General features: G+C 42.8%; 1 protein-coding gene across 3 annotated transcripts; it reads right to left on the minus strand.

Moving 5' to 3' along the window:
- Nucleotides 1–4,118: 4,118 nt before the first annotated feature.
- On the minus strand, nucleotides 4,119–121,132 carry MBOAT2 (membrane bound glycerophospholipid O-acyltransferase 2). 3 transcript variants are annotated; one of them, XM_082671851.1, is made up of 13 exons: nucleotides 121,012–121,132; nucleotides 80,653–80,798; nucleotides 75,512–75,589; nucleotides 40,260–40,355; nucleotides 30,815–30,870; nucleotides 29,316–29,370; nucleotides 23,999–24,182; nucleotides 19,787–19,979; nucleotides 19,311–19,414; nucleotides 17,026–17,090; nucleotides 15,593–15,725; nucleotides 12,817–12,968; nucleotides 4,119–10,213 (listed from the first exon to the last, which is right to left on the minus strand). In XM_082671851.1, the coding sequence occupies exons 1-13, from the start codon at nucleotides 121,084–121,086 to the stop codon at nucleotides 9,988–9,990; spliced, it is 1,563 nt and encodes a 520-aa protein (XP_082527977.1). In that variant the 5' UTR covers nucleotides 121,087–121,132; the 3' UTR covers nucleotides 4,119–9,987. The 3 variants fall into 3 exon arrangements, with proteins under 3 accessions (XP_082527977.1, XP_082527979.1, XP_082527978.1); XM_082671853.1 differs by lacking the exon at nucleotides 121,012–121,132 and adding an exon at nucleotides 85,196–85,326; XM_082671852.1 differs by lacking the exon at nucleotides 80,653–80,798 and having other exon boundaries at nucleotides 121,012–121,071.
- Nucleotides 121,133–144,179: the final 23,047 nt, after the last annotated feature.

The following is a 144,179-nucleotide window of genomic DNA, read 5'->3' on the forward strand; positions in this document are numbered from 1 at the left end:
TGATTACCCAGCGTGGCTTGAGCATAAACTGCCTTAGTCTGTTCAGACGCTGTAACAAAGTACGAGAGACCGCGCAGCTTCTGAGAAGCAGAAACTTATCCCTCACAGTTCTGGAGGCTTGGAGTTGGAGACCAAGGTGACAGCATGGTCAAATTCTGGTGAGAGACCTCTTCCAGGGTGCAGACTGCAAACGCTTAGCTGTATCTTCACATGGTAGAAGGGACAAGGGAGCTCTCAGGGGTCTTTTTCATTTTTTTTAAAATAACTTTATTTTATTTATTTATTTTTGGCTGTGTTGGGTCTTCGTTGTGGTGCGCAGGCTTCTCATTGCGGTGGCTTCTCTTATTGCGGAGCACAGGCTCTAGGCACGCGGGCTTCAGTAGTTGTGGCTCGTGGGCTCAGTAGTTGTGGCTCACGGGCTCTAGAGTGCAGGCTCAGTAGTTGTGGTGCATGGGCTTAGTTGCTCTGCATCATGTGGGATCTTCCCGGACCAGGGCTCGAACACGTCCATGTCCCCTGCATTGGCAAGCTGATTCTTAACCACTGTGCCAGCAGGGAAGCCCTCAGGGGTCTTTTTTAAATTGAATTTTATTTTTGATTGAAGTAGAGTTGATTTACAATGTTGTGTTAGTTTCAGGTATACAGCAAAGTGATATATAGATATATATCTCTATATCTTCTTTTTCAGATCGTTTTGAAACGATCTGTCTTTTATAAGGGCACTAAATCCCATTCATGAGGGCCTCCCCTCATGACCTATCACACCCACAAAACCCCATCTCCAAATACCATCACCTCGGAGTTAGGATTTCAACATGAATTTTAGGGGGACAGATTCAATCTACGGCAGCATATGTGTACTGGGAGGGGTGTAAATCAGGAGAGAGAAGCAGGAGGAAGGGTAAGCAGGGCTTAGATCATGGAAAGTTTTTTTCCACCATACTTAAGAGTTTGAATTTATCACAAAGGCTTTGGTTAACAGTTTCATTTTTGAAGCAGGGAAATAAAAACCCAATTTGTTGACTTTAGAGAGATGACTCGAGGCTGCAGGTCACAGAATGACATGCCTGGAGGATGCAGGACCCGTTGGGAGGTCCCTGCCATGAACTAGGTGAGGCATGGGGAGGGAAGGCCGGTGAGATGGAGTCAGTTGTCTGGGAGACGGGACACACGGCGGCTGGCAACATGTGCTGGTGGGTAAGGAAGAAAGAGTGAGAAGAGAGTGGGTGATGCACAGGCTCCTGACTTGGGTAACGAGGGAAACACTCCGGACATTTCATGGCATGAGCACTACGAGAGGAATCTCACATTTTGCACAGTTTGGGGTGTTCTGAGTTTGCTTGTGATTTCCGGCTGCAGATATTTAGCTGGAGCTGGTGGGGGCGAAGTTAGGAGACAGAGGTCAGTGTTGAAGGTAGGGCCAGCACAGAGGACCTATGAGAACAGACAAGTGTGTGAACTGGGGCCAGGACGAGGGGTCTCGGCTGACTTAGATAATCCAGAGGCAGGAAGGAGGAGAAGCGAGGAAGGACAGTTTCACAGACACTGAGAAAAGCATCTCAAGAAGAGAGTGGTCAACATAGCCACATGCTGCAGAGATTGAGTGACGCAAAGATGGAAAACTAAGTATCACATTCAGCAACGGGCAAAAAATGACCCTTGCAGAGTGTAGGAGACAATTAAGGAAGCGGGCTGCTGCGCTGACTGCTCTTTGCAGAAGATTTATAGTAAAGGTTCAGGACTGTAGGATGGACTTCAGTACTTGCGAATTTCTTCTTTAGCCTCTTCTTGAGGCTGATGATTCGTGCATTAAAAAAGCGTGGAGAGGGAAACAGGAAGTCAGCTTTCCGTGGGACTGGCGGCCCCCCTGCAGGGCCTCCTCTTCTCACGGGGCCCTGGGTCTCCGGGTGCCGGGCAGCCAACTTCCCCACTGACGGCTGTAAGCAGCTGGCGGCTAAGCTCAGATCCTAGGCCTGTTTTTATAAGCCTGTGCTCACGCTCACCCTGCAAAAAGGGACGGCAACCGGTGAGCGGCATCCGTCTCCTGGGCACAGTGCGTCCAGCTCTGCCCTGGCTGGCGGATCCGGACCTGCCCTTCCGCTGGCGGGAGCCTCAGGCTGTGCTAACGGACACCATGGGTATCACTTGGGATGATGTGACAAAAAAAGAAGACACAAGCACAAAACAAAGCGTACCTGAAAAATAAAAATCCATCGTAATAGAAAGGGTTTTACCAGTAAAGGGAAATGCCATCTTTTAATGACATTAAGAATGTGAGCTGACATCTGATTCCAGCAACCAGCAGACTGAGCCATCTTGCTATAAACACCTAGAAAACTATAGTAAACAGAGCACAAAATTATTTTTTAAATCACATAGCTAAGCTTATAAGAAAGGCGACCAAATGAAAAGCTTACCAAAAAAGGCTCACATTGATGCAGTTGTGACTTCTAAGGAGGGAGGGGGAAGGCAAAGCTTGGGGCAGGTATATGGCCTCATGTGCAACGTTCTTTCTACGAAAAAAAGACAAACTTTAAACCTAACGTGGCAAAGCAGAAAGAGCTGTTCGATCTGAGCGGTGGGCACTAGAGTCTGTTTTATTGCTCTGTACTGAACCATACGCTTGAAAGAGTTTGTAAAGTCTCATTTTTTAAACATTGGCTAAACTCAATGTTTTCCTATTATTCCTTTTTCTATTTGGGGGAAGATAAGTTATTGTTAAACAGATAGTTGGCACACAGTAGATCAAAACTTGCATAACTCCTGTTGCTTTTACTCTACTTGTGTAAACGCTATAAAATCGTTGACATATGCTTTTCTTTCTTCCTCTAATTAACTCACCTCCCACCTCTTTGTCGGCGCAGCAAAACGCTTTCCCACAAACCCAAGTGCCAACTCCTCTGTGCAGCTACCCGAGCCTCTTCCTGAGCTCCCCACCCCTCTAATTGCCCCAAGACCCTTGTACTTGCCTCTAATAAAGCACTTACCATATTATATGGTGACTATTAGCTCCTCAAAGGCAAGAGCCGTGATTTGTTTAGTTACCCAGCACGTCCGATTGGAAGTCATTTAATGACTTTCGTAAAATACGCAACACCTTACAAATGTTCATCTATGTACAACAGGAGTCCTGTTAGCTCCTGGCCTCCTGGCCTTCCTTACCGTGGAGCTAATCACGTTCCCTCCGCCGTCACGCCTGTCGGGACCAGCACGTGGAAGTGCTGTGCTGGCAGGCGGCTCCTGGGTCCGTGCTTCTCCCGGTCGTGGCTATCATGAATCTCAAAACGGGGTCATTTCAATCTGCCATAAAGTCTAAGGCCTTCCAGTGAGAAAGCACCACAACTGCACTTACTCATACGTGTTCATCCAGCATCTTTGTACAGCAGTACAAGTTAATAGAAGACGTTTTCCCCATGGCTGTTCACGACAGCATCTAGAAGAGCCTGGAAGTGCACCCCAAAGTTCCCTTAAGCCTGTAATCGTGGTACAGAAACCGAGCGGTCGTCCCAGTGCTCTGCTTCTCAAAAGCAAAGACCAGATCCATATACAAGGCCAGTGAGAGTGCCAACAGCAGAACTGGGAAAGCCACCTCTTTTTCTTCGTAACTGAGGACAGTCAGCATCCTCTTCACTTTATAAGTCTGTTTTTTTTTGTTTGTTTTTTGTGCGGTACGCGGGCCTCTCACTGTTGCGGCCGCTCCCGTTGCGGAGCACAGGCTCCGGACGCGCAGGCTCAGCTGCCACGGCTCACGGGCCCAGCCGCTCCGCGGCATGTGGGATCCTCCCGGACCGGGGCACGAACCCGCGTCCCCTGCATCGGCAGGCGGACTCTCAACCACTGCACCACCTGGGAAGCCCTATAAGTCTGTTTTAAGAGAGAATACAAGATACTATATACTAACCTAAGGTTCTTTTAATTGCCTCCCAAAATGTTTATAACATGACAATAGTTTCTTTGAAATAATTTTTAACCAGTTAAAAAGTCAATGACTCCTGAGAGTATTACTATTGAACTAAAGAATCCTTCAATGCAAAAAGACCATTGCTTCTCAAGACAGGCCTGATATTCAGTTCTAGAGATGGAATTTAAAGCCTCTGAAATCAGCAAACACACACATATATTTTTAAACTACTGTTTAATCAGTTTTAAAGACACACAAATTAGAAAAAACACATTTATGTGTTCAGTTAAAAACATCTTTAAAACCCAGCAATAAGCCACCAGTGCAGCTCTGAGGACACACAGACTAGAAACAAGTGGTTATGAAATTCTCACATCACAGTGTAACTGACACAGTGGTAACTTTAATTTACCATAAAACAGGAACTACTTTATGGATCTGTCGAAAAATAACACATCTTTAAAAAAATATTTTGGAATCATAAAAACAAAAAGCACAGACACCACGTTCTATTCTCCCCCAGCGAAGGCAAATGAAGGGCTGTGAATACTGGCTGCTGGAGCTCGGGCCCCCCCTCGTGTTGGGGTAACAGTGTCCAACTACTCCTACGCAGAGATCAAGATGCAAGCTTTAAAGGAAGGCAGGAAGGAAATCCCACGTTGTCACTCTGCATGGAGGAGGGTTTCTCTTGTTCCGCCGGAATTATTTTCACTCTCATTCCTACTGCTTTCCATCGTGCCCCTTGGGGCTCGGGGAGGCAGGTGCGGACGAGTGACAGAAGACGGAGCATGTGTGCTGGTTTGATTCCTCTCTCCTGCGATTAAAAAGTCAGGAGCAAACGTACTTTGTTGACGAATCCGTAGATACAGAACCAAAAATACTTAACATCGGAAAAGAAGCATATTTGAAAGTTCTGTCCAACCCTTTACACGTGTTTGCCCTTTAATAGGAAAAACAAAGAGGAATATTGACAAATCAACTTCTCAAAGTTAACCCAAAATAGAGACTGGGCAGGATACAGTCACTTACGACTCCAGTAAAAGGCAGCCAGTCACTTTTTCCATTTCAAACATGGTATTAAGAAAATGGTTAGTCCTTCTACTGATGTTGCCCTGTAACTTCTGGTTTTTCATTACATTTCCATTTCTTTTTATAGTAGCAAAACTTGATAAAATGTGACTGGAGAGATGGCTATCATCACTGAGGAAGTTAGACAGGGGTTTTGCATGGATCCTTATACTCTTATCTATAGATCATACAGTCCTGGGGTTTCTTTTGTTTTGTTTTGTTGCTTTATAAAAGGTGTACTGAAAGAAGACAGTTATAATCAGCTTTAAAGGCAAGACAAATTAGTTGGCATAAAAATGTGTCTTTAGGCTCTATTTCAGAAAGTCTTCCCAATCAATGACCTCTAGAAGCTTGTCAGTTCTTTACTGGGGTTTGCATAACGTTTAAAAACCTATTAAAATAAATATTATTTGAAAACATATATAAAACTTTATTAAGCAGCCCACCAAGTAAAATGTAATTGGCTGCATCCCCTGTACAAGAGCTCAGAAAGCAGCTTAGTTGTTGATTCTAAGAGCAGTCCTACAAAATGCCAACATGGAAAATTTCATTTAAAATTGTCTTCTGTAATGAGTTACTATAAATAGATTTGACTAAGTGGTGCTGCAGGAAAACACGGTAGAGACCCTCTGCATCCTAACAGACGCTCTGCATCCTAGTCTTTCAAATCCATATTTCAGAGTGAAATTTCTTTTTTTAAAGCAAATCTTTTTCTTCAGCATAAGGAGTGTGCACTGATACAAACACACTTTTACAAGGAAGGGCTGTAGAAAGCAGAACTTTCAGCATCTAATTTAAGCGTCTAAACGATCAGCTACTCATTAAATGTACCCTGGGTTACCTGTAGTTTTTATAAAGTCCTGGAGGGCAGTTAAGATTACATTTCACAGTGTTACTTAGAATTCTGCACCTCTGGTAAATATGATGTATTCAGTGTCAGCCAGGATGGACTATTCGTGGCTGAATAAAACTCTACGAAATACTGGTTCATACCTAAACCTCTGGACAAATGCTTCGCTGACACAGCAATAATAGGCACCATTCTGAAACAATTATTCTCTCAAGTAATTTTTTCTTTCGACTAAAATGCAGAACTCTTCAAATCAATAAACTGATAATTTTGGACAATTTAAAATAAGGAAACAAAAAAGCACAAATGTCCAGAGTTGTTCATGAACTTACAAATGAAAATTTACAAGGTATACATTTTAAATAGGAAAGATTTTTGTCCCAAGTGTAATCTAGTCCTCGAATAAAAGTACAAATTTTATAATTATTTTAATGTCAACATTTTAAAGTAATTTTTTCTGTAGTTTAAAATAAGGTATAACTAAATTAAATATTCTTTAAATATCTTTGAATGAAATAATATTTGAGAAGTTATATGGTGGTAAACCCTGTCCAGTAAAATTGATAATTCATATAACATAGTTTTTAGCATATATATTCCTCAGTTGTACACAGCACAAACAGAAAGCAGAGAAATCAAAAAGAAAATATTTTCCTTCAGTGGAGACTATTTCGTTATGAAAGATTCATTTCAAGGGCTGTATTCAGTAGAAATGGTATGCTGCACGCCTTCTGATTGCCTCAAAAAACTTGAAAAGTCAGGGCTTTGAGCTCAAGTAGTAAAAATAAGGGACCATGAAGATAATCTTGACAGTGAATCTGCCCCGGTTCGTGACTCTTACAGATCTTGCTAATGGTTTCCATTCATTACAAACACAACTGGTCACAAACTCTTGGAACTAACCCTTTGGGCTCATTAAGGAACTTTCGGCTGGAGGACAGGTCACTCGTCCAAGTCCCAAGGCTCACTAATGTCTGAGCCAGATGAATACCCAGGTCTCCTCCCAGGACAATTAGTGCTTCAATGTGGGTTACCTCTACTTTTTAAAACCATTCTTTTTACTGGAAAATTTTTCTCCAAACTGGTATCTGTGGAAATCCTGTATGTGAACATCACACATGGTGGGAATCAGTAACAAAAATACTTTTTAAGCAAAAGTATGGTGGAGGCATAAGTGGTGGCTGGACATTTTGGAAGCCAAATAAACCTTCTCTATTATGCTGGGTATTTTAGAAGCTAAGTAAATTTCTTCAATTACCCTGAGTTCCAATTATAAATGCTTATTTTAAAAACCAAGAATAAGCGGGTTGTAAAATGGTGACAGCTGAGATACATCAAAATAAATTAACTGCTATTGTTTCAAAAAAATAAAATTGTGGGAAAAATAAGTATTTTGTCCATTTTTTTCCCTGAGTAGTATAATAATAACCAAAAATATTGATATAAATATGATGCTGATTGATCATCTCTGGAGTGGTTTCATGGCAACTGAAGAGTGGAGAAATAATATAAATATGCCCTGAATCCTATTCTGTTGATTTAAAAAGAAGCACATGTTACAACGAATCCCTTTAAGTTTAACATAGTAGAGATATACCAGTCTTCAATTCTTCTATTATAATTAGAAGTAAAGTATTAATCCTTACAACACTCCAAGTAGATATATTCAGTTTACAGAGCACAAAAAGTCTCTTCTTGAGGAGGAAGGTCAAGCTGAGAATGAGAATTCTTTCTTTAGTTTTTCTCCTAGATTGTATACCTGTGATTATAATTTCTCCAAAATTAAATAAAAGCTATTCAAAACCCATTTCATACAAAAAACAAAAAACCTGGATAATCCAGGGGGATGGAAATCAGTCAAATTGTATATATAAGGTATTTTCTTCAAAGTAATTGGAAAATTCATCAATCATCTTGCTTTCTAGATGGCAGTGCTATGATTACCTTCATTGAGCAAAAAACAGATAACAGTGATATTAGGTTTATAGGCTGAGGAATAAAAAATAGTCAGGTAATAGAACTAAATCATGATTATTTGTTAATGGCTAGGTAGGCTGAACAAAAAGAAAGTTTTTAACGCACTTTCTTATTTTCACTTATGACATGCCTAGACTTGTCTTTTAACCTCTACATTTGTTTACTTTTTCTTAATAGTGATCAGATTCTCTGCAGCATTAATTAAATGGAGGAGACATTGTGGGGGGCAGATACTTTCCATGATTAATCTTTTCTAGTCTCTCACATTCCACAGTTTGCTTAAATTCAATGCATGGGAAAACAGAAAATTTATTTAGCAAACCATCTTTTCCCAGGAGGTAACAGGGCATGGCTAACATCATCAGGTGGAGAAAAAAAAAAAAATTACCTTTAGAAAAATAAAAACATTTCATATAAACAAAGAGGAAGCTATTTCTAAAGTTCTGGGAAGGTACACTGATATTTTTGCTGATTAGACCTCAAAAGTTCCAAGTACATTTGCTTTTCCTTTCATCTTTAATTGAAATACTACACAGCTTAAGCCAGAGAGTTGTTCTGTCCTTAACTTCATTTGCAAATTTATTAATGACAAAAAAAAGAGAGACTCATCATAGATAGACAATCTGCATTTCATTTAAAAATTTAAGGCAAAAAAGAAAATAAATTCCACAAAAGATGGGTCACAGAAAAGTGAACTCAGAAGGCCCTGCCCATCCTTCTCCCTTTCCGCCCGTGATTCATCATCTCCGGCCGTGGCCCTGATGCCAGACTGGCATCACACCCCACTCCTCTGCTTTCAGCTACTGCAGCATCACAAGACTGTGGGGTTAAAGGAGACACCCAGCAATTCAGGTGAAATTAATTATGGTAAAACCAGCCCATAAGATAAAAGCACATTTTTCTACTTAAATAATCTGAAACTCATTAACAAGAGTTAGTGGCAAAACTTTTATGTGAGAAGTTAAGAGTTTGGAAACTAATTTATATTATTCTCTACAGAGGTGGTTCAGACCCAATGACTTTAAGTTTTCATTTTCCTAAAACTTTCCCAAATACGAATTAAATTGTCAAGGATAAAAAAGTGATTAGCTAGAGAGTAATTTCACTCAGTGATTTTTCTCTTTCAAAACCTTCAAGCAATCTCCCACTATTATTTTCACAATCCTTTTATCATTCTATATAATTTATGCTTGATACATTTCTTTTAAAAGTCAACGTAATAAAAAGTTATTAAACTTTTATGTCTTACAGAATCACAAAGAACTCAGATAAATAGGGATGAAGAGCACACGTCTGCAGAGCATCGGTCACCTGCCCTGCACACCTGTGTGCGCTGGTCCCAGCTGCCACTGGCTCAGGCTCCGGCCCCCGCAGTGCTTTCTTCATTCACGTCTTCCTTCTTTCCTTTGTCATCTTCTCTCTCTCTCCCTTGTTTTTTTTTTTGTTGTTTTTTTTTTTTGTTTTTTAAGAAAAATAGCTTAAAATATCACATTACCAACCTTTAATTATGTTTAAGAAATCCCTCCTTGAAGGGCTCTCTGCCTGACACAGGGTAATTAAACTCTCCAGGAAATTGGCATCCATCACTTTACAGTTTCACAACATACTGTAGTCATTTGAGATACTTTAAGAAAACCCTTCAAATACTGAGATGTTTATTGCATTTTAAAGTAACCACAGTCTTAAATATCCTGTTCAAATTCCTCCGGAATTCCTGTGCAGCATACAACATCTAATATTGAAATAGTGTTCTCACAATACTACACTTGAAAATACCATTTAGGAAACAATATTTTAGGAAATAGACAGTTTAAGGCAAGACATTCATTTGGAAAAGTTAATTTTTCTCAATCGTCTAGATTGACACAATTATTTTCCATCTCTTCAGTGCCTTGGGATACACAACATACATTCAGCAGCAGGGCACACTTATGACCCTACGGACATATGCTGAGGTCCTGAGTGCCCATTGAAATAATGGAAACATTTTTGATAAGGCATGGCCCACAGGGACATGGCATGGGAGGGGTCTTTCACTCCATTTTCAAGCTGGTATACAGGGCATTCCCAACCTAAAACTGTCCGATTTCCCCCCACGTGATCTCTTTCCCAACAGACACAAACCCCTTGAAAGGTGCTAAGATTGGTTTCTGTTAACAGACAAAAAGTAGCCATCAGAGTGCTTTCCCCATCATTGCTTTAATGATGGATGTCTAGAGGCTCTTTCTTGATTCTGATTGCAAACATTGTTTGTTGTGGAAAAACTATTCTGTCCCAAAGAATTTCCTCTTTCATCAAACTTTTTGGATCGTGACAGCTGAACGTTTTCATGTGTATGCTTTCCTCTTTGAGTTTTTTTCACCGGTAACAACAATAACACTAAGATACCAGCAGAGTGAAGGCTGTAATACCAGGAGCTAAAAAAAAAAGGGAAAACTTTACTTTATTATATTCTGATAATTAACAAGACTTAATTTGACATTTGTCAAAATGTCACAAGCCCCACCTAGGATGTCTATATTTACTACACTATTCTTTTTTTTTTTTAATTTATTTATTTTTGGCTGCACTGGGTCTTCGTTGCTGCGCGCGGGCTTTCTCCAGTTGTATCGACGGGCTTCTCGTTGCGGGGGCTTCTCTTGTTGTGGAGCACGGGCTCTAGGCGTGCGGGCTTCAGCAGCTGTGGCGTGTGGGCTCAGTAGTTGTGGCTCGCGGGCTCTAGAGAGCAGGCTCAGTAGTTGTGGTGCATGGGCTTAGGTGCTCCGTGGCATGTGAGATCTACCCGGACCAGGGCTCGAACCCGTGTACCCTGCATTGGCAGGTGGATTCCCAACCACTGTGCCACCAGGGAAGCCCTACACTAGTCTTTTACCCATCCCCCTTAGATGAAACTCTAACCATGTACGCCAGTGGGTATTTATAAAGCACTCATACTAGATATCATATTGCATTCCTTTGTAAAGGTCATAAGGCCAGGACTAAGTAGAACAAAAACCAAAATGTACTTATTAATAGCTGCAGAGATCTGAAAAAAAACCTCTCAAATCCATAGAACCAAATATTGAGCAAAGTATGGAGGTAGTAAAGGGACAGTAATAGCCTTGCCTGCTATTTACTGTCCCTAATTAAGTTACAAATATTCCAGTGATGTGAGTAATAGATAAGCAATATTGCTTCTTGATGGTTACAAAATAAAGGTCACAAAATAAAGGTCACATTATTAAAGATATTATTAGAAGTATCATGCCTCAAATTAAATATAAACCAAATGTGACCTCCTGGTTCTATAGCTGTAAGTGCCAGTGCCTGTGAACAAAGTACGTGAGACAGAAAATCCTGAGACAGAAAATCCAACCAATAGCTCAGTCACATTTAGACGTACGTAATAATTCTGTTCAAAAGGACACTTTAGTAGGAGTTACTTATGTCTTCCTGTATGATTATTATGACTCTGTGCTGTCATTCTAAATGCTAGGGTAATGGAAAATAGTTTTTGATCTCAAAGATACCACTATCTACTATGAGGGGAATGGAATTTGGTGGGAGAGGGAGAGAAGATAAACAGATAAACAAAATATGGAATTCAAAACAATAATTTCTGGGGCTTCCCTGATGGCGCAGTGGTTGGGAGTCCGCCTGCCGATGCAGGGGACGCGGGTTCGTGCCCCGGTCCGGGAAGATCCCACATGCCACGGAGCGGCTGGGCCCAGTGAGCCATGGCCGCTGAGCCTGCGCATCCGGAGCCTGTGCTCCGCAACAGGAGAGGCCACAACAGTGAGAGGCCCGCGTACCGCCAAAAAAAAAAAAAAAAAAAAAAACCAACAATTTCTATTATGTAGAGATGAAAAAGTACCAATGAAATATAAAAGAGTGAAAAGGGAACCAATAAATGAAATGCAAGTAATTTATCTTTTGACTGAAGAAATGAAGAGAATTAATAATTCGTTATAAAGAACAAGCTGTGCTGTTTAACTGCTTCATCATATCCATTATTGTTCATCTTTTTTAAGTTTTCCTTTCCTTTGGGAGTTAGCAGTCTTATCGCTGAACTCATGTTCCACGGACTTTACCAACCGTTACTGGTGACTATCAGAGGATATATTTTACTTCCGTCCCTAAAATATCCCCAGTGACTCTTAAGCCTCCGCTTTAACAAACAAACTCTTAAACCTTGGCTCTCGAGCAGGGGTGAGCAAACTACGGCTTGTGGGCCAAAGTTAGTCTGAAGTCTCTCTCTTTTTTTAATTGAGATATAACTGACATATAACATTATTAGTTTCAGATGTACAACATAATGATTCGGTATATGTGTATATCGTGAAATGACCACCACAATCATCTAGTTCACATCCAAGTGTAGGAAGAAGAGCTCTACTGCCCAGTGTAACCTTTGAGATCTGAAGCAAGGGTTACCCAGCTGATATTCCTCGCTGTAAATCACACTCTCATCTGAGGTCTGAGTGGTGTTAATCATTCCATAAATAAACTTGTGACTGCTTGGTTTAAGATTTTAAAGTAACTGACAATGCATTTAACTGCAGAAAGCAAGCTAGGGTACTATTTTTCTATTCTACCCAAGAGCAAGAAGCTTTCTTTTAAAAATAAATTAAAATGAAAAATAAATAAAATAAAATAAAATGATACACAGGAACTTATTCACAAAACAGAAATAGACTCACATACACAGAAAACAAACCTATGGTAACCTAAGGAGAAAGGGTGGGAGAGGGATTAATTAGGAGTTTGGGATTAAAATATATACACTACTATGTATAAAATAGGTAAACAAAGACCTACTGTATAGCACAGGGAACTGTACTCAGTATCTTGTAATAACCTACAATGGAAAAGAATCTAAAAAAGAATATATATACACACACACATACACATACATACATATGTAAATAACTGAATCACTTTGCTACACACCTGAAACTAACACAACATTGTAAATCAACTATATTTCAATTAAAAATTTTTTAAAAATTTCCGATGGCATATTTTTAAGAGTAACACTTACCTGTAAAACATAAATGATGGTTTTATAGAAAGAAGAACGAATGGCACAACTGTGTAACTTATTGCTATCTGAGTTGCTATCCATGTTATGACATCATACAATAATTTAAGTTGGGGAGGTTCGATGAAATGATGCCTAAAGTTATTTCTCACCTGAAATAAACAAAAATATTTACCTTTAACACTGCTTATAAAATTACACTGACTATATCAACTGTTTCAAGGATGTGGAATAAGCGAAACTCCCATACATTGCTGGTGGGCATCTAAAATGATACTGTTACTATGGGAAAAGCTGGATCTGGTTCAGAAAAAACTAATACACGTATGTATAAAAAATATGGAGAGTGCATGGGGAAGCACGTGAGCAAAATGTGTGAATCTGGGTAAAGGGCGTGCGTATAGGAGTTCTTGGCAATTTTTCTGTAGATTTGAAGTGGTATTAAAATTAAAAGTTCCCCCCCGAAGTTAAAAATTACACTTCCTAGAGCTCCTTAAATCATATTTTGTAAACTATAGCACAGGCACACCTCATTTTATCGTGCTTCACTTTATCATGCTTCGCAGAGACTGCGGTTTTTACAAACTGAAGGTGTGTGGCAGCCCTGTGTCGAGCGAGTCTACTGGAGCCATTCTTCCAACAGCATTTGCTCACTTCTTGACTCTGTGTCACATTTTGGTAGTTCTTGTAATACTTCAAACATTTTCATTATTATTATATTTGTAATGGTGTTGTGTGATCAACGACCTCTGATGTTATTACTATGACTTGCTGAAGGCTTAGGTGATGGTTAGCATTTTTTAGCAATAACATATTTTTTAATTAAGGTACGTATACTTAGACATAATGTTATTGCACCCTTAGACTACACAATAGTGTAAACATAACTTTTATGTGAACTGGGAAACCAGAAAAATTCGTGTGACTCCCTTTACTGCAATATTCACTTTATTGCCGTGGTCTGGAACCGAATCTGCAATGTCTGCCTATACGTAAATAAGGTTCACTCCGTGATCAGTTTTTCTACTACAATGAAAGGAGACATCCTTCCTATTCTTTAACCTCTGCATTTGTGAAAGACAGCTATTATACACTGAGCTTAGGTCAAAGAGCGCTTATTAAAATGAATGGCAATTACACACATCATTCATTAGGGGAAATTGGGAAGGGCTTCTCAGGAAAAAAGTGCTTTCTAATAACCACTATTTTAATACTTTTTAGCTTCTAAAACAGTCAAAACATTTCAATTTTGAAATGTGCAAACTTAACCAAACACTATTTTTTTCTCTTGTGTCCCCGCTTTTTTCGCCTAATATGGTTATAGGTGAAGCGTGGCCCTGCTCTGAGATGCCACGCGAGTTCTTCAGAGGGGATGCAGTCTGAGGTTAGTGGCTCTTCCACACACAGACCAGCACTCGTAGTGGCAGGATGCTACCCAGGTTTTCTGCCTTGCTGAAGGCGGCAAAAGCTACCTGCACTCTCTCCCCTTCTGTCCACCGGGGCAAATCCATTTCCCAAGGCATGGCTCTCAGCATCCCATCTCCACCCTCACCTACCTTCCCTGACTCCCTGATGTGGGACAGAATGAGGATTAGGCTCTTCCCCAGTTTGCTGTTCAAGTTCTTCTATTATTGGCCTCTTCCTCTCTCTCCAGCCCCACCCCGCCCCTGCCCTCTTCCTTTCCAGAATCATCCACCCTTTAGACATACATGAAGGCTCTGCTTCAACCAGATTTGCTCGTCATTCCCAAATACACCACACACTTCCTAATTTGGTTTTGCCAATGTCATTTCTACACCTAGAAAGGCATTTTCTTCCCCCATTACGCTTCAGTCACTACTGAAATAACTCATCATTCAAAGCCCAAATCCAAGCACACTTTCCTACTGGGGCCACCTCTAGTCAACCCAACCAAAAAGGATTTCCTTCCCTCTAGACACCTATGGTACTTACCATCCATAAAAGCGATGGAATCTATCATATATGCCTTGTGGTATATGTACCCCCACATACAGACAGATACCTACACACATACATACATACACCTTACGCCCCTAGACTACAAACCACAGAAGAATAGCCTTTAGTTAATACTTCTTGACATTTACCTCATATATCTCCAAGGTACCTTAAAACTGAATACAATAAACATCTGCTAGTTTGTTAAGTGAAGCCACCTCACCTGTAAGTGACATAAGAAGCTTGTTCAAACACTGTTTTTGTCACGTCACTTGCCTCCGATTGACTTCCAAGGACTTACACTAAACTGCCCCCCTTCTTTCCCATGTCGCCAACCTAATTCCTCAACTGTTTCCCAGATGATACACTAGGTCTCAAATACCCTACAGACCTGCGGCCTGCTTCGCACTGGTGTCCGCCATGGGGAATGGCCCGTCCACGTTATCTAGGCCTGGCCACGGTCCCCTCTTCATCTAAAAGAGGACTCAAAGGCTGGAGTTTTCAGGAAACATCTCTAAAATAAACCTACGCGTCTGGTCATCTCTATTTCACCCAGTTTTCAGCAATCCTTCCGAAGATTCTGTGACAACGAGGAACACGGTGTGGAGGCCTCTGTGGGCCGGGCCTTCCTCCCAGATGAGCCGAGCGCGCAGCCCGCGAGGCACACTCAACACACCTGCCAGGCGCACCTCCCAGCCAGCCTGCAGCACTGACCTGGCCAAAGGAGCAAGGCTGCCCGGTAGGTAAGAGGCTCACTGGGCCTTTGACACCAGGTCACGTGACCAGCACTGCAGGATGAGAAGGAACTCATACTCACAGCTCGCGCTGCCAGCGTCATCACCACTCCCGTGAGAAAAGTCAGGTAGTAGCCCGGGTACACCCCATGCCAAATGGCAGAGAGGATGAACGTCTGGATGGTTGGACTCGAGGAGGCGCGCTCATAACACACCCTGGAAACCATGGAAAACACGAGTGATTAGAGCTTATCAAGTCCACAACGATCCCTCTTATTCCTGGTCAGGAGCTAGGAAAATGGAGGTTATAGCTATTAGGGATCAGATGTATGAAAAGAAATTTCATTTCCATCTTTTCACTGGTACACGTAATGGCCAAAATGATCATTTCTAGTGTTTGGGAGTCCATGCTATGTACAGAAGAACTTTAACAAATATAAAAGTTATTTTTATTTTACATTATTTTATTATTTTCTTTAGTAACATTTAGAACTTTCAACTGATCTAACGATAGTCTTCTGGGAAGTAGGCTGTGCTCAGTGTAAAGTTTTCCTGTCACCAGGTAGAGAACTCAGATGAAAATAAGATTTTCGTAAGGTATCAAATTTAAAATATAACAACGAAAAATAACACAACAGGTTAGTTCGGCAAGTCTGCACCCATTGGGGAGACTGCAAGGCACCAGGAAGCAATGATAATGTGCTTTGGATATTTCAAGAGGTAAAGGGATTGAACTTGTCATGAGTAAAGGACATGGCAAAAGAAGGCTTCTTTACACAGAACGGTGCTTAGAGCCCTCCCACCACAGGAGCAGTCTTTTATGAAATAAACTCAAGATCGGGCAGTGTGTCCCATCAAGAGCAAGGAGAAAGGGCGACTGGGAGCTTCTGCGCCGCGTCCTAACTCCGCCTTTTGTAATCGGTCCTCTGCCTTCCCCGTGTGCACGTGACAAGCCCTCATGATTCTCAGCACAGGCGCCTCTTTGCCCCTCATTCTCGCATGCTTCCCACTCACTCCCTCATCATCCTCACGACAGGGGGCATTGCATAGAGATGACTGCCGAGTTTGTACCAAGATGGTGACCTCCCACTGCAGAGGCTGGGTCTCTGCATCCTGTGCCCAACATATAAAGGTCTGTTGTCCTGAAATATTTTAAAACTGGAAGCGTTGTGCAAAATCTAGGGCATACGCACGGTGGCTGTGTAGGCATTTTTGTTTGGCCAAATCTCCCATGAATGAGGGACATACTGGTGATCTCAAACCTTGGTGGGCACCTTTCAAGGCAGGCTACGAGGTCAGTGGTGGCTACATTCATGACTCACGCCTAAATAGTTCTCTGACTTGGTAGCACCCTGCTTAACTCTGTTTTCCGGTTAACACAAGGTCACAGCGTTAATTGAATTTAGTTAAGAATGTGAAGCCAGTAAAGCTCAGCCTCAAGAACTAGAGGTCAAAAAAAAAAAAAAAGGAACTAGAGGCCAACGCTCAGCTGATGGTGGTTCTGGAGGGAGCTTACCTTTTGAGCCAAAGAGCTGTCTGAATATTCCAATTATCAAGAAACATCTTGAAACTTGTTGACATCTGAAAAACAAAGGAACTTTCTTCTTTGGCCAACAAAATAATGAAGCTTTAAAGGTAAGTAACATCTTACTGTGCTAAGAGTACATTACTTGACAATGATGGTAGTGTACGATCTCTTTCCTTAACGCCGTTTTTTCTAATAGAGTAACATCATTCTGTAAAAGGAGTTACTGGAGGGAACATCTGTGAGGTAAATGGATTCTCACCATTTTCTCCTGTGTGTTAACACTTACAGGGGTTGCCATGGAATTATCCCAAAGACACTCCTGATGGAGCAGGTGAATGACCTTTCAGCGGCCATTCACTGGGGGCCAGACTGGACGTCCCATCAGGTGCAGCCTCACTTCCTTCAGTGCCCCCCTCCCCAGCTGCTGGGAGTCTTGGCCTCCCAGGACCTGCTTACCCTGGAGGAGTGGTCTGCACATCTTCCTACCTTTCCAGTGCCTCACTCAAGCTTCCCCCACTAATGCCACCCTCCGATCTCAGAGGGAAGCTCTGGTCTCCTGGCCGCTACTCCTTCCCTGTGTAACCATCCCTCCTTGGCTCTGCACTTCTCACCACTTTAGATTCTCTGGTCCGTTATTTACTGCTCTCATCAAACTCTGAGGATGAAAACTTCTTAAGAGGCAAAAAATCTTACTCTTTTATGAATAAGGCACATATATACATATAGGATATAAAGAGATATACAATATATCTGTGCTATTAAAATTTCATGGGGCCTGATTAGGAAAAAAAAAGTCTTAAAACCTCCTTAGTTGGCAATAATGAACAAAACATTAAAACACGGCCATATATTCATCACCCAATTTCCACAATTATCCATTTTCGCCTATCCTTCCCCATTTTATTACTGACACTGTTAAGAGCATTTCAAAGCAAATACCAGACATCTTATTTCACCTGTAAATAGCTCAGAATTTATGTCCAATAAATAGGGACCTTCAAAAAAAACTATGATCAGGGACTTCCTTGGTGGTCCAGTGGTTGAGACTCCGCACTCCCACCACAGGGGGCTTAGGTTCAATCCCTGGTCAGGGAACTGGATCCCATGTGCCACAACTAAGAGTTTGCATGCCGCAACTAAGGAGCCCACAGGCTGCGACTAACACCGGCCCAGCCAAATAAATAAATATTTTTTTAAAAAGAATAATTTTAAAAAATAATGTTACAAAAAATAAATAAATAAATTTAAAAAACTATGACCAAAATAAAAAAAGAAAAAAACCTATGACCAGGTCTAACCAAATTAACAATAATTCCTTAATATCATCCAATATCCATTTTGTATTCAAATACCCCTGACGGTTTAAAAACATGGTTTTCCAGTTGGTGGGGTCAGTCAGGATCCAAACATATGGCACGTCTGGCTGATGTCTCTTTTAATGTGTAACAGCCCCTCTCTGCCCCCCACTTCTCCCATGCCATACATTTGTGCAGGAAATCGGGTCACTGGTCCTATGGCACTCCCTGCTTCTGGCCCTGGTGTCTAACTTACTTCTCTATCTTCTGGGTCCCTTCTAACAGCAGAAGGATCTAGAGACCTGATCAGGCCTGTATTTCCTGTGGTCCCACAACTGCTACCCCAGTGAAAGGTACCACGGTGAACACAACGGTCTAAACCAGACCTCTGGGCATGATTCATAACTCGTTCTCTCTTGCTGATTCCAGTGTATCACCAAGTTCTGCGGAGTCTCTTAAACAGTGTCCAGTGTGTTTACGTCTTTCCAGCCCCACTGCCACTACCCTGGTTGAGGCCACCATCATGCTGGGCCTACACAGCACCCTCCTAATAGGTCACTGTCTCAGGAGGGCGACGCCTTCTGCCTGACATAGCCCCATCCTCCTAACACACACACACACACACACACACACACACACACACACACACACACACTCAATCACCTCACTAGTCTAAGCTGGCCTCCTATCTTAGAAATGCCCTATACCTCTCTGATCACAGCCAATCTTCCTGTATCCCTGGAACCCCCACTAGATTAAAGCTCCAGGAGGGCCCAGATTGTACTGATCTTATTCACCGGCTCCCCAGGGCCTGGGGCACATGGTTGATGACCAATAAATATTGGCTGATTGAAAGAATGAGTATTATTATTACAAATCTTTCGGTACCACTGTTGGGACATCACATCATAACCTATGAAGGCAAATTATGCTACTTAAAGTGTCATATGGTAACCAACTTCTTAATGATTTACTAACCTCTATTTGCTGAATTCTCAGATTGGAAATTAAGTCCCAACGAGCTGCTCCATTTTTGTCATATCCTCTGAATCCAAAGCCTGCCGCATTATTGATAGCGTCAGCTGTAATACACAAAGGAAAAGAAACTATTACAAACCTATGTAACAAACTACTGTGTTCTCCCAGAAGATGTACGTTATCATATACTATCATCTTTAATTCTTAAACAGTCAAAGTAGATTCATTCTCATTTTTATATGATATTATAATAAAATGGGCCTTGATCCAGTTTTTAGGCTCTCCTAACAGTTTTTAGGTTCTATCCTTATATGTAGGACATGAACTATAAGGTTTGCTTCTCCTGAATAGATGACCCTAGTTTTTCTCATTGGTCTTGAACTATATATTCTCAAGAGGGTACTCTCCCGGCTATCACCAGGGTAAGATTTATACTTCCACACATTGACACGAAGGTTTATTCACGTGTCACTTACCTAACGTCCATGCGAAATAGTACTTCGGTCTGGCAGCCAAAAGAGAGACGTACAGATAGATAACCTTGGTCGGCCATGAAGCTGTAGCTAGAAAATGCTCATCAATGTTATACTCCACAGGTAATGTCTTAGAGACGGTCAAGTGAAATAACAAGGAAAGTCCACAGACTAAGAGCTTCTGAATAACTGCCACCTGAAAGCAAGACGAGACTCTTCATAAACTTAATCGATACGTATTTACGTATTATTGCCACATAACTCCTCCTGAAGGCAGTATTAACCCTGTAACTCCATCCAAAATCCTGAACTCAGGCGTGCTCAGCATTTAAAGCCGCCACCGTCTGAGTATGAACACATGAAGCCTTATGTCTAATGACTGCCTCTGGGTTATGGCTCAAATCACACTAGAAACCCCAATGTGTATTTTCAGGACTTTCAGTAAACTTAGAAAAACTAAAAGCAAACACAGGTGTATAGGGTGACTACGTAAAAATGTTAACATTAGTAAGTTTTGGTAGTGGATTTTACGTGACTACACACACACACACACACACACACACACACACACACACACACACACGGCTTATTTTTTCCATTGTGCTTTTTCCCTACTTTCCAAATTCTAAGTATTTCATGGAAAACTATTTTTACAATAAACAACTTTCACGTTTCTTTAAACCTGAAAGTTCTTTAAAGCAATTTTGTTCAAATGATAAAACCAAAAGAGCCACACCCAAGAAAACAAAAAGATCTGCATAAAGATTCTGATGGAAAGAAAGGGATAAGCTTTATTCTGGTAAGGTTCAATTACCTTGAAAAACACCAACTCATGGTGTTTTTATGTTTTCAGTAGGCTAGACTATTTCAATCTGATTCAATATAAAGGAGATTATACAGGCCACAGAGGTAAAGAAACAGGAAAGAAAAGGCTGGATCCAGAAGAAAGAATGTAACAAAATACTTGGATTTAGTGTCCTGCACAGTAATCAAATAATATTCCAATTAACTACAGTTATTTGCAGATGAACACCCGTATTTAACACTTTCTGTAATGGGGCCAAAAAGAAAGGCTCAAAGGCGAGAGTCAGAGCACATGCCTGATTCCTACACTTTCGAAGTCTTTACGTATTGTCAGGAGGCGCTGGAAGGTCAAGGGCTCTTCGCTGCAACTGTTCTTATTCTCATTTTCCTGGTCGTCTTTCAAAGCTTCCTCCAGTAAAGTAAGGCTACCTTTTCTTCACTCCTACCTCCAAAATATCTAACCTACACATCTGAATTTGCAACAGGTAATTAGGGAAAAATTATAATTGTAAATGAAGTGAGATGAACCGAATGACCTCATATGTGAACCTAAAAATCGGATACATCACTTGAGTAACATAATGAGAAGTACTGTGGCCATTAGACTGTACACACTAGTTTCCAGGTCTCAGTTTAAAACAAGTTAAAGTAACATATACCTGATCTCAACTACCAGCTGGCACACACACCAACGAGAGTCCCCAAAAAAGCTAAGTCAATGCGGGATCAGGAACTCTGAAAGGCAGGGGTGAGGGGGCCTGAAGCTGGGAAGCCAGGTGTAACCCCAGTTCCCTCAGCCTCCTCTCCCCCATACTGGCAGGAGGCCAGAAGTTAACTCTCAGGTAAGCCTAACCAGAAAAGAGCCAGGCTTCAGGACACGGGTCCAGAGTGGGGCTGGAATGAATCGAGCCTGTGGTGGATGCATCCCGAGAGGCGATGTCCGCAGCCCCTCCCTCCCAGCTCCAGAGACCAGCAGTCAAGTCTGAACACCCGGGGCAGAAGACGGGAGAAGCCCGCACTCAAGAAACCAAACAGCCTCAGAGAAAAGACCTACCGGCATCACAGCAGAGACTGACAGGTGTTCCCCAGGAGACGTGCCCCCCTTCTTACATAGCAATGGATTTTCTATTTGCGCACGGTGAAGTCTAGCTAAAGACCACACGTCACAGCCTCCTTTGCAGTTGAGCGTAGCTATGTGGTCACAAGTAACATGGACAACTTCTGTGGCGAACCATCCTCAGACCATGAGGATGAGGGAAACGCCCTAAGGATGGCCAAAACGGGAGCTTGGATCCCCCGCCCGTGGAGCTGCCATATTACCCATGGACCGCTGACACTTGAGCTGTCCTGTAAGAGAAGAATAAACTTCCACCTTGTTTAACCTCCTGTTATTTTGGTCCTTGGTTCAGCAGCCAAACCTGTATCTTAACTAACGCAGATAAAGACAATTGGGAGGCCCCCAACAAAGGGGCCTCTGGGTACCTGACTGACCCACTTTGGATTCAAAGAGTCTACACACCCCACTCACAACACAAAGAGTTTCTAAGTGCCTTTAAGTGATCTGTAAATAACTACCACTGTTTGTGTGAACTATGTACATATGGAATTTAAATTTAAAATATACTAAAACAGTGAGATAATATATGAAGAGTATTTGCTATTGTCAACAATCTCTTATTTATGATGTCCATGACCTGAAGGAGGAAAGTGATGTTTTCTAAGAGCAAATCCCATAAAAATTCAGAGTGAGGTGACAGAAGTAATACACAACTTTGCACTGTTTTTTGTTGGGTTTGATTTACCACTACTTATATGTTTGTTGCACTTGATATTTTTCCAGCATTTTACAAAATTAAGTCTAGCATTTTAATTCCTAATTTCCTAGTTAGGAATTCCTAAATTCCTAAATTCCTTACTAGGAATTTCCTAAATTCCTAATTTCATTCCCTTCTCAGTATTCTAGAATAAACCTCTGGGATATAGAAGCTGTCTATAAGTACCTTGAGCTCCTCCTACGGCAGTGAGGTCTCTGAAGGGTTAAGTGGTCAGCCTGACACAAAACAGTCAGCGAAGAGATCTGAATATACCCAGTTTCTCGTCCCAGTTTGAGCTGGCATTCATCAATTAACACTTGGCCAGTTAACGGAAACTGTGAAGACGAGAGCATCTTTTTGGTGTAAAACACAATGAGTTGCATGGCACGAAAGAGAAAATACGAGAGATTTTGCAAATGAGTGCACGTCTTCATTCACTCTTTGTTTCATAATAACTTAGCAAGGAGCTGGTCCTCTGCTCCAAACCCCACATTCAGAGAAAGCATACTAGCCCCACCTTTTTTTTTTAATTAATTAATTAATTTATTTATGGTTGTGTTGGGTCTTCGTTTCTGTGCGAGGGCTTTTTCTAGTTGCGGCGAGCGGGGGCCACTCTTCATTGCGGTGCGTGGGCCTCTCACTATCGCGGCCTCTCTTGTTGCGGAGCACAGGCTCCAGACGCGCAGGCTCAGCGGCCATGGCTCACGGGCCCAGCTGCTCCACGGCATGTGGGATCTTCCCGGACCGGGGCACGAACCCGTGTCGCCTGCATCGGCAGGCGGACTCTCAACCACTGCGCCACCAGGGAAGCCCTAGCCCCAACTTCTTGTCTCACAGACTTGTTGACTGGCCTATTTCTCATGGACCTTTGGATTCTACCAGATCAAATCCAGCAGAACTTGGCCTGCACAGAGCCGCACGGGCTCCCCGGACAAGACGTATCAGTTGTTCCAAGGAATAAAGATGACATTCGGGTGTGAGGCTCAGACAGCCTGGGCTTGGATTCCGGTTCTCCCACTGCCACCCTGGAAACCCTGGTCAAATTACTTAGCCTCTGAGTCTCAGCCTCCTCATACGCGGAGTCGTGAGAATAAAGCGTCTGCCCCGCAAGACTGTCCTGGGGCTGAAAGTGCTGGGAAAGTGTTCACTATTATTATCTTCTGTATTGTGAAAACTGGACAAGGTTTTATGGAAAAGGTGATATCTGAAGCAGGCCTTTAAAGAGGCATAAGATTTCAACTGGCAATGGTCAGCATGAGGAGAGACGTAAGCTACAGCTAAGGAAAAAGCCTGGAAAATGAGGCTCGGCCAGATCCACGAGACGGGCTTTTCTGTAAAATACTCCATGACTACAAAGCATTATCCTCACTAAGGAACGCAGCACAGCTTTTAAAGTAACCTGATTTTTGTTCTTCAGTCATGATGGTACTTCTACCAGGCATCACCACTAGGTACTGTGTGAGGTGTCATTTACCTCGAAAAATGTTTTTAAAGAAAAAGATGGGTAAACTCAAAACTTGAAAACATTAGTATCTTGAAATAAACAAGGCTAATCAATACATGTTAGAGAGGCTGCAGGTGAACCTCATGACCTTACATTTGGAGATGGCTCTGTCTTTTCATACTGTATCTCTTCTTTTCCGTGTTCACCTGATTGTGTCACATGGTACGATCTGCCTTCGATGAAAGTGATGTAGTCTTTGTAAGAGCAGAGTGGGCCTGCCAGGATTCCCATGAAGTTACAGTTGTAACTTAAATACTCCAGAAGGCTCGGCATGCGTCTGCAACGAAAAGACACGCAATATGTGAGAGGGAACGTTCGCTTCCAGAAAATGTGACAGGAATGATCTTCTCCATCCTCACTTCTCTTAGCATTTCCAAAATAAAACTAGCTCTGATTTTCATTTGCATCCAAACAATGAGAATTTAAAGGTTCAGGATGAAGGAATGCGCAACAGTATTTCTGGATAAAAGAGTTTCCATACAGGCCTTTATGAGCAACTACGAAGGGTCTCCACCTAACTCCTCATGATGAAACAAACCCGAGGAGGACAAGATACGGCAGGAAGAATCATCTCTTACTAGTCAATCGTTCACTCATTTAACAAATCTACGTGTGCACCGACTACTACACACACGCTCCAGGGTCTAGAGATACCGCAGTAAATCAAACAGGGGAACGCTGCATTCATAGAGCTTACGGAACAGCTGCAGAAAATAAACAATAAAAAAATACATAACGTAACTTCAGAGATGCTATGTGCAAGGAGAAGGGGGCATTTTGTTATATTAATAAGTCAGAGGAGGCCTCTCTGATCAGGAGACGTGCGAGTCGTGTGAATGGACCGGACAAGGGCTCCAGGCAGAGGGAACGATGAGGGCAAAAGCCCTGAGCCGGGGGCAGGGCCAGCAGCAGGGAGCCCCGTGTGGCTGGGCGGGCTGAGCCAGGCAGAGAGGCAGGAAGGGAGTCAGCGAGCCGAGGTGAGGGGCCTGCCTTGCAAGGCGCGGAGGGAACCTTGGATTTTATTCTGAATGTGCTGAAAAACTACGGTCGGCTTTTAAAATACCTATGTTTTGAAAGAATCCCTCTAGCCCCTGGGTGTGGACAGAGAAGGGTGGACGGGGAAGACCAGTCAGGAGGCCGCTGACCTCCAGGGGGAGGTGACGGGGCTGGGGCCGCGGAGCAGCAGCGTCTGCCTGCCTTCTGGCAGGACAGCCCTGGGGTCTGCTGATGGACCGGATGTGCGGCGCAAGGGAGAAAGGAATCAAGGATGTTGTGCAATGTTTTTTTTTTAATTAATTTTTGGCTGTGTCGGGTCTTCGTTGCTGCATGCAGGCTTTCTCTAGTTGCGGCGAGCGGGGGCTGCTCTTCGTTGCAGTGCGCGGGCTTCTCATTTCGGTGGCTTCTCTTGTTGTGGAGCACGGGCTCTAGGTGTGCAGGCTTCAGCAGTTGTGGCACGTGGGCTCAGTAGTTGCGGCACACGGGCTTAGTTGCTCCGCAGCATGTGGGATCTTCCCAGACCAGGGCTCGAACCCACGTCCCCTGCATTGGCAGGCAGACTCCCAACCACTGCACCACCAGGGAAGCCCTACTGCAACATTTTTAATTCAACTGCTCTCAGGTCAGTCCAAATGGCACACAGTATCAAGTGTACGAAGCATTCCAGTTCTCAATGCAGGTAACCGGAGAAAACCAGTTAATAACGTAGGAGATTATGCAGACCACGTATATTATCATGTAAATGCATCAGAAGTTTATTTTTTAAAACCAGCTCCATCTGTGAAGTCTGCCATCCACTGACAGCTATAAACTACCACAAATAAAAGCACAACTACACCCGGGGAGAGTAAGTAGGCTCTTGAACGTGTTACAGCCCTGTCTTCCTCTCTAATATGACAGGCGATCTCCTAAAAAAGCACAGTCTCTATGGCCAAGAGGAGTCGACGGAACCCCCTCACGTATATTTTTATTAAATGAAACAAAGAGAAAACAGTGCTTCTGGCCCAACTGACACTCAGCTAGGTCACCCCTTAGCCAAAACTCCTTAAAAATTTTTTCCTGAATTACTTTTCTACATTTAAAAGTTTTGGGAACGTTAAGTAATTTTTCTTGAGGGCTCACGAGTGATTGGGAGCAAAATGTTTCGGCAGATTTTCTCTTGTGGTTCTTTCCATGTAACAGAGGGCCTTCTCACCACCTCGCACACCTGGACGAGCGCCCCGTCGTCACAAAGCTGCCAAAGAGCCCCTGTGCTCAGGCAACGGAGCCCCATTTCAACACCACTTATTTCAAGACCAAAACAATGCCAGGTTGTCAAGGCGCATCTCAATCTTACCGTGTCCAAATATGTATCACAATTTTCAAGGACAGATGATTCTGAACCATGAAACTTGCTGACGTACAAATGACAAGTCATGTTAGGAAAGAGGCAGATAACTATACTACGTGCATGAAACGAGAACCAAGTATAACCGCAATACTCTATTTATGACATCAAGTGGAAGATTCGTTCTTCATTCCATAAATGCTTATTTGATATTAACTGTGCGTCATCCCAGGTTAGGGCTTTTCAGTCTCAGCGTTGCTGACATTTAAGGACAATATTTCTTTGTTGAAGGGGACCGTCCTGTGCACTGTAGGACGTTAGCCACATCCCCGGCCTTGACCCGGCGGAAGTCAGTAGCACCACCCCTCTCCTTCAGTGACAACCAAAAATGTCCCTGGCATTGGCAAATGTCTCCTGGGGCCCACAAGCACCCCAGGGCAAACTGCCGTTGAGGAGATGGGAATGTAATGATAAGGAAGACGAAGGTCTGTCCTCCTGGAGCTGACAAGTGGGGGCCAGGGAGAGGGACAATCCCCATAAATATATTATAAAACATCAGACAGTGATACACATGATGAAGGAAAGTAAAGCAGTGCCAAGGGCTACAGGGTGCGGGAGGGGAGGGCTGTGCAGTGACGGGTGGGCTGAGTAGGGAGGAAAGGAGGCTACGGCTCCTGTGGGGCCTGCCAGGCGGCCGTCAGACCTTTGTTAGTTTATTCTCGATGGCATGAGGAGCCACGGGAGGGTTTTCATCAGGAGAGGGTGATAATATAATCCAATACGTAGTAAAAGAATCTCTGGCTGCCGGGTGGGCAGGAGAGAAAATGGAGAGCAGCCAGAAAAGCTCGGACAGTGGATCAGGTGGAGAGCGAGGTTAGGCCGCGGTGATGTCAGTGGACCAGGTAGAGGGCGAGGCAGCTGGGAGGGAAGTAACGGTGGAAGAACAGATGGGGTTGGGGTGCGGGACAAGGGACACAGAAATCAGAAGTTCTGTTCCAAACAGGTTCCATCTGAGACACTGTTTACCCTCCACACCTGGATGCTGCAATGGCAGGTGGACATACGAGGCCGGGGCCCAGGAGAGAGGCTGGATGGGGATATAAACATAGGAGACTTCAAATGAGTGGACGGTATTAAAGCCAATGGAAGGCAAGCAATCGCCCGGAGAAGATGGAAAAGTCCAAGGATGTGCCCAGCAGCACAGGAACACTTCGCAGTGAGGCAGAGGGACTCAGCAGAGGAGACCAAGAGAAGCAGCCGGTGAGGCACGAGGACGGTGAGATGCACGTGGTGGCCCGGATGGTAAGCGGCGAAGGTGTTTCACGGACTGAGCGAGCCAACGGGTCACGCGGTGCTGAGAGGTCGAGCGGCCTACAGACCGAGGCGGACCATTAAATCCGCCAAGGTGAAGGGCAACCTTGAAAGAATGGTGGCAGACAAGCATCGAGGACAGAAACCTGACTGCAGTGGGTTGGGGAGAGAAAAGGAGATGAGGAAGTAAGAATAGAGAAATCCTTCAAGGAGTCTTGCTCTAAAGGAGTGGAGAGTCATGGGTGGAAGCTGGAAGGGGCTGTGAGGTCAAGGAGTCTTTTCCCTTTGAGTTGGTGGGAATGAGCCCACAGGGGGGAAAAACGGATGAGCGACAAGGCACAAGATGGGATAACCGAAGAAGCAAAATCCTTGAGTTTTGTACTCAAGAAGCAACTGGACTCAGCACTGACGTGAAAAGTTGGCCTTGGGCTGGACTGCGGACGGTGTATACGTGGCACTGGGAAGGAAAGGAGAGTATTCTGTTACAGACACAGGCAGGCTGGTAGGTTCGGCGGTCGCAGAATGAAGCAGAGTTGCCTTATTTTCTCCAAAAAGCAAACACCATCCCACGTGCGTGTCGGGGACGGGGTGCTGGGAGTGGGGGAGAAAGGAGGATGCTGTTCGCAGTGCTGCAGCAGGTGGAAAGTGAGTGGCTGGCGGGGAGGAGGCGGGGAACTGTGGTTAATACTGAGCTCCGTAGTTTTAAACCTGGGGTAACAAATCCGAAACACTCCAATCAGCAAGACAACGTTTTTCCACTCTGCCTTCTTCTGCTGTTCGGGCAGGCGGAGAGTTGAATGTAACCGGGTTTGGGGTCTTGCCAGGTGGCCGTGTGGGAGGGAAAGGGGGGACCAGGGCTGAGTGGCTCCTGACGAGCGGTTCCTGGGATGGACCCAGGACTCATACAGGTCACAGAGCCCAGGTCAAACTAACCTCTTAGCAGCTAAATAAATTCAAGTGCATATTCGCTGATATATAAAGACTGGCTAGAGTGAATATCAAAATAAAATCATTTTAAAGATGGGGAAAATATAAGAAGATCTTCAAGACGTACTAGCTGGGATCAAAGGTGAGCACTGAGGGTAGGGCCTTCCTACTACACAAACCATTTCATTCTTCTGACAGCCAAGAATATACTATTAGTTCCAGATTTACGGGAAACGAGGTGCTTGTGGGAAGTTCTTCTTTAGGTAAATTGAGTATCTGACGTCTAATTATATTAGATTAAGATAGGCCCTGCCAAGAACTTAAGCTATTCCTCAGCTGAGTCCACAGAGGACGCACAGTAAACAAGGAGCAGGTTCTCCCACAGTGAATTCCTCAAGTACCAATGAGAATATCCTGCTGGTTCTTCATTATTTCCAAACATGGCGTCTCTGTGCTATATTAACACATCTAAGCCCAGCACCTGCCATCAGGTCATTGGTCTATAAATGGTAGCTGTGATTATGACTCATAATTACTACATGAAGACCAAACAACCTTCCTGTCTTCAGGGAACTCAGAGCCTCGCAGAAGAGACAGAAGACTTCGTAGCTGCCTTGTGGTGCACAGGAGGTGCTGCTGTATGATGAAATACTTAAGGTGCTGTGGGAGTCTTAGAAGGGAGGCCCAGCCCAGCCGGATTTTGTGGCGGGAGGCGTGCAGACGGAGGATCGTTTGGTTTTCATGAACTAAGAGCTTCTAGGAGGACAAGTTAGCCTTGGCCATGAGTAAGTGTGTGTCCCCAGCAGGGACAGCGTGAACCTCGGCAGGAGACGATTTAAAGGCACATACCTTACCGCTAAGCCTCTCTGTGATGGAGTCAGTTCTTCATCCTTTCGAAACATCCCTGAGAAATAAAAATAGGCAATTTATCAATTATGATTTCTCCCAAGAAAAGAATGGTATTTCTTCCCATTCACACTTGCATTACTTTCCTCCTTCGAAATTCAGGTTATAATCCCAATTTTGGCCTAACTATTTGGTATAACTAGTCCCTTTCTTATTACAACACAGGCTCAATCATGTGAAAGGACCATCATATAACCAAACACGTCCAGCTCTGGGCAAAATAAATAACACATGTCAGGGAACTAATTTGACTCTTTTCTAAAGGAAAGTATTATTACATTTAAAAGTTCCCCAATGCTAGCATATTTAATAGTACTTTTCAAAAGGAGGCATGAAAATGTTTCTATTATTGGACGATTCCAATGACTAACCTCAATGGTATGGACAGTATAAAGCAAGGAAGGATTTCCTCACTCCTACGTGACTCTAGTGAATGAAACTGAACTCAGTATACCATCTTCAACCACTTCTTTACCTTTCCTCCAAACAGGAGAATGTTACCTATGATTACACATCAACTTACTAAATCTTTTTTTTTTTTTTTTCGGTACGCGGGCCTCTCACTGTTGTGGCCTCTCCCGTTGCGGAGCACAGACTCCGGACGCACAGGCTCAGCGGCCATGGCTCATGGGCCCAGCCACTCCGCGGCATGTGGGATCTTCCCGGACCGGGGCACAAACCCGTGTCCCCTGCAGCGGCAGGCGGACTCTCAACAACTGCGCCACCAGGGAAGTCTTCAAATTGCTAAATCTTAAACCCAGTTTAAAGGCCAGAGGAGGTCTAAGAAGCAACAACACACTTCGAAAATTCTTGTGGGTCTTCCCGAGCAGGTGGCACAGGATGGGTGATGGATACTAGGAGGCTGCAAATCCATCCAGGCTACATATAAATGATTGTCCTATAGAGAATCCTCCTTCAATCTCTGAAGAAACCAGAGTCTAACTCTTAGGACTCAGAGTCCTGACTGCCAGCATTTGCCATGGCAAGGTGTCCATTCACTGAGGATACAGAATATGAATACGTACGTATTTGTACTAAAAGGATACATAAGTGTGCGTGTGTTCATGTGTATAAGGGAGTGGGGCAGGGGAAAACATGCAGATTTTAATACAAATGTAACACAGAGATGAAGCAGGGATTAATAAAACTTGATTTAGACCAAATGTCTATTTCCTTCGTATTTTAAAGTGCCACTGATGTGGGTCACGGGCCTGACTTACACTATTTTACTTTGTTTCTGTCACTGAACTGAATGCAAAATTAAGAATAAACAGTGAAAGGAAACAAGCACACGTTAGTAGCCTTAAGCAGAGTTCAATATTTTCCCTATCTTACTGCCATCCCTTTCTTTCCTCTAACAGAAAGTTATCATAATCTCTCAAACAAAGGATGGTTGGAATATAACCTTTTCAGTGATGAAAAATTAATTTCCAAATTCTTACCATCATGAATTTCGCAAGCCAAACTAGTGATCTTCTGGGTAATTATCATCATTGGGCTATGACAAAACAGAAAATAAATATTTTACAAGAAGAAATTTAAAATAATACTTATGATATATGAAAGAGTTTTTATGCTGCTTATGACTACAAAACCCTGAAACTTTTAAATAGAAACAAGACCCCAAGGAATTTCAAAGAGAACTCCAGGGCTGTTATGTTTGGGGAAGCGACAGAAGACAGGGGATCTGGGTTTTCTCCCTTGCTCTAAGAAAAGGCTCATCCTCTAAAGGAAACCCGTGTGAGCAGAGATGCAGCCCCGCCTCCTCACTTCCTGCCTGTAACCTGAGGCCAGAGCTGAGGACCACACAGCCACCAGATGGGACCCCATCACCCCACTCTCACTCAGTACTTTTCAATACTCTGTGCTGCCTTTTGCCTCAGGGCTGAATTTAAAGATGGAAAGTAAGTCGCCTGGGAAAAGGCGAATAGGTAGAAAATTAAAGGAGTTTGGGTAAGAAATGTGGAGCAAAGCAGAAAGAGGGAAATGGGCAAAAAGAGAAAGGACGACATCTATGTCGCTGTTCCAGGAGCCAGGCAAGGCGGGGGAGCAGCTGTTAAAACGCCCTGGAGCAGTACTGAACGCACACAAACCAGGTTACACTCCACAGAAAGAGGACTTTAAGTGTGTGTCACAAGTGAGAAACTGGCAACCGTTTTCCCGTATTTCCTAATCTCTAACTGAATGGATAACTTGCGAAGAAAACCAAAATCCACGTAAGAAAACCCACCAGGCTACATTTTCATCCTTTACGTTAGCTTACAGACATGAGTATTAAAGAACAATTAACCCTAAGTTACCTGTTTATAGTTTTGGAATCTCAATAAAACCAGGAGGAAATCATGGAAGGCCCATCGCAGCCGGGGAGCGGCACCACGAAGACCCTGAGCTTCCCCCCTACCCTCCCACCCCCACCCCTCCCCGTGCCCACTGCTCAGAGCACAGACTGCCACCTTCACCAAAACAACCAGCATCTTGAAACATGTAAAGAAAGGAGGTGATTTCTCACCGTGTCAGCCACGTCATCAAGGGTTTGTTGTAAATGGTCCGACCGCTGGCATGAGATGCACAGACCTGGGCCCCCCGAGAACTTACAGCCCACTGTCCTCACCTAACAGGCAAGTTCTCACGAAAAACCTGTCAGATGACGATTGCTCTTAAACTCAAAGTACTAACGGAGAGGATTCCTCTTGAGTTCCCTTAAAGGTCAGTTCCTACACATAAATCACTCACTCTCAGGAAATTATTCCTCGGCTAACCTATCCCCCAGGCTGCTTGCTTTCAACACCCAGTTGCCATTTTTTTTTAACTTTGCAAGATATTTTACATGCCTTTGAGGATTATAAAAATACCTTGTAACTCCCATTTCCCTGGGGGAAAAGAATCATTTTTCTCACCTGCCTAATTCTCTTCATAGTTTAGTTAAAAAATGGATGAGAAAATACTCTTCGGTTCTAAATTTTAATTCTCGCATCACCTTAAAACATCATAAAAACACCTGATAAAATAATTATTAAATTTATACTATCAACTCAGTGACGTACTAAATTGTTAGGTCCATATACATCAGATGTTCCCCAAAGGCAAATACGTGCTTCTTGAGTGCATGCCCTTACTGTGCCCACTGGCAGCCCCAAGCAACTTCTACCCTATCAGGTGTGCGGGACGCAGGCTCTCGTGCAAGTGAGCTGCGTCGGGGGACAGAGTGGTTCCAAGGAGCATGCTCCCTAACAGAGGTGGGAAGAAGGCGGGGGGCAGACCCACGTGCTCCAGACTCTCCCCAGATGCTGCTTCCTCCTGGAGCTGCTTTGCAAGGAGATCCCCGTCCCCTGCTTCAGGTCTCAGGCTAACAGTCCCTTCGTACAAGAGGCCCGTGCGCAGCTCCTCCCCAGCAGCCACCTCTGCCCAAATGCAACACACGCCCTTCACTTCATCTCAGCGTCCTGTTTATTTCCTTCAAAGAATTCTTCACATTCATGGGTGTTTCATTTATCCAGTGATGGCTGTGTTTTAAAATCTCTCTTCCCTCTTTAGAAGGTCCCTGCTATATGGAGCTAACAGTCTTTCTCACCACGGACCCTCCAGTGCCGAGCACAGTGCCTGGCACAGGATGTATGCTGAATAAATATTTCTAAAATACCACATCAACTGAATCTTCTGAGTGTCAAGACCCATCACTCCTTCCGGAGGTTGATTATATTCCTTCCCTCCTGTCCGCTCTCCTTTGTGCTTGAAAACAGGCACCAGACTGTTCTGTAATTATTGGGTTATTTTCCTGTCACCACAAAACCCATGGACTACTTAGCAGCAGGAACCCTGCCCTGTTCACCTCTGTACCCTCGGCACCTGCTATATACTCGGGCTCAAAGTTCTGACCGGCTTGTAAAAATGTCTCTCATCGCTTCTCTGTTTCCTTAACCGACGATTGTTACCCCTGAACATTTCCTTTGGTTTTAAAGGGGTGGCCATTCCACAGCCTCTGGTCCAACCTGCCCCAGGCAGGGGTCAGGGGGTGGCTAATGTGACAGGAACATGACAGAAGACAAAATCATTACAGAGTGACTATGAAGGAGCACTTTATGAATGAAAGCAAAAAAGGACTAGGGGGAAGCTCAGCATGGGAGGAATAGACTAACGAGAGCTCAGAAGAGTAAACCAGAGGGGAAGGCAGACCGATGAGTCCCACACAGGCAGGAGCCTGGCCGGGAGACAGAGCAGAGTGACGGAGGCAGGGGTGGCGTGCGTGCACAGAGGACGCTTCTAAGTGGAAACGCTCCCAGGGTTGACAAAGAGATGAGCTGCAGTGGTTTTCCGAGCCGTGCACTTTGTTCACAAATACCTGAATGGCGACAGTTAGAGTGACTCAGGCAATTTTCACTTACACCTTTATTGACATTTTAACTACCTGTTTGCCTCCAATATCTAATCGCTTCCCAGGTCCTTGGACGTCTGAGATAACGCGACGTGAATCAGACTCTCCTGCTTCCCTGGGGCGGAGGCTGCGAGGTGGAGTGGGGAGGGCAGGCAGTCGGCTTCCGGGCCTCCATGGAGTGAGGTCCGGGCCTGGATGAAGCCGCCTGCACGTCCTGCACCACGACGTCGCTAGATTCAGGTGGAACTACACACACTTTCTCCCCGGCACTCTGCCAGGAACATGGAAGAATGTGCCACCTAGCTATTCAAAACAAATACCTCAACCGATGAAAGAGCTTCGGGTAACATAAAATAAGACGTCAAGAACTAACAAGCTCTAGACTTCTTATAATTTTTTTAAAAGGGTACAAATTAACTTTGCTTTTTAACTAAAACATTGACATGCTTTTTTTTTTTCCTCTACAAAGAAGGAGAGTAATGGGATTTACTTCTATCACACAGTGAAACTCAAACTGTAGTTAAACATTATCAGAGAATGAACACGAAAAAAGAACAATCACTTTCTGGATTGTTCCATCATCTCTAGGAGGCTGCTGAACTCTAACAATGCTGCCACAAAGCAACTACGAGCACCTGCTAGGTAAAGGTCAGTTTGTCACCAGGGTACAAGGGACCTGACAACAGAACCAAACTTACTTCTCCACTCTCAGGCATGTCTGATACACAGGTGTTCTCTCCTCCAAAACAGCAAAACCCACTGAAACCGACAAACCCCACGGACCTAACACCAAAGGAATGTGCAGTGAGAGAGGATGGAAAAGGCTTCTGAGCTATCCATCCATCCCCTTTACTCCGTCATTCTGAAAACAAGTATCTCATGAGCACCTACAAGGCACCAGGTGCTGGAGACACAGCCGTGAATGAGACAGGTTCTCGTTCTTGTACTGGGGAGGGACGGATAACAGATGAACTTACAGGTCAATATATCGTATGCCAGCTGTTGTTCTGCTCATCGGGGTGGGGGAGAGGGAGTGCCAGGATGCAGGTGAGGACTGGCCTCACCCGGGGGTGATGTTTCACAGAGAACTTGAGTCAGGGAGCAAGCCCTGGTGAGGCAAGTTCACCAGCCCCCAGGTGGGTGTGACTGGCCTGCTGGAAGGCTGGTAAGGACACTGATGTGACTGGAGGAGGCAAGTAAGGACAGGAACAGATGGTGAAGACAGACAGGGTGCAGGAATCAGATCTAGGAGGCTTCTGCAGGGCGCTGTGAGGACACAGGCTGTGACCCAAGACACATTGGGAACTGTGGAGGGTGACAGGAGAGAACTAACTTGGTTCTAAATGGGTATATTCCAGCTCTGGGTGGAAAGGACTTTGGGGTGCTGGGATGGGGCTAAGAGACAGGCGAGAACGGCAGCCCAGACCAGGGTGACGGCACAGGCCTTGTGAAATGGATTCCAGCCACCTTCTGACGGTAAAGACAGTGAGATTTGATGAAGATTTGACGATGGACCAGATACAGGGTTTGAGACCTGAAGCCACCAAGGTTTTTGACCACAGCAAGAAACAGAAGGATAGGGCTGGCTGAGAAGGAGTGCAGGAGGAACAGGAAGGGAAATTGGGAATTCTGTGTTAGGCAAGTTCAGTGTGAGATGCTCATTGGACAACCGGGCGGAGACGTGGGGAACAGACAGGTGGACCCATGAGTCAGAAAACAGCTCACGTCCCGACTCCAGTACTTATCAATTGTGGAGACAGGGGAGCTATTTAACTGCCCCACCCTCAAAATTATTATCCATAAAATGGGGATAATAAAGCCACTGTGTGGATTAAACGGCAATAGGACAAATACCATGAACAGTATCTGAGGCACAGCAGATGTTTGATAAAATCTTCGTTCAATAAATATTGGAACTGCTACTCAGCAGAGGGCACTGGAGGGCTGCAATACTAACTGTAAAGTGCTGTCTCCGAAGGAGCTTTCTCACTAAATTAGGAGCTAAACCGGTACATGAAGAGCTGCATATAAAAGTGTTAAGTGCTAAATGAGATATTTGAAGAAATGTGCAGAGAAATGAGAGAGAACTTCAAACTAAGCAAACTGAGGGGGAAACACCTCGAACAGGAGTCATTTCATCTGGGCCTTTAAGAGCAGGGAGGTCCGGATATGCAGGTAGGGTTGGGAAGGGTGCTCCTGGCGGAAAGAATCTGACGGGCAGTAAAGTGTGAGGACATGAAAGTGACTGCAGCATCAGACGAGACAGGCTGAGAGGTGAGGCTGGGCACACACAGTGGGGGCTTTGAAGGCCAGGGATCCACTCTTTAGAGTCTTAAGAGAACACTGCAGATTTCTGGTAAATACCGTGATACCACACTGCTTTGTGAACAAACATAAAATCAATCGGGGGAAAGGCTCAGGTAGGGCGGGGAACAGACATACGAAACCATATAACAGACCCGTGCCTGTTTACTCCTGGTACCTTGAACTACATCAGTGGCAGCTGGGCGGAATGCTTTCCCTAACCAAATGTAGGTCAAGGTGTCGGGAGACGCTCCCACAGGATGAAACAGGATAAATGGAACATGCGGTTTATGGGCTGAATAATTTACATCAACCCTATTTACAACACAGGTACGGGGCACAGCAGAGCGGAGGACGGTGAAGAGCAGCAGGAATCTTCCAGGACTCAGCTCAGTGAGTACAGAGGGACGGCACGGAGCTTTTAGACCAAGTGGTCTCTCCCTTCTTCTGCTTGACACGACTGTCACCTGCAAAAGTACTTAGCACCCAGCGAAACGTATAGCACATGCTCGATAAATCTTAGCTGAATGAACACACGTGGGCAGCTGGTAATAAGACACTTCCTGAGCATCTGATACTATCCGGTTAGCTCTAAAATATATTCTTGATTTCAATGGAAAATATGTCACGCATATCTTTTTTTTGGTGGATGCTTAACCAGCCCTTCAGCTCCACAAAATCGACATATTCCAATCAGAACTCATTCTCTTCCTGCCCCCAGAATCTCTTTTTCTGCTTCCATCTACAAGGATGCAAGTATTTACATTTCTTTTTCTGTCTCAATACCATTTACTGAATATCGAGAGGGGTTTTCCTCACTGACCTATAATCCCAGCATTTTCATTCTGTACACTTATTTCCCAGATCCACGGGTCTGTTTCTCTATGCTGGCTTCTTGGATTTGGCTATTCCTATGTCAGTCCTACAATATTGAAATGATAGCTGCTTTACAAGCAGAGTATGTTTTTATATTGAATTTGCTACTCTCAAACACTTCTAGAGAAACTTTTCAATGTGTCTGATTTCCCTCAAAACCTCAACTTAAATTGCATAACATTTACAGATTAACTAGAGAAAAAGGACCGTCTTTACAATACTGTTACTCTGAATAAACGAGATGTTTCTCCAGTCAGTCTTCTTTTATATCCTATAGTAAAGTTTCATAGTTTTCTATACAGAGGTCCCGGCATTTCTTTTTACATGTATTCTTAAATATTTCATAGTTTTTACTGCTTTTGAAACTAGGATCCTTTTTCCATTATATTTTCTAACCGGTTATTGCTGATATAAAGGAAAGCTATTTCATTGTTTTACACTCCTCTTTTATCTATTTTCTGAGGCCAACGTGAAAGCTAACAACCTAGCTTTTCAACCTTTCTGCAAAAAGAAGCTTCTATTAAGAGGTGGGTCCCTTTTATCTAATCAACATTTTAAATGTATATTCAACCTATTTCTCGTTCTCTCATTGCACACACATACACACGTGCGCACACACACACACAAAATCAGTGTTCCACACCTCTGCAAGTAACACTGTCCTGTACAAAACAGTTCCCCTGCTAGTCCTCAGCAAGAGCTTGGCTTCCCTTTTCCAACTTCAGGGCAACGGGACAGCTTAGCACAAAGAATGGTTCCCTTTATTCAGTTCTACCTTCTTCAGACAGCCAGCATTTTGGATGGCTACCATATCTATCCTAATTAGGGTCAAGTCAGGATCTTTTCTGCTCATGTGTTGTAACACACTCAAGGCTTCTAAATGCTTCTTTTCTCTTCTGTGCCCATTAAAATAAAAGAGAGTCCTTTAACTTAGTTCAGCCTCGATGCTCTCCTTGAGCTGATGTGTCTGTCTAATCTTTATCAGTTCACTGATAATGGTCAGATATTTTCTCCTAATGGATAAAAATTAAACTAGGAGTTTTATATCAGGTTGTCCACCTTTAAAATTCTATGTTATTTCTCTTTGACATACTTCAATATTTTAAATTATACTTAAACATTTAAATGAACATTTTAATTTCATTAAAATACTTAAAGCCATGTCACGCGCATTTTGTTCTTAACGTAAACTATCCTCTAAATTGTGGGGTCATGGAACTAGCCTTTTCCAACAGAATGGGAGAAAGCATGGCATGTTCTCTCTTTGCTCAACTCACTGCTGGACACGCCCCCTCCATCTACGTAATCAAGAGGATTCCAGAGACCCTGAAGGAGGCAGGGCCACAAGAAAGCAGGAGCCTGGTTCCCTGAATGACTGTGCAGAGCAGAGGCCCCCTCCTCACTGGACTGGACTGTGAATGGGAAATAAACCTTCGTTATGTAAAGCCACCGAAATGATGTCGCTGTTCTGACAGTGTTAGCCTACCCCTAGCTAGAGAGTGACATGAGTTTAGAACAGCAGATAAAGTAAATAAAAAAGGTAATGACTAAGATTGAAACGAAGGAGGGGTTACAAGGATCCAGCAAATACCGGGCCTCTCGAATTTGTACTTGTACCAATCCATACTAATAAACTCAAGTCAGCTACGTTAAACTACTTATTAAATCTGGCGGTTTAAAAATATAAGCAGCTAGTTCCTACTTTCGTTATACTAGGATGACAACACGTGACCTGGGTTACCTCTTCAGGTTCACCAAGATTTTCATGGTGGCCCAATACATTTATTGACTCTGCTCAGTAGCTCTTTTCTTCAAGAATTCCTATTGTTTATAAGCTAGATGGCCAGCACCTATTCACTTCTTCTGAATGCCAGGTGTATTTCTCAATTCTATTCAATATGTTGCTAATTTGACTAACTAGTGTTTCAGTGTATTTAATCAATTTTGTTTTGTCTTGGTTGTGTTTGCTCTTTTGGATGCAGTCTCCTTTCATCCAAGCCTGTTTTAAAAATCGGTTTAATAAAAGTAAAATCCACTTTGATCTCATTAAGGAGAAAAAGATATTTCACCTTCTGAAATTCTCTTGTTTTATAACAGTGATTTTTCTCTAAGCTCATACGACTTTGGGCCTTTTCTATTGCTGAACAGTTTTTTTCATAGATGTCATGATTTGTTTTATTTTTTCCACTTACTTATCCTTAAGTTGGATTTACTGGTCATATTTTTTTTTTTTTTTTTTGCGGTACGCGGGCCTCTCACTGTTGTGGCCTCTCCCGTTGCGGAGCACAGGCTCCGGACGCGCAGGCTCAGCAACCATGGCTCACGGGCCCAACCGCTCCATGGCATGTGGGATCTTCCCGGACCAGGGCACCAACCCGTGTCCCGTGCATCGGCAGGCGGACTCCCAACCACTTCGCCACCAGGGAAGCCCTACTGGTCATTTTTTATCCTGTCCAGCTGACTCAAGACTGACTTAAAAGCAGGTCTTCTGTATCTTGTTCAACAGAGAAATCTGTCAGGTTTGACATAAAGACTATAGAGTTTTATCTTCAACTTCCCCACCTGGTACCTAGGTGTTAGCAGGTGTCCCTTTATAAAGATGGTAAGCAAGTTCATTTGTAAGGACTTGGACTGCATTTATCTCATAATAGACACTCCATCAGTTTTGTTACAGGGAAAAGACCTCTCCAGTACCAAGGAGGGACTCAATCTCCTTTGAAGGAATAAAAGCCAGAAGTTATTTCTACCACTCAGTAGAATACTGAATATAAGAATGTAAAACATTCCATAGGAGTGCAATGCATAGAAGTAAAATACATGCTCAAGTGCCCTCTCTTGGAAATTCAGAATGACAAAGCTAGTCCGAGGACCTCTGGTCCAAAGAAAGTCCCACAGTGTGCTAAGAAGCAAGAACAAGCAATCAGATGTGAAACGACTGTATAAAAGGGACTCCAGAGAAAGGAAGAAGGAAGGAAAGGACGGAGGGAAGGGGGGGCGTGAAGGAGGGAAGGTAGCAAGGATGCAGGCTCAAAGGGGCTGATTTTCATTAGTTATAAGTGATTGCAGAAATTTCTAACAGAATTAGAAAATGCTTTCAATATCAGAATGCTGTACAACAAATTTAATTGCCGTATATTTAGCAATTTTGTATAAGTCAATTTTTAAAACCAGGTTATTTTTGTGACTTATGTAGCACTATAAAAGACCACTTTACAAGAAGAAAAATGCTAAATTCATAAAAGAATTTTCAACTAACAGAGTTTTTCATTTGAACTACTAAATGCAACTATATTTTGTCCTTTAATCAACATGTTAGAATAGATAAACAGGCTTACCCTGAAAAATCCGCAGAATATTGTCCATAATCAAAGATATAGACTCTAGTAATTTGGCATACTGTGAGGTAACCCAAAGCAAACACAAAACAATATCTGGAAAACAAAAATAAGCTAGATTAGTGAAATAAAAAGATTCATTTTGTTAAAGAATACATTTTTAACTAATTTATTAACTATATGATACAGTTCAAAAAATTAAACATTACTAGATCTACTCCACAAATAGCTTTCTTCAACAAGTTTTAAAAATCTTTACTAGTGTCTGCTTCAGTTTACTTGAACTTTGTACCATCTTCAATGGTAAGTGCATTTAGTTCCTACCTTCATACATTTTTTCCTTCTGAAAAAACTCTGTACACCAAATTATGTATCTGAAAGTCATGCTCACAGCATGAAACTGAATATGTAGAGTATTGATATCTGTTCTATTTATTACTCCTTCTTCTAGAAAACAAAATCTAGTATGAAAATATTTGGATGAAATATACATTAAACAAGTTCTTAATAGGATTTTTAAAACTTGTCCTCAAGTGTCTAAGATCATAAACAGTGTGGGTCAGGTGGTATTTACTCACATTTTAAAACATGAACGTTTAGTAATTTTCAATCTTAAGATGTATGGGAGAGAGTTACAATAATTAAACACACAGTATGGGAAAAAGAATTTACATTTCAATAGAACAGAAATCCACAGGCTCTAGGATACATAACATTGCATAAAATGAAGGCTGCAATGCAAATTAGCAGGAATGGATTGATTATCACCTAATTAGTTAACCATGTGGCTGGGGGAAGGGAGTTGTATCTTCATCTAAACAATTCTAGATGGATTAAAGAATTATGAATACAACATAAAACCAAATCACAAAGGGGCTGTGGATAAATATTCAAACATTCTCAAATTGGCGAAGGACTTTCTAAACATACATAATGAAGAAATCAACGGAAAAAGACCGACGTATTTGGCTAAGTTGAAACCTTAAACTTCTCAGGTTGACAATTCAGGAGCTTTTATGAAAAGGTCCTTTCAAACTTTATACCAGGAGGTAATTCCGATCTACTTGGATTATTCCTGAGCAAAGGAAAAGGGGGGAAAGCTTCTTAATTCAAATGATTTACAGAGTTACTATATTCCTGATAGCTATATCTGATAAAATGGCACATGTGCATACCCACACACAAAACGCTGAGAAATCAAACCTAACATAACTTCTGAATATCATGTGGCAGATTGCATTTTCCAAAGAGGGCCCCATTTCACATGCTCTTCTACAACCTGCCCCTCTGTCCCCTCATCAGGAGGCGGAGTCTCTTTCTCTACCCGCTTTGAATCTCCATTGGCCCTCTAACTGCACTGACCAGTAGACTATGGTAGAAGGAACACTTTGCTAGCTCAGGTGCAGCCCATAATTAGCCTGGCAGTTTCTCCTTCCTGTCTTTTGGAAGTTGTTCGTCAGGAGAAAAGCATGACTGTCCCAAGACCAACACATGTACAGGCTCTGGAGGAGGGAGTGTCAGAGAGTGAGGTGCCAGAGAGCACTCAGTCTTTAGACATGTTACGTGAAGAAGCTGACGTCAGGTGAAAACGAGGGCTCGATTCGGCCGAGCCTTTCCCGAATTCCTGACCCACAGAACAGTTAAGCACTTTATTTTAAGCCACTGCATTTTGATGTAGTGACGTAATCAGAACAGAAATTGGTAAGTGAAAACAGGGTGCTACCATAGGAAAAACCTAACACACACTGGCTGTAGGACAGGGAGCAGGTGGCAGCAGGAAAGGTCTCGAGGAGATTGCTACCGAAGACCTAAAGAGCAGGAGGGAAATTCTAACTGGAAGCAGAGAAAAGGCACCCCAGGCACCCCAGGTTATACAGTGACTGGGGAACACTGCTGCCTGCTGTAACGTGGAAGATAAGAAAAATACCCAATAAAAGTGCTGAAAGGTTTCTCTTAGATGCATACAACAAGGTACGGGTAGAGAGAGATGAACTAAAAAAGAAAATGTGCAGGGTTTGAGCAGAATTTAGGAAAAATAGAAAGGGCTCAGGATGGTCTTTCTTGTCAGCAAAATATTCTTAAAGTAATCAGAGTAAAGACGAAGTCAAGGGTCTCTTGATGACACCTCAGAAAGATTTAAGGACACAACTTTATAGAACCTCTTAGATTTAAAAAAAAAGAGTTTCTAAGAATCTTAAGGGTATATACCTCTTAGACTCTACGAGGCAAGAACATTTTTAGGAACCTTAAGGATGTTGTCCCACAGCACTTTCAGACCAAATTAAAAAGGAGACTATCAAAAAGAGATCTGCGGGTGCAGCTTTTGTCTAATGCAGGGGGTTATAATTAGATACACAGGAAGCCCACATCATTTTTAAGGGAGTTACATGAGATTGGACTGAAAGGGAGAGAGAGCTCAAAATGAAAACAGATCTTTGGGTGCCCAACTATCTACTGTTGGGTAGTAGGCTAAGAAAACTATTCAACTGCAAAATCCGGCTATTTCTTATGAAAAAGGAAGGAGAGCTCAGGGTGTGGAGTCAAGAGTCTAGAGGGTGAATCCAAGAGCCACAGAGAACCACTTGCAGGGACTAGGTCTGGGTCCTAATCAAGGAAGTGATAACAGGTGTCTGTCTGGAGTTCACAATTGTTACCAACCGGGGATTGCTAAGTGACCTGCCTTCCCCTCCTATTTGAACAAAAAGGTCTACTACAGCTATCCTATCACTGCTCACCACCGTATACTGGGTCCACCAGGGGCCCCTTTAGTTTACTGGTCCTCACATGGAGAAGAACCACAGCCAAGAAGCCTCATCCATACTAGACCTGACTGAGATGACGAGACAGAGATCTCGAGCTCGATGCCATAACGAGAGGAGATTCTGGGGGATCCTGGGAGCCAAGTAAGTGCATTTTTCATGTGGGATGACTGTGAACTTTGGGAGCCAGAGGACAGAAGGGCTCCTAAGGTTGCTGCCCCCAGTAACAACCCTCCCTGTTGCACCTCAAGAGCTGGAATATAATTCTCCTCACCTCGAATCTGGTCGAAATAACTTGGTTTACCAACAGAATACAATGGAAATGACTTCCTGCAACGTCAAGGCTAGGTCATAGGAAGTCTTGCTGCTTCCTCCTAGGTTTCTTGGAATGCTTGTCCTTGGCACACTGTCTCTGAGCCCAGCCATTAGCTGTGAGCAGCTCAAGCCCACATGGAGAGGTAACGTGCAGGTGCTCCAGTCAATCATCCCAGCTGATCTCCCAGCCAGCAGCCAACATCAACTGCCAGCCTTAGCAGGAAACCTTCTTGATGTCAAGCAGTCATGCTTTCAAATAACTGCAGCTCCAGCCAATATTTAATAACAACCACATGGGACCCTAGGCAAAAATTGTTCAGCTGGGTCTACTCAAAACAGAACACCATGAAAAATAATGATAGATCACTGCTAAGACACTAAACTTGGGGTGATTTGTCCTGCTGCACTAGATAACTGAAATAATTCCTTAAAAAGAGTTTAGCTCAGGCTTCCCTGGTGGCGCAGTGGTTGAGAGTCCGCCTGCCAATGCAGGGGACGCGGGTTCGTGCCCCAGTCCGGGAAGATCCCACATGCCGTGGAGCGGCTGGGCCCGTGAACCATGGCTGCTGACCCTGCGCATCCGGAGCCTGTGCTCCGCAACGGGAGAGGCCACAACAGTGAGAGGACCGCGTACCGCAAAAAAAAAAAAAAAAAAAAAAAAAAAGAGTTTAGCACACTAAAACTAATTGTAATTTAAAATAAGATACCTCGACCAGGCAGGGCTTATTGGATAAATGCAAGAATGATTCAGTAAAGGAAGACTAGTAATATGTATCATCATAGTGGTGAGTCAAAGGGGAAAAATAGTTATAACAGATACATAGAAAGGCATTTAATAAAATTCTATTATGTTTCCACAAAACAAATAGAACTCAGTAAACTAAGGGAAGAGGATGCTTTCTTAACATTAAAAAGATCTCTCAAAATATTCAGTACTTTGTTGGCCCTGAAACACTAGTAATTCAGGGGGGAAAGCATATGAAAGTTTGTGAAGTGGGAAAGAAGAGGTATATGTGTTAGTGTAAAATAACTTACTTTTAGACTTATTTTGAAAATTCAAATAACGTTAGAGTCCACGCCCCTCAAATCTCTAAATTTAGCATCATAATCCCAAGCAAAATCCCAACAATACTTTTTTTTTTTTTTTGGCGGTACGCGGGCCTCTCACTGTTGTGGCCTCTCCCGTTGCGGAGCACAGGCTCCGGACGCGCTGGCTAAGTGGCCATGGCTCACGGGCCCAGCCGCTCCGCGGCATGTGGGATCTTCCCGGACTGGGGCACGAACCCGTGTCCCCTGCATCGGCAGGTGGACTCTCAACCACTGCGCCACCAGGGAAGCCCCCAACAATACTTTAAGTGGAACCTGATTAGTTGACTTGCAAGGTCTTCTGGAAAACTAAACAAACATATGACGAGGAGGACTTGCCCTCTCCTACCAGATAAAAGAATACGTCACGGTGATTCATAATGCAGTATTGATGCAGAAACAGGCCAAAAGATTAACCTTACAGAGAAGAAGGTTCAAAAAAAAGACTCACTGTACAACTGAAAGTTTTGGTAATTATAAAGCTGGCATATGAAATTAGTGGGAAAAAGATGAATGAGGCAAATGAAGTGTAAAATGTTAGCTCTCCTTTCAGAAATAAAAATAGTTTTCGAGTTCACACACATACAAAAATCCAGTCAGACTGTGAAAAAAAATAAGACAGTAAAAAGTCTAGAATAAAACACAAAAGAATATCCTCAAATTTCTGGAACTGGGGAAACCTCCATAAGCATGACAAAAATCATAAATGCCACAAAGACAAAATGTGACAATATTTATTATATAGAGATTATTGGAAATTTCTGTATGAGAAATGACAGAAAATTAAATAAGTAACAGAAATTATCTACTACATGTAGGTTAATATCCCTAATGACGAAATTCTACAAGTCAACAAAGAAAGAAATTAAGAATTCAAGTGAAAAAATGGATGAGAATGTGAATGATCAAATTATAGAACGGCCAGTCCATTTAGAAAAATAAATTAGATTCATGATAAAGAATGACCAGAAAATAATAATAATAATCCAGAAATGCATATTAGAATTATAATACTTATCCAATATAAAAAGTTTAAAAGTAGATAATACTTTAAGACTGGCAAAAGTTTAAAAGTAGGGACTTCCCTGGCAGTCCAGTGGTTAAGCCTCCGTGCTTCCACTGCAGGGAGCACGGGTTTGATCCCTGGCTGGGGAACTAAGATCCCACATGCCATGCACAGAGCAGCCAAAAAAAAAAAGACTAGTAAGACTGGCAAAAGTTTAAAAGTAGATAATATCCAGTTTGGGAGGGAAATACAGGCATTCGCAAACATAGCTGGTAGGGATGAAATTTTAAACATCTTTTTTCGGTAGGTGATTTTGCAGCATACCTCAGAATTTGTACATACTCTTTGAACCGCCAATTTCACTGCAAGAAGTCTATCCTAAAAAATAAAAATACTTATATATATGCACAAGGATACATACAAAGATATTCACTAAAGCACTGTATTTAATGATAAAAATGGGAAACCAGCTAAATGTCTCCAATGGTATTAGCTATAATAAATGTAAATAATCAAATAAATAGAAAGCCACACTACAGCATTCAGTAACAGTGAATAAAGAGATACCTATATGTAGACACAATGGAAGTCAGAGTCGGAAAAAGTAAGCTAAAGAACAGTGTGCTTAAAATGCAATCCCATTTTAGATTCTCTAGATATGTACACATATGTATGTATATATATAAACATATACGGATATATCATGGAAAAAGTTCTAGAACAGAACTGTAGCAGACACTCTAGGCTGACTCACTCCATGTGCATTTCCATCTCTGTTCACCCTTGCTTTCCTTGCCTATAGAGGCCAAAGGCTAAATATTCCATTTCCCAGCCTCTCTTGCCATTAGAGGTGGCAAGAGACACAGCTCTGCCTATGAGGTGTACGCAGGCGTCTGCTGAGGCTCCTGGGAAGGTACGCGTCTGTGTGGCCCATGGTGGTGGCCGTCTGCAGGAGTGTTCCAGATCCGGCTCATACCAGCTTATGAAAGCTGTTAATTTTTCAAGAGTTTTTGTAAAGTGGTTGTTAAACTCAGCCATGACTAAAAACTAAATGATATAAACGTAAGATGAAGGAAATTATCTTTCAAAGGTATTAAATGTTCAAACTCATCACTCCTCCATCACTTCTTGACTTTTGCTATTTTCTCTGCTCTTGAGGTGACTTCCATCTCCTGTGTCTGTGCGGTAGAAATAGTATGTAATTGTGAGCTACTGAGCGTTTCTTCCCAATTCCACATTCAGGGGCATCAAGTGAGTAGCTTTAAATCCACCGTGGTGGAAGTATTTACACCTTGAAAACTGGCAAACACTATAGAATGTTTAAAGCCGGGATCATCCAACTGAAGCCCGTAGGACAAATCTCGCCCCCTCCTTGCTGTTACATAAATGAAATTTATCTGACCACACCTATGCCCGTTTACATACATATTGTCTATGCCTGCTTTTGCCTTAGAAGAGCTAAGCTGAATAGTTGCACCAGCAACTGCAAGGCCCTCAAAGCCTAAAATATTTACTATCTGGCCCTTTATGGAAGAAGCTGGCTGAGCCGAATTAGAAGTAATGAAGAGAATGCCAATAATGCACGTTAAACTTGTAAAAGTATGTCATGACCTGTAGCCACTACATTGTGAATAGCCAAAAAAAAGGAGGAAATCTTATTCTTCCAGTATTTAAAAACTGTTATTCAATTCAGCAAAGAAGTTGCTCTTACTCACATTACGGACAAGGAGAGTGAAGTGCTCACATATATCTTTATTGCTTCACTTTCAATTTACTCATTAATGTAAACAAAAATATCAACCGACATTCATAACGGAACAACACTTGTTTGCCCATGATGTGAGGAACTTCTTTACTGAACTGGAGAAAAATCTGTAGTCTAATTCTGTCAAATCATGGTTGAATTGCAACCACAGGTTAGTTATGAGTTTGTCAAAAGTCAATGAAAGCATTCTGTGAGAATCAGAGAACAAGAGGGGATACACGCAGCTGGTGCGGTGTGAATTCCTTCTGCCCAGAATACGGATCTGACTGCTGCTGCAGCAAGCATCTTGCATCCATGAAGCAGCGACCTAACAGGCGAAGGACAGCACCGCAGAACAGGAAACCTGCTCCTTTAATAAACACTGCTGAGCAGCTACACTGGCTCTGAATAACCTAAGTCCAGAAAAAAATCTCAGGTGGTGGTTTTTTTCTGCAACTGAAATCTATTCCTAACTGATACCAAAGCACACCAAACCTTTGTTGTTATCTTTTTTTCTGAGATAGGCTGCAGGAAAGGGTGATGGGGAAAGCCCCTGATTTTTCAAGTTCACACAACAGCAGAGGAAAGCAGACATATAAGCCAATACATACGGGCACGATATTCTTATAAGTGCTATGGTCACTGCATGGGTTTCACTGAATGTCTTCAAACAGAAAAATATGCATGCAAATAAAATCCAGACAGACATGATCTAGATTTAAATAATGGCCCCATCACTTTTTACTCTTCCTATCTGTGTGATCTTAAGAAAGTTTCTTTACTTCTGAACCGTAGTTCTCTCCCTTATAAAAGGCAGACACACAGGGAGGGAGCCTGACTATGCTAACTGAATCACTGTGGTCTCGCCCTCCTTGCAACGGACCAGTTTACATGTGGGCATAAAACTTAAGTACAGTCAATGAAACATGACACAGAGCTTTTGGAAAGGCTTTCTCCTTGAAGTAGGACACTTGCTACTGTCATGTCGATAAGCCCAGCTTATAAAAGGAGCGAGCCTACAGACAATATGCTGACATGGCGAAGCAGAAAAGCTATATAGAACAAAAAATAGAACTTTTTGATGCCCTCATTAAAACTGAGTTGCTGAGTTAACCAACAAGAACTGCCTTGCCTCAGGACTTCTTGCTTCGGGAGGTAAATCTTCCTGTACTGTTACACCATTATACCACTATGAGCTGGGATTTCTGCTCTTTGCAGTTTTTCAAAGCACCCTGATATTATCATCACTCATAACAAAATTAAATCAACAAGATTTGAAGAGTTCCAGAAAGAACCTTTTATTATTCATTAAAATATGAATGTTGAATGACTGCCCCATTTTAAAAAGAGAAATCACATCTAAAATACTCATTCTCTAGATATTAGATACAAATTGGAAATTGTTCAGGGAAAAACAAAGTGCTCAGGGACTATGGAAACTAATGGGCTAGCAATGCTGTGAACTGAGAAAGAATTTCTCCCCAAATGAGGAAAACAGGCAACATCAACAAAAGGTTCAAAATCTTGATGGGAATAAAGACAAAAACTAATAAATGAGTAGCTGCTTTAATGTGCTGAAATCAAATTAAACTGTTCACTTTCCAAGGTGCCTGAGCTCAGACGGCTTTGGGTGCTGCCCAGATTCAGGAAAGGCCTGCATAGCTGAGTGCTAACTGCATTTTCTCCTTATTTTGCCTTCCCCACTGTCTATACTCTCCAAGGCTCTCTTTGAAATCTTGAAATCAGGTAGCCTAAGTCCTCAAACTTTACTCTTCTCTTTCAAAACATTCTGCAGTCTTTGCATTTCTAAGTAATTTTTGAAGCCACTTTAAAAATACAAGGAACACTGTAAAACAAAAAGTATGTAAGCAAACAGAGAAAAACAATTAAGGAGACGGGCCTCCCTGGTGGCGCAGCGGTTAAGAATCTGCCTGCCAGTTCAGCGGACCTGGGTCGAGCCCTGGTCCGGGAAGATCCCACATGCCGCGGAGCAATTAAGCCCGTGTGCCACAGTTGCTGAGCCTGCGCTCTAGAGCCCGCGAGCCACAACTACAGTGCTCTGAGCCCTCGCGCCTAGAGCCCGTGCTCTGCAACAAGAGACGCCACCGCAATGAGAGGCCCTCACACCGCAGCGAGGAGTGGCCCCCGCTCGCTGCAAATGGAGGGGGCCCACGCACAGCAACAAAGACCCAACGCAGCCAAAAATAAATAAATAAAATAAGTACATTAAAAAAAATTATACAATGGAACTTTAAAAAATAATTAAGGAGAAAGTAAAGTTAGTATTCAGATGTTACAAGTGCTGTGCACGTTAGACACGCGGATCAATGAACAGAACAAACAGTCTAGAGATAAAGTCACACATATATGGTGAATTGCAATTCAAAACAGAAAAGACGGTATGTGGACAAATAGTGCTGGGACAAATGGATGTACACACACGGAAGAAAACTAATTTCAACCCTTGCCTCATAGCACACACAAAAAAATTAACTCAGACTGGATCACTGACATAAGCATAAAAACTAAAACCATAAATCTAGAAGAAAATATTTATAACCTTAGGCAGGCAAAGACATCTTAGAAAAGACACAGAAAGCTCTAAAGTATCAAATAAAAAATTGTTAAATTGACTTCATCAAAACTTAAAAGTTCTATTTGTCAAAAGTCACCACCAAGAAGACGAAAAGGCAAGTCACAGGTTGGGAGAATATATCCACATACCTGCAAAAGACTTACAACCAGAAAACAGAAAGAATGAATTGTAAGATAGTAATAAAATTCAAGTCAGAAGGTTTGAATAAACGTGTCCCAAGAGAAGATGTACAATTGGTCAAAAAGGCAAGAAAAGATGCTTGACATCATCAGTCAGGAGAAATCTAAATTAAAATCATAGTGAAATTCCACTGTACACACATTAGAATGACTAACATTGAAAAGACAGATAAAACCAAGTGTTGATGAGAAGGTAAACGACTGGTGCTCTCACACATTGCCTGTAGGAGTGTGAAATGGTAAAACCACTTTGGGGAAGTCTGGCAGTTCCTTATATGATTAAACATACTCTTACCCTATGTCCCAGCAAATCCTCTCTAGGTATTTACATAAGAGAAATGAAGACATATATCCATAAAAAGACTTGTACAAGAATGTTTTAGAACTTTTATTCCTAATAACCCAAATTTGGTTTTTTTTTAAAATACATACAATTTTTTTTTAAGATTTTTTTTGATGTGGACAGTTTTTTTTTTTAAGTTTTTATTGTATTTGTTACAATATTGCTTCTGGTTTTTATGTTTTGGTTTTTTGGCTGCAAGGCATGTGGGATCATAGCTACCTGACCAGGGGTTGAACCCGCACCCCCTGCTTTGGAAGGCAAAGTCCTAACCACTGGAGCGCCAGGGAAGTCCCCCAAATTTTGAAATAATCCAAATGACCATTAATAGACAGGTGAAAGGATATGTAAATGGTGGTATATTCGCACATTGGAAGGGTACTCAGTAATAAAAGGAACATACTGTTGATCAACACAGTGACATGAATAAATTTTAAAACATTAAGCTGAGTTTAAAAAGCCAGACACAGAAGATTACTTACTATATACTTCAACTTATATGAACTTCTAAAACAGGCAAGCTAATCTATGGTGATAGAAAGCAGATAGCTGGTTGCAGGGGACTGGGCTAGAATGATTACAAGGGGAATGAAGGAACTTTGGGGGATGAGTGAGGTGTCCTGTATCTGGATTTGGGTGGTAGTTACACAGGTCTATACATTTGTCCAAACTCATGGAACTGGTTGTTCTATTTTGTTTTAGGTAAATTTTATCTAAATAAAGTTGATTTAAAAATTATTTGAGGGCTTCCCTGGTGGCGCAGTGGTTGGGAGTCCGCCTGCCGATGCAGGGGACACGGGTTTGTGCCCCGGTCCGGGAAGATCCCACATGCCGTGGAGCAGCTGGGCCCGTGAGCCATGGCCGCTGAGCCTGCGCGTCCGGAGCCTGTGCTCTGCAACGGGAGAGGCCACAATAGTGAGAGGCCCGCGTACCACAAAAAAAAAAAAAAATTATTTGGAAACAAATTTTACAATCTCCATTGCAGATTCCTTCTCAACCTGGGGCTCCAGGGTTCAGTCCTCTTCTCCATTTGCACCTATTTCCAAAAGAATTTCCAGTTCCATGATTTTAAGCTATGTAGGTGTTTACCTACTGCTGTATACCAACAGCATGCAGATTTTATATCTCTAGATTAGACGTGTCTCCTAACCTCCAAGCTCAAACAATCAACAAGCTACTTAACATCTCTATTTGGTTGCCTAACAAGCATCTCAAATTTATCATGTTCAAAATAGAAATTCTGACCTCACCAAAACAATTCCTCTCCCTAGTCTTCTCTGTCTTGATGAATGGCATCATCTTTCACCCAGTTGCTTTGCCCAAAAAACTAAAGTCATTTTTGATGTATCTCTATACTCACATCCCATATCCGAATCTTCATATCTATCTTCATAGTTCACATCATGTATGACCCACATCCATTTTCAAATCTATCATCAAAATCTATCCTGGACTGAGTAATTCCCACTGGAAGCAGGTCCAGGCCTGGACCACTGTACGAGCATCCTGACTAGCCCCCTGCTCCCACTCCCTCCCAAGTCTGTTATACACACAGCATCCGGAATGTTCAGGACTTGCCAGCAGCCACCCACCACACTTAGAACAAAATCCAAATTTCTTCACGAACTTTTGTTGCCCCAGAATCTAACTTAAAAAAAAAAAAAAAAAAGAAAAGAGTTCTTTCTTTGGTTCTACAGGATGAATGAAACACATTTACATAGGTTTCTATTTTGATAACTTAAGAAATAAAGAATTATTTAAGATAGATGAAACTAGAATATTACTGAAGCTTAGAGAAGCCTGGCAACGCTGGGATCACCCATCACACATGCACACAGGTGATCACTGGAATTCCAGCAATTTGAGGGAGGGTAAGTTAGTCACCATCAGTGTTGTCTCAGGTTGGTCACGATTTGCTGAAACAGGGCTCCATTTCACTTTAAAGTTAACTGTGTTCTTTTATCATCGTTTCTTGCTAAACTGTCCTGAGTCTTATTTGATTCCCCTCCCTCTGTCTCGATGGCCCTGCTAAGTGAAAACTGTAAAGCTGACAGAAGGTAAACTCAGGTTAAAACTGTTGGGGGGGGTCACAACAGCCTTTAAGTCAGGGGTCAAGTTTTCTTCCAGTTGGTATCTCCAAACCTTACCTCTACTTCCTGGCATATAACCCTGCATATCATAGGTTATTATGTAACTTTGAAGAGAGACTCCATTCAGTTTAAAAAGCAAACACCTCTAAGTAAATACTTCTCCAAACCTACACTCCGTTCGTTTCAAAATCTATTCCAAAATTACTATCCACAATTACATATTTCCATTTCTAGAATACACCATTTCAAATTAAATAATCAAAACAATAATTCACTTAATCTAGTTATTTCTACATTTTAATCTATTTAAATAGTAATAAATGTAAGCCAAGAACTGTTGATACAAAAAAGCAGTAAATATTGGCAGGGGGTGGACACTAGATTTAACTCCAAAGATGGCACTAGTGAGAAACAGAGTTTGCAACGTACTTAATAAATGATTTACAGGATCTTAAAAATAGGCTTTGGTAACAAGTAACCAGAAAACTGTACAATACTCACATTAACTAACCAGAGAGACAACTGGCTAAAATGCTAAATATGTACACAGGTAAAAATTTTTGCCCTAAAAATACAACAGTCATGTGAATACAAACACAATTATTAGACATAATGAGAGTTTGCTGACCTACGGGCGAATGACGTAAAGCAAAGGTGAGTGTTCTATTTCTGGGTATATTTCAAAACAGGATCTTAAGCCTGATAAAGTCAGCAGAGACCTGGAAAGATGACTGCTTAAAAACTGTTCAAGTTTCCTATGTAAAAATTTATGATTAATCAAGTCTGTTCGTTTGCATTTAGTGGCTATTATGTGCAAGGCAACCTGAAGAGTTATTTTTCTATGGGGTGGCATTCAGAAGTGGCCTAAATATTATTCTAAATGTTACTCTAAAACCAGCATCCCGGAGTGAGCTCGGCTTTTCCTTCACCTCTACTTTTATGAAAGTAACACATGCACCATTTCAAAGTCAAAGGGTCTGACACCGGTCACCAGGACAGAGCCTTCCACAGCCCTACACCCCACATGCAGGCTCTGCTCTCCAGAGGCTGCCAGGCCAGTTGCCGGATCCAGCCCTGGACTTGGCAGGACAGACTAGCTGGTCCTCAACAGCACCATCCTCGCAGGCACTTAGGTTTCGGCTTCTTATGCCATCTCCAGCCCCCGTCTTGCAGTTTACACCTCTTTGATGGTTCACTACCATTTAAGTGGAGTTTCAGATAAATGTGTGTGTTTAATCTGCTACAATTAACTGGAAGTCTCAAAACTTAGTTTTATAACCATCATCAAAACATCAGTTTTCTAAAATCTTTTTGATAGTATCTGCATTTTATTCTAATAGGCCAGTCATAAATTTAATGGAATTTTAATAAATGTGATCCTTAACGTCTCTTGTACTTTTTACTTTGTGTACAATAACACATTCTAAGATATATTATTTCTGGGACTTCCTGGTGGCGCAGTGGATAAGACTCCATGCTCCCAATGCAGGGGGCCTGGGTTCGATCCCTGGTCAGGGAACTAGATCCCACATGCATGCTGCAACTAAGAGTTTGCATGCCACAACTAAGACCTGGTGCAACCAAATAAATAAATATTTTTTAAAAAAATACATTATTTCTGCTAAAGTGTTAGAACCAAAGGTTAAGTTTATCCTCAGGTAACCAATAGGTGACTATCAACTATCTAACCACATGATGTCTTTAAGAACCAAGTTGAAAGCCTCCTTCCACTATCACCGCATTTATAAACACACCCTCTTAAAGATACACAGTAGCCATTCTTCACATTTTTAGATCACGTGTCTCATCTCTTCCCAGAGCTGGTTTGTTAAAGATGTCACTTTGACTCCACACACTTGCCTTTTATAGAAGGAACAATAAGATATGGCTTCTCCATCTCAAGAACCTGACATCGAGCCAGGAACAACGGTCACAATGTCTGGCAGCCGATCGTGACTGCAGTGCTGGGTTTCCCGGGATCAGCCATCAAAATGCCAGTCACCCGTCTCACTATGTCTATTTAGAGCGTCTTAATGGCATTTTGTGAAAACTGCTCTCTTAGATGTCCGTATCCTTCACTAGACCGCACTCCTTGAAGACTTCAGACATCTGCGTGTCTGAGCCTGGCGTGGTGCCTGACAAAGAGAAGGCGTTCTGTGAAGAGGCAGAACAGAAGCAGCATGAAAAGATCATCGCAGGCCAGGGAAGCAAGTGAAGGCTCCCCTCGGGAGGACAGCAACAACATCGACGTAGCTGCAAACACGGAGCAGGACAGGCACAGAAAAGATGACACCGCCCAGTCAGGTTGAGTGCCCAGGGCCAAGACTGGTCAGCCTGACGCCTACCTAGTGAAAACTGGGAGAAACAACAGGAAATGAGCTTAGTGGGTAAAATGGTTTCAGAGTTTTCTGAAGGGCCGTGAGTTTCTCGACTGAGTATTGAGGCTATTCTCCCACAGGCGTCCAAAGATTTTTGAACAAAGAGCAATACGATGAAATAGTTTTTAGGCAAATAATAAAGACTAACCCATATATATGATGGATGGTAAGACAGAAGGCTGGGAGTCAGAAGAGCACTTACACAGCAGGAGGAAATAAGTTCCGAGCTAAGACAGGGGATGGGACAGCAAATGCTAAGGATTTCCTAGGAGGAACTAAAAAATATCTCGTAACATACTGGCTATAGAAACTAAGAAGAAAAAGTCAGGTTTGTAAATTAGGGTGTATCAGGAGAACACAGAAGTCGATTCTGGAGTGAAGACTGGCCCGGCTGGAAAGCTGGCTTGATCTCTTCCCAGCTGGTGACTCCAGCCAAGCTGTTCAATGAAGCCTCAGTCCTCTCCTCTTTTCCATGTACATTTTTTCTTAGATGATTTCATTGAATTCTAAGCCTTGAAAGCCTAACACCAGGCTTGTCTGCCTGCTGTCCCGACACGAATATCTAATGAGGCCTCTCAGACTTAACCTGGCAGAGAAAGCTCTCCTGCCCAGTAAGCGGCTTCTCCCTCCATCCCCCCCATTCCCACCTAACACAGTCCACCCGGCCGCTGAGGCCAGAAAAAGTCGATTCCTCCCTTGTCGTCACACCCCACAACCAATCTGCAATCCAATCCCACTAGTTCTACCTCTGAAACAGAGCCCGTATCTACCCACCCCTCCCCATCTCCACTGCTACCCTCCTGTCTCCCATCTGACTTGCCCGCTGTCTCTGACTGGTGGTCCTTCCACCACGCCCACCCTCTAACAATCCTATCCACACAGAGCAGTGGGAACAATGTTGTGACACTACTTAGAATTCCCTGGTGGGCTCCCACTGCACTTAAAACTACAATCTGTTACAAAACAGAAACAGAGTTACAGATGTAGAAAACAAATTTATGGTTACCAAGGGGGAAAGTGGGGGGAGGGACAAATTGGGAGACTGGGATTGACATATACACGCTACTTAGATAACTAGTAAGGACCTACTGTATAGCACAGGGAACTCTACTCAGTACTCTGTAATGACCTATATGGGAAAAGAATCTAAAAGAGACTGGATATATGTATATGTACAACTGATTTGCTTTGCTGTACAGCAGAAACTAATGCAACATTGTAAATCAACTATACGCCAATAAAAATTGATTTAAAAAAAACAAGTTGGGCTTCCCTGGTGGCGCAGTGGTTGAGAGTCCACCTGCCGATGCAGGGGGCACGGGTTCATGCCCCGGTCCGGGAGGATCCCACATGCCGCAGAGTGGTTGGGCCCGTGAGCCATGGCCGCTGAGCCTGCACGTCCGGAGCCTGTGCTCCGCAACGGGAGAGGCCACAGCAGTGAGAGGCCCGTGTACCGCAAAAAAAAAAACAAGCTAACTAACTGCAATCCGCCTCGGCCCACCTCTCTGACCTCATTTTACATGAGACCTTGGCCTTGGCCTCATTTTACCTGGAGACCTTGGCCCACCAGGGACCAGCAAGGCTGGAGCTCTTGCTGGGCTCTGAATACACCCAACACCGGACTCTTGAGAGCCTGGCCCAGGCTCCTCCACCTGCCTCGAGGGCTCTCCCTCTGGTTCCATGAATAACTGGCTCGTTTGCATCATTTAATTCTCAACTCATCTAAAGTAGCAGCCATGTTCTTTCATTCACCTCAGTCTTGGAAATAACATTGATTGAATGTTGTGTTTACCTGTTTATTGTCTGTCTGGTCCCACGTGAACAATAACTCCAGCAAGGCAGTCCAGCTCGCGGCCACTCCTCCCACACCTAGAACCGACCACGGCACACAGAAGGTACTTGGGTACCTAACGCGGACTTGCTGACGACAGCCCCAAGTTCCCCATTTTTAAACTGGGTTGTCTGGCTTCTTATTATTAAGTTGTAAACGTTCTTTATATATTCTGGACATAAGTCCTGTATCAAATATATGTTTTGCAAATATTTTCCCCCAGAGGCTTGCCTTTTTGTTTTCTTTTTCTTTTTTTTTTGGCCACGCAGCTTGTGGGATTTTAGTTCCCTGACCAGGGATCAAACCCAGGCCCTCAGCAGTGACAGCACAGTGCGGAATCCTAACCTCTGGACCGCCAGGGAATTTCCTTTAATGGTGTCTTTTGAAGAACAAAAGTTTTAAATTCTGATGAAGTACAACTAATCAGTTTTTTCTTTATGGACCATCCTTTGGGTGTCATATCTAAGAAGTCTTTGCCTAATCCAAAGACATAAAGAGTTCCTTCTATATTTTCTTCTAAAGTTTTATAGTTTTAGCTGTTATATTTAGTGGGGCTATGATACATTTTCAGTTAGTTGTGTGAGGTAAGGCCCAGGCTCATTTCTTCACATATCCAACTGTCCCAGCACCACATGTTGACAAGACCATCCTTCCAAATGAATGGCTTTGGAGCTTTTGTCAAAAATCAATTGACCACAAGTCTAAGGGCTTATTTCTAGACTCTCCATTTTGTTTAAACCATTTACATATCCATCCTTATATCATTATCACAGCATCTTTATTACTGTAGCATTACAGTAAGTTTTGAAACTGGAGAGTGTAAATCCAACTTTGTTGTTCTTTTTCAAAACTGTTTTGGTTATTCAAGTTTCTTTGTATTTCCATATAAATTTGATGACTGGCTTGTCAATTTCTACCATAAAAGCCTTCTGGAATTTCTGTTAGGGATTACAGTGAATCTGTAGATCAGTTTCGGGAGAACTGCCATCTTATCAATACAAAGTCTTCCAATCCACGAACATGAAGTACCTCTCCATTTACTCTTCTTTAATTTCTCTCAGGGATGGTTTACAGTGTTCAAGTGCACTTGCATTTATTAAACTTATTCCTAAGTATTTTATTCCTTTTGACGCCCCTGTGAGTGGAACTGTTTTTGCACTTTCACTTTTGGAATATTTGTAATATATAGAAATATAGTTGATTTTGTATACCCATCTTGCATCCTACAACTTTGCCAAACTCGTTTATTAGATCTGGTGGTCTCTTCTGTAGCTGCTCCAGCACTCCCTTGACGACTGTTTGTGAGATATATCTTTTCCACTCTTTTACTTTCAAGCTGTGTCTTTTCATCTACAGAGTGCCTCTTATAGAAAGCATATGGTTAGATCTTTTATTATCCAGTCTGCCTTTTGATTCACATTTAATGTAATTATTGATACGGTCAGGTGTACACCTGCCATTTTGCTATTTGTCTTAGGTATGTCTTGGGTCCTTTTTTACTGCCTACTTTTGTATTAAAAAAAAATTTGGTAGTATGCTATTTTAATTCCACTGTTGATTTTCTTCACTCTATATTTTTTTAGTTATTTTCTTAGTGATTGCTCTAGGGATTACGGCATGCATATTTCAGATTGATGCTGACTTAATTCTGATAAAATATAGCAAGTTTGCTCCAATACACCTCCATTTTCTCCCTTGTCCTTTGTGCTAATATCATTATATGTATGGCGTCTATGTATTGTTATAATCCTAACAATACAGTGTTATAATTACTACTTTATACAGCCATACATCCTTTAAATAAAAAAAGAGAAAATACACATGTAGAGCATTTTTTATATTTATCCCCGTATTTACCATTTTTAGAGCTCTTCATTTCTTCCTGTGGATTCAAGTTACCATCTGGTGTACTACTTGCAACCTGAAGAACTTCCTTTAGAATTTCTTGTAAAGTTGGTCTTTGTTTACCTGGGAATGTCTTTACTTCACCTTCATTTCTGAAGGATAGTTTTGCTAGATATAGAACTTGTAGTTGAAAATTTTTTCCTTCAGCATTTTGGATAAGCCATTCTACTCTCTTCTGGCCTCCACTGTTTCTGATAAGAACTGCATTGTCCTCCGTCTGCAATGAGCTATTTTTCCCTTTCTGCCTTCAAGATGCTCTCATTGTCCTTTCTTTCAACAGTGTGACTACAATGTATCTTAGTAACCAGCTGTTTGTTTATCCTTCTCGGGGCTGTTGAGCTTCTTGGACCTGGAAATTAACGTTTTTCATCAAATGTGTGATACAGTTGGCCACCATTTTTTCAAATACTTTTTCTGTCCTTTTCTCCTTTGACTCACCTTTTGGAACTCTCATTACCCATTATGTCAGCATACTTGATGGCATCCCACAGGTCTCTGAGGTTTGTTTTTCTTCAGTGTTTCTTACATTTGTTCTATAGACGGGCTAACAGCTACTGATCCATCTTTAAGTTCAGTGGTTCTTTCTTTGGCCATCACAAATAACTGTGTAGCACATCTAATGAATTTTCATTCTAGTTATTTCCTTTCAACTTTAGGAGTTTCATTGGTTCTTTTCAATAGTTTCTATTTCTTCATTGATATTCCCTATTTGTTGAGTCATGGTGATCATATCTTCCTTTAATTCTTTGAGCATATTAATAATAGCTGCTTTGAAGTCTTTGGTAAATTCAACGTCAGGGTCCATTTAGAGACAGTTTTCAATTGACTGCTTTTTTCCCCTGTTTCTCATAACTTTTTGTTTAAAAAGGGACACGTTGGGCTTCCCTGGTGGTGCAGTGGTTGAGAGTCCGCCTGCCGATGCAGGGGACATGGGTTCGTGCCCCGGTCCGGGAAGATCCCACATGCCGCGGAGCGGCTGGGCCCGTGAGCCATGGCCGCTGAGCCTGCGCGTCCGGAGCCTGTGCTCCGCAATGGGAGAGGCCACAACAGTGAGAGGCCCGCGTACCGCAAAAAAAAAAAAAAAAAAAAGGGACACGTTAAAATAATACAGTAACTGAACTTTGTCTTTCTTCTTGAGCATTGTTGTGCTATTCTGTGTTGACTCTCTCTCACCCGTGGCACACAGCAGCTGACATCTCCACGCAGTTTTTTAAATTCTTGGTTTTATTTTTCAGCCTCACTCGAGGAGTCACCCCTGTCTGTAATCTCAGTGGTCAGCCAAGGGTTGGTCAGGGCTTGTGTTCAAACACCTGCAGCCAGTAAGGCTTCTGCCCTCCGCCGAGGGGTCTACGTGTGGGTTTGAGAGCTCATTCTATGGTCCAGCAGTTCTCAAGTCCGCCCCAGCTTTCCCTGTCCCTCAGGCCTTCCCAGACCTCCCCTGGCGTGGATGCAGTCTCCAGTCAGCCAGGGTTGTGCTGAGATCTTCTCTAGTCCCTTTATAGCTCTCTCGCTGCCAGGATCTCTCTGCTGAACGTATGGACCACATCCTCAGGACAGGAGAGCTGAAGGCATTCTCTGTGAACCACTGCATGGGTTTTCTGCCTTCCACTCTAAATCAAGTCAATCAAAGCTGCTGTTTTTGTGGCCATCCCTGCCCCAGGCGAACTACTCTGCCAGGGAATGAAGAATGGAGGTAAGCCCAGGCAAGAACACCACAATTCCCACTGTTCTCACTCAAAGGTCACCTATTTTCTTTTAAATAAATGCATCTCAAATTGTTGTTTACTTTTGGTCAATTTCCAGAGCCTTAAAATGGTTTTGACCAGTTGATCCAGTTTTATCGCTGTTTTGGAGGGAGAAAATTTGCGGACCTTCTCGTTCCTCAATAGCTGGAACTTCTGTCAATTAAAATAGGATTTGGTAGGCTAGCATGGAAATATTATTTCTGTGGGGGGTAAATTCAAGTTCTAAAATAGATCCAGAAAATCAGAAACATATCCACACCTAGAAAAGTCCTGGTGGCAAGAAGAGCTTGCCAGCCCTCAATGGGAGAGTCAGCTGAGCTCTGTTACTAGGAAATCGGCTCTGTATTTGTGACTCTAACAGAGGAATTTTAAAACACTTTAAAGAACCAGCTGCTCTACCAGCAAAAGCCAGCCATGCCGTCTTCATAAAGATTCAGAGGCCCCCCTTTTGTTCCCAGTCACTAATGTGCCACTGTCCTCTGTGGGGTCAGTAACCACCTCCCCAGGATCCCCATTTTAGGCTTTTCCCTGGATATAGAGACACCAGGTTCTGGAGTCCAGGGACCAGCACACACTCTTGATTTCTTCCTAGAGACCTGCAGGTAATCTCTGTTCCACAATAAAACTTCTGTGGCTCGGAAGGCAGGGCCTGCTGGGTTCCCTGCCCTGGCGCTCTGCCCAGGTGCCCTCTCACCTGGAACCATGAGGTCTCCACAGGTTACAAATACAATACAAGTCGTGAGGCACTGTGTTTGTTCTTTTACAAAGCCTTATTCATGAAAAAAAGGAAAGGAGCTTAGCTGTATTCACTACATCAGACACAAACAGTGACATGGATACATGAAGCCACTCGATTCTTTCCTGTCCTCACTTTGTTTATGGATGACAGAAATGACCCGAACCGCCTGGCCCCTGTTCAGCTCTTTTAAGAAATCTAACTCTGTTCCCACACCTGGCTCTATAACATAATGAAGTCACTTAATTGTGTTTTATAAAGAAAATTTCCGAAGTTGATTCAGATACACAAATAAAATTGGGTATTGGCTGTTGGTATTAAGCAAGATTATTTTATCGTTCAAAATGCAAAGACTTCTATGGGACTTCCCTGCAGTCCAGTGGTTAGTACTCAGCGCTTCCACTGCCATGGCTCGGGTCCAATCCCTGGCTGGGGAACTAAGATTCCACAGGCAGCGCGGCATGGCCGGAAAAAAAAAAAAAAAAAAAAAAAAGCAAAGACTTCTATAGTTTACATCAAGATTTAAGATCTCTGAATTGTAGCTCAAAATATCATCTGATGAAATAGTCCTTAAGTCAATAAATACACAGAAATGAAAATTTAAAGTTTTTAAAAACATCGAAAACGATGTCTGGCAGACAATGTAATGACAGAATCTTGAACTGAGAAAGATAATTACCCACAAAAATGCATCCAGATTTCAGCCTATTCTAGTTGCTACTAAAACCAGGACCATGAAAAAAAAGTTTGGAAAAGGCTTCATGTCACCCCTACCACCCCAAGTCAGAGATCCTGGGCCCCTCCCAACTGGAAGGCCAGGAACCTGTCACTCTCTGTTCTTCAGGGCTGCACTGTAACAAAGAAAGGGTCCTGAGCTCCCTCCCCACTAGCATGAAAGGTCACTCATCTTTCTTCTCTTATACTTCGGGGTGAAAAATACTTAGGTGGAAAAGGAGAAAAGGAAAGAGGTGATTCAATTAATTCTGTGAAGATCTTCAAAGCAAGGGCAGCAAGGAAGACGATGAAAGTCCAGCTGTGTGATGTGATCTAATGAAGCGGCTGGAGCTGCAGAGCAACAGCGGACTGGAGGGGTCAGGAGGGAAATAATTACAGCTGACGGGCACCACCACCGACTGCAGGCTGACCACGCCAGGCGTGGTTTTCAGATGTCTAAGCCTCAAAACAACCCAAGAGGAAACTGAAGCAAGGTTGTTCTCAGTGATGGCTAACATGCAGGAGAAGTAAGGATTTATCCCAATGGCCTGGCTTCGCTGCTCAGCTGCCCGAAGAGGGTGCAAGCAAGGCAGGAGAGAGCTGGGGCCCAAGATGCTCTCTGGGTGTTCATCACTCGGGCCGCAGTGGAGACGGGCAGAACCAGAGAGCCGGCAGTACCATCCTGCAGGGAAGGAACACCTGCGGGCCACTGACTCCCGTCTCCTCCTGCCAGGGACATTTCCCCTCCTCCTTTGTCTCCGTTTCTGTTACTTCTAAACGCCTTACCTTGCATCTTTAAGGATCATCTCCCACAAAGTATCTTTATCTTCAACTTTTACTTATAAATTTATGTTATCTGCTAAGCGTGAGTGGATAAGGTGAGTAGACATAAAGGTGGCTAAGATTTACACTAACCTTTGAAAAGAATGGGAAAGGGAACTGAAAAGTGTCAATTCAACTAATTTTCAAGAGAACTGAAGGCTTAAGTGAAGGAATAAATCATGAATCTGTAGCAGCCCAGAACCATCACATGGGTCTCTCTCCAACACTCTGCTGCCCAAATACGATAGGGATCTGTGTCCACCCCAGACTGGACATCTGCCTGGTGTACAGAGTGACATGGGAGCAAGGGTGGCAGAGACGACGTACAGCAGGAAGGTGAGGTCAGGAGAACACCTGGAACCAGCATCCCCTCTAGCACGGTGTGTACGCTCTCAACCCGTCTCTGTCGTTTCACTGCACCTCCAGGAGCTCGTCCAATCGTGGAGGAAGGGAGTGAGGAAGCTTGGGTACAGAATCTGTGGTCTCAGCTGGCAGATTTCAGAGGCAGAGCGGCAGCAGGCAAAGAAGTAGACGGCAAGGGCATGAATACAAGGAACTGTAAGAGCCCAGATGGTTCCGATGACAGGGCCAGGTTACAAGAGGCATGAGAGAATTCTAGACCAGCTGTCCTCAAGCTTTTTGGCCCCAGGGTCCTCTACACTCTTCAAAATTACTGACAAAACCAAAGAAGCATAACCCACTTAAATAACGGCCACTGATATTCACCATATGAGAACAAAACTGAGAATTTTAAAAATATTTGTTAATTCAAGAATAACGACAATAAACCTACAATGCTAGGTTTTCATGAAACAATGTTTTTATGAGAAATAAGTATGTTTCCCAAAACCAAAAAAAAAGAAATTACTGAGAAGGGCAGCACTATATTTATGCTTTTGCAAATCTTTTTAACATCTGACTTAATAAGAAGACAGCTGAATTCGCAAATGTTTCCGCTGCAGTATCACACATCATGTAGCCTCGGGAAAGCCCCACTGTACATGCAGGGGGGAAAGAAAGTGAAAAAAGCAAATCATATCTAAATATTATTATGAAAACCGTTTTGACTTGACAGCCTCCTAAAAGGATTGCATGGACTCCTGGGGTCTCTGGACCATACTTTGCAAACTGCTAACCTAGAGAAGGGTAGATGACAGCACTTTGGAGGAACAAACACCAGAGCGGCCAGATAAGCCCCAAGATTGGGAAGGAAGTCGTGGGAAGGCAAGAGAACTTCCATCTGACATGTTAGCAGGCACAAACCTTAAATCAGATACCAAATTTGGCTAGCACCTTTTGTTTCTGTTTGTCTGGGGGAGGGATGGATGGAGTGGGTCATAAATCAGAATCACTATCCCATTCTTTATCCCAAAGAGGTGAGAATTACTGCTATAGAAAATACTATTCCTGATAAAAGTATGCTCTGTTGGGTGTACTGGGGGCGAGAAAAATGGTTAAAAATCACTGATTAACTTATGGCTCTTAGATTTAACAGGAGTCGTCAAATGAAGCCTAGATAAATTAAGAAACTAACACAAGAATTAGAATTAAGAACTTTAGCTTTCCAATTCAGCATTCACACTAAGAATAATTTATACCACTTGCACACACACCAATTAACAGTGAGGGAAAACACCCCCAAAATAAAATGGATGGGACACTGAATATTTCCCACGGCAAATGCACACGCTGATAATGTTGGGGAAGAGCCAATTTTAGTGGCTGCATGGGGCTTTTTTTTTTTAACATCTTTATTGGAGTATAATTGCTTTACAATGGTGTGTTAGTTTCTGCTTTACAAAAAAGTGAATCAGCTATACATATACATATGTTCCCATATCCCCTCCCTCTTGCATCTCCCTCCCACCCTCCCTATCTCACCCCTCTAGGTGGTCACAGAGCACCGAGCTGATCTCCCTGTGCTATGCGGCTGCTTCCCACTAGCTATCTATTTTACATTTGGTAGTGTACATATGTCCATGCCACTCTCTCACTTCGTCCCAGCTTACCCTTCCCCCTCCCCGTGTCCTCAAGTCCATTCTCTACATCTGCGCCTTTATTCCTGTCCTGCCCCTAGGTTCTTCAGAACCACTTTTTTTTTTTTTTTTTTAGAGTCCATATATATGTGTTAGCATACGGTATTTGTTTTTGTCTTTCTCACTTACTTCACTCTGTATGACCGACTATAAAGCTGAGATACAATCATTACAGTACAGGCAGCTGTAAGGATTGCATGGGAATGCACCTCAGCATTTAACATGTATCTGACATAGGATTTGTGTTTAATAAACATCAGTTTATTATTTGGCAGTTTAGCTATTAAGAGTAACTTATCTACGGGCTTCCCTGGTGGCGCAGTGGTTGACAGTCCGTCTGCCGATGCAGGGGACACAGGTTCGTGCCCCAGTCCGGGAAGATCCCACATGCCGCGGAGCAGCTGGGCCCGTGAGCCATGGCCGCTGAGCCTGCGCGTCCGGAGCCTGTGCTCCGCAATGGGAGAGGCCACAACAGTGAGAGGCCCGCGTATCGCAAAAAATAAAAAAATAAGAGTCACTTATTTGCAATTAAGGTTGTCTATTGTCCTTTAGGGGGTTCATCTTATTCATTTCTTAACTTTTATCATTTTCTTTGTTGGATTTTACTTTCAAGTCTTTAAGTCCACTCTCTATACATTTTAAAGCTCTCATGTCTAAGGAAAAATGCTTTGCATACTATTCTAAATAATAGCTCTAAATTCACTCACGTTTTGAAATGAAACTATGCTCCAACAAAATGAGTTCTAGACAAGATTTTTTAAAACTTTGAAAGGCAAATAGTGCCAAGCCCATCCTGAAATGTTATCTTCTTCCCAAGGCAAGTCTTGGTAAGGCACATACTCTGTACTACCCCAAGGTTAATCTCCAGGCCAGGAAAAGATGAGCAATTCCATCTCTTTTCTGGGCCTCGCTAAGTTTAAGCCACAGCTCAGTTTTCACTGTGAGAAACAGATGCCCAGGCTCACTTGCTGTAACATCCTTTCACCAAAATGCCCGGCCATTTTTCAGGTCATCAGATATTTCCCCTGTTACTCTTTGTCTCTCTCTCCATAACTACTCTAAATAAGGACTCTGTTTAATAAGCCAGCGGCAGCAGGTAGGACAAGGTCAGTATCTTTCCCCTACACAAATTAATTTATCAGAAAGAATTTTAAAATTCTCTTTTTAGTCAACTGACATTAAAATAGTATTTTAAAGTACTATTTTTTAAAAATATTTATTTATTTATTTGTTGCTCTTGGGTCTTAGTTGAGGCAGGCGTGCTCCTCAGTTGCAACACGTGGGCTCCTTACGTGTGGCTCGCCAGCTCCTTAGTTGTGGCAGATGAACTCTTAGTTGCAGCATGCATGTGGGATCTAGTTCCCTGACCAGGAATTGAACCCAGGCCCCCAGCACAAAGTCTTAACCACTGAGCCACCAGGGAAGTCACTAAAGCACTATTTTATAGTAGTATTTACAACATCATAAATCAACTCTCATAAAAATTTTTTAAAAGTCTGTATTTATTATGTATTTGAAATAATATCAACCTCAAGCATGGAGCTTGTAAAAATCTGAACAATTTTAAATAAAGGAAGATTATTTAGAGAATAAAATCACTAGTATCCAAATATTTCTCTAAAGGGTAAAGCCTTTTAAAAATATCCCAACACCACATTCTAATGAAGACCAAGGAAAAGCCAGTCCCAATACAATGTCTCCATTCTTGCTATTTTTCAGAAAATAAACCAGGCTGTTTATGCTATCTGGTAAGCAGGCGAGAATCTCTTTTTGTTTCTCCAACTTAAAAAAAAAAACAACAAAGAAACAAAAAAACTTTAAAAGAATCTCAGTAAATCAATAATCTAACAACAGAAATTAACTTCACAGACTTCCAGGGCTGACTGTTACCGGTTTTGTTACTGGTTCTAGTGACCTCACATATTGGAACTACAGTTTCCTTCTCTGTACAGTGGATAATGACACCCCTACACGGGACTGTAGGCACAGTTAAATGGAATATTTATACAGAGCACTCAACAAAGTGACTGAACATGGAAGTCACTCCACCAGTCAAGCTCCAAAGTCCAAGTCCAAGCACCCTATTAAATCACACTGTTTCTAATACAGTGAAGATAAAACCTGCCCATGTCAAGTCTATAAATGTACCATAACAATACACCACAAGCAGACTCAGCATTCAGCAAGACCTAATTTTCCAAAACAATTCCCTCATTTCTTACCTAAAAGTAAAAAAAAAAAAAAAAAAGAGAGACCATTCAGGCAAGCTTTTTCTCTCACAAAACTTCAACACGGACCATATATTTTAGGTAAATAGCATGGTGTTATGACACATAGATGAATGATTCTGTTCATCATTTTAACAGACGGTTACATGGGTTTTAATTTTTCCTTCAACATCCTATCAAGGATTAGGATCTTTTCTTTTTTTTTTTTCTTTTTTTTTTTTTTTGCGGTACGCGGGCCTCTCACTGTTGTGGCCTCTCCCGTTGCGGAGCACAGGCTCCGGACGCGCAGGCTCAGCAGCCATGGCTCACGGGCCCAGCCGCTCCGCGGCATGTGGGATCCTCCCGGACCGGGGCACGAACCCGCGTCCCCTGCATCGGCAGGTGGACTCTCAACCACTGCACCACCAGGGAAGCCCAAGGATTAGGATCTTGTTGTAAAAGATTAGTTTCCAGAGGTACCCAAGATGAAAAGGTGAGTCCTTGTACTTTGCCAATGAGAAGTACATATTCTTTTTTTTTTTTTTAACATCTTTATTGGGGTATAATTGCTTTACAATGGTGTGTTAGTTTCTGCTTTATAACAAAGTGAATCAGTTATACATATATATATGTTCCCATATCTCTTCCCTCTTGCGTCTCCCTCCCTCCCACCCTCCCTATCCCACCCCTCCAGGCGGTCACAAAGCACCGAGCCGATATCCCTGTGCCATGCGGCTGCTTCCCACTAGCTATCTACCTTACGTTTGTTAGTATATATATGTCCATGACTCTCTCTCACCCCATATTCTTATTTTTAATTATTACAACTATCTGGTTATGTTTATTAATATATGAATTGTTATTTTCAAAACAAGAAAGATATGTCATCTAATTGGATAATATCTTCAAAACTCCCTTTTGTTTTTCAATTGATTAATTTGGAGAATGAGCTATCAAACTGGCATTTTAGACAAACCTGACCTGGCAGGGCCCCATTACATGACCCGCCTGTGCAAACCTCTTCCTACGCTAACATATTCAGATATAACAGCAACACCCAAAGTAACAGCGTTATTTACCAAGGGATGGGTGCTCGTGTTGTCAGCAGCCCCACATTACCGCAATCCTCCCACTTCATATAGAAACCCTTAATCCAAGGAGGAAAAAAGCTTCCCTTCCTGGCTCAAGAATGACTGGATCCTTAACAGAGATCCAGTTTACAACTGGAAACACAACTTAGAATTCAAATACCTCCCAAAGAGATACTATAGTGCCTTAATGGTGTAAAGGAATCTGAATCAGACCCTGTCCCGAGTGCAGGATTTGATGGTATGACGGTATGTCCTAAAGATTCTTCAGGATCCAGCACGGTCTGGACACCCTACTACCTCTCACCAAGTAATGGGTTTTCCTTCCCATGGGAATTGAGAATATTGAAAAACCTCAGCTCCCGAGCACAATATGCCAAAAGGCCACTGCATCCTTTTGGATAAAAGTATCTGCATCTTTGCTCTAAGGAAGCGTAACCAACACATACAAATCCCTGCCTTTGTTCAGGACCCTGTTGGCTCCCATTACCTCTCCTCAATCAATTCAGGGTATTTCTATTTAATGATGCATTCTCCTAATCATAAGGCTTAAAAAAAAAAAAGCTTAATGCTTAGAAGTAATAAAGTGCAGAAGCAAAAAGCTTGGGTACTGGGTGCCATCAGACACACCCAGCTCTAATCCCAGATTTACCTCCTACTAACCTGCTTCTGGGGAAACAGATCTACTGCACCCACCTCCAGGGCTGCTGCTAGGATTAGCTGTCAATCCATGTGCTCTGCACAGTGATGGATACGAATAATTACTGAAACAGCAACTGTTGTAAGGATAAGATAATGTAAAAAATCAATTTTAGAATTACTTACGGTTTTCCAGTTGAAATCCAGCTCTTAGCTCAGGATAGCACAGCAATACCCAAAGGGCCTGTACCTTCATTCCAAGCCACTGAAAGGCTTTTTTTTTTTTTTGCGGTACGCGGGCCTCTCACTGTTGTGGCCTCTCCCGTTGCGGAGCACAGGCTCCGGACGCACAGGCTCAGCGGCCATGGCTCACGGACCCAGCCGCTCCGCGGCATGTGGGATCTTCCCGGACCGGGGCACGAACCCGTGTCCCCTGCATCGGCAGGCGGACTCTCAACCACTGCGCCACCAGGGAAGCCCGAAAGGCTTTTGAGTATGGTCCACCGAGAGTGGAAAAGAAAAAGTCTAAGAGTCCAGTTTCCTTCCTGCCACATTTTATTCCCTCTCATGGGATTATGGGGTTGTCCTTGGTGAAGTTAATATTCTCCCCACAGAGTTCCTGCCGTGCCACTAACTACTGCTCATTAACTTCATGAGGACAAATCTTCAAGTGACTTGAGGCTTCTGCCCGCCAGACGGCGTTTCCGGGATCTTCATTCCTTCCTAGTAGACTTCAAGCAGCTCTTCACGCTATTTCTTTCCAGATGTCCATATTGCAGGAGTCTCGGTGGTACTGGCAGATGACAGGTGAAAATGGATCCCTGGCCTACCTGCTCTTCAGGGTCACGGACGACTGAGACAAAAGCACAGCAGCTAAAACTGCCTGGTCCTTCCCTAACTTCACGCCCATGCCCAGGCCCACTGCTCTACAGCCAGCGTCAGGGGCAGAAAATCAGGTAGGGAGCAGGAAACACCACCGACTGCCACTCAACCCATCAAGCTTGCCATTCGAGGCCTGCCGCACGGATGAATATAATCTGCTCGGAAACACCCAACCAAAAGGAGGTGCAAAAAAAGCCTACAAACGTTCATTCAACGGAACAGAACAGAACAGAGAACCTCTCTTCCTGAGCTTCTGTCATCCACACGCTCAACAATGGTAGTATAAAATGAGGAAAGCATCCCTGCCGAGGAGTTCATAGTCTGGGAGGAGAAAAAATGAATTACAGCGACTGCGTGAATCCTGACAGCAACCTCTGACGTGACATCGCCAGAGGCAGCAAAACCCAGCGAAACACTCGGTGACCAGGAATGGCCTCTGAAAGCATTTCCCCCAGAATGTGAACCCTCTTCTTGGCAACCGAACCCTGTATGCAGACAAAAGCTTACCTGGGCTCACCTGGGCACCCACATGCTCCTCAGCTGAGTCACCGGCTTAATGCAGTTTAGACTCAGAAAGGTAAGGTGACTTGGCTAAGGTCCCAGAGCTAATGAAATGTAGCAGAACCTAAATTCAAACCCATACATATCTGCCCCTATTACTCATCCAGTGAACCACTAAGGCCACCTGGGGGGAAGTCAGAGTTGGAAGCTGATCTTCTCTCATGCCCTAGGCCTGCTGTTCAATTTGATACCAATACAAGAGGATTCTGAGGAACATGGTTTTTAATATTTCCCAATATTTAAAAATATATTTTAGCATAAGTCTATTTAACACCAAACGTCTGTATTCTGTTTCCAACTGTTTCATTCTGCTGAGCACATAGTAAATGGCTGGTGTAGATACACTTTCTTCTTTTTACTACCTTCCAAGCTGGTCACTCCTTTATGCTTCCTCAGCCCTGAGGGCATCATCTTTTATAACAGTAATCACAGTGTGATCGGTAGTTTGACAGCAAGTGTCTTGCAGAGACGGAGCGTGTCTTTTTATCCATCACTGGGTCCCAGCATCACGTAACAAATACTTGTTGCATGACTGACTGTCTTAACATCTCCAACTCAGCGGTGCCTATCAGAGGGTAAGGACCACATCTCCACTGCCTCCGAGTTTCTGGAAACACTGTGGCACACAAGGTGTTTGTTCAAACTGGTGGGTAGCTGAGCCATGGGACGGTGGGGTTAAAATCACCTTCTTACAGCTTTTATAATATCATCCCATACAAAGCTTGGCAACCCGTTCACAGATGCAGTTTTCCTCTATGTATCTACCTCTTTTTCATGTTTTCTTTAGGTCATTTGTTTTGGTGAAAATTACTTGCCAGGTTATAAAGAAAATACTTCTGCTTAACTTCTCAAGGTTATCAGGCTCAAGGTTAACATGCTTCCCATGTTAATAACTATCCCACATTTCTGCTGTTTATATTTAAACAAGGGCAGTTGCCTTGTGCCGCGTTCCAAAATCTGGGACTGTTTTTTGGAACTCGAAACAAGCTTCCCCCATAGAAAAGTTAAAAAACAAAAAACGCAAAAACGCAAAACTAACATGAAGGGCACTTAGGTTCTCACGCCCATCCACAGAAGCCTATTGAGCCCATCAGAACACCACGGGACGCAGCCACGCTGCGCTACCTTCTCCAGGGAAAATGCCTCCCAGCCCCAGCTGGGAGCACCTGAAACGCATCGCTATCCTCCTTCCTCTTCTAACCAAGTGAGAAAGGCTCTCCCTCCACCCATTCCCCCATTCCCATCCCTTCTGTCTCTCCCCTACACTCCACTCTCCCTGGGAACAGAGATACAAGCAAAGCCCAGGAGATGCTCGGTTCTGAGAATCAGGGCTGCTACAATGGTTGTTCACAAAATTCTCACGGGGCAGCCCTGAGATGGCGCACAGGGATTTTGAAGGAGGCAGAGACCGTGACCCAGAAGCAAGAGCTCTAGGAGGCTACTTGGAAGGGCTTGCTGTCATGCAGAAGTCAGGTTATCATTCACTCATTCATTCAGTAGACACCTAGTGGGAGCATACAACCTCCAAGGTGGTGTACTACATTCAGAAAACCAAACCGGTAAGACATGACTGCCGTCACTGAATTTGTGGTGTATGAAGGCAAAAGACATTACTCCCCTAAGCATCTCACTGTAACTGAGGCCATCCTTCCTTGGGTCAAAAATGTGCATCTTCATACTTCACCTAGCAGGTACCAATTCCATCTCAGGATTCCTAAGAACAGCATATATACTCCCTTTAAGCATCTGAAGACAGCTTCACGTCCCCCTTCAACACCTAGATTTCCTTCCTTCAAGGGCACTGCAGGTTTTCAACGTTCCTTTTAAACCTTCATTCTTATAACTAAACTCAAGAAAACATGGATGCATCTGAACATCTATAAATTTGCCTAAGTGAGAAAATATACAAAACTCTTGAACCAACTCTCAGAAAGCACGCTACTTTAAGACTGATCCGCCTTCTTGCACCTCCCTTTACAATTTTTTTAATCTTTTTAATAGCTTTATTGAAGTAAAATTTACGTGCCATCAACTCACCTAATTTAAGTGTACAATTCAATGAATTTTAGTGAATTTATACAGGCAGTTTTGCAACCAAAAGCCTGCTGGAATTTTGACAGGCACTGCATTGACTCTATGGATCAACTGTGAGAGAACTGCCGTCTTAACAATACTGAGTCTGCCCATCCATGAATGTGGTGTCTCTCTCCATGCTTTAGGTCTGCTTTCATTTCTGTCAGCAAAGATTTTTATTTTCAGTTTAGTGGTCTTGCATTTCTTTCAATAAATTTATTCCTAAGCATATGATCCTTTTCGATGCTCCTGTGAATGAACTTTTAACAAATTTCACTTTTGGACTATTTCAATATGTAGAAATAAAAAGAATGTTTGTGTATCGCTCTTATATACTGTGATTTTACTATTCCCTTTATAATTTTTTGAATAAGGTATTTTTCATTATCGTGCTAAGTGTTAAACATCAAGTCCTGAGTCCTGCATTATTTCACTTCCCTTTCAAGCAAGAGCTACGCCAAGAAGGCGAACATTTCAACCAGCTTTTTAGAAACCATCTGCTTCAGAACAATAATCCAAAGTGAATCATTAATAAAGTCCATTATTCCATTTTTTGTGCTATAGCAAGTTTAAAATTACCACTTGGCAAACCTTATTTCATAGTTTTGAAACGAGCAGAAGAGTGTGTGTCCGCCTGCCTCTCTTTTTTCAAATCCCTGTGGCAGGAGTGTGCTTAGTATATGGTCCACCCGCTTTTTTGGTAAAGGAAGTCTGATGGAAGCACAGGTCAAGTTCGTTGTTCACATACTGGCTTTGTGCACAACGACAGAACTGAGAAAAGCCGTGACAGAGGCTGTGTGTCCTGCAGAGTCTAAAATACTTGCTATCTGGTCCTTTACAGACAGTTTGCCAACCCTTGCTCTCAGAAACGCTGGTCAAATCTGTGAAAGTTAAATCCTCCCCAGACAAATTAAGGAGAATCAACATCCTAAGATATAGGACCTTCTACCCCTAAATACTCTTTTTCTTCTTGCCTCTAACACTTGAGGTTTTCAATTTTTTTTCCTCAAAAACTTCAAAGCTTATATGAAAATAAGCTTTGAATTCTAGAATAAATTAAATTTTACTGGTAAATTAAAAAGCACTGAATTCTAGAATAAATTAAATTTTAATGGTAAGTTATCTAATTATGGATCAGAATAAAATAGCATACATATAAGTGTGAAATAAAGGGAGCTATAAAAATAAAGTTTATATTAAAATATTTTAATTTACAAATGGATTTGTTACAGAGAGTGCAAAAACTACACTATGAACAGCTTACAAAGTATATAAAACAAAGAGATCCAAGAATTTTTAAACTGTTAAATACTCAGGGAGTCCAAATCCTTCACTTAAAAAGATTTAAACCCTTGTTGTTCAAAGAAACATATTACACATACCATGTAAAACTAGACTGAAAGAAATAAACAGAACTGTATTATACGTAAACAATAACTTCAGACAACAAAGTAATGCTACAAGCCCCATCCAGTATATTTGAATGAAATTCTGAAGTCTGGACCCATTAAACATTTTAAATTAATGTAAAGGCCTAAGTGAAAAGGGGGGAAAAAGCATGTATGGATAACAAGAAAAAAAACAAAAAGGAAAAAGTAAAGTCAAACAGAAAAACACAGAGGTATAAACTGAAATTGAAGGGAGCTAAAAGAGATTAAAATACACACTTTCTAACTTAATTACTCACCTACTCCTTATTGCCAACACTAGCAACTAACATGGCAAACCCATTTATAATAGCCTGCTCCGCGGATGGTGTCAAATTCTAAACACAGGCAACATACATGCAAGTAGCACTTTCCTCCTGATCACTTACTGTAAAAGAGCAACAAAATCAACTGTATCCAACTGTGTGTCTCTAAGGCTGCACCTTCCAACAGAATTTTCTATGACCACAGAAATCTTCTCTGTCTGCACTGCCCAGTACAGTAGCCACCAGCCACCTGTGGCTATTGAGCACGTGCCATGTGGCCAGTGTGGCTGGACAACTGAGCTTTAGATGTCAATTAATTTCAATCTACAGGCCACATGTGGCTAAGGGCGCCATACTGGACAGGGTCTGAAGCCTTAAAAGTTAACTTCAGAGACTGCCGTTGCCTTTCAGAAAAAGAAACAATTTCCTTTGACCAAATATGAATCTACTAGCCTTTCGATTTAAAAGACTTTTGTTTACGCAGGGATACACAAGTTACCTGTTTTCAGTAATCTAATCAGATTTTCCTTCTTTTTCCAGATTCAAAACATACAGCTCCTTTGTTCAGATATTAAAGACAGTATCGCTTTGAACCTGTCATCTGTATGAGATTTTATAAATAGGGTCATGATGGTATAAAAATTGCTTTTTTTTGATATACCATCAAAATATTTTACTCCTCTTATAAAAATTAAAATCAAAACACCAAGAACCTGGAGTACTGCAGTACAGAAGGGAGGCGGAAATCAACACAGGTGGCACCAGTGGAAACTGAGGGAAGACACTGGGTCAAAACAGAGTGGGTGACCCATGAGTCAACCACGGAAGATGCAAAATAGCATGAGATTTGGAAGAAAGCTAATCGATTAGTTACAAGTCCATCATTCCTTGTACAGAACTCTTGGAGCCACATGTACGTCAGAATTCAGAGACATAGTGCACCACCGATATCACGGAACACCCCCAGCGGGATTGGCCAGCAAGATCTGCGGGTACCCGGCCCCTGGTGTTCAACCAAGTAAGCGCTGCACACGTCTACTTTCCATTGAACGTCTCTGGCCCAGACCTCCACACCAGCTCCCCAGCACCGATGAACTGCCTCACGGACTCCCTAAAGTCAACAGGCACTTATTCAGCAAATACCCAGAGTGTTTACTACATATGAAGCACTGTTTTAGGTGACTATATACCTGTTTGAAACGCTTATCCCCTAGACATGCTCCCCACCTCCAGGGTTCTCTACACTCAGAAAACAGTGCTTCCATCTACCTGACCGTTCACACCAGGAACCTGGAGTCCTCCTGATATCCTTTTTCCCATCAATCACTAAATCCTTCCGAATGTACCTTCTAAATCTCCCTCCAATGTGTCAGACTCGCTCCGACGCTCCACTGCTGCCACTCCTAGACAAGCCAGTAGTCCTTACCTGGAGGCGGCTATGCCCCCGAGGGACCTGTGAAAATATCTAGGAACATCCATGGCTGTCACAACTTGGGGAGGAGGTACTACTGGCATCTAGTGGGCGGGGGCCAGGGAAGCCGCTAAACATCCTACAGTGCACAGGCCAGTCCCACGCACCCAAGAATGATCCAGCCTAAACTGTCAATAGCGCTGAGACTGAGAAACCTGCTCTAAGTAAGCAGAAGAGTGCTGCACATCAAGGGTTTTATTTTTGTATTTATGACAGTTCTTGAAAAAGTGATCACAATTTACAATAATTTTTAACAATTATTATTAAAAATAATAATTTTAATGTAATAAAATTCTACTTGACCCAATTCTATTATGTTGGAATACGTATTATATGTGAATAAAGTGAACACTTACTTGTGCATGTTCTCCACTCCTATTATGATCATGATACAGTAGGAAATTCCACTTTGTACAAGAAAATGTAAGGCATACCTGTGAAAAGTAAGAACACTGTTAGAAGAGCCCACGCACAAACATCAAACTGAAATAATTTAGGCTAAAAAGTGCTTATATATAACACACGACACTGCCAGATAAAAAAGAGGGAGCAAACCTCCAAAGCCTAAAATTCTGTGGATACCCCAGAGAGGGAGTCCCATCCCACAAGCCCCACAAGAGCTGGAAAAATAAGACAAAACCCCATAAAGCCACACTTGGGGTCCTAGTATTCCACGTTTACCAGCTACCTGAAAGCTCTATGGGGTCCTGAGGCTCAAGGTTTACAGCTTTTTCTGTAACTCAGGAACAGGGATGAAAAGGAGTAAGAAACCTGGGTTTCAGAATAGTCCCGACAGAACATCAGCTTTTGGCTTACCCAAACTAACTCTGCCAATACAGCTCTGTATCTGCAGTTATCTTTTCAAGTATTACTTACAAAATAGCAAAAAATACTAAATATTAGAATTCATTTAAAAGCAGGTACACCCTAATTTATTTATTCTGAAAACATGATGGTTCAAGTCAAATAAGCTTCCTTACACAAATGCAGTCAGTCCTTAATGTGCAGTAATCTATCTACAAAACGTTCTCACTGAGATGACACAGTTTCTTCTAACGTTCTAACGTAGAAATCTACCATTAAATGAGAGAACTAACTTATCCATTCATGTCACAAAATTCAGGCAAAACATGACTCAGTTCTCTGGTTTTAAAATCCACCCAAATTATCCCTAAGATTATGCATACATGTGCGCACACACACACAAACACAAAATTTCCATTTTCTTTCCCCTTTGATGGCATGAATAATGTATGAAAAATTTTTCAAATCATTGTATACAATTAAAAGTATCAATAAGTATCTTAAGCTATGATTAAAATTACTTTCTAACCTAATCATCATAGAATAACAGGCGCCTCCAATGTGGAAAAGCTACTTAATTTTTTTTCATTTTCCATAGAAATATTACAAATAAGAAGTAGGCTCCAAGGCAGGCCCATAGAAAAAACTTATTTTACTCATTGTACAAAGAATGTCTGTCAGTCTGTCTACTTGTCTCTTCCTCTGCCTAACACACACACACACACACGGGAACAATGTTGGCCTGGAATGCTACTATATAACCAAAGGACCAGGAGGCAGCAGAAAAACATATTTGTGTATAAACTGAAACAGAAAGAAGCTAAGAAAACATGACTAAAACGCACACTTTTCAAATTAATTACCAGCTCCTATTTATTGCCAGCACTAACGGAGTTCATGTGAAAATGCTGGAGTGGCCTGCTGGACACCTGCAAGGGCTTTATTAATTAGAATAGAACTCATTAACGATAAATGTCTTAAATGAAAAAAGATTCTGAAGACTCTTGGGGAAGTATCTTTCCTTTCCTACTGAATAAATTTCCTTGGAACATGAGGGATATATGACAACTTAGAAGCTAAAAGTTCTATGTTTCAAATAGCGAAGTGGTTCCCTCTATCACTTTGAGACGCCCACTCCCCGGGCATCGCCATTCAGATGACAAGCTTGGCGATCTTCTGGAGTGCAATGTGACACTCTGCCAGTTGTACAAGCCTTTGTTCCTGGGATAATATAAGTCTATCTGTACAGAGTGGACCCGCACTGCCCTCTATTTCACTGGCCTCCACAACGAGCATCAGGTTGCCTGTACACTCAACCACAGCACTGGTGGCTTTCCTCGTAATTTCCCATCCACAGCTACTCTACTTGCCCTTATTAGAAAAATGAGCATAATAAGTGCACAGGAGCTACCCAGCACTTTTCAGGATTAAAAGATAACACATGAAAAGTGCTGGCTGGGTTATGTGGCACACAGTACGCTTTCAAATATTATTAGGGAGGTAAAAATGCAAGCAAGAAGGTATCTTAGAAGTTTATTATAATCCAGCCCTCATCATTTTAGAGTTGAGGAAACAAAGCCCTAACATATACCCAGTTAGTACCCTAAGTGACACTGAGACTCAAGTTGTTTCCTCCTGGGCAACTGATCCACTGGCTGATTCCTCACAGGGTGAGCTGGAGTGGAACCCCATGGATTGTGTATCACCATCTTTCAAACAAAACAATCCTTTATCCCCAAACTTCAGTTTGTTTTTAGATATCACATTTTACATATGTTGAATTTCAAATCACACAAAAGGCAGGTAAAAAATTTATTTTTAGCAAAAAAAGAGTTTTAAAAAGGTTGAGAAACACCTCTTCGATTGTTCCACTGATCTTTACGAATGTCCATTTTCCGAAAGGCACAGTACTGGCCACTGGGAATAAAGAGTCAGGGGATACAGTCTCTGTCCTCAGAGACCTTCCAGTCTAGAGAGAAAGACATACTTTAATACTGTATGATAAACTGAGGAAGAGACTGGATAAACATAAACATTTCTAATCTGGACCACCGACTGGACAATGGTACCAACAGACCACAGTCACAATAACGGTCTTGACCCTGAGTAACCCTCCCTGCTCACGAGGAGCTGGCTACTGTGCTGAGCCCCTTTCTGAAGTATTACATCTTTTAGTCATCACAACCATCACTGGTTCCATTTTACAGATGAGAAAAGTGATGCTAAAGAGGCTGAATAACATGTTTAGTTACACGGCTGCCGCCGAGGCACCCAGAGTGGAACCCAGGTCTGTCTGGATTCAGAGTCTAAGCTCCAGTCTGTTACTCTACACTGCTGTCATATAGCTAAATAAGAAAATAAAAGTATAAAGTAATTCTCAGTTAATAGAAACTTATAAATGATGGTTGGAAAAAAAAAAAAGCTGAGGCCAAATACAAGTAGGTAAAATAGCCAATTATATCTAGACAACTCACAGCATGTCTTCCAAAAGAGAAGTCACAATCAACAGGAAACAGGACTACCTTTGAGCCTAAAAAACAAAGTGCTAAAATGCAAATCAGAAGGATACGCTACTTCCCTGCTCATTCCGATTAGCAGAGTTACCTTTCACCCAGCACAGAGGCACAAACAAACTCTCTTCCAAACGAAAGGAATATAAAAATTTTCTCCTCCAAGAAAAGAATAGAGAACTCTATTTGAAAAAAAAACAAATCCGGGGCTTCCCTGGTAGCACAGTGGTTGAGAGTCCGCCTGCCGATGCAGGGGACACGGGTTCGTGTCCCGGTCCGGGAGGATCCCACATGCCGCGGAGCGGCTGGGCCCGTGGGCCATGGCTGCTGAGCCTGCGTGTCCGGAGCCTGTGCTCTGCAGCAGGAGAGGCCACAGCAGTGACAGGCCCGTGTACCGCAAAAAAAAAAAAAAAAAAAAAGTCCTGGCTATCACATATAATTTGAAATACTTAGGACCACCTGACATTAAGGTGGGTTCCTCGGGACACTGTGATAAAGCATGTGAGAAGCCTTCACAGCAAGAAAGCACCCCGTCGGTAAAGACCTCCCCTCTGGCGGTGCTCCGAGTCACACGGCCCCAGGAAACACAGCTCACATCTCAGTCTTCTACTCTGTGTCCACAGACTGCAACGTGAAGGGTGTCCCGGAGCTGTCCACTCTGGACGGCAAGCCTTCCCCGACCCCTCCTCAAAATATGCTGCCGAAATACACACTGAACACCAAGTATGTACGGGTGAAATGTGTCGACTGGGATCTGCTTGAAAATACTCCAGAAAAACAAGTTGGGGAAAGAATAAAAGAAGAACGGCAGAATTTTAATAATCGCTGAAGCTGGACAATGGATATAGGAGGGCTCAGTATATTATTTTCTGTACTTTTGTATTCGAAAGCTCCATAACACAAAGCTAAACACACACACACACACACACACACACACACACACACACACACACACACACAACCCCCAGGACAGGATTCACAAGAAGTTTAAATAGAATCACCTGAGAAACCTAAGAAAACTTTGATGACATAAATTTGATGTTATGAAGGAAGTGGAGAAACCATGCCTAGATCTGATGTAAGAGATCCCACTGAGACCCCAAGGATTCCGCACACACCCACCACTGGCAGGGCCTGTCAGAGGGCAACATGGCAGAGACTGAATAAATTATCTCGGATTTTTCGTGAGTTTCTAGGACACATGTGCAATTGCCAGAGGCAAAAAGTAGATTCAGAAATACCAGTACATTTCAACCCTCCCAAGAATCAAAGGAAACCTCCTAGGACAAATGCAGAGGCACTGTCAAAGTCCAACAGCCTGCACCCCACGACAGAAGCTGCTAAACCTCAAGTGACCGCATTTCCATCCTCTCAGGGAATTTCCATGTCCAGCAACGGTCTGCTCAACAGCAGACCTAGAAAGCCTTCTCTGGGACTGTGTAAGCATAGCAAACGAGCAAGCGGCATAAGCTCTCACTTAAGAGGGAAAATTCGGGAGAAGTCATAGAGCAGAGGGTCCTCCCACTGAGCGTCTCTGCTGTTTCTGGAGACACCGTGCACTTCTCCTGATTCCCTCTGTCACATACAACCACCGTCACCTGGGACGAACAGGAAGTGACAGCGTTTCTGTACTGCTTCACAGCCCTGACGATTAAGAAGGGAGCTAAGTGAAGGAAACACACATACACACAGCATCTGAAGGGCCATAAATAACAGCTTTCCATGCTAAATAATTCTTCCCCGCCAAAACCAACCAAACAAGAAACCTCTTTTGGCTAATGGCAGAATCTAAAAAATGGTAATAGAGTTCTATCAATGGGCTTTACCAGACTCTTAAAAGCCACTTGCACAGAAAGAAAAAAGCTATTTTAAATGGTTCATTTGTCTTGGCATAAAAGACCTGCAAAACAGGTGAAAGAGCTACTCATGGCAGAATAAAATGTCTTTATATCCTTTTTCTTCATCTGTCCTTTTTCATAAGTTATAAATAATAATAAATTGCCCTCTGAACCCCAACTGAAGGGACAGAGCCCACTCTCCACTCTTTTTTTTGTATTAAAAATAAAAATATAAAACTTTTTAGTAACTATAAGAACAAAACTCTACATGATGTATCCGTCTACACACTCAATTTACAAAGACGTCCAAAGTCTTCATTAAATATGATCAAAATAATTACTTACCATCCAAAGCAAAAAAGTGCAAGATAAAGGCCCAAAAGGGTAGCAACGACATGTCTTATAAAAGAGCTAGTTTTGCTTGAATGTAGGTAAGTTCGAAACCAAATGGCTGCTAGCAAGGCAAAGACTTGGCACACTACAAAGTTGACCTGCAAAGAAAAATTAAAATTTCATATTAGCAACACAGACTTGAATTTTTCATTTGATGTTACATTTAAAGTCTCAGGACAAAAACACCAAGGTTACAGAAAATTAAGATCTCCCAGTTTACTAAAGAAACAAAACAAAAATCGGGGCGTCTTCCCAGAGATGACAGCCTCAAGTTCAAAGTGAAGGGCTGACGCACACCTGGGTGCTACACTCGGCAGGGACGCTGGCGCCCAGCGTGGGGAGAGGCCTGCGGGGTGGGGGGGCCCTGGAAGACACAGGGATGCAGACACAGAAATGGAAAGCACGGGGTACCCTATGGTTTGGGAGAAAGAGAAACTTATTTTAATGACTTGGGCGACCCTGTAACTGGTGGAAAAGAAGAGCTCTGAGTTTCTCCAAAACTCCTGTGGGTGAGGATCTGGTGAAGGTCCCCGAGAGTCTGTAGCATGCACCCTCTTCCATCTGGAGCTCCGTACCATCCCTGGCGAGGGGGTCAAGGGGACGCTGCTGGTCTGAAACCACCACTGAAAGGAACCAAACGTCTCAGCTCTGGGGGCCTCAAGCATTGGTCCAGGAGGCAAGTACGTGAATAAGAGAAAGCCATGAGGGATAGCGTTCACCCCCAAGCCCGCCAAGGCAAGTTCTTAAATGTCCTCATAACTCACCAGGAACGACATCGTTCTCAATTTTCAGGAATGCATACAAGCTGGTAATAGTGCAGCCGCTCTTTTCTCTCCCTTAACATTACTTTTGCCTTTGCAAAATGATAAAATAAAAAACTACAAATAAGACTCTCCTGTGGTATTTAAAGACTCAAGAAAAACCTGCATTTCTATCTCTTATGAAGTAGATTCTCACAGAACGTTAAGGTACACATGCCTTAGAATCTACAAATACAAGAAAAATACGTTTGACATTCGGAACTTGTAAGAAACACATTTAACAACAACAAGATCACTGTTGCAGGGACCTAAATTAGGAACAAATCACACCATCTACATGTCGATGCTGCCACAGATCCACAGAGATATCTCTGCCTAAAGACACAGACAACTATGTGCTTTTTCTTGCATTACAAGGAGAAGAACAGTTGAACATTGTTGTACATTGTCTGAGAGACCATTGTTCTTCGAAACAGCTAGACTTAATACAAGCAAAATGTCATTCCAACAGGTTCTAAGCACTTTTTCTCTCCTAAAGGGTTCCAACAATATTTTTTTAATTAAGCAAAAAGTAGATATACCAGAAAAATGAATATTGACATTAATAACTACTCACATCTACAAAACTTCTTACAGTTTAAAAACTTTCAAATATCTCATAACTAAACAAAAAGGTACGGAGCATCTACTCTGGGCAAAGCATGGGAAATCAAAAGACGCATAAGCCCTGCGCTAGCCCTGGATGGCTTTAGAATCTAATGAAAAAAGCAGGGAGACGCAAGAGGGAAGAGATATGGGAGCATATGTATATGTATAACTGATTCACTTTGTTATAAAGCAGAAACTAACACACCACTGTAAAGCAATTATACTCCAATAAAGATGTTAAAATAAATAAATAAATAAAAATAAAAGCAAACACACACACCAGGAACTTCAACTCAGTTATTAAAGACTATACAGAAAGTGATTTGAGGACACCCCAAAGGAAACAGCATGAAGGGCTGACTGTCACAAAGTTGGGGACATAAGACCTAATGACAGCTGATCTCCACTAACATCCAAGGAGTCGCTCCCTCCCTCTCCCTCCTCCTCTCTCTCTCTTTTCCTATTTGTCTAACATAAAACAAAGTGTGAACTAATACAGAAGCATTCTAGAACCACTGACATACAGAATTTTGTATCTTTGTAAACATCCATTTCAACGTTGTCGTCTTACAGAAAATGAGACCAGATCTCACTCCAGACACTGAATCCAAATCTTTGGGGGCAGGCGCAGAAGTCGATAATTCAAAAAGAACAACACAGGTCCCAATAATCCTCCAGGTATGAGAACCACGGTGTCGCAAAATTAGAGAAAGGGCATTTTCAGCAAAAACAAAACAAAAACAAAAAACCCCAATGTGAAGGAAGCACTGCGGCTTGAAAATGCAAGGCAGCAGGGTGTAGTGGGGACAGCGGGAGATGACGTCAGGATGGGGGTGGGTTCAGAGAGAGGGGGGCTCTGCATGTCCTGCGGAGCCCATAAGTGATGAAAAAACACCGACAAGGACTTCCCTGGTAGTGCAGTGGTTAAGAATCCGCCTGCCAAATTCAGGGGACATGGGTTCCAGCCCTGGTCCAGGAAGATCCTACATGCCGCAGAGCAGCTAAGCCCTTGCGCCGCAACTACTGAGCCTGAGCTCTAGAGCCCGCGAGCCACAACTACTGAAGCCCGTGCGCCTAGAGCCCGTGCTCCGCAACAAGAGAAGCCACCACAGTGAGAAGCCCGAGCACCGCAACAAGAGTAGCCCCAGCTCGCTGCAACTAGAGAAAGCCCGCGTCCAGCAAATAAGACCCAATGCAGCCAAAAATAAAATTAATTAATTAATTAATTTAAAAAACAAAAAACACCGACAACATGTGACCCAAGCTCTGCTTTCGCAAAAGAAGGACGAGAACAAGGAGTGTGTAGCAACAGGGTGCGGGCCGCTGCTGTCCCAGCCTCCTTGAGAAAGGAGGGCCTCAAGTGGGAAGGAGCCAGCTCGAAGGACACTCAGGCCACAGAGCCATTGGGACTGGCCACTGGACCAGGGCCTGAAGGAAGAGGAAAGACCGTGAGTCATCAGTGGATGATGACATGATGCGGGGAGGCGTGGGTCCTAGGGGAGAAAGACTCCCCCCCACCTCGAGCACGCTCAGTTTGAGAGTGTGCAGGGGGCAAGCATGCTCGCTCAGACGACATCTGCGAGGCGGGTCTGGAGCCAGCAGAGCAGATGCGAGTCTGGGAGTGATGGACACGGCGGAAGGAGAGCTGTGGACAGACAAGGGGGCCCAGGGCAGAACCCCACAGCAGGCAAGTCACAGCCGGGCCAAGTCACAGCAGCAAGAACGGGCACACTGTGTGTGGGCGGGGCCAGAGGAGGCTCAAGAGGCCACGGTCACGGTCAGGTCACAGGGCACAAGATCCAAGACAAGCCACCTACCTTGGCAACTGCACCTTTATCAGTGAGCTTGGCGAGAGCATGTCCAGAGCAGAAAGCCACATTTCACAGATGAGGAAGCCGAGTCCCAGTGTTTAGGTAACCCGTCCAAATTAATACTGCCTACGAATAATTCACACGTTACCCACTAGCGGCCAGGACAGCTGCGCAGGAGACGCAAGATGCATGACGCGGGACCCTGCCCTGAAAGCACGCAGAGCTAGGGCACAACTGAAGTGCCAGGGGGAGAGCCCCGGGAGCAGGTGCAGTTTAGACCCTGGCCTGGGGGAGCACCCAGAGGCACAGCGGGAATCCGGGCCTTGTGACTGGGCTGCAAAGGAGAAGAAGGGTTCGGCCAGTCAGACAAAGGTGGCAACTCGAGGAGGAGGGGGCAGCAATTCATATCAAGAAAAAAAACCCTGTAGGATATGCAGGTGGGGAAATGCAGACTGTTACTTCACATAGGAAACACCAGAATGGGCACACACCCAGATGTACAAATAGCTGTTGTGAAAGGTCTTAAAGGTAAAACGTTCCCATATCTTAGTCATTCTTTCATGGGCGGGGTAGGGCTGGGGAGGCAAATGCATACTGCAGATGGAAACAGAGCAAGAGAGAACTAACAGACCTACGAGGCGTGGACATCCATCACATCACGGGCTGGCCCTTTCCACGACTTCCCGCCTTTAATCCTTGAAGCAAGGTGCTACTTCCCGGGGTTTACGCGGCCAGCTCAAGGTCACTTACAACACAAGTGAGTACCCCAGGCTCTAACCCAGATCTGAGTCTAGGCTGTTCAACGGCTGCCTCTCTACTTCTAGAGGAGGTCTGAAGGTCCAACCTGATTGCTACAGACAAGACCATATAGAGAATTCGCGATCCGCAAAGTGTGTCCCTCCTAGCTAACAAAAGGCTGCCGAATGGCTACTTCCCACACCTAATACGCACAATAAAAGGGAAGCCGCGTTGAGCTTGCGTACGTTTGTTTTGGTTTGTTACAGGTCAACCCTTCGTACAAGCTTTCTTCCAAATGGAAAGAAATACAGACCCAAAAGGCTTTATGTTCTTTTCTTCAACACCATTTTGTTGAAAATACACCTATACAAGTGACCTGATGTACCCTCAGAGAACTGCCCCCAGAAATGTAGGAGCGGGGGTGGGAGGGGAGGCAGGGCGCAGGAAGCGGAAAGAAACAAGGGTATAAAATCTAGCTAATTTAAGATTTTTTTAATTAAAAATTTAACTTTTGTGAAAAGTTGCACAGAGAAGTACCTGTGAAAGCACCTGTTGTAGACAAACCAGAGGATGCCCTCTGAGGAGCACGTTCCACAGGAGGTGGTGAGAGAAGAGTTTTCTTCGACACCAAATGACGTGGTTCAACCTCACAATTAAGTCAGCGTCCAGGCGTGCAGGGTGAAAGCCTGCTGCTCAGGAATTTATGCCACTCCAAAGAAACAGCAACGAGATTCACTTATTTTTAAGGATATTCAAAGAAATTATTAATAATACCCCCAAACAAATTTGCAAAAGCATTTAGGGAGGGAAGCGTCCACGACAGTGACATCGGAGGCTTGTCAGCTCACCTCCTTCCACGGACATACCAAACCAACAGCTACACCTCTTATGAAAAACTGTATAAACTGCCACACATGCCATGTGACAGTTCATTACCGCCACATCAGAGCCAAGCATTCTATAATAAGCCAACAACTGGCTTATAATAAGTTGAGAGTGAAAAAACTTAAATTTCAAGGCAGCTCAAGACGAACAAATACCATATGATATCACTTATATGTGGAATCTAAAATATGACAAGTGAACTTATCTACGAAACAGACGTGTGGTTGCCAAGGGGGCGAGGGGAGTTTGGGATTAGCAGATGCAAACTGTTATATATAGGATCGATAAACAACAATGTCCTACTGTACAGCACAGGAACTATATTCAATACCTCGTGTTAAACCACAATGGAAAAGAATATGAAAAAGAATGTGTATATATATATATGTATAACTGAATCACTTTGCTGTACAGCAGAAATTAACACAACATTGTAAATCAACTATACTTCAATAAAATTTTAAAAAGATGAAGTGCAATACTCAACAAATTAACAGAAGTACCCCCAAATCAGCTGCTGCCTCCATATCTCTATCAATGGAACATAGATTACATCTAATGTTACTTTTCTATCAGTATAAATGGCTTTTGGGTAGCACACTTACATTCTTAGCCAGTGGCTGCTAAGGTAAACAGGCAGTCTCTGGGAGACCCTGCATGGGCGGAGCTGGGGGAATGAGGCACACAGCCCGTGGCCAAGGATCCTAGGGGTTCTCAAGGCCCCACAGATACAACCTTTAGCATCGTCAGCACTGTGCTTGCATCCACCAGTGTAAGTCCAGCTGTGTAATAACCACCTGCATAGCTGATTAGAAATAGAGTTTTGAATACTAGCCCCAGAATTCTTATTCCCCTGGTCTGAAACAGAACCTTGAATTCTTTTTTTTAATTCCGCAGGCAAAACTCGTGTGCTTTATGTTTGAGAAATGTGTCCTCATCAACCAACCTCAAAGTCAAGTAGATACAAGGGGGCCCAAAGGCAAGGCAAAGAACCACTCGTATCTTCAGGAAATAATATAAATTAAATCCATATAAGATGCCATTATGTATCGACCAGACTGACAAACTTTTTAAGTCTGACAATACCAAGTAGACCATGGTGTGGAGCAATGGGATCTCACACACGCTAACACAACCACCTGGGGAAACAGCTCAGCACCTTCTTACAGGACTAAAGATATTTACACCCTAGGACTCAGCCACTCCACTACTTAGAGGTATAACATGGGGATCAGGAGACATGTTCAAGAATGTTCAAAACTGTGCTGTTCATAACAGCCATATGCTAGAAAACACCCAGTGCCCATTAACAGTAAAACGGCTAAATATATGGTGGTGTATTCATACAACAGGCAACACACAGAACAATGAAAATGAAAAATTACAGCTTCTTACAGCATATGGACTAAACTCAACACACAACGCTGTATGAAAGAAGCCATACGTCTCTTGAATTTAACTCAGAGGAACACATACAAAATAAAAACATATGTTTATAAAAAGTTCCCCCAAACAAGCAATAAACCATACTGTTTGGGGATGCCCACATGAGTGGTAAAACTATAAAGAGCATGAAATGAATATCGCTGAAGTCAGCAAAGTGATAATCTATGGAGGAAGGGAAGAGGTCACAGTGAGAGGCATACAGTGGGCTTTTGTGTGCAGGCGATCATCTGTTTCTTGCCCAGGGTGGTTACAGAGATATTGGCTTTTTAATTTTTTGTTAAACTTTATGTAATAGCTGTGGTAACATTACGTGTCTGTAATAAACAGACACACAAAAAAGTACGCAATGGCTCCAACAAAACTGAGGTTCAGGTAACAGTCTAGAGCAGATATTCCTGGGCAGTGGGCAGCCGTCCTGCGCAGATGATTTCGGGGTCCTGGCTCCGTTTTGTGATGCCATCACCCAGAACCTCATCATGGCTGCATCCGGCCTTCGGAAGGGAAACGTGAGAGGATGGAAAAGGCATACTTGTTTCTGAAGAGCCCTCGCCTGAAAATGGGACGCGGATCATTGTCTCTCATACTCACACACAGAGCTAGTCACAGAGCCCGCCCCCCTACAAGGCTGACCAGGAAACGTGCCAGGACAGGAAAAAAACTGACTTCTGGGGAAGAGCTAGCAGTCTCTACCACACCATTCTCTGGAAGGAAACCCCAGTAACTGGTAACAGTGGCTGCCCTTCAGGGTACAGGACAGAGGTAAAGGGAGACTTATTTGTCATCGTACAGCCCTGTCCAGCTTTTTATTTTGCACCATGGACATGTATTATCTACTCCCAAATAAATGTTTTAAAAGTAATTCATGCTGGGACTTCCCTGGTGGTGCAGTGGTTGGGAATCCATCTGCCAAAGCAGAGGACACGGGTTCAATCCCTGCTCTGGAAAGATCCCACATGCCGCAGAGCAACTAAGCCCATGTGCCACAACTACTAAGCCTGCGCTCTAGAGCCCGCGGGCCCCAACTACTGAGCCCACGTGCCACAGCTACTGAAGCCCGCACGCTTAGAGCCCATGCTCCGCAACAAGAGAAGCCACCGCAATGAGAAGCCCACGCACTGCAATGAAAAGTAGCCCCCGCTCGCCGCAGCTAGAGAAAGCCCGCGCGCAGCAACGAAGACCCAATGCAGCCAAAAATAAATAAATAAAATTGATTCTTTAAATAAATAAAGTAATTCATGCTTCTTTTCAAATTTCCAAACCAAAAATTGAGCACCAGGATTTAAGATTGTAATTATCTCATCTCCCTACACTGAGTCTGCATTGCTAGCTTCATCCTCCTAAATTTAACACAACGGCAGCCAGGTCCTACAGCATATAAGCATTTTCAAACACGATTAGGCCACTGCCACAGAAAAACAACTCTTTCAAGCATAGGGTAAATTAAACTCCACTCCTACTAGAAGCAACATTGGTAAATTAAACTCATTTAATTCAACAACCACAACCTCCCCATAAATAGTAAAAGTGAATCCCAACCAAAACTTTGGGAAACAAGTCTTTATAAACTGCCATGAAAATCTACAGATTCGCCAGAAGAATAACATTCTGCACAAAACTCAAATTGGACACATGAATAGAATTCTTCACTGCATCCTCGTCTATCTTACCATTCTACCCAATTGGCTTGTTTCCTCCAAGGACCCGTATCTTAGTTAACGGGATCACCCCGCTCCTCAAATAGAAACTATGGAACCTGTACTCATACTTTGGGGCTCCCAGAACACTTTTTAAATCAGTTCTATACAGCACTTGTCACTTACTGGATTATTAGTCTAACTTTCCCTCTAGGCTGTGAACTTCTCAGGGCTTGGGAACAAATTTTATTCATCTATGAATCCCTACCCATCCCAGACCGCAGTGCCTGGCCCCATCTGTGCTTTTAATTTACTGAAAGAGTGGAGGAAAAAAATATGCTTCAAGAGTTTGCCTAAATAGTACAGAGTATTATGAATATACCAGCTCATACCTTATCTTCTTCCTTAGAGACTTAAGGCCTTAATAATAATTGCTCCAATTAGAAACTCCGTAACAAGAAATAAAAAATAAATATGTAAGCATAAGTATGCATTCTACTCAACATTCTGTAAACGCTATTTAGGTAGAAGAAAGCACAGACATGGCAGATTCTGCACTCATAAAACTCAGAGGTGGGCAAGAAGACACACAAATGAGCTATAACAACGTTGGCTGCCAGGCAGGTTGGGAGGCAGAGGGCACGCCTCTTGGGGCTCCATCCTGCCTCCTGAATTACATGGCAACTGCCTACCCGAATCCCACATAAACAAAGCACACTGGGTTTAGCCCGCAAAGCCCCGTGTCCACCAGGACAGGGCCGGCCCTTAGATACAACTTTCCCTCCTCTTCCTTCCCAGACAACAGCACAGAGAGCTGCAAAGTGAGAGCCCAGACATCCCCTAACCTCCTACTCTGTGCTAAATTTGATGACGTTAAAAAGAGCCAGACTCCCGGCTCTGACAGATCCTGAAGTGTATTCTCAGATCATCCACAGAAACCAAAAAGTAGTAAGCTTTCTCAAAGGCACCGAAACAGAAGCAGAAAGCAAGTGATTCAATCAAGACACCAGAGATTAAAAGGACACACCTCTTACCTACGAGGTTAATGAGAGTTTATTTAATTTCAGTCTTGCCATCTATACAAGATTCCTATGAACTAAGAAGGAATTTATTTCTAACTGCTTGGAAAATTAAAAGGTGCTAGATTAATTGCATCCACAACTGCTAAATTATGAAACTCAAGTAAAGGCAATCTACGGAAATAAGCTGAACCCAGATAAAATAAACTCACCATACACACATCCCAAAATATCACACAGAGCACAGACACAAAACAAGGGCTGATCTGCTTCGCATCAACACCACTTGTCAAACGTACTCCGACAAATGACTGAGGAGCTCATTCCTAAAAAGGATAAAGGGGAAATAAATATAAGAACAAGGAACCATCTCCCCTTTTATTAGGAGCATTTGTGGTGAAAGAGAGAGACTCAATATTTATCTCTTAGGTGGTTACAAATAATATTAGCAAATCAGAAGACTTACTAAAGGGAAAAAGGAAAAGGAGTCTAAATTCACAATGATGCAATAAACAAATCCTAGTACATCCACAGAGAGGATATTACTCAGCAAGAAAAAGGAATGGACTTTTGTGACACTCACAACATAGATGAATCTCAAAATAATTAAACTGAGTAAAAGAATTCAGAAAAATGAAGAGTGCAATTCTATTTGTACAAATTTCTAGAAAATGCAAACTAATCCATAATGACAAAAAGCAGATCCGCGGTTGCCTGGGGATGCAGGGCAGGGAGAAGCAAGAGACAGGTATTACTAGGGGACACAGGGAGACTCTGGGGTGACGGAGACGTGCATTATCTTTATTGCAGTGGTGGCTTTACGGATGGATGCATTTGTCAAAACATTCAATTGTACACTCTGAAAAGGCACATTTTATTGTATGTCAATTATACCTCAATAAAGCTATTTAAATTTTTTAATAAAAATAAATCCACATTGACCATCATTTGGGTTTAACTGCAAACCTTAACAATGTGATTGAGATTACCTTTGCTTTTGGAAAGATATTTCATTTCAGTTATATATCCTGCTTTGTGGACAAGTAATTGACAAGCAATTTTGGAAGGAATACAGATGTGGAATACTTAAACGCCTGTATTTCCTTCCCATTCGTCACTTTCACGGTTTAAAAAGCTAAAAGAATTTTAGTGAAAATTCCCATCACTTCAAGTTTCTCACAGACAGCTTCTGTGACTCAATAAATGTCTGATTTTCAGAAAGAAGGAAAGACCATGTGGTCCGACTTCCTCAACTTAAAGGAGGAAACTGAAGATTCCATCCTCTCCCAGGAATTCATGTCTACACTGCTGACACCTAACTTTGTAATTTTAATCTTGATCTCTCCACGGAGCTTCAGACTCGCCACCTCCTTGAACAATGATAAGTATCCTAAACTCGCTGCAGTCAAAAGGGTACTTAGTCATCCAGGCAACTTCTCCCCCAAATCTACCTATCTCAGCCAGTGCACCAGCACAAATTCAGTGGCTCAACCGAACACCCAGCAAGCACACACTCTCAACACCTTCCACGTCAAATCCGTCCCTAAGTCCTTTTAGCTCTGTCTCCATATTGCATGTGCCATGCATGCCCTGTCTCCATCTCCACTGCTGCCATCTCTTCTTGCCTGGACGCCCAAGCCCACAGGGGCTCCCTATGTCCCCTCTTGCCTCTCCAAGTTGGGCACCGCACTACAGTCGTGTGACCATGTCAGTCCTCCTCTTTAAAAAAACACTCCATCCAGCAGACTGCCCATCATGGTCAACATAACATCTTAACTCCTTACTCTGCCCTCAAAGAGCCAGGCCCCCTTTCTAGCCTCATCTACCACTATTTCTCTCACTGGCTACCTTTCAACGCGGGATCTTCCCTAACACACCACACGCACCTCCGCCTCAAGGCCCAAGCCTCCCCAGGCCCCCATACCTGGAATGCACAAAATGCAGACACTTCACCCTTCACATCAGAACTCAAACATCATGTCTTCAAAAGGTCCATGTATCTTGCAAGCTAAAGCAGCATCCCAATCATTTTTTAACATCTACTATATCTCATTTTACTGACTTTACAGTACTCATCGCTATCTCAAAGTATCTTGTAAATCTGTTTACTTATTTATTATATTTCTAATACCCATTCGTTCATTCATTTCTGCTATGACTATTAGAAGCTTTAGTCCAAATAAGAATAGTGACTTAACTTGAAAGCATTCATATCCAGGGGCCTAGGTGCTACTGGGTAAAAAGCACCCACCCTATTAAAAAAAAAAAAAAAGTCAATTTTAGCTATCCTATTAATTACACAGGCTTCAAATGATGCAAAAGACTCACTTTTCTCCTGGGCTACCTCATTATCATCAGATTTCAGTTCAATACAATATCAACTTACAAATATGTTGACTTGATTTTGAAATTACATTGCCTCCCATCAAAAATAGTACACTTTCAATAACAATCATGTCAACATAAAAAGTATTAACTTTTAATGATTACCTTGGGGTCTGAACACCTTGCCATTGGAATATTTAGCCATTAAGCATTTAAACAACACATTATCTGAATGAGCCAACGTAAGCATGTTTAATTCCTTTTTTTTTTTTTAGAACTTTTAAAGGTTTCAGACACTGCTACCCAGAAAATCACAATTGATCATTATGCCTGTTAATGTCATGTAGCTTGAATTATCCTATAGTAAATCATTAAGATAATCACTAGAATGTACATTTCATGAGAACAGGGATTTTTGTCTATTTCGTTTACTGTATTCCTCAGCATCTGTTTCTGACATATGACCAGCACGTGACACATGTGTGTTAAACACTTGCAAACTCATATTTTGTTTTACCTTATTCTGATCTCCATATTATTCCAAATTTATGTGTCATCTCTTCTTCCTATTGCTTGATGTTATTTGAACACTAAGCAGGAGCTAAAAAGTAATTCTTGGATCTAAATCACAGTAAGAATTTGACCTCCAAACTCTGCAGTGTCATGTGGTAAGTCAATCACAAGAGATCCACCTGGGTCCTGCCACATAGGCTGTCCTGGAAGGCCAGACTCCACCAGTCTGATACACTGACTGCCCCAGCAAACTGCTAACAAGTTTCTGCTCTCGGGCTAGGAGGGAAGCCACAGCTGGCAGACCATCTGTACAACACAGATTATCAAATATTTACACCAACTCCAAGGTGAATATTAAGCAGCACCACAGAGCTGATAAAGTCACATAATTAATTCATCAAAGGCAGCGATTTCGACTTATAGGAGGGGAGTCTCTTGAGATGTGTCACAAGTACGTATTACTAATGAAAGTTAAAGTAGTCAAGTTTGTGAACGACTGACTTTAATGAAGTTTCCCCTCAAAGGAAAAGGCAATCGAGATGCAACTAGTTTGCTGGGAACTACACGTATCAAAGAGCACAGAAACGGGACCACGGTGAACGGCACCAAGCGCATCACAGCAGGCCGATGGCTCCAGGTCTAAAGTAAGCGGCTCATAACTACCTAATAAACCATAGACACAAATCCCTGCTCTGGCCCTGACCAGGTAGTCTCTGGCATTCATTATCTCTTTATGCAATAGCTTCTTAATATGAAAATAAGAATACCCTCTACCTACACTTCTAGATTATGAAATATACCAAAAACCCCCAAACAAACATGAGACATACTTCTGATCCTTGACCTGACGTGGTCTGCCTAGCTGGTCAGCTGGTTCAGACCCCATGAGGGGAGCTCCACTTACATTCTAGAAGTATCTAGAATAGTCACACTCGTAGAAACAGAGAGTAAAATGGTGGTTACCAGGGGCTGGAGGAGAGGGGAAACAGAGAGTTGTTTAATGGGTATACAGTTCCCATTTCACGAGATGAAAAAGTTCTGGAGATCTGTCACACAATGATGTGAATATACTTAACGCTACCGAATCATACAGTTAAAAGTGGTTAAGATGGTAACTTCTATATATTTATATATGTTATCACAATGTTTTAATTTTTAAAATTACTTTTTAAAATAAATAAATAATCGAGAATGTCTTCATTGAAAGACACCATAAGGAAAATGGAAAATCAAGCTACAAACTGGGAAAAGATATTTTACAACACATATAATGGAGAAATAATTCAAATCCAAAACAGAGAGAACCTGTAAAAATCAAGATGAGAAAGACAAACTACCCAATTTAAAAACAGGCAAAAGACAGGACTAAGCATTTCACAGAAGAGGAAATACAAATGGCCAGGAGCTATATGAAAACACACTAACCTCACTCGTTCAGGAAAAATGAAAATGGAAATCACAAAAGATCTTCTCATACCCACAAGACTGGCCAAAATTTCTTAACCTGGTAACAATAGGAGCCAGGTGCTGGTGTGGATGAGGAAGAAAAGAACTTTTAATACACGGTCGGTGGGACTGTATTCTGATATAACCACTCTGGAAAACATTTTGCCATTATTTGGTAAAGTTAAAGATACAATCTCCATGACCATAAGGCCACCAGTAGGGAGACAAAACTTAGAGAAACTCTTGCACATGTGACAAGGACACATGAACAAGAACGTTCAGTGCAGCATTGTTTATACGGTAAGACACCGGAAACCATGCAAACGTCCTTGGACAGGAGAACACAAACAAGTGAGAGTATACTCACACTAGTCCAGAGTGAAAATGTACGAAGCACAGCTACAGCCACCAATGTAAATAAACATAACCTGATGGAAAAAGCAAGACTCAGAAGAAAACACACAGTATGAATCATTTACATAAAGGTCAAAATCAAAACTGAGCAAAACTAAACGGGATGCTGTTACAGATACACACGTTTGTGGTGAACACTATGAAGAACAGCAAGGAAATGATAAACCCCAAACTCTGGAAATCACTCCTCTCCTGGATGAACCCTAAGAGGGGCACCCAGGGAGGTTGGAAAGGTTCTCCTGAAGCTGGAAGCATGAGGGAGGGTTTCACCATCCTCTGAGAGCACGTGGTGCTGGTACACAATCTCCTGCAAATCTGATTTTTATAAAAACTCCCCAGAAAAGGGAAGACATACTGGTACAAAAAGGATCTAAAAACAAGTAAAGAGCTTTGGGGGAGAAAAGGAAAAAAGAAAGCACTATAACTTCCCCCAAATTCTTCACTTACTCCATTTTCTAAGTGATAATGGACCACCTTCTACGTATATAGCAACTTAACACTTAAGCCATCAGTACCGCTGGTCAAATGTTACGTCATTTGATGTGTAACTGTCAAAGACCTTTAGAAAGTCCCATTATGGCGCCAAATAATATAAATCCCTCAGTCTCCTCTCTTCATCATCACCAGGAGAGGAACCAAGACAGGAAAGCCGGTCGCCCGCACTGGTCACAGGAGAGGGAACGCAAGCAGGAGGGATCCAGAAGGGGCCACAGGGCCGGCGTTCTGCCTGAGAGAAGACAAAAGACACAGCCGTGGCCGCGTCAAAATCCAGCTTGCGGGAGGCCTCCCACTCCTGCCTGGCTTCCCTCTAAGGAGGAGGAGATGTAACGCACTGCACACTGGCTGTCTCCCAGACCCCCAAGATATATGCACACAGTTCCTCGGGGAAAAAACTAAGACATCCGAATCAAATTCTAGATTTCCCACTGCTCAACTGGCCATAAAAGCTGGGACGCAGGGCTACTGATGCTGACCCAAACCATCATTTCTTCTTTTTGTTCATGACGCTCTCAGAAAGGACATATGTTTGATTTTAATTTTTCTCATCATTCTGATCAAACTACCACAGGCTCTTTATTCTACCAAACCAAAGTCTTAGTCTGAAAGCACAACAGAATTATTGAATTGCGTCCTGAGCCCTGCCCTCCATCCTGAACTCCAGACTCACAGTCAATGGTCTACTCAGCATTCCTTCTTCAAGTCTAACAGGCTCCCTAAGCTTAACACGGCCAAAGGAGACTCTCTATCGTTCCCTTCCCACGCTCCAAAAGCCACATCGCCCCCGGAGCCCCCATCGTTGACCTGCTGCTTAGGCCAACCACGCAGGACAGGCGTCGCCCCAGACTCCTCTCCCTCACATACATCCCTCACCAGTAAGTCACGGCAGCCCCTTCCCCCAGGAGCCCCCGAGCAAAGCCGCTGCTCGCACGCCACATTCTGCTCCGCCTGGCTCTCCTCTAGCGCTCCACGCACTAACAAGCCAAAAGGAAACCAGATGCGCTCGTTCCTCTGTTCAGCTCGGCAGATGGCCTGCCCCCACGTGCGGGCTGCCCAGATGCCCTCTTCCGGAGGACACTGTGGAGAGTCAGCGCAGAAAAGAGAAGCATCCATGGAGAGCCCCGACGAGCATCATCTCAGCCAGGTGACAAGGCTGACGTCAACAGCGCTAGGTCAGGTTGAAAGACGTGCCCTGGTTATGACGTGACGGAAGTGACACCGCACCTCTGTGCTCTGCTTCCCAGACATCCACCAGCCAGACTAGTTGTGAGGAAAACTTTGGACAAACCCCACCTGAGGAGCTTTCTACAAAATCCCTGATGACTCTCAAAGCTATCAGGTCACCTAAAACAAGGGAAGTCTAAGAAACTGTCAGTCCGGAGGAACCCAAGAAACACTGACAACTAAATGTAAATGGGAATATCCTGCACAGGGTCCTGGGTCACAGGAAGGACCTTGCTATGGACTGAATATTTGTATCCCCCCAATCCATACACTGAAGCCCTAACCCCCAACGTGATGGAATTTGGAGATGGAACCTTTGAGATGTAATTAGGTCATAAGGGCAGGGCCCTCAGGATGGGATTAGTGCCCTTATAAGAACAGACACCAGAGAGGGAGCTCCTGCCCTTCTCCCTCCCCAGACACACACACACACCAAAAAAAGTCCACATGAACACACAGCAAAAAGGCAGCCATCTGCAAGCCAGGGAGAGAGGCCTCACCAGAAGCTGACCACACTGGTACCCTGATAAGGACAATTGTGATAAAAGACCATTCTAATGTAACACATTAACAACAGGAAAATGTGAATGTGGGTTATATGGGAACTTTCGGTCTATCTTCACAACTCTCTGTAAATTAAAAGAGTTCTAAAATTAAAAGTTAATTAAAAGGGGCTTCCCTGGCGGTGCAGTGGTTGAGAGCCCACCTGCCAATGCAGGGGACACGGGACCGATCCCTGGTCCAGGAAGATCCCACGTGCCGCAGAGCAACTAGGCCTGTGCACCACAACTACTGAGCCCACGCACCGCGACGACTGGGGCCCGCGCACCTAGAGCCCGTGCTCCGCAACGGGAGAGGTCACCGCAGTGAGAGGCCCGCACACCGCAGCAAGGAGTAGCCCCTGCTCACCGCAACTAGAGAGAGCCCACGTGCAGCAGCGATGACCCAATGCAGCCAAAAATAAATTAAAATTTTTTTTTAATTATTTTTAAAAAGTTCATTAAAAAGAAGCCAATGGCTTCCTATCCTATTTATATTCTAACCAAATTCCTGCCAATCTCTTTCAACTCAATACCTAATAGTCTGGTCTACCAAGATCACCTTCACAAGGGTTAGTCACACAAGAAAATACATATGCATTTGTCAAAACTGACCGAACTGTACACTTCAGATCTGGGTAGATATGTTATACTTCAAATAAACGTTTTAAAAAAACAGGATTGCCAAAATGAGAAATTTGATGACATGAAAATTACCCTTGAACTTGGAGCTTAAAACAATAATATACCTTTTGCTCTTGAATCTGCAATTTTAGCAAGACTAGGGAGGGAGAACTCATCTCCGCTCTCCTGGGCATCAGCCAGGGACTGTAACTATCTAAAGGCTCATTCACTCTCAAGTCAGCTTCACACGGCCTGTGTGCCCTGGGCTTCCTCACAATACGGCAGGTGGGTTCAAGGACCAGCATTCTGAGAGAGAGAGACAGACAGAAAGAGAGCCACACACACCCACAGCAACGGAAGCTGTAGCCTTTTAGTGACCTAACCCCCAATGTCACACAGCATCCACTGTACTCTCTCAGCTGAAATGGTCACAAACCTCGCCAGGTTCAAGGGGAAAGGAAATAAATCTCATCTCTTGATAGGGAGTGAAAAGTACCAGAAATACTGCTGTGACTGCTTGTGGAAAATAAAATCTATCACAGGTTGGAATATAAAGTTGAGGGAAGTCTCCAAAAGACACAGGTAGCAAGAGAGACAGAATTCATCCAAGAAATCAATATCTAATAGATAAGAGTTCCAGAAAGAAAACCATGACAACAACAAAGAAAACACAAGGAAGAAGTTATCTAAGAAGTAATTCCAGAGGATTTCCCAGAGATAAAGAACATGAGTCTTCGATTTGAACAAACTTACCAAGTATCCACACAGACACAACGTGAAATTTAAGAACATCAAGGAAAACGGAAGATCCTACTACTACTCTTCAAGAAAGAAAATCAGGTCAACTACTCGTTAAGAGAATTAGACTAGCATCAGACTTCTCATCAACAATACTACACGCTGAAAGATAATGGCACGATATCTTGAAAGTTATAAGGGAAAGATATTTTCAACCTAAAGTTGCATGAAGATAATTTCAAATATATAAAGAGGCAGAAAACTTACTTTCCATGTAGTCTTTCTTGGGAAGTTACCTGGAGATGCCCTTCAGCAAAAATAAAATTCTAAACCAAGAAAGAAGGCAAGGATTCAGAAATAATCAGTTTGGCTCATAGGTACAGTAAAAGGAAGCTGAAGAATGCAAACTGTGCAGTAGGCCAGGGGAGCAGTCACCCCACATTTGAGATGGAAAGTGAAAGGCTCCAGAAGACCATTATCCAAGGAGAGAAAGATAAATTCTCAAAGTGCAGATGTTATCCCTAAGGGTGTGGAATTCAAATTTTTTTTTTTTTTTTTTTTTGCAGTACGCGGGCCTCTCACTGTTGTGGCCTCTCCCGTTGCGGAGCACAGGCTCCGGACGCGCAAGCTTCGCAGCCATGGCTCATGGGCCCAGCTGCTCCGCGGCATGTGGGACCTTCCCGGACCGGGGCGTGAACCCATGTCCCCTGCAACGGCAGGCAGACTCTCAACCACTGCGCCACCAGGGAAGCCCCAAATTTTATGTTAATAATATACTTTCCAAATTTCTACAACGGGCAAGTATTGTTAATTTTAATAACAAAAAATTTTTATATAAAGAAAACTTTTAAATAGCAAATTTAAATGACAGAAAACTATCTTTAAAGAGTTTTAAACTTTGCCTGCTTCTCTGCCTAAAACTAAGTCTTTGGAAGTTTTTTTCCTCCCAAAGGAGAAACAATGACCATTAAAATCTTACGCTCCCCAGCCCACAAAACAAAGAAAATAGTTTTCTTTCCCATTTAACTGCCAACAAAAATGATCAGTTTTTAAGGGTCCCATTCTGTGTCCTACTACAAGTGATTTACCAAACAAACCCATAATTCTAAAAAAGTTATCCACTCAATAGTAAATCCACACACACAAAAAAAAAAACCTTTCCATGATATACTTTTTTTTTACTTTATTGAAGTATAGTTGATTTACAATGTCACGTTAGTTTCAGGTGTACAGCACAGTGATTCAGTTTTATATCGATATATAGCTACATATCCTTTGTCAGACTCTTTCCCCTCATAGGTTATTACAGAATGTTGAGTATAGTTCCCTGTGTTACACATTAGGTCCTTGCTGGTTACCTGTTTTATATAGGAGTGTGTATGTGTTAATCCCAACCTCCTAATTTATCCCCCCTCCCCCATTTCAGAAGTAACTGACTATCAAAAGCACTTACTGGCATGTGTGCACATAGCAGTGGAAGCCACACTGCACAAGTGTCACCAGCTCTGGGTTCTACTCCAAGTCCTGCCAACTCACCAGCCAGGAGGCCGGGGAGGCACCAGGCAGCTGTGCCCCTGCTGTCTGTCTGTCTGCAGCCAGAGCATTGGGGCACGGTCATGAGGAGCAGCGGGGTGGATGGAGCGATGAGAATGAACAGCGCGTGCCAGCACAGGCGGGCGCTCACCACATGCAGGTGATGTCACACCATCTGCCCGTATTCCGAATTGTCGTTCGTTGAGCAGTTAGAACGTGCGAGGCATCTTACATCCTCCATTAACTAAATAACACTCCCAATGACCTGGAAAATAGTCGCTCTCCTCCCCATTTTAAAAACAGGAGCTCCGAAAACTACTATTTTCCAATACACAAGCGCTAATTCTGACTACGGGGCTGAAAGTCGCCTGGCGTGTCCAGGACCCACGCAGGTGGTGTGCTCCAGGGACACCCCTCCCGAGGACGCAGGGGGACTTCTGGGCTGGCACCCATTCCCCCTGCAGCCATGGGGAGGCGCGCTTGCCCGGATGTTGAAGACCAAACCTAATCTTGAGAATGTGGCATTTGACATTTTAATCTGCAAGTGAAATCATGACTGCAGAAGCCCAGGGAAGCCCCAGGGTAAAGAAAGAGAAAGGCTGTGTCTGTCAGAGCTAATGCAGGTAATATTCGCCACAGTGAAAAAGGAGCACCAACATCGTTACAGACTTCACCGTGTCACCACGCGCCGTCGGAAGAGTATGTGACAACGCTGTCAGGGCACAGAAACGGCTAAAGCTAAAGCATCGCTAAGGACGACAAGGAGCTTGGATTCAAGGACACCTGAGGGGGGAGGCAGACAGGAAAGGGCTAACGACTGTCTACTAGTGACATCTGCCGTCTTCTTAAACTCTGTGAACATATGCACACCTTCCCATAAAACATTCACTTACTGTTCATATTGGGATATATCAAAAAAGACCTCACTGTGTATTTCAATAATAATTTCTCCTACTTTGTCCTTACTTTTTTTAAAAATAAATTTATTTATTAATTTATTTTTGGCTGCGTTGGGTCTTCGTTGCTGCGCGGGCTTTTTCTAGTTGCGGTGAGTGGGGGCTACTCTTCGTTGTGGTGCGTGGGCTTCTCATTGCAGTGGATTCTCTTGTTGCGGAGCACAGGCTCTAGGGCACGGGCTCAGTAGTTGTGGCTCACGGGCTCAGTAGTTGCGGCTCACGGGCTTAGTTGCTCTGCGGCATGTGGGATCCTCCCAGACCAGGGCTCACACCCGTGTCCCCTGCATTGGCAGGAGGATTCTTAACCACTACGCCACCAGGGAAGTCCCTGTCCTTACTTTTTAACTAGAAACACATCCTAACACGTGTAAACTATCCGTCACTCTGCAGGAGCCTAACTTCTTTACCACCACCTATGAATGTGAAGAAAAGAAACCTAGTGAAACCTAGATAAACTGAAACATTTTGGGTGTGTGCTCTTTTGTTTAGCTACTTTCTTTGATGAAGCAGAAATTGTTTCAACTACTATTGTTAAAAATCTTAAATATATATATATTAGTCCACTTTCCTTTCTTGGTATTCACTCTTTCTTATCTCCTCCTTGGTCTAAAAAGAATTTAAAGCAGATTCCCTTTTTCTGACTCCAAAACCCACGTTCCTTCCAGTAAGCCATTCTTCTTCTCAAACAAATATCCATTCACTGACTGCTACAAGCCAACACTAGCTAGTCTAGCATTGGAGATTCAAGAGATAATGAAGAGCTCCTTCCCCCAAGAGCTTCCAGTCTACCCTAGTGAATAAATATTTAAAAAAAAAACAAACACCTATTGTAGTCCAGTACGATAACTGCTATAAGTAATGACATGCAAAGGTGTTATAATAGTAATGGCTAATAGGTATTCAGCATCCGCTATGTTCCAAACTCCTTACAGAGAAAATATCTGACAGAAGTCCTCCCCACAATAGGTACTACCTGACTGGGGCACCCTCCACTCCCCGGGCCTCCTGTTTCTTCTGGTGCAATGCTCCCGCCTCCCCGTCAGAGGAGGAAAGACTTCACTAAACCTTTGGGGCTTCCTTTACACCTGTCAGCCTCAGCCTGCTTCACTGTGTGGGAAGTTAATTGGGGAAGTTGCTCCTTCGGGGGAACCTGCAGGCGCCCAGCTCTGCCTGTGTCGGAGGAGTTCAAGTAACTCAGGAGTAAAGTACTGGGAACTCCACGTGGCGGGACCCCTAAGTCACACCCTCCAATTCAGCTTTCATCAGTAAGGCTGACAATGTGATCCACGTCTGACTCTTGTATCTATCTCCCTCTCAGCCAGGGCTAGATTTGGCAAGAAAGGCTTATTAATTACTAGAACCTGAAAACGTCAACATGATCATTAACTCTATGTTATATATGAGGGAATGGAAGCTTCTACAGCTTAGAAGCCTAAAAAGCGGCAATACCGCCATTTGAAACCGCTGCCTCGCAGCAAGAGAAAAATAAGTTCCCAAACTGGTATTGCATTAAGCTTAAGCTGAAATTCCAAAAAGGAAAGAGCAGTTCATGCTAAAACAGGTCATTTGTTCTATCATTTGCTGCTGTAAATTGTATTCAGTTAGCATTAAGAAATTAAAATCGAAAAAGCACATACAATCGTCAGATTGATAGTTCTCTAATATAATAGACACAACCGTATTGAGTACCTGCTATGCGCCAGGCACTGCTCCAGGGACTAGACAGTGGAAGAAAGAAAAAAAAAACAAAGTCCCTGCTCTCATGGAGATTACACTTTAGTGTGAGAGAAACAGACAATAAACAAATAAATGGATAGTGTCAAAAGGTACAAAGAACGTAAGGTCGATATTTTAAAAAAGACTGACGAAGAACAAAATGATAGGAGGTTCTATTTTGGGGATGGGGAGATCAGAGAAGGCCTCCTTTAGAAGGCCTTGAGCAGTGAGCTACCGCAAGTGAGGGACTGAGCTGGACAGACATCTGGGCAGCAGGGACACCAGGGCAAAGGGCCCGGGTGGGAACGTGCTCACAGTATTCAAGCAATTGTGAGAAGGCCAGTGGAGACAAAGTAGAGGAGAAAAAAATGGTGGGACATGAGGTTAGAGAGGTCAGCAGGGCTGAATCATGGCGGGACCTGGGGGTCCATTCCAAGTGGGAAGACGATTCCCCACAGCGGTCTGAGCAGCGCTAAGACACATGATTTGCACTAAATGCCTACCATCACTTCCTTTACAAGATTAAAGCTATGTGATAATTTTTTGTTTCTGCTTTACCTACAAGTAGAGAAATCAAGAAAGAGTGGAGTTTTCCCTGTTATTCTCAGGAACATGAAGTAGGGCTTCTAAAAGGAGGAAGGGAAAATGCGAATGTCTGCTCTATTAACCATGACCCTCGCTGGCAGGGGCTCCGGACCTCTGAGCACGAGGCAGGCAGATGGCACCAGCAAGGTGTGCCGGCAGCAGACACCAGTCTCCAGCATCCCTAACGTACCAGCCGACCCGCCAGTGGTGTGGTTCCTCTTCACGGTGAGTCTAACTCTCTCAACACTAAACCAACTGGAATGGGAACCAAGCCTGCAAGGAGAACTGGTGAGCAAATGCTCCGAACAGGTTGAGCATAAATCCTGCTGGTAGACTTCCAGGTGGTTGGGAGTCTTAAAATGAATGTAATGTCACTTTTCTAAAAATTAGAAATATAATCATCACAAACTTGTATGCAATGCAAACATCTGACAAATGCCTGCAGAGGGAGGGCACCAGCAATGGAGAGAAGGAAGATCCATCTAGTGGGGGAAATGACCTAGTAAACAGACACAGAAACAGAGCAGAAGACGCCGGGAGGCAAGGGGTAAAAGGAGGCCACGCCTCTAAGGCATAATCTCCATCCTTTCAGCACTTGGTAAAGGCAGTGGGGAAAGCACAGCCACTGGACCAGAGCTGACACCACCCAAGCTGGGGAGTTCCGGTAACTTTCTGACTCACAAAACATTCAAGTACTGAAGGACAAGGCAACGTAACTTCTAAAGGGTGCAAGTATGAAGAAATAAAAAGTGAAAACAACTTAAAATATTAAAGGAGAAAACAAACTGTAATAAATTAAAAGCAAAAGCAAAAGTTCTAATAATTGTTTCAAAACCAGTGATTCTGCATATTGTTTCAGACTCAGGAAACTTCTTTTCCTAAGGAAATAAACAGCTATATGCACCAAACAAATATATAAAGAAATTTACTGCAATATCATGATAGCAAAAAATTGTACACAACAGAGGAATAATTAACTATGATATATCCAAATGATGGAACACTATATTGGTTTTGAAAATCAATTTAATAAAATTGGAAGTGACTCTCAAAGTGTTACGTAAAAACAAAAGGTTACAAAAATCTTACATTCAGTATGCAGGTAATTTTGTTTAAATATACACACACTAAAAAGAAAGGTAGCAAAAGTTGAAGAACAATGAGTGATTTTTAAATTTTCATCTTATACCTTTCTGTGTTTTATAAATTTTATACAATGAATATATATTACTTTTAAAATCAGATAGAAAACACACAAACTATATTCAGTTCCCTATTAGGATACAAAATACATTAGTGAAAACACACGAAATTGGAACTGCACAAACGTCAAACACGTCTACATGTTATAAGAGAAGAATCAGCTCCTAATGAGCAAAAAACAAAACAAAACAAAAACCCTAATTTCGCCAACTTTTCAAGTTATAGATGAACTAAAGTTTGGTTTCATCCTGTTATTCAGCCCAAATCCACGATTTTGCTTTGCTCTGGATCTTGGCCTGTAAAAGGACAAAAAGGCCTAATGCCGTTTTCCTGGTCATTTCTAGCATCCTTGAATTTCACACTTATCTCAATTTTATCACTTGAGATAGACTAATTTCTTTTTTTTTTTTTAATTGAAGTACAGTTGACTTACAATATTACATTACTTTCAGGTATACAACATAGTGATTCAATATTTTTATAGATTATACCCCATTTAAAGTTATTATAAAATATGGGCTATATTCCCTATGCCGTACAATATATCCTTGTAGATTATTCATTTTATACATAGTAGTTTGTACCTCTTAATCCCCTATCCCTATCTTGCCCCTCCCCCGCTTCCCTCTCCAGACTGGTAACCACTAGTCTGTTCCCTAGATCTGTAAATTTCTTTATATTCATTCCTTTCATTTTTCAGATTCCACATATAGGTGATAACATACAGCATTTGTCTTTCTCTGTTAGACTTATTCCACCAAGCATAATGCCCTCCAGGTCTATCCATATTGTTGCAAATGGCAAATTTTCATTCCTGTATACACACACAAACACACACACACACACACACACACACACACACACACACACATATCCTCTTCTTTATTCATTCATCTGTTGATGGACACTTAGGTTGCTTCCATATCGTCATTGCTGTAAAAGTGCTGCTATGAACGTTGGGGTGCACATATCTTTTCGAATTAGTGCTTCTGTTTTCTTCAGATATATACCCAGGAGTGCAAGTGCTGAGTCATATGGTAGTTCTATTTTTAGTTTTTTAAGGAACCTCCATACTGTTTTCCATAGTGGCTGCACCAATTTACATTCCCACCAACAGCGCAGGAGGGTTCCCCTTCCTCCACATCCTCACTAACATCTGTTATTTGTGGTCTTTTTGATGATGGTCATTCTGACAGGTGTGAGGTGATAACACTGTGGTTTTGACTTGCATTTCTCTGGTGATTAGCAATCTTGAGCATCTTTTCATGTGCCTGTTGGCCATCTGTATGTTGTCTTCGGAAAAATGTCTATTCAGGTCTTCTGCTCATTTTTTAATTGGGTTGTTTGGTTTTTTAATATTGAGCTATATGAGCTGTTTATATATTCTGGATACTAATCCCTTATTTGTCATATCACTTGCAAATATTTTCTCCCATTCAGTAGGTTACCTTTTTGTTTTGGCAATAGTTTCCTTTGCTGTGCAAAAGCTTTTAAGTTTAATTAGGTCCCATTTGTTTATTTTTGCGTTTGTTTACTTTGCCTTCAGAGACAGATCCAAAAAAAGATTATGACGATTTATGTCAAAGAGTGCTCTGCTTATGTTTTCATCTAGGATTTTAATGGTTTCCTGTCTTACATTTAGGTCTTTAATCCTACTGTCATTTCTGATCAGCAAAATAACACCAGTAATATAAACAGTGCATGTCATTCATATCTATTGTTCATAAATGAATATTAACTTTCAAATATATAAATAAGAATTCTACATTTAAATTGGTGTGAAATCACCTTGTGTGCCTATATATTAATATTCTATCAGTTAAAATATGAATATGTGCTTGTTATCATGAGAGTAAAATGCTGTTATAACTGATGAGTATGAAACTATTAACAGGAAAGCAAATGAGTTAATGTGAGAGTTGAGAAAGGGTTCATTTATACGACAGCTTTAGGAAGAACATTATATTCACTGAGGAAAATTTTTATAAAATTTTTAGAAGTCAATAAGAGATATTATTTTATAATTCTATTATACTTATAAAATTGTTTAGTGTACTAACATAAAACAAAGTAACCTTTAAGAACCATATTCGATTTTTAGTTATTTAGTTTTAAATCATGAAAAAAATGACCTTTTTTAATGAAAAAGCTCTATTTGGGAATTCTATACATCTTATGCAAATGAATTAAGAGCAGAATAATTAGCTCTGCCATCTCAATTTCACAAGGAGAAAGAATGCTAAACTCACAAACAATAATATCCATAATGAATCATACATATGTAATAAAAATATATAAGGAGTATGGGAAAAAAGGAAAGTGTTAAAGAGAACTGGGGTTCCCAAAACATGTTTTATTCTCACTAATTAAACCTGAGATCAATAGTCTTCATAAGAATGTTTTAAAGAGAAAAACAAATACTGTATGCTAACACATGTATATGGAATCTAAGAAAAAAAAAATGGTCATGAAGAACCTAGGGGCAGGACAGGAATAAAGACGCAGACGTAGAGAATGGACTTGAGGACACGGGGAAGGGGCAGGGTAAGCTGGGACGAAGTGAGAGAGTGGCATGGACTTATATATACACTACCAAATGTAAAACAGATAGCTAGTGGGAAGCAGCTGCGTAGCACAGGGAGATCAGCTGGGTCCTTTGTGACCACCTAGAGGGGTGGGATAGGGAGGGTGGGAGGGAGACAAGAGGGAGGAGATATGGGGATATATGTATATGTATAGCTGATTCACTTTGTTATAAAGCAAACACCATTGTAAACACACCATTGTAAAGCAATTATACTCCAATAAAGACGTTAAGAAAAAAAAGAATGTTTTAAGAAGAGAATTCCTATTATTTTGAATCTACAAAGAAACAACTGTTTGCAGAAATGATTACAGGACGCCATCAACCATTTTCAGGAGTCGAAGACAAAGAAAGTTTTGAGATTTGTCTGGATAATATTCAGCTTTAACTCACTATTGATTTTAACACTCAGCCATCAGACATTCGACCAAAATTGTGACTCGATGGGCCCCTATTTAAAGGCAACCTTAGATAACACATTTCCAGCATTTCATCCACGTTCTTCAGTGATGCTCTTTTTCTCACGCCTGAACACAATAAACCATGAGTACCAGGAGTCCACTGAGCCTAAAGAAGTGGTATTCGGGGTATGCCTAGTGATTTCTATCAGTGTCTCAAATATCTTTGTCTCAAAGAACATGCCTATTACCAAATCAGCTATTTTATTTTTATTTTTAGTACATACTAGCAAACAATAGCGGCAAAAAGCAATACATCTTCAAACAAGTATGCAATGCTCTAAAGAGGGCGACCCTTGGAAGCCAGACTTTCAGGTGCAGGGCTACCCATCCCAGGACAGCTAGAAACGTTCACTCACGAGCCTCTGCATTCCAAAGCAGAAGATTTAGGGGTAGCGATACCTGACTTACTAAAGTGCGCTTGTTCATAAGCCAACCATGTGAAGACAGACGGAATGTCTCCAACAATCCAAACGGTGACCATGAAGAAGTGGGCTTACTCAGACCACTTCCGGATTGTTCCAGAAAGTCCGTAAGCACCAAGATGACAAACCTGCTAACCATGACAGCTACCCAGAAATGGCCTTGGCTGCCCTAGCGAAGGGAGCAAGCTCTCCAGCACAGATGTGTTCACGCAGAAGCCAGAAGGCCATTCACCAGAGACTCCCGTGAGGGTTTCGTTTCACACAAGCAGTTCACACCAAGGGTGCGATGACCATGATCGCTGACATTTACAGAGTGCTTCCTACCCACGAGGCTCAGCAGTGCAGATGAAGCAAGGTCCAGGCCGCTCACACAGAAGCACAGCTCAAATCTAAGCTGATTCCTGAACCCATGGTCTTCACTGCTAGACCCTTAACACACGAAACCCGTGTGCTTTTTAATCAGCTGCATCAGACCCTGCCCATTTCCCCTCTAGTCTCTGCAGCTCAAGGACTCACAAAAAGCCTGGCCATCAATCAATACTTATTCAAAGGGCGAGCCTGCCCTGCTTCCCGCGTTCCCTGCTTCCTTAACTACAAGTCGCACTTCTGCTCTGGGATGCCAGGAAAATTTATCCTTCGAGATTCTGGCTCAGACGTTACCTTGCCCTGACCAATCCAAGCCCGAGTTACGGCTGTTTCTCCCTAGATGATGCCGGCATGGTGGAGCCTGCCCTGCCCTCCCACAGACGAGCCACATTTACTAGCCCTCACCCCACCCGTATCCTTGCTGTGACCTGTGGCCACGTGACAGAGCTCTGGCAAAAGGAAGCACGGTCAAAGTAACGCGTATGTTGCACTTCTGGCCCACACCTGCAGCCACAAGGGTTCTTTCCCCCCTTGTCTGCTGGAGGACTGGAACCTTCTAAGTTCTCAAGGTCTGGCTGCCAGACCAGCAGCAGTAACATCACCTGGGAACCTGTCACACTTGCAAACTCGGACTTAACTGAATCAGAAACTCTGATCATAGGGCCCAGCAACCTGTGTTTTAACCAGTGTTACAGGGGATTCTCATGCAAACTCACGTTTAAGGACCACTGCCCTCAACAAACCAGCCTCAACTGCAATCAGGCGATAAGGCCCCAGGCAGCAGAACAATGTGTTGGAAGGAACACTGGTCTCTGTAGGACCAGGTGAAGTGGAACTATCCACCAATCTGGACCATTTACATCAAAACTTATGTGAGAAAACAAGTAGTCTATTACCTTTAAAGGCCCTGACTGGGCTTCCCTGGTGGCGCAGTGGTTGAGAGTCCGCCTGCCGATGCAGGGGACACGGGTTCTTGCCCCGGTCCAGGAAGATCCCACATGCCGCGGAGCGGCTGGGCTCGTGAGCCATGGCCGCTGAGCCTGCGCGTCCGGAGCCTGTGCTCCGCAACGGGAGAGGCCACAACAGTGAGAGGCCCGTGTACCGCAAAAAAAAAAAAAAGGCCCTGACTTATTGTTGGGACGCCCTGCAGCAGCTTTATCCAAGCTAAGTCCACCTGACACACCTTTACATGCTGTGCAGATGTATCAGTCTTTCTCTTCCCTCTAGACTAGAAGCTCAGGAGCCAGACCAGCTCTCACTCATCTTTGCATCCCTCCAGGGCCTAGAAAACCCCTGGCCTATACCAGGTGCTCGATGAACAACAATACCTACTTACCCTTTTCCATCTTTACTGCCAAAATGGTAATTCGTAATCTCTAAAATTATACCAATAAGCCAGCAACTTCCTTTTATAAAAATGTTATAAAAGTAACAACACTCACTATAGACTAAAACTTTCCTACTCTACGATTCTCAGAATGATGTCCATTTGTCAAAGTCTGTCTTCGGCACTGCTACTACCTCGTTTCCTTGGGTCCCAGCGCGAGAGAAGGCTCTTAATTTTGATCCAGTCCATCTTCCCCGATATATAACTTATACTAATACACACTTGCTTTTCCCTGGCTGAACCTTGCCCTGCTGCTCACTGTTTACTGTCCAACATAAAGATAGCTAATCTCCTTGCTACCCACAGTACTAGCCCAGCCAGGGAGCTGGTCTGTACTGACATTCGCCTTCATTTTACAACAGCTGAAAGGTGCGTTTACCAAATCTGGAGTTAGGGACAAAATGGGCAAAAGCAATTTAATATTTCCATTATTTTCCAGAGGTTCCTGCTTTCAATAAAATCAATGTAAGAAGGAAAACGATCCACGACCAGCCCTCTGGCACGATTCTAATCTATTTTGTCTTTGCTGAAATGGTCCCAACATCCTTTTGTCTTTAATATTCCGAGCAGGATTTTTTTCTAAATCGACTCACATGTTTCCTACCAAATGCCACATTCCTAGCAAAGCTATTGCATCAATCATTTCATAGTCCTATGTGCTGAAACTGAGCCTGTGCCAAAAGCCTACTTGGAACAGCATACCTATTTCCCCGTTAATTTATATTCCCTATACTTTAAAAGAGAACTCTAACTCTTTAGAAACGAATCCTTCCAATCCATATGGAAAAGTGTAACAAATACCCAACGATACCGACAATACCCCAAAATTCTGTTCTTTGATTTTGACTAGTTGATCAGAATTTCCATTCAAATCTAACGGAAGGCTGAAGCTCAATGCTGTGATGCCAAATATACCAAGATTTTCCTTTACTATGTGGCTTTTAAAATATTTTCCAAGAACAAAAGGAGAAGACGTAACTAGTCTCATACTACAGGAAAGCTACAGGGACCGCATAGAAGGATGACAATCTTAGACTGAGGACACTTAGCCATCCCCAAAGATACTAAATGCCAGCCAAAGGGTACTTCTACCTTGTCCTCTCGGCTCTACGCAGACACCAAAAATCTTCGTCACGTCTATCCTTGGTAAGCAGCTCACATGAACAGCTGTGCCAGTCCCATATTAGAAAAGGCACCCTAACACCTGCAGTGAAACACACTGTAGATTAAAGTTAAACTCCAAAGCCTGAATAGTTATCACAAGATAAAATATGCTGTCCAGAACTCAATGTACACTTTAAAAACCTGAAACATTGGTAGGGGCTTATTGGGCAATCAAGACCTTTCCAAGAGACTTCATTCTCTACTAGCTAGACATTTTTTTTTTAACAGCACACCCATAAGATAGCCTTGACCACTTAGGCCAGTTAATAACTGAAATACTGGATCTGCAAAAAGAACAAAACGATAGCGGTGTGAAAGTCCAACCTTCCCACTTTAATGGGATATTAACTTTCAAGATTATTTCTAAGGTGTGACCCTCTCCAAACGACTAGAACTAGTCGGACAAAATTTAACCTGAAATCCTGCTGGCCAGTTCAAGGACGAAATTACTAAGTGATGAAATACAAGAATTACATCTTCAACAATCCCATGACATGGCTCCCAAGCCTTCTGCAGCCCTGACTGTCCTGCTATGGTTATAATCGGGTCTGTCAAGGCTCCTCCGACATCTCAGAAGAGCACAGTGTTCTTCAGATTGGAGTGACCACCACCAACTATAATAGAAACTGCTACCTACTTCCTGATGGCCAATAAGCTAAATCTGGCCTAGCTATGTTTTTCGGGCTCAAAAAACAGAAGACTTAAGAAAACTTCAGCCAAAATTTTAAAAATCACAAATTTTCACCAAAAACTCCAGAATTCCAGCTTCCCTTGAAAAATCAGCTTTGGTAACCACCAGCAAATGTGAGGGGGGCTTTGCTTTTAGCCTGGGCATGGGATTTTCACGTGGTCATGCTGTCCATATCTCAAAAAATGGCCGCATCTACATTCATATCCATTCATGTTCCCTGCCCGGCAACCTCTAGCCATGTGAATTTGGAATTTATGTTGGCATTAACTACTTCACCTAACCCATGACCTCATCAGGTAACAACATCTTACAGTAAACAGAAACTCCCATGATTTATTCATAAAATTGAATCCTGGTCTCAGGCAAGTCTCCTTCTATACAGTTAACTTCGAGAACTTCACCGCAAGTCTTTACATTTATCTTTGAGATTTGATGTTGTTAAATTAGATACATTCAACTCAATCACTATTCATTGTGCACCCAAAGGACGAGCGGTTTTGAAACTAGTGGTTTTGCAAAAGGCAGAGCCTCTCTCTCCAGTTTTAACAAGGTAAGTATCACCTGAATGTCTTTCATATGCTTAGTTTTACCTATAACCTACCTTAAAAAAGAAACTAAAAGGATTCAGAATTTTTTGTCTGTATAAGCTGGGAGCTATTTATTTTAAAATAACATGTAACTGAGTAACTTAAATATGTCTAAAAGTATATATTGTCTACAACTCTGACCTTCCACAGATATCTAGTTTGGCACAGAAAACCTCTAAAAACTAAAAAAGTTTCTATGGGATTATGGCTTAAGACAGAAAGTATGTGGCATCTCCGTCCGATGCCAAGACAGGAGCAAGGCGAGCTGGTCAGAGGCCCAGACGTTCACGGAAGAGGGAGGTCCCTCTAGTTGGCAACTGGGCTGCCCCTGGCTTCCTCACTCCACAAGGACACAGGCCGCCCGGGGAGGATCCCCTGATGATACCTGCTGCCGGCCAAAAGCCAGGCTTCCCCGGAATGGCCGGCTGGGGGACAAGGGGGTGGATCAGCAAGGAGCCCTCTTGCAGGGCCCTGCCCACAGGGCTGTAAGGACAGCCCTTTGTTCTTTCTGGAGAAAGACAGTTCTGCACTCTGAAGGCTTTTTTTCTGAATAGCTTGATAACAATGCTGATAGAGCTTCTCTTTCCAGTCACCTCTTATCACCCAACAGTGTAATGACAGTGTAATCGTCTAGCTGGGGATAACTGGTACCTCTCACAGTTATCTTCATTTTCCTTTGAATCCCCAGTCACATTCCTCCAAAATTCTTCAATGCTTTGCACATCTCCTTTTAAGTAACCCTCCTGAGGAAAATAAAAGTCAGCCAGAAAGGTTTACACAGCTTCCTTCTAACCCACGGAGATGTACTGTGCAGCCCTTTACGTAAACACTCACATCAGAGGCACCCCGTAACTCCCGCGGCTGTGCAGCTAGGAGGAAGCACAGCAGTGCCCACACGGAGGGAGCGAGTCACAGTGACCTGACCCCGATCTGCGGAGCTCGGCCAGCTGGGGAGCCGAAGGAGCTGCAGAGACAAGGCAGCACCCCATCCAGGGAGGGGACGCCACTGCTGTCCTGACCCCACGACCAGCCTTCCAGCCAGGGAGGGTGTGGGTGTCAACGAAAGACGCTGGAAAAGTGAAGTGTCCCCGGGAAAAGGATCCCTGAGAGCCCCTGGTGCAGGGCTGCTCAGAAGCTGGGCACGGGTACCACCCCAGCCGGGAGCCTCCGCCTGGCCGCCCGGCCAACTCCTCTGGTAGCTGCTGCCTTGAAAAGTGTGAGAACCACTGCATTAAGCTGCAGCCACCTTCTCCTCTGCATCCCGCACGGCCAGCACGCTGTCGCCACACGCCGGACCCTCCAATGCCTGCAAAATGCATCACGGCAAACGGGCACTGCACACCCTGATGCACCCGAGGGATGTACACACCGTGTCCTCCACAAGCCCTGGAAAAGCAGCTCGGCAGCTGCGACACCCAGCACAGACTGAGCTCTGTGTGCTCGGCCCTCTGCCGGCAGGACCCCTGATGCCAACCTCAGCCCTGCGGGAGGGGCCCTCACCCGCCCCGGGATACACACCAGGAACCTGCCGCTTAGGAAAGCGCAGTCAGTGCCTGGACCGCCCCGCTAATCAGTGATGAGCGGAACTTTAGCTGGTCTGTGCTCCCGCCACGCGAGCCGCTCACTCCGGACGCCCTCCGTGCCCGGCGGTGCTGAGCGCGAGAGAGGCAAACCTGAGTGAGAGGCCCTGCGCCTGAGGAGTCTACACCCTGGCAGGGAGGCGCGCGAAGTAAGCAAAAGAAATGAAGTGCTGCAGGTGCCATCAGAGTAGCGAAAGCCGAGGCAGCTCCCCCGAGGCCCCGACTGACAAGGGCAAAGGCGGCCAAATCTCCGCCAATCAGCGGGGGCTCTCGGACCACCACTTCCGAGAGCAAGGACGACACACACCCTTGACAGGCAGCTGTGGAAAGGGGCAAAGACCCCCAACGTGTGCCCCTTACCCCCCTCCTGAAAAAGCCAGACCGAGGCGATGCTGGGCTTTTGCTTGGAAGACACAGGAGAGGCTGGGGGGAGCCCAGAGCGAAGGACAGAGGTTGAGCAGGACGGCTACCTGTCTATCTTCTCTTCGAGCTGCTTCTGCAGCGCCAGCCTCACTGCAGAACCGCGGCAGAGGTTCGAGGAACAGCTCCTCGAAGGGGCTCCGCCGGGGATGCCCACAGCCTCAGGCAGCAGCATGTACTTACCTACCGCTGGTGCCTGCATTAGACGCGCACAAGTGGCCCCATGGGGAGTGACGCGCCACTGGAAAGGACGGGTCAGATCCTTAAAAGCTTCATCCAGGAGGCATAAGCTTTAGCAGAGTATTGCAAAATACGGGTTTGCCGACCCAAAGGAGTGTGGAGGGGGTTCCAGGCAGAGGAAATAGTTTGATGAAAGGCATGGAGTTAAAAGATAAGGAAACGTATTGGGGGAACTTAACTGGTTCTGCAGGTCCTTCGGGCAGCAGACCAGGACTGCACTTCCAGCCCAGCCACTGCCACATGCATGGGGGCTTCTGGCAATTTCCTGCTCCTCTGGGGAGAGAGTGTGGGTGTGTGAGGGGTGGCCAAAGTAGGGGCAGGGCCCAAATAACAGAAAAGGAGCTGGCAGCCATATTCGGGAGGTTCTAGGCCTCTCCTGTGGGCCAGGGGTTCCCAGAGATAAAGCAGGCCTGAGAATGCGTGGGGTAGGGCCTCTCACAGGGCAGGCCTCTCGGCCCAGAAGGACCCCAAAGTTAGACTTCTGACATTTTCTACACATGAGGTTACACAGGCAGTCACCAGAGATCCAGTGACAGGACTGGAAAGGGACATGGACGTCATTCAGCTGAAAACTGGGGGCCACACCGCCTCGTGTGCACTTACGAATTTTATTCTTCCCGTATATTGTGACTATATTGTCAACAGCACAATTACACTGCATGACCTTTTGGAGATTACAAGTTAATCGGTTAAACGCAAACATTTAAAAAATGCATCACACTTTGATAACCTTTTAGTAATATGGAGAAACTTAAAAAAAATGTGGCCAGGTAGCTCTCTACCTCTGATGGTAGGAGAAGGTGGGTAAGAATGAGCCTGCTTAAAAATGTAGGTTCCCTGGCCCTCGCTGGGTAGCTCTGGGTAGAGCCTGGGAATATATAACAACAATCCCACATGATTTTTGATACAAGTGGTCTCACAGCCACACTTGAAAAAGCACTGCAAAGGGCAGCAGGGAAGCTGGGAAGAGGTTTAAGCAAGAAGTAACTAATCAGTATTACGCAGTTTGCGCTAGATGTGGCTACCAGTGTTGCAGGCAGAAGCCTGATTATAATGGTGTAAGAGTGAGCAGAGATTAGCAAGATGCAACTGTTCTTTCAAAACGTGTGACTGAGAAGAAAGAGACAGAATAAGGATGTGCCTTAAGGGCCTGACAAAAGGTGTTTTATTTGTGTTCATCACGTAGAGAGATGAGTAACACTGTAAAGGACATGTCAGTAATCACAACGTCCTGCACAGGATTTCCACGGCCTCCAGACCCACTCTCCACTGTCCTCTGCGCCCCCAAAGTATCAACTTGCCCTCTGAAGGAGGCACCAGCAGGAAAGGGAGGATGGGAGGGAGTGGGGTATTCATCTCCCGTCACCCCCTCCCTCAAGGCTACCGCAGGCTGGATGGGTCCCTCTTTGGGGGCCACAGCTGCTCCTGACAGGAGCCCCTACAGCTCCCCTCGTGGGGTTCTGACCTCCTTAGGGCTCTGCCCTTCCTTCCTCTGGCCCCTCCAGGCCTAGAGGAGCTGGCCCTGGGAGACCACCCTATTCCTTGCCGATTTCCCTAAACCTGCCCATATCTTAGTAAATGGCTCTTAAAGTCTCCTTGGTTACCTAGTTCAATCTGTCTCCTACCAGAACCCTGCCAGATACATACAACATTAAGCAGAGTGTAAATGCCAGCACAGTGCCAAATCCAAAATGCTACTGTGGTTCAAATACAACAGCAGTCACATCGGATGGGATTCAGGAAAAGATTCATCTGCAAGGTGCACTGGACGCGGGCTTGGAAGAACAGTGAGGCTTCTGATAAGCAAAGGAGGGGGGCGCATCATTGCTGCCTATTCAGACCTCCTGAATCCGAATTCTATCTTTCCACACATCAGCTATCCCTCCCCTTTTCCAAACCCTACACGTTTACCAAAGCAGGACCCACGTCATTTATAAAATCATTAAAGGATCGCTCTGCTGGGGGCCCTGTTTACAGGTTGTTTTATTTTAAAGAAGTCTTGCCAAGTTCCATCATCGTAGACTCCCACCTGTTAAATCAACTGCAGGCAAAAGCTGTGTGTGAGCTGTTTTGATTATTTCCCTGGAAAGTCAGCCCTGATGGGCCACAGTAAACAGAGACTAGGGTTATTTGTACCTATCGAGGCAGTAATAACACAGGAAGCACTTTTAAAGCAGGGGACAAAGAACTCTTGAACAGTGAGGAAGCAGAAAAACCACTTTTGACTCCAAATTCAAAATGAGGTTTTAATCCTACTTTAATCACTGTGTGGGGAATAGGACTGAACCTGAGCCTGATATCTCCCTTCCTAAAAAGGAAGTCCTAGAGATTTAAAATGGAATATATGTGAACAGATGTTAACTTCCCAAAAGAAAAACAGAAGACAAGTTCCAAATATTTCATAATTTGTAAAGAAGAAAGGAACGTGCAGCAGATGTATACTAGGAGCCAGGTACTTTACATAGATTATGTATTTTAATCTCCACAAAAATCTACAAATAGCTACTATTTATTATCTTTATTTTATAGGTGAGGAAACTGGGCCTTAAAGAAATATACAGTAATTTGCCAACGAGCACAAGGCTGGCAGAATCTGGTTCCAAGCCAGTCATCACCACGGCATGACTACTTCCTACCGATGAAGGGAAACAGACACAGGGAAACCGACATGGACTACAGTTTAGGCCACGCGGTCCTTTGCCTCAGTGCCTCAGATTAACCACAGAGGCAGTTTCAACTTCGAAATTTATTAGCCCCTTTTCCTCCCCTGAGTTCATATTTATATTCCCTCCAACTCGGTCCAAAAAGAATTTGAGGCAGCTTGATGAAACAAACACAGAATCATGGAATTTTAAAACTAAGTGCAGCACACATTTTACACAGGGGGAAACTCATTTATGTAAAGTGACATTTCTAAAATTAGTTAACTGACAGGGCCCGAAATACAGATTCAGGATTCTCAGGCCCATATGCCTTCCTGATGAAAAGGAATCTTCCACAGCAGGTTGCCTCAGTACGGCAGGGCTCTCAGCATGAAGGCCGAGGCTCATTACGGCTGTAAAAGTAGACAGGTGCGACACGTGAGTTAGATACTTGTGGCCAAAACCTAAAGCATTCAAATGGCAACTTTAAAATAAAACACACCTTTGATTTTCTTGTTTGGTTGCCATTCACCTTCTGCTCCTAAAAGTCATTATCTTCAAAAGGCTCAAAACTGAGAACGTCATTTATTTCTTCATCTATACAACAGGGTTCATCACAACACAGAATTGTAAGAGGATTAAAGCAGTTAATGTTCTAAACTATTCTTTTCCCTAATATATTATTTCACTTCATTGGTTGTCTACATGGCATGGGGCGGGGTAGACTATACAGCAACCCGCCAATCAACGAAATGGCCAAAAAGCAGGAAACGAGGATTCTCCCTCTGTACACACATGGCTTTCCCCACTCCAGCCATCACCACCAGCACTTCAGTGTTGGGAAAGCTCTTCCTCTCCACCCTGTCCTCCAAAAATACACTGGCAACCTGCATCTAAAACACGGATCTGTCAAAATGATTTGCCACGTGTTCAGAATAGAAATTAAAATGGACCTTTTACTCAAATGCTTAATACCATATGTACATACGTACCTGAAGCTAAAACACTTCAGGACTTGAATTTTATCTGACTTCATAAGGTGTTGTGAGGACGCAGGAAAATAATATAACGCATGTGAAAAAGATTTGAAAACTGTAAGATGTGACCCGTGATAATTATTACCTGACTTGGCAGGATTGGTTACAACAGCTGGTCCTTCTTCCTCCCTCCTCCAAACCTTTCCGAGTATCTCAAGTCTCCCTCTTGCCCCCTCTCCCCACCCCAAAAAGTTCAGCATGTCATCTCTAAAACAAGGACCCTGTCCCCAAACAGGACTGTTCGATGAGGTCAGTCTCATCCCTCACTGGCTGTCGGCCAAGTATGCCATCCTGGACATCATGTCACCAGGGAATCTTACTCCAATTTCATAGTAATTACAGTGTCAAGGGAAATAAGGAAAGAAAAATGGTTTGACAGGAAAGGAAAGGAAGGGTAAAGAGAGGGAGGAAGGAGAGGGCTAGAGAGCCCCTCAGTCTGATAACTCAGAAGTGAGGTAAGTCAAATGCAATAGAACATATATGTTCAGGTTAAAAAACAAAAACAAAAAACCTCTTTAAAAAATAGGTTGATCTGGACACAATTATTCTCCCTTGTTTGGTATTCATGTTGGGGTTTTTAAAAAAATTCACCACATAGCCAACTAATAAAGAATACGGTTCTGTTCAATGACATCTGATGTCTTCTCGATAGCACGTTTGGCCCTTGTCTCTCCCTCAGTCCAAATCCCCACAGATATTCCTTTAATGATAACTAACCACCCTAGAAATAAAGTCGCCTGGAATGCAAGGCCTAGAAAGGGGAAACATCAGATGCTAAATATTTCTCACCTTAAAGCATCATCGAACCTCACTCAATACCAGATTTTATATTTTTATTTAAATGTAAGACCTACTGAACAAATACTACGGTTACCTCAAGGTCACTCTGGAATTCTCAGAAAAGATGAAAGAATCCAGGAGCCTAAGGCAGGCAAGATCTTTTGTCCCTGTTCCTTGCCTGGTCTTTACTGCAACATATTTCATCCTTTCTCTCCTACCTGACCCTGCAACCTGCATTCTTCTATTCCATACATACCAGTACTTTCTATCATTTCGTAAATTCCACACTCACTCTAGTAAAAAAGTTTAACTATTTTCTGGCTCTAAGGTCCTTTTCTTCCTCTGACATCAAATAACTGCTTTTATAATTTCCTAAATTTTCAAAACACTGTTAATTAGTGTATACCAAATTAACACACTAAAAAGTTATATTTTCACACTTTTCATCTCCTGATTTGTCTTCTTCCTGTTGAATCACTCTATTTGATTACAACTAGTTCTTAGGCTTTCTCTCAACTGGGACCCAGTTATTTACATGTAACCAAAGTTAATTTCTATTTTGCTCAACTTCAAAATACTGGCTCAGCGACTACTTTTTCATCCAATTTTACTAAATGATTTTTCAGTTATTCCAAGTGCTTTATCAGCAAAAAAGTCAATTCTTCGGTGCTTCAGAGAAACAGTTTATTATTACCATAAAAAGTTAAGGCTTGTGTGGTATTAATCCAATATTCTTAAGACTTGCTAAGAGAAAACAACCCAAAATACAAGTGGCTATGCAAATTCAGAATGGTCTCAAGAGAACAAAGGTGTCCAAGGTACCAAATCAAAACCTGTAGATAATAAAGGAGGAAAGTCAAAATTTTAAGTCCTGTCCCCTTCCCTTGATTCTCCTGCTTATGTCAGCACTAAAAAGAACCCGCTCCGGATTGCTGAGATTTTTAAATGAGTTTATTATATTAAATCACTTTTAAAGTCACAGGCATTATATAAATTAGAAGCCATGAGCGCAGTAGAGAAAATATTTCATCGTGATGGGGAGAGAGAAAATGAAACAGAGAGCAAGAGGGAGAAAGAGAGCATAATCCTGTTCCCTAAGGTAAGTGAAAAGCTATAGGCCTATCTCTCTTGCTCTCATTGGCAAAACAATTTTTAAACAGATACCTACCCTGCATTTGCTGATACCTTGGCAGCAACCTACTTAAGTCAAGGAGGGTTGTAATGCACTAAAAGGCCGTACACTGTGCTTCACTTCAGAAAAGTGAGAATTCTCCACAGGGCTGAGAAGACGAAACGCCGTAGGTTCTGATCAGTTTACTAATAAACAGAGAAGACTACTTTCTTATAGTACGCGGTTAATTTCACTAGTGGCACTTGAATCTATTAGCAAGATTCACATAATAACTGTAGTTCAAGATGCATGGGGGATAGGTATTTACTAAGAACCAACAGCTATTACTGAACTCTAAGTAAGGAATTCAGATCTCAACAGAGGTAGAATTTTTTTATACTCATTGAACATACTTCTATTTAACTTTTTAAAACACTGAAGCACAAAGCACTTAGTGTCATAACGTTAGACACAGGGGTCGTTTCCCGTCTTACTGCTATGAAACAGAGTCTGGACACAGAGGAATCCAGTATTATAAATGAAATCCCTGATGACATCAATGACAGCAACACATTCGGGCGGACAGTGAACCCGGATCCCTTGGAAAGTGCAAACACTTCTAGATCAAGTCCACTTGAAATAATTTTAAGGAAAATTTTCAGTGAACTACCTCTAGCCTGGGGCTAAAGCAATTATCTCTGCCCCACCAACTACCCTAAATGTCACTCTGACAAATACTCCCAAACTTTCTTTTCTGAATAAAAATGGCGCTGCTTTTCCCACACAATCCTGTTTATATCTCAGTAACCCTTAGGCCCTTCATGCAAACTCAAAGTGAGGAATTAGATGTCACTCTTCCCTACACTGTGTCAAATGCTTTTTGGGGGGGGGGGCGGGGGAAAAGGTGTTTCCATCTACAAGGTTGCCACTTTCTCCGCTAGACACCCTGGGATCATTAACTCAGTTTGCCTTTTCTTCCTAACCCCTGCCTGCCTTGCCCCAAACTGTTGCCTCTCTCTCTTGAATACGCCGCACTTCCACGCAAACTGTCCCAAAGAGCCGGTCGCCGACCCCGGAGCTGGCCTCCTCCACGCCACACACGTCGTGTCCAGCGCACCGTCCACCTAGGCACGTCCATCCTTTCCCCGTGGAGTATCGGGTGCCACGCGCGCAGGGCACAGACACCCCGGCTCCCCCAAAGCACAGCCTTTCCACGCACTGTCTACACCCGTGCCCACACGCACTGGAAGCGGCTTCGGGACTCCGATCGCCGACTACGCGGTGCACGCACGCCCCGGGTCGGGCGCTGCTGTGGCAGGGAGCAGGGCCAAGCATGCACGCGCGCACGTCGGTGCCCGGAGCCCCCGCGGGCTGCCCGGGCGGGGTGGGGGCTGGGTGGGCAGCTGGGGGCGGGGGGACAGCGGGCGCCAGGCAGCGAGCGGACAATAACAAGCGGGTCGCCTCCTCCCTTCGCCCCCGCCCCAGCCCGCGCCCCGGGTCCCGGGTCCCGGCTTCCGCGCGGATGGCACACGGCCGCGGAGGGGGCGGCGAGGGCGCGGTGCCAGCGGGGCCGCCTCGGGTACCTGGTCGATGGGCAGCTGCACGGCGTTGCTGAGGGGCTGCAGCAGGGTGGAGCCCGTGGTGCTGGTGGTGGCCATGGCCTGCCTGGCGCTCCGGCCGCCCGCGCCGCTCGCCCGCGACTGAGCCGGGCGACGCCGAGGACGGGGAGGCGACCGGCGCGCCTGCCCCCTGGCCGCCCGCGGTCGGAGCGCGCGGGGCGGGGCCGGGGAGGGGCCGGGGGCGGTGACCCGCTCGGCCCTCCTTCCGCGCCCCCACGCCCCCACCGCGCCCCCGCGTCCCCGCGTCCCGCGTCCCCGCCCGCGCCCCCGACCGCCTGCGCCCGCCCCGCCCCCTGACTTCCAGCAGCTTCCAACCGCCCCCTCCCCACCTCGCGCGCCCTCGCGCCAGACAGCCCCGCGGCCCAATCGCGGAGCGGCGCTCCGACGCCCGCAGCCAATCAGAAGGCGCAGGCAGCGCCCCGCCTCCATCCCAGGCCCCGGCCCGGGGGACTAGGGGCTGTCTGGCCACAGTGGGCGGGCGGCTCGCGGGGATTGCTCTTCGGTGCCAGCGGGGGGGATCTCCGCCTCCTCATCCCCTTATTCCTCCTCCCTGCCCGAGGTCGGCGGCCAGCCCACCCCTCTCTAGGAGGAGCGGTGGACGACAAAGGGGAACGGGTTGGCTGCCAGACGAACGGGCGACGTGCGGGGCGCCGTCGAGCCAACGCTGGGGGAAATTGGGAACAAAGCTGGGGGCCGGGAGGAGGAGGGCAACAAACCAAAAAAGTGACCTAGATAAGAAGTCCCTTTGTCTTCAGGATTGCTGTGGAAAAGCGCAAACTTGAGTTCAGTTCCGGTTGTGTGTGCCTTTCGGTCACCCTAAAGCCCACCTGGGCCTGGCGGGCTGCGACCGGTCCAGTTCGACGCCGCGATGGCGCCCGCCCCAGGGAGGGAGGCAGTTCTCACCTGTGCCTGCGGCGTGTGTGTGTGTGTGTGTGTGTGTCCTTAACTGTGCCTGCGGCGTGTGTGTGTGTGTGTGTGTGTGTGTGTCCTTAACTGCCCGGCCTCTGCCGTCTTCCTCAGAATGAAGGCTGTTTCTCAGCAACTCGTCACCCCTAAGTCGCCAGCTCCCCCAGACTCTTCCATTGTGCTGTTTCCACGTACCTTCGGTGTGAGGTGGTGTGTGTGTTATGTGTATGTCACATCTATTTGTCGAAACTCCGTGAAAATAAGCCATTTGAGTTCCTTGAAAATGCAAGCGTCGACTTTGTGGAGAAGATTTCAGACGAGGAGGAACGCTGGAGGAGAGCATCAGGAGAGCTCAAAATCCAAGGAGTAAAGCGTGTGAAATTTTTGGTAGAAATAACTAATGGTTAATGAGAGTTCAGCCGCATGCTTTAATTGCTGCGTTAGAAGTGTAATAAATCATTTAATCCCCACACCAACCACATGAGGGTGGTACTGTTACCACCCTCAACCAAAGAAACTGAGTCACAGAGAAGTAACTTGCCCAAGAGAGCACAGCTAATAAATAGAGACAGGGCTGGGATCCAAGACATGTGCCTTCAGAGTTTTTCTTAATTGCTAGGCCCTCTTCTTCCTCACACTTAAACCCAGTCCAGAAATTTTCATCAGCTGTCAGGTGTGCCGTTTACTTGATAACTACTGTAGAGTCTTGGATGATGAGACAGCACAGATTTATATACTTGAGCTTCAGTAAATCACTCTCCTGGAACTTAGTTATCTCTCTGAAAAGGAGGTGGTTGAACTAATTGGTTCAATTCCTTCCTGCCCAACTTTCTTTGCTTGGTTAACTTAATCCTAACAACCAAGCCGAATGAGGGATAGAAGGAAGAATCAAAAAGCCAGGACCTGGGGCTTCCCTGCTGGCGCAGTGGTTGAGAGTCCGCCTGCCAATACAGGGAACGCGGGTTCGTGCCCCGGTCCGGGAAGATCCCACATGCCGCGGAGCAGCTGGGCCCGTGAGCCATGGCCGCTGAGCCTGCGCGTCCGGAGCCTGTGCTCCGCAACGGGCGAGGCCACAACAGTAAGAAGCCCACGTACCGCACAAAAAAAAAAAAAAAAAAAAAGCACCTTCATTCTTCTTGGAGTAGTGATTCAGAGGGAGTTGTAATCAATTAGAGGCCAAACCTGCTCAATGGGCTGCTGATTCAAATATATTATCCCCCAAATCTGGAGCCCTCTATTAATCTCAGAAAAATTTTTCTTTCCTTTCCTCCACTTTGGAGAAGTGTAGAGAAAGCATACAGGTGGCTGAGCAAAAAACTTAAAAAGTGGGTGTTGGGAACATACTGCAACCTAAAGCAGCATAAAGATACAATCTCAGGTCTAGAACAAGGTATGTCTATGAAAAGGAGTTTCCTTAGACTGAACTTTTATTTTAGTAGGACTTGACAGAACACAGTTCTCTATTTGGGGTAACTACATGAAATTTAATGTCTACCATGGGGAGGATATTAGCCATCTGGAAAGTTTAGCTGTGTCAGAGTTGTAAAGGTATAGGTGAAATATAGGATAGTATTAATAACTTCGATTTTGGAGTCACACAGACCCAGATTTTCGGCTGTCTCTGCCGTTTATTCGCTACCAGATCTTGGGCAAGTTACCTAACCTTGCTAAGCCTCAGTTTCCTCATGGGTAAACATGAGCATAATAATAGCAACAACTCTGAGTTAGGAGGTTATAAAAGCTTACCTACATGAAGAACTCAGAACTGTGCTTTGCATATGGTAAGACTGAAGAAATATTAATTACCATCCAAGAAATGTAATGTGATTCTGAAAATGGAAACTATTTTTCTCATATTGAAAGTACTACATCTTCATGTTTTTAATGAAGAAAATGAGGCCCATGTTTTAAGCTAATAGCTCAGTGATGATAGCATAAATTTGATGCAGGCCTTCTGACCGGTATCTGCTAATTAGACCTGAAGCTCTTAAACTGTGATGAAGGGGAAAAGAATTGAATTAATTATATACGAGGCCTCACTGTCCTACCACAGATAACATTCATCCTATAAAAATGATTCTCACGTACTTGATTCTTAAAAACAAACATTTACTGAGTGCTTGCTATATTCAAGAACTGTGGGGCAGGGCATGCTGTAACGAGTAAATAATACTTATAATCAAAAAAAGAAACAGTCATATGTATACACAAAACAGAGAGTGAGGTGTTACAAGTACCAAGTAAGATCCTTTTCTTAATGTTAAAATCAAAAGAAAGCATCCAGAAGAAAAAACTTGGCTGGAAGTCAAAAGACCTGAACTTTAGTCCTGACTTTTTTTTTTTAATTGAAATATAGTTGATTTACAATGTTGTGTTCATTTCAGGTGTACAGCAAAATGACTCAGTTACACATATATATATATGAATATATATACTCTTTTTTTTTACATTCTTTTCCATTATAAGTTATGACAAGATACTGGGTATAGTTCCCTGTGCTATATAGTAGGTCCTTGCTGGTTATCTACTGTATATATATATTAGTGTGTATATTTTAATTCCAAACTTTTAATCCTGACTTTTCCACCAAATAGCTGTGAACTTGAGAAATCTGCTTAACTTTTCTGTGCCTTAAATTTCTCGTTATTATTTTGGCTGTGCTGGGTCTTAGTTGTGGCATGCAGGATGTTTAGTTGCAGCATGTGGGGTCTTAGTTGTGGAATGAGGGATCTAGTTTCCCGACCAGGGATCGAACCCGGGCCCCCTGCATTGGGACTATGGAGTCTTAACCACTGGACCACCAGGGAAGTCCCCGCACTGGTAAATATGGATAATGATAGCTTTTCACTCTGCCTCACAGAAGTATCATGACTATGACCATGAAATTAATAGTAGGGTAAATTATTTCTAAAGATATTAGAAATATTAGTATTAGAAATAATAATGAGCAAGAAAAAGCTTCCAAAATCACAACCACATTTTTTTTTAATTTATTTTATTTATTTTTGGCTGTGTTGGGTCTTCGTTGCTGTGTGCGGGCTTTCTCTACTTGTGGCTCGCGGGCTCTAGAGCGCAGGCTCAGCAGCTGTGTCTCACGGGCTCAACTGCTCCGCGGCATGTGGGATCCTCCCGAACCAGGGCTTGAACCCGTGCCCCCTGCATTAGCAGGCGGATTCCCAACCACTGCGCCACCAGGGAAGTCCCAGCAACCACATTTTAACAAGGGTTACTAACTTAGACCAAATGGTAAGAGCACTAAGCAGAGTTCGCATATAATTAAATGGCTGTCTACCGGTGTTCTCATCCTGCCTACATAGGTCTGCCCCCCGAAATGGCTATGGCAATTAAAGATTGCTAAAATGAAGATTTCCCTTCCCAACTTATTTTTAATTTTGAATAAACCACTCAGAAGAAATGAATAATCTACCAAACTGCTTTTGTTTCATAAAAATGGTATGTGTTGTGAAATTAGTCCCCAAGGCAATTATCTTGCCTATTCTATGCCCTCATACAATATCTTGGGAAAACTTTGATGAGGGGCACTGGACCATTCACATAAAAAAAGCCCCAGGTAACTGGCTGACATCTTTAAGCACTTACAAGCTAACCCTAGCCTGAGACCAAAAAATGAAATTCAGAAAGCACCCTTGGGATTTCCCTGGTGGCTCAGTGGTTAAGAATCCTCCTGCCAATGCAGGGGACATGGGTTCTATCTCTGGTCCGGGAAGATCCCACATGCTGCAGAGCAACTAAGCCCGTGTGCCACTAAGCCCGTGTGCCACTACTGAGCCTGTGCTCTAGGGCCCGTGTGCCCCAACTACTGAAGCCCACGTGCCGCAACTACTGAAGCCCGCGCACCTAGAGCCCGCGCACCGCAATGAAGAGTAGCCCCCGCTCGCCGCAACTAGAGAAAGCCTGCGCACAGCAACGAAGACTCAGTGCAAACACCCTTTGAGACAGGGGTCCCCAACCCCCGGGCCACGGACCGCTACCAGCCCGCGGCCTATTAGGAGCCAGGCCACACAGTAGGAGGTGAGCGGCGGGCAGGCAAGAGAAGCTTCATCTGTCGCTCCCCATCGCTTGTGTTACCGCCTGTACCATCCCCCCACCCCACCCCACCCCCTGGTCTGTGGAAAAACTGTCTTCCACGAAACCGAAACCGGTCCCTGGTGCCAAAAAGGTTGGGGACAGCTGCTTTAAGACGTAATGTGCTTCAGTTAGGACATCAAGCGTAACAAACACAGGAAACGGTAGAGATAGGAGACCTGCCTGGAGCCATCAAAGTCCTGGCTCTGCTGTTTTCTGACTCTAAGGCTGACCTGTAACAACAAACAAACCACTTATCTTCAGTTTCATTGTCTATACATTAGGAGATTTAAAAACTAAATAATTTCAATGGTTCCTTCTTCCTCTAAAATTATGATTCCCAAGAATTTCTAGAATTTTTTTCTGTCCCTCTGAGTCATTCAGTCTAGGTTTATTTGACTAAGAGATACAAACAAAACTAATTATTATTAATTTGAGAATTGCATGGCTTTCCAGTTGCTCCACTGGTTTCAGAACTACCTGTAATGTATTACACCTCCAATCAAATTTCTTCTCGAAAATATCTATTATTCTCAGTGATCTGTGATGATTTCTGTGTTGTATCTGTGCATCTTGGGGAAATATTTCATTTTCCTCATAGATTTATTTAGCTTTTCCACCTTTGTATAAACGAGTCAAGTCTCAAAAAAAAAAATCCCCTTAGCGCTTATTTATTTTAAGTACACCATCTGAAACCCTCTGATCCTTAGACATAGAAAAACAAAGTACAAACTCTCACGCTTCCCCATGCTTGCATAATGGCATTTATGTCCAAATTATGAAACATCTTAAATGTAAGTCACTGCAGATTTCATCATAATCACCATCACCACTAGTCACGCTATTGCGTCTACTTAGCTGACCACAATGGGTAAGAAGATCTCATTTTCTCGGTTCTGCCTAATAGTTCAGGTTATTTCGATTTATCTATAATTATAAGAAGTTTATCTAGAATTATTAAATATATTGACATCTCACTGCTCTTCCAAATAGTCTAGTCTGGCTGCCAGGGGAGGAGCTAGGCCCTCACCTCTTCTGTTGCCGGCTCTGGAACAAAGAGAATGCCTTCAGTGAGTCTCCAGCCCACCAAAGAATTCTGCATTGTCCCTCAGAAGCCCATCACTTTCAGCAAATTTCCCTCTTCATGAGTAAATGTGTCAAAAAACATATTTTGTTGTAGATATTTTCTGCGTAGACACTTCCCATATTACCGTCATTTTTCAGATGCTGGGTTTTGCTCCACAAATTGCAATACCAATGCTAGAGCCCTAAGCAGTGAAGAATTAGGAATGAGAATCGTCTCTACATGTAAAGTCTGTGGTTGCCACATCTAACCCACTTCCCTTGCCAAAGGACTTTCTGTCCTGGACAGGTTACTCTTTTGGTTAAATATGAGGTACCTGCTAAGGAAGGTCCTTATAAACAGATCATGGTTTCAATTTCATCAAATATCTTATTTTCCATTTGAAAGCCAATAGTTATTCTCTCTTATTTGGGTTTTTGTATGTAAATTCTGACCCAGGCTTAAAATACTGTATATCACAAGACAGTTCTTATGAAAATCACAACACATTAAAATTAAGGGGAAGGGCTTCCCTGGTGGCGCAGTGGTTAAGAATCTGCCTGCCAACACAGGGGACACAGGTTCGAGCCCTGGTCCGGGAAGATCCCACATGCCACGGAGCAACTAAGCCCGAGCACCACAACTACTGAGCCTGCGCTCCAGAGCCCACGATCCACAACTACTGAAGCCCGCGCACCCAGAGCCCGTGCTCTGCAACAAGAGGAGCCACTACAATGAGAAGCCCGCGCACCACTACGACGAGTAGCCCCCGCACGCTGCAACTAGCGAAAGCCCATGCACAGCAACGAAGACCCAATGCAGCCAAAAATAAATAAATAAAAATTAAAATTTTTTAAATAAATTAATAAAATAAAATTAAGGAGAAAACTGTAATGAAAGAGGTACCAAATGTTCCCAAGTTAGTTTAAACCAATTGTATTACTAAATTTATAAATAATGTGTGGCCACTTCCAGAATGAGAGTGCAGATCGGGTGGAAATAACCTCCAGTGGAAGCCCCTTTCTTAGATTCTTCATTTGGAATATTATCCCAAATTTTGTTGAGGCATTGGGAAGGTAGGATTATAGAAAGTACCAGGTAAAGAAGTTGGGCCCTGGAACCAGACTGCCTGAGTCTGAAGCCTACTTATGACTTAATTGATTTGGGGTAAGTTTTTTAACCTCCTTGGGCCTCAATCCTCTCATCTATCAAATGGGAATAATAATGATTTGTGCCATTCAAATAAGTTAATACACATAAAGTACTTAATGCTTGTAACATTGTAAGCTCTCAATAAATATTAGCCATCATCACCTCCATCATCATGATCATCATCCTCACCATTACTATAGGAATTGCTGGTCTTACAGTATATGGTCACATTTACCATGGGTACTATATACAAAGTAGAAGTGTAGTTTAGCAACAAAAGCTGGTTTAGCTTCTTCCTCCAAATTGAGGGTGGGGGGTGGGAGGACACCAAGGGCTAAGATTTGGAGTATAAAGAGTACGTTAACTTAAATGACTTATGACAGTCCTGGCCTATCTCACCTGAAAGCATTAACAGAGCTTTATGTTTACAGAAATAAATGACAGCTAGGTTTAAACTTTTACATCTTCTTAGATGCTGGAATATATTATGGTAAGTTATATTATTTTGTTTTTTAACTGTCAGTATCTATTCTGAGCCTTTACAACCTACACAGTAGGAAAAGGATGAAAAAAAAAAAAGACAAATGGTAATTTATGTAAGAATTTCACGGGTAAGAACTAAGCAAATGAATGTATAATTTATAATTTGGCATTATTACTTTGTGACACATTTAAAAATGATTACTCTGATTGATGATTTTGAAAATTCCAGGTGGCATTAGACTTCACCCTTCCACACAGTATTTCTTTGAATACCATCTCTGCATCCACAAATATTTATCTTTTTCTGGTTAGCGTCCAGCTGGTAACCAATGAAATGATCTTACATTATTCTAGGATAGGAGCCAGGAACTTGATCTTATTGCATAAAGCTATTCCATTCCTCTTTGTATGAAATATATTCACCTACTGGTCCCTAGATATTTAGCTGATAGAGCACTTAAAATTGTTCCCTTTGGAGTTGCTTGGGTGTCACTGAGAAATAAACAAATAATAAAATCAACCCCAGTATGTATGACACAACCCAACAAGTCAGTGTGTCTCCATGCCTTCCACAGGACCACCTTAATCAGAATCACCCAGGACATTTGTTTAAAATCCAGATTCCTGTACCATACCAAACACTTAAAGAATCAGAATTTTTTTTAAAAAAAGAAGAAGACGAAGAACCGTAATTTCTAGGTCAAGGCGCTCAAGTCTGCATTTTACCAATATGTAATTCTTACGCCTATACTAAAGTCTAAGAAGTGTTTCCCTATTAACATACCTCTGAGCTTGTTGACTGTATCTAATCAGTTTCCCCCAATGTGGATTAACTGGGCAAATATAAAAGAGGCCTAGCCCTGAGGGACATGATCTACACCCAGGGCAAGCAGCTGAATCACCCCAGCATCAAGGGACAGATATTTTGATCATTGATGTTTCCTATTGAAACACTTGTAATGAAGAGGGTAAATGATGGAAAAATCTGCACATAATGAGGTATGGGGAAGTCATTCCGGCTTATACGTGGCTTAACTTACACTTTACTGACCAAAGTGGCCTGTTTTGTGGCCTTTCAGACATGCATTGTACATCTGCTTTGGTCATTGAGGAGGAGAACGCTTTTGAAAGTCAAAATGAAATGCTGAGTACATTCTAGTTAATTGCATATGTGCAATAAAGATAAAGATATCAATATTCCTCTGTATTTCTGCCAACTATGAGATTCTGTGTTTGAGAGCCAGCATTGGCCAGTGCACCATTCAAATGATAGAGAACTACGACCCGGAAGAGAATTTGGAAATCAAATGGAATTCATTTACCACAGTGTTCAGTTTTTAAGAGCCTCATCTAGATCAAGACCTAGAAGCAATATGCATACGTAAAGTCTTTGCCAAGGAATAGTATGTCTAAGGTCTTCTATGGAAAAAAAAAAGTAATTATAGCCAAATATTAACAAGACCATCTAGGGAGAAAATGAAAAAAGGAGCAGTTAAGACATCTTAGAACAATGCAGACTTTTTTTTCCTCGGGCTTCTATTTTTTGAATTTCATTTTTATTTTTTGTATTTCATTATTATTTGTTGTAAGGTAATACATGTACAAGTTTTAAAAAAAATCAAATAGCACTGTGGTCAACAAAAAAGGAAAGTCCCCTGTCCCACCTCTCCCCACTCCTGTTTTGCTTCCCATAGCCAACCTTTTCAGCTCTTATAACTGTTTCTGTTTGTATTGTCCTCTACATTTTCTTTTAAAACAAAAAGTTTATACTACTATTTCAAGGCTAGATACCCCAGGTAGCTGTCACTTCTCACATCTCAGCCCTGCAAGTCTCTCATGGGTGAGTTTGCATGATGGGTCGTTGGTAACATGCAGAACTGTCGCTGCCAGGGAGCCTGGCAAATATGGTTTTAGCTTTCTAGAGTCTAAAGCAGAAGGAGGCTGTCAGAAAGGAGGGTGGGTGTTGAGTTCACCAATCTGTAACATCTGCCAAAGCTGGGTCTAGAATAGATTGAGACCATTTTGCACTTAGAATTGTGAAGCCATTGCTCCATCTTCTTATAAGTTCCAATGACGCTGCTAAGAAATGCCACTTTAATTCCTGATTCTTTGTGTGTGACCTGTTATGGGTTTTGGGGGGGTTTTCTCCTTCCTCCTCTGGAGGATTTTTGGATATTCTTTTTATCATTGATGTTCTGAAATTTTAGTGATGTGTCTTGAGGTGGGTCTTTTCTATTCATTGTTGGGTATTTCTGTGGGCCCTTTCATTCTAGAAACCCATGATCTTCAATTCAGGGAAATTTTCTTCTTTCTTTGATATTTTTCTCCTGTTCATTTTGTCTGTTCTCTCTTTATGGAATTCTTATTTGTAAAATACTGGACTTCCTGGATTGATCCTCTAATTTAATTTTTTCCTTATTTCCAGCTCTTTGTTTTTTCTTATATAAGACTGCCTCAATTTTATCTTCCGACTTTTTCCTAATTAATTTTTCCTTCAAATATTTTTCATTAAATCAATGACAAAAATTATATACATTTCCCTCATCAAAAATTCTTGTAATGAATAAAAGTAACAAAATGAGATAACAGTGACATATGTCTCATACATTAAAAAATTTCCGGGCTTCCCTGGTGACGCAGTGGTTGAGAGTCTGCCTGCCGATGCAGGGGACACGGGTTCGTGCCCCGGTCCAGGAAGATCCCACATGCCGCGGAGCGGCTGGGCCCATGAGCCATGGCCGCTGAGCCTGCGCGTCCGGAGCCTGTGCTCTGCAACAGGAGAGGCCACAACAGTGAGAGGCCCGCGTACCGCAAAAAAAAAAAAAATTTCCTGTTAGAAGAAAGGGAATTTGTACAGCAAAGGAAACAAGTGCTCAGAACACATCCAAATGTATGTGCAAAGACATACCCATCAACTAGCTGACTGTGTTTTATTGTTTGCATAATTACTAGACCAAACACTCATGAAATATAAGTGAGAACGTTAAGAAATATGAGATCCACTTCATGTTTCTAATTTTCACAATGCCAGCGCTAGACTCATAATAGTATCTTTATTGACTCTAAATGTTAAATGTTTCCAAAGTAAAAAGCAGACAATTCTTAGAGCCTGCTGAGCAGGTTTTGCTGAAATAGTGGATTTCACTATACTTACAAGGAAAATCTGACTCAACTTATAGTAAAATAGTATGAGTAATAAAGAACACCAAATAAATATCACTAAGAGTAATACCTACACATATTAAAGTATTAATTTGAACCATGTTCTAATTGAATTGCATGCTCGTCAAATCAGCCAACTTTACCTAAGACATAACACCATATCAAAGAATATGAATTCACCCATCAATAGTTTCCAAATACCCAACCCCAAATTCATATTTGTACACTCATTGAGAATTACAGTTTATTTAGAAAAGAAAAACAAACACACACGCATCTTTATAATTTAAAATATTTCATATTATGCATAAACAATATTCAGATTTAAGCTTTGGACCATGTTTACTTTTTCCTAAGTTATATTTATGTCATCAAGATTTTCTTATAAAGGTAATTATTAAGTGTATTAATTAAACAAACTTACAGTAGTATTTCCAATGCCAAATTTCCACCTATTAGATATGAAAGTATAACCTTCTTCTGAATAAAGATATTTGTCCAGATTTGGGTCTAAACATTTTTTCAGGCAAACAATTTAGTGAAAAAAATTTCACCTTCATCTTAAAATGTATGCAATCTCATAATAAGCCCCTGCATTTCCAAGTTGAAACAAATCTTGGATTTCTAGAAAAGATAAACCCTTTATTTAAAAGGAGAATTGTGGGTTATAAACTCACCAACGTACTGAAAATCCTTTCGTTTCAGAAAAACCAATGTTCCTACTAAAGATATGGGCAGTCGGTTATAACATGGATATAGATTTCACACTTTTCACAATATTACTTCTCCTCCTTAATGGTATTGCTGTAGATGCATTTTGACCTTGGGCAGTGGTCTCATTTGATGGCCTGTGTAATATATTTGATTCTCTATATACAAATCAGACATTTACTCCCCAAGATATCATATTCACAAAGTCAAAAATTATACTTTTATTTAGAGAAGTAACAGTGAAGAGTCAAACGAGCCATCACTGTTTGCTGCTAACAAGATAGAAATTCTGAACAATATTTTCACTCGTGGCCATTTTGATGTCTGTAAGAGCTTATAGCACAAGATAAAATTCTCATCAACCTTAAAAAAAGTAGCAATGAAAACAACAAGTTCAATCCTGGAAAATTTTCCACTATCCCCAATATAAGTTAAATTAACCAATATAAAGCACAAACACAGTGATGCGGTAGAGGAAAACTAGGGCTCAAAGGTGCGAAAGAATATTCCTTCCGACGTCATAACTAATTCTAATTGACTACACATGTTCCCATCTGGAGAATTAAATAACTCTGATTCAACCTGAATGGATAAGCAAAATTAGCATCAGTGATGCCAGTATCAGAAATTTTAGAGACTGCCCTGGTGGTCCAGTGGTAAAGAATCTTCCAGTGCAGGGGATGCAGATTCGATCCCTGGTCGGGGAACTAAAGTCCCACATGCCACGGGGAAACTAATCCCGTGCACCTCAACTAGAGAGAAGCCCACGTACCACAACGAAAGATCGCGCATGCCTCAGCGAAGATCCTGCATGCCTCAATTAAGACCCCACGCAGCCATAAAAATAAATTAATTAATTAATTTTTTTTAAAAAGAAATTTCAGAAACTTCCACAGATGACAAGATCAAGAGAAAACCAGCTCACTGATTAACTGAACAGCTCATTGAGTTTTTAGAGAACATTAAAAAATTCATATGAAGTGCATTAAGTTAATATGTCCTTAAGTGTTAGCTATTGCACATTTATTCATTTACTCTGAAACTATTTTTGTTCATTGAAGAGATAATAGAAATATATCTAACAGTCTTTCCATGAACTGCAAACCTCCTTAACTATATGTCTAATCTTAGTGCACCTACCACCTTTAAGTTAATTCTCATACACATTACAGGAGCTTCGACAATTATAAAGCACGATGCTCAAATAACTTTTTATTAGCTGAAATTTTGTTTGTAGATATAAATAAAACTTGGAGCATATTTTGTTATTATATCAATGGATCAAATTTTTTCAAAAACGGCTGACACCTTTTAAAATTCTAATATCATGATGGATTAGATAGGTATGAAATAGACACAGATCAAATTAAAAGAAAGCATTTATTTCAATCAATAAAATAGAGGGACTCCTTTTATGTCCATTACTTTAATCTTTCAGTAACAAAATATGTATTCGAATGAGCTTCAATCTGAAAACTGAGCAATTGTTAACCCTGAGAGGGAGCGAGAAAGACTGAAACTCTTCTTTGGTCCTTTTGCTCAAAATCATCAGCGTCGATAATAAAGTCAGAAAGGAAGAATGATTAAGTGAACATCAAACTGCCAAGGACGTCGGGCATATTTAATCACCTCAGCCAAGTATCTTACACATGTGTTTCATTAGCCACAGGGAAGCTGGGTAGAGTGTGGATAGATTGCTATAAAATCAACAACAGCTGAAAGAGACAACGCAAGCGTGTGGAGTGAGGGGGCATCATCGTTCTCAGTCCACAATTATCAGGGTGCTCATGGTAAAGAAAACACGTTTCCAAAATGAAACAAACAGAAGGATCTAAGTGTGGTTCAACAGATTTGCTCAACATGTCACTTCTAAGATTTTTGGACTCCCCAGAATTGTTGAATTACTTTTAATAGCTGCAGCCTGCTATGCTAATAAACATTTAATATAGAGAAACTCATATTCTAATTCGTAATTTTTTTACAATATATTTCTAGAATATAAAATTGCTCCCATGTAACCAAATATTTAACACCTGGTTTTAGAACAGGAAAAGCCCTTATAGCCCGCCAATTTAACAAATGGAGAAACTGAGGCACGGGGACATGTATTAATTTGCCCAATTTCATAGAGCAATCGAGTGGCAGAGGAGGGACTTCATGCCAAATCTCCCGCTCAGAGCTCTTTCCAGACTATGCAGAGCCTCCTCTGTGTCAGCCTTCTACGGGGGACATGAGAGAGTCACAAAGAGCGTGCTGAGGACTTAACATGCAATTAAGAAGATGAGGTACAGCCTTCCACACCCAAAACAACCGGAAACAGCTAAATAACAATATAAGGCTGTATGTGATAAATTAAAAACCAAAAACAAGACAGCGAAGTGCTATAGGTGTTCAGAGAAGGGAAATAATGTAGGTGTCAGCAGTGGTCCCCAATCTTTTTGGCACCAGGGACCGGTTTCGTGGAAGGCAGTTTTTCCGCAGGTGGTGAGGGGGATGGTTCAGGCAGTAATGCCAGCGATGGGAAGCGACGGGGAGCGATGGGGAGCCATGGGGAGTGGTGAGGAGTGATGGGGAGCGATGGGGAGTGACGGAGGAGCTACGGGGAGTGATGGGGAGTGATAAGGAGCGACAGGGAGCCATGGGGAGCGACGGGGAGCGACGGGGAGCCATGGGGAGCAACGGGGAGCGATGGGGAGCGACGGGGAGCGACGGGGAGTGGCAGATGAAGCCTCGCTGGCTCCTCGCTGGCTTCCCTGCTGCTCACCTCCTGCTGTGAGGTAGGGGTTGGGGACCCCTGGGTTTGAGGACCAAAAAATAGTTTCATGAACTATATCTTAGAACAGTAGAACTTTTCTTCTAACTTGTTATTAAGAAATAATTTTAGCCTTAAAATAATTACAAAAATAAAAATAGTTCAAGAAACCCTTGTATACCCTTCATCCAGATTCAGATCCACTTACTGTTAACATTTATCCCATTTGCTTTGTCATCTGCGCTATTTATTTATTCCTTCACTCGTTCATTTATTTTTCACACATTTTTTTCCAAATCACTTAAGGTAAGTTACATACATGATGACTTTTTTACCTCTGAATACTTTAGTGTGTATTTTTTTAAGATTAGGAATTTTCTCTTAAATAACCACAACACAGTTATCAACTGTATAAACTATGTTGCTAAATAATGCATTTATCTAAGCTAACAATCTACAATCCATATTTCAATTCTGTCAGTTGATCTAACAGCATTTTTAAATCTTAGGACATGTTCCCAGTATAGGATCCAGTCTATGGTTAGGTATTGCCTTGAGGTGTCAGGTCCCTTTAGCCTCAGTCAGTCTGGAACATTGATCAACCTGGGATATAGCCACAGCCTTTCCCTGTCTATCATGAGACGGACAATTTCGAAGACAATAGTTCTAGCTCCCACTATCTTATCTGCTTTTAATATAACAGTCCTCATTTTGTGCCTATCTGCTGTTTCTTCATGATTGCATTGGGGTAATGTTGTATTCTTTGCCCGTGATAGCCATCTGTCCTTCAGAGGTGATGTTCATTTTGATCACTTGGTCAAGGTGTTGTCCAATCTCCCCACTCTACAATTTTGTTTCTTTTTCTCCCTTGCAACCAATAAATAGTTTTGTTAGGAAATGATATATTAAAATCTTGCAAATATCCTGCTCCTCAGCAATACTTCTCTTAAACTTAGTAGTCATTGATTTCCAGAGTCAATCTTTACAACGATGGTTGCAAAGCGGGGATTTTCCAACTCCAGCACTCCCAGTTCATTTAATGTTTGGCTTCAGCATTCTGGTGTAAAATAGAGCCCCTTCTTCTCACCCGTCTGTCTGTTGATTGACTTATCGTTTTCTTTCCTTCTTCTTTCCTTTCTTTCTTGTCTATTGTAATTTGATAATAATGATTTCCCTTTTTTTTTTTTTTTTTTTTTTGGGCTGCACCACATGGCTTGTGGGATCTTAGCTCCCCAATCAGGGATTGAATCTTCACCCTCAGCAGTGAAAGCATGGAGTCCTAACCACTGGACCACCAAGGAATTCCTGATTTCCTATTTTTAAACGCTTTACAATTCATTATTGTATTTAATTATTTTGAGGCAAATTTCCCAGATTTGGTCATTGGGAGCCTTCAAGCTGGTGCCTATGTCCTTAGGGTATGCCCTATAGTTTTTTTTGATCACTTCCTTACTTCCTGGCATATGGAAGAATTTATGGAACAATATGTTCCAGACCCATCTCACACCTACTCTGTCCCAGCCCTAGGGAGGAAACTACCTGGAAACAGCCGGTCTCTTATACTTGAACCTTTGGGTAGCTTCTGAAGATGGGTAGAATTTTGATAGGCAAAGAGAATGAACACTAGCATTTCAGGTCAAACAAGAAGTATGCTGAACACAGAGAAAGGATTTCACTTACCCTCTCTGTTTAAGTTTTCTACAGCTATGTAACAAATTACACCTAAAAATAATCACTTAAAACAGTCATTCTGTGGATCTTCAGTTGAGGCAAAACTCAGTGGGAATGGCTTGTCTCTGATCCACTTTGTGTCAGCTGGACTCAAGGCTAGAGGATCCAAGATGGCCCCACTCACATCTGGGACCTTGGTGCTGCCTGTTGGCTGGGCACTAATGCTCCTCCATGTGGCCTCTCTCTCCATCAGGAGAGCTTGACTTCCTCACATTGCAGCCCAGGGCTCCAAGGGGGTGAGAGCAGAAGCTGCCAGACCTTTTAAGGCCTTGGCCCAGAACTGGCATAGGGTCATTTTCCTTGCACTCGATTGATGAAAGCAAGTCATAAGGCCAGCCCAGTTTCAGAAAGGGGGAAATACACTCCACCTCTTGATGGAAGGAGCAGCATGCATGTATAGGACGGGAAGATCTTTGAACACACTCAACCACATCCTCTTTTTACCCTTTCAATTCCTCGAAGTTAAGTTAGTAGTTTTTGAATTCCAACATGGAAAGGAAGAAATGGAGAGTTTCAGATAGCTGAATAGGAAAGCATTATGTGACTTTTTATTGAACAATGTGATCATTAAAAGATCAATAAATTCTTGTTCCCTACATTGAGTGAGAGTTCTGTTTATGAAAGATGAAAAGTAATATTCAAAAGTTATTGGAATAATTTGTACAGGTATCTTGAAATTTTAAAAAATCTCAGCTTAAGTGAGATTGAGAATCTGAAAACATTCCAAGGCAGATACACAGAAATAATTTTTTAAAGTAATTATTCATAAAGCAAGTTTTGAAAATCAAAGGATGGGGGCAGAAGGTGGGAACTATAGATGGGGATTTGATTATTCTTTTTTGATTCTTTTAAACATTGTTTCCCATTTTCAGTAAGGGCAGAATAACAAGCAGCAACAGCAAAGACAGATTTGCATTTCAACATAACTAAATAAAATCTTGATTACAATAGCAAAAGAGAAAAACATTTTTCCTGCAAATTCATTTCTTTATTTGGTGCCCATCAAATATTGTGCTATGGACCAGGTACAGAAAGATAGAGCCTCTGCCCTTCAGGAGCTCACAGTGGGAGAGACAGACACACTAACGGATCATTATAATAAGAAACGCAGAATACAGACATGCCACAGGTACTACCTGTCCAGCAGTGTTGGGATGCTATTCAGCAAAGTTACAGGAAGATAACTTTGAATAGAAACATCATAGACTCAACGATCCTTTAAATCCTATAAAAAAAGTTTCCGCCAACAGAATGTATGTATAAAGTCTATTATACGTATTCTGTTTATCTTGGTTTTATTTTTATTTTTATTCTGGAGATTTTCAAATATGCAAAAGTAGAGAGAATAGTATAAGGAATACCCATCACTCAGCTTTAATAATTATCAACATGGATCAAATCTTTCATTTATGCATCCCACGCCCCCATCCCCACATAGATAACTTTAAAGCAAATCCCAGGCATTATATTATTTAATTCATAACTACTTCAATTTGTAGCTCTAAAAAATGCACACCTAAAAATATTAAGAATAGTAACTTAATATCATCTAATGTCAGCCAGTGTTCAAATTTCCTTGATTGTCCTATTAAACTCTTGCCATTTCGTTTGTTTGAATCAAGAAATAGTCAAGGTTCATGTGTTACATTTGATGAATATCTCTTAGGTCTCTTTTTTTTAATTATTGGAGTATAATTACTTTACAATGTTGCGTTAGCTTCTGCTGTACAGTGAAGTGAGTCAGCTATATGTATACATATATCCCCTCTCTCTTGGACCTCCCTCCCATCCCATCTCCCATCCCACCCATGTAGGTCATCACAGAGCACCAGGCTGAGCTCCCTGTGCTGTACAGCAGGTTCCCACTAGCTATCTGTTTTACACGTGGTAGTGTATATATGTCAATCCTCATCTGCTAATTCATCCCAACCTCTCCTTCCTCCACTGTGTCCACACGTCTGTTCTCTAGAGTCTGCATCTCTTAGGTCTCTTTTAATGGATAAAAATACTCCTCTCTTTTCTGATTTCTTTCTTATTATCATTCTGTTGTTGTTGAAGAAACAGGACCATCCGTTCAGTAGAATTTTCCAGTCTGGATTCGGCCAATTTTTTCCCTGTGGTGGTGTTTAACATATTCCTCTATCCTCAGGATTTCCTTTCAACAGGTAGTTAGATCTAGAGCCTTAATCAGATTCAGGTTTGATTTGGGGGGCAAGAATCTTTCGTAGGTGGTAATGTGTAATTCCAATCGCATTGCAGGGGCAGACGTAATATGTGGCTCTTCCGTTTTGGGTGATGTTAAAGGGGATTCAGGTGTTAACAGGCTGATCCTTCCTTTACAATGTTCCCTCATCAGCATTTGAATTAATGGTGTCATGTTATGTTATGTTATGTTATGTTACGTTACGTTACGTTACGTTACGTTACCTTACGTTATGTTATTTGGCCACACCTGCAGGATCTTAGTTCCCTGACCAGGGATTGAACCAAGGGCCCGGCAGTGGAAACGCAAAGTCCTTACCACTGGACCGCCAGGGAACTCCCTGAATGAACAGTTTTAACAGCTGTGATTTTTTTTTAATTTTTTTAAATAAGTTTATTTATTTTTGGCTGCGTTGGGTCTTTGTTGCCGCACGCGGGCTTTCTCTAGTTGTGGTGAGCAGGGGCTACACTTCGTTGCGGTGCGCGGGCTTCTCATTGCGGTGGCTTCTCCTGTTGTGGAGCACGGGCTCTAGAGCACAGACTCGGTAGTAGTGGCGCACGGGCTCAGTTGCTCCGCGGCATGTGGGATCTTCCCAGACCAGGGCTCGAACCCGTGTCCCCTGCATTGGCAGGCGGATTCTTAACCACTGCACCAGGGAAGTCCCAACAGCTGTGATTCATTTTTAATCCTTTGCCTTGATAATTTGGTGGCGTCAGATCTTTCATACTCCCTAACTAAAAGCCACATTTTACCCAGAAATACATGTATGTAACATAGTTCAGTAGCAAGAGTAGAGAATCTTCATCTCAATTTACTCAGTATCTAGCTGACTAATCTCCAATAAGCCACACTCGGGTCTCACTTTCCTCATCTTTAAAATGAGGAAATTGATAGATGGTGTCTAAATTATTTTCTAATTCTGAAATCGTGTGGCCGTAATTTCCCCAGATTGTCATAGGAGCGATACTGGCTTCAGAAACAACACTGGCCTTTGTCCATATATACACAGGTTCCAGTCCCCTGATAAATAGCTTTCAAGGGTAAGAAACCGGGAGTGAAAATTTTTGCTGTTCCTATTGACCCATGAATAAAGTTTTGGTACTAAGCTGCTGAGGCTGCAGTAACAGTCCTTCGAGTTCTGAGTAGTAAAACCAGTACTACTACTCTTCAGGCCGCCAGTAAAAAACTCTATCAGTTAGTCAAGCTTTATGAGGTTTTTTTTGAATGATATTTGACATTTAAGTCACTTAGGTATCTTAGAGATTTTAAAAGAAAACAGTCTTGAGGGTACTTGGTCAGGGAGAAATTTATTTGCTAATTCTGATTTTTGCATGACAGTAACTACAGTGTTATTACCATCTTTAGATGCCTGAACTTTTCACTAGTGACAGTTACCTTACTCCAAAGCCTACTGCTATGTGGTCTATATTTCTTGAAATATAAACAAAATAAAGCATTTTACTTACCTTATATGCATATGATTTGCAATGTACATATATTTACAATATATATCAGATAACTAACAGTACCCTCAAATGAGTAATTTAACATGCACACAGAAACAAGGAAAAGTAAATCATGGCTTTCAGTTAAAAGAAAAAGCAAGTAAATGTTGAAAGAGCCCTAGGAAAGAGAGCCAGATTTCTCCTAAGGAACACCTATTTTTTTTTAACTTTTGTTGGAGTATAGTTGATTTACAATGTTGTGTTAGTTTCTTCTGTACAGCAAAGTGAATCAGTTATACACATACATATTATCCACTCTTTTAGATTTTTTTCCCATATAGGCCATTAGAGTATTGAGTAGAGTTCCCTGTGCCACACAGCAGGTCCTTATTAGTTTTCTATTTTATATATAGTAGTGTGTATATGTCAATCCCAATCTTCCAACTTATCCCTCCCCTCCTCCCTTACCCCTAGCAACCATAAGTTTGTTCTCTACATATGTAACTCTAATTCTGTTTTGTAGATAAGTTCATTTGTACATTCTTTTTAGATTCCACACATAAGTGACATCACATGATATTCGTTTCATTCTGTCTGACCCACTTCACCCAGTATGATGATATCGAGGTCCATCCATGTTGCTGCAGATGGCATCATTTTGTTCTTCTTTATGGCTAAGTAACATTCCATTGCACACACGTACCACATCTTCTTCATCCAAGGAATACCTATAGTTTTTAAGTGAGCACAAAAATATTCATCTCTGTCCCATAAGATGCGTCTGCAATAAACCAGATGAACATTTTACCCACCTTTTTTTTTTTTTTTTTTTGTGGTACGTGGGCCTCTCACTGTTGTGGCCTCTCCCGTTGCGGAGCACAGGCTCCAGACGCGCAGGCTCAGTGGCCATGGCTCACGGGCCCAGACACTCCGCGGCATGTGGGATCTTCCCGGACCAGGGCATGAACCCGTGTCCCCTGCACCGGCAGGCAGACCCTCAACCACTGCGCCACCAGGGAAGACCCATACCCACCTTTTATGAACCAGATTGTCCTTCATTATCGAGAAAAGTGTCCCAGTAGGGGCCAGCAACATAGCCCTTTGTTTTATTTTGCAAATCTAAACTCCCTGAAAAGATTTTATTTTAAAACTCTTAGGTGAAGAACTTTCCTTTTATTCTCTAGAAGGCAGAAAATGTTTCATATTTAATTCTGATCATCATAAGCAAAATGAGAAGAATGTTAAAGTAGAGGTATGAGGGTCAGGGAAAAAGATCTGGATTCGTCTGTGAACTGTGTCAGACCTAAACATTTTTTGGAGAATGCTTTTTGCTGTATTACATAAATTATTCTTTTGAAATGTTTATAATTAACATATAGTAAAGAAAGTAAAGCAGCATGAAGTTGAAATTTATCTTCCACTTAATCTAGCAAAATATGCCTTCAGCCAACAAAGACGTTTTTTTCTTCTGAAGTTTACTTGGAAGGAAGCATATTTACTGAAAACACCTTTGATGAAGGCTTTTGGTGTGAAAGGGATTTCAGCTGATACTGTGGAGGGATATGAAAGAAATAGAAGAACATTTAAAACTGGTCTACAGAGCCCTTGTTTCCGTTCTGAATGACAGGGGCTCTGGGGCTATTTCCTGAAACAAGAAATGATGGAATGACACTTGACAAACTGTTCTGTTGGTGAGTTGTGACCCACAGTGACATTGCTACGTGGAATGGACCTGCCTGCTGTTTGAAGGAACATCTTGGAAGAGAAGGTTCGGGACCGGCTCTAAAACATTGACTGTACTCTTGGTGTTGAAGCCAAAGTTTCAGAATAATAACTATAAGAAGGTGTCCCCATTTTTTAGGGGACAAAGGAAAGAAAATGAATCTATATACATAAATTTATATTTAAATTCTATCCTCTGTTAAGGAAAAAACCAGAGCTGGATAGTAGCTAAAACAATAACAGATTTTATTCAAGAATACTGCAATAGGGGAAATCTAGAACCATGCTCAGTTCTGAATACTGCATAAGCAAGTGGGAATTCATAGTGAAGGAGCAGGGCAGGGGTCAGTGTATGGAAAACTACCAAGAGGAAGCATCAGGATTAAGGGGGGTTCTCGCTAAACGGACCTAGCAGGATTCTTGCTAGAGGCAGGCCAGGGGCATCAGGCATCACCTGGGGGGAGTTGAGGATGAGAAACCTGATTATATATCTGTGGTGATCAGATATCGAGGACGGGGGTTCTTTCTAAACTGACCTAGCAGGATTCTTGTGAAGATTGGATAATACAGAAACGAACACAGAAGTCGAAAAGTCGGGCTTATTTGAAAAGTTCAGGGGAGGCTGAGTAGAGTTGGGTCAAGGAGAGAATCTTTGTCACCTCTTCCAAAATGGATGTGCAGAGTACCACAAAAATTGTGACCGTAATAATCTCATTAATGTAATAACAAAAATAAAATGACCAGATTTTTATGAGGGAAGATAAGAAAAAATTATAATAGAAATCTTGGGCTGAGAAAATCTACTGCAAATAAGCACAAAACCAGCTCTGAGTTTCTCGGGGAAGCAGACAGTGAGGGAAACAGAACATGGTTTTTATTGCCTTTCACAAAATGAAACATTCCAGTTCATCATGAAACAAGCATTTTCTGACTCTGGTATCCGCGCCAAATTTCTCCAGTCGGTACATAGCATGAATAGCCCTGGACAATGTTCCCCCAGTAGCCTCACAAGGAAGGCACAGAAGTTCTCCTTATGGCTGTTTCTTGTGTGGCCTTTTGATAAAAGCTGAGGCATAATGTGAAGTTTTCTTCTATGACAAAGGTGCCAAGGGGATGCAAGTTGAGTCCACGCTTTCTAGAGATTAGATTTGATACTGGGATAAACTTAGAGAACCTTGAGGAACAAAGCCCTTCCAGATACCATTTGTCTCAGCTGGACTTCTGACAGGAACTTTGTGTGAACAATTCATTACCTGAGTCTCTAATAAGTACCCAAAGGACATACCAATATTGTAAACGGAAGGGAGATCCAAGTGCTCCGGTTACTGGGCATGAGGTGCCCTTTTGTGAACACTGAGGAGCCTGTGTTGTATTCTTACCAAATGGAAGGCCAGCCCCTCCACCCTGGAAAAATGGGCCATAGGACTGCGCAGGTACTTTGGTTATATAGATTTTTTATTTTTCAAATTTTGGTTTTTTCCCCTGGAACACTGGAAGGTCAATTTACATCAGAATTGATCCAAATTAAACATCCCTGGAGATGGTTTCTAATTTTTCCGTCATTATTTAAGGCGTGTCTTTCCAAACTTTTCCTGTTAGTCTCTATTAGCCTCTCCACTAAGTGGTTTCATCTCCTGTACTTTAATAGTACTTTTCCTCGATAATATATGAAAATTAATCTATTTTCCTGGTATTAAAAATTGCACAGATATCACA

This window comes from Grampus griseus, assembly GCF_964374135.1.
Source record: "Grampus griseus genome assembly, chromosome: 15".
NCBI lineage: Eukaryota > Metazoa > Chordata > Mammalia > Artiodactyla > Delphinidae > Grampus > Grampus griseus.

Bases quoted from the DNA above. Each gene is read 5' to 3' on its own strand.
- MBOAT2 (XM_082671851.1), bottom strand. From the start codon at position 121,086: ATGGCCACCACCAGCACCACGGGCTCCACCCTGCTGCAGCCCCTCAGC. The intron at 19,415-19,786 runs GTAAGTGACACG...TGTGTATTACAG, and splicing joins CTATTTCGCATGGACGTTAG to CTGACGCTATCAATAATGCG. The intron at 10,214-12,816 runs GTAAGTGTTACT...TTTTTTTTTTAG, and splicing joins CCATCATTTATGTTTTACAG to CTCCTGGTATTACAGCCTTC.